General features: G+C 43.4%; 1 protein-coding gene across 1 annotated transcript; it reads left to right on the forward strand.

The window, feature by feature from the left end:
• The first annotated feature begins 8,040 nt into the window (after positions 1 to 8,040).
• On the forward strand, positions 8,041 to 112,191 carry CNTN3 (contactin 3). The gene is made up of 21 exons (XM_071439328.1): positions 8,041 to 8,196; positions 32,647 to 32,783; positions 56,167 to 56,262; positions 69,936 to 70,139; positions 72,261 to 72,363; positions 73,319 to 73,503; positions 81,807 to 81,943; positions 83,900 to 84,029; positions 85,468 to 85,618; positions 93,704 to 93,831; positions 95,680 to 95,855; positions 97,762 to 97,879; positions 99,355 to 99,513; positions 100,278 to 100,427; positions 101,197 to 101,267; positions 102,390 to 102,624; positions 103,175 to 103,290; positions 103,952 to 104,138; positions 107,937 to 108,049; positions 109,595 to 109,763; positions 110,292 to 112,191. The coding sequence occupies exons 2-21, from the start codon at positions 32,726 to 32,728 to the stop codon at positions 110,393 to 110,395; spliced, it is 2,790 nt and encodes a 929-aa protein (XP_071295429.1). The 5' UTR covers positions 8,041 to 8,196; positions 32,647 to 32,725; the 3' UTR covers positions 110,396 to 112,191.
• Positions 112,192 to 144,179: the final 31,988 nt, after the last annotated feature.

Consider the following 144,179-nt stretch of genomic DNA (forward strand, 5'->3'; position numbering starts at 1 on the left):
ATGAGGGATCTGATGTGTTCCTACAGGCTGGATAAAAGTGTGGAGCTGGCTCCCAGTGTGGGGCTGCTCCCCACAGCTCCTTTAGATATGAACATTATTGCCACTGTGCTGAATGGCTTCCATATTATGGCATAAATCTGTCAATTAGGATTGCAATTAGCATCCCTGACTAATCCTGCCCATGCTGGGAAGTTGCAGCATGCGAGTTCCTCACCAAAGGGGACGGTTTTGTTCCTTCATTATTCCATTTTAATGCCAGCTGACAACTGCAGCAGTGGTGGATAGGACAGAAAATCAAGTTTTCTTTTAAATGGGAGGTGAAGGGTTGATTAGAAGGGTTTCAGCAGAGGGTGAGGTTTGATTTTTCTCTATCACATGAAATTCTATATTCAAATTCACAATATGCATCAAAAGCTTTAAAATGAATGCTCCAGATTTTCTTTAAAATGAATGCTCCAAAGCTGCTCTGAACTTCATGAAGGACCTTGTGACACAGCTTTGTTCTCATGGTCTCTGACAGCACAACTCTTAAAAGTCTCATAAAAATGAAGTTATTTTAACTGTGTAAACACAACCTCCCCACCATCATATTCTTCTATGGCAAAGCCTTTTTATAATCTCTCAACAGCATAAGCAGATTTTTTAATTTTAAAAATAATATCTGTAAGCATTTAATGTGCTAAGATTTAATGATGAAAATAATCCAGTCTTCAAATGTGACTAAAACATAATATAAAAAACCCCAAGGAACAACAAAAAGTCGATTTGAGCACTGTGTTTTGGTACAACATCTGGAAACAAGGGATTTCTTTCTCTTTTTTTCATGACTTTCTTTATGCCAGTAGAGGGCACAACTGTTTAAATCACATTTATTTCACACACAGTGGGACATAATAGAGGCGATTTAAAAATTCATAGGAAAAAACCCCATCTATTTCCAATAATGAAAATTTTGTGGCATTTTCCTGTATTGTCCAGGAACTGCTAATAGCAAAAAGAAAATTATTTAAATGATTTTTGCATTCCACAACTGCAAGTGTTTGAGTGTTTCTGTCGAGTTCACTATCAGAAAGCAAATTTTTGGGCAATGGGATTAAGGGAATGAAAGATAATGAGATGGAATTGCATGAATAGAATAAAAAACCAGTATTAATTTAAACCCAAACCCCATTAATTTGCTGCTTTTAAATAACAGGAGTTGGAATGTTTGTGACTTTTTAATCAAATTTTATATAAAAACTTGGTAAACTTTCTGTACAAATCACCTCTGCAATGGGAAACAACATCTTGGGTAATTTTTCATTGTATTATTCCACCTGACATCCATGTAAAGGGAATTAGAGAGGCTTGGGATAAACCATGGGCTTGAAAATGACAAAACAGCAGTTCTACTTTTCATGCACAGCTTAGGATCCTTTCATCCCAGAGTTTATTTCTGGAAAGGCTTTGAAAAATCCTCAAGTCAATAGATTAATAGCTTACCTGGAATTGTAAAGGAAAAATTAATTAACAGCAAGAGCATCGAGTGGGACAAAGTTTAATAAAACACAGAAAAAAACAGTAACTTGTTTTCTTCCACTTTCTGGCCAACATCTCTAAATTTTTGGAGCCAGCCCTGAGCAGGGTTTCAGTGAGTAGAAAGCCTGATATTGGATTGATTCTAATGCTGAAATTAGAGATGTTATCTTCCAGCCAGCCAGCACTCTGCTGTCAAGGGAAGTTTGACAGAATTATTGAGGAACGTGGAAAATTGCCAGCCACGGATGGAATTGGTGCTTGGGAGAGGGGCACAAGAATCATCAACAGCAGGAACTGGGAAAATAATATATTATAAACTTGAATTCTCTTAGAATCTTCCTTTTATTTTAACATTCTCCAAGTGTTTTAAAGTCTGCTTGTGTTCACAAGTGCCCTCACTCTGAGCTGCAGGAACATTCTGGCTGGAGGTCACTGACATGCTGTTTTCCTTATTTTTCCTGCTCAAAGACATTTGCACAGGGTCATTTGTATTCATTACTGATGCAGAGTTTTCCCATCAGGGTATTTGTAGATCTCAAAATTATTAATATTTGATTTAGGGAAGTATTCTTAACCTGGGCAGGCATTAAGGCGTGTGTTTTCATGGAGACAAATGTAAATAGTGGCTGAAATACTTCACCAAATCCAAGCTCCTGGGGCCCTTTTTTGCCTTATTTATCTCTCAGGTAGGCTGGTTTTCATTTTGTTCCTTTCCAGGTCACTGTTATTTATGCTCCTTGTTTTATCTGGCTGCATCTGATCCTGCTGGCAAAGGATGAAAATGCATTTACCTTCTCTTTCCCTCAGACATGTTTGGGATGCCTGAGCTAACTCATGAATGAAACTGCATAATGCTGAAGCCTGAACTTACTTTATTATATTAACATTTAAAGTGTCAGATGATTTTCAAGTTCTACAGAATTCCTCCTTGGCTGCATGGAAGGTGCTGTGTAAGAAATGGCTGAAGGGATGAAGGCAGTTCCTGGTGTTTGGCTGCCATGAATTGCCCAGCTAGGAGGGAAAGCTTTGGGAAAGACTAAAATCCTGCATACATTTGCAAGCAAATATTGTCCCGTTACAGAAATCACTTTAAAAATATGAGTTAAGCTCTTTGGAGTAGAGGGAAAAATCCCTGTGAGGCTGAGAAGAAAGAGGAGCTGCTGTTTCCTCCTCTCCTCACAGTGCCAGTGATCACATTTCAGAGCACTTTTCAGGAGTATTTCATTGCTGGGCAAGTATTTCCTACCACATTTCACTGGCAATGCCTTCCTGTGCTTTTGTTTCTGTCTTCATCCTCTGAGCAGCAAATTCAGAGTCGTTTTTTTGATTCATTTGTCCTCTGTGGGTTCCCCTCCTCAAAAGTCAGTTTGAGCCAAGAAGAGGAGTCATTTCTCCTCCAGTGAGAGCCTCCTGCCCTGTGAGAGCTCCTCAGCACTCTAAACAAAATATCTCATTTCTTTAATAAACTAAGCTGAGCTTTTGGTGGAATTAAAACCGCTCATTAATAAAATGCTCCATATTTAGCAAACTTGAATAGTACATCAGGCAATTTGTTGGAACAAAGGATGGCAGGGGTGGTGGGAATATGATTTTGTGTTTAATTGGATTTGATTAGGAAAGTTACACAGCCCATCACTCAGCTTCCAGGACAGCCATAAAATGTCTTTGCCTTCCACTGAATTGCTGGCCAGGCCTCCAGGCATCAGGCTGGCTCCTGCTGAACACTTCAGCTCAAGGTTGCCAGTTAATGGGTAATGATAAGAACTGATCCCTTGCATTTTAATGGCTGTGACAAAATCAGACAGAAGTACTGCAAAAATAACTTGAAATACAGGGGAGTGATGGTATTTTAATGCCTGGTAGCTGCAGATGTTCAAATTACTGTAATGCTATTAAAATCAGTAGCTATTAATACACAAATATTTCAACGACACACAAAAGCAGAGTCAAAAAAACCAAGCCTGAAATAATGACAAAACTAAAATTGCCCGTTTATTGGAATTAGTCTTCAGTCACTTCTTTCTAATGGGCAAGAGGCTGCACATCTGACAGCACCACTCTCATTGCTCTCCCTCACAGAGTTCACAGATTGCTTTTATGCCTCCATCTACCTATATGTGAAATCATTTCCCCATTTTAATTTTCTTTCTCTGCGATTTCAAGATATTGTATATCAGTTTGCACTTGCTGGGCACTTAACCTTCCTATTATCATTTCCTTTCTGTGAGATGCTCTCCAGCACAATTGCACATAATCCACTTTCTTTGATGGCTTTTGGAATAGTCACTGTGGCCTGCTGCAGGTCCTGCCTGCATTAAGGACATTTGCATCCACAGAACACCACGGGGGTGATTACAGAGGTGTAAACCCTGAAATGCAGATTCTGTCAGGGCAAAGTGAGGCTTCCAGTGCTGCTCTTTAATCCAGCCACAGAATTAATTTCCTTCATACAGCCAGAGCCACTCATTAATCCTCCCCTTCCGGCCCTTCCCTCCTGCTGCTCCCAACACCAGTTGCACTCTCCATTTATTAGCACGAGCAGCAGCTCATGGAGGCACTGAAATGGGAATTTTAACATGCTTGGTGATTCAATCAATTGGGTCCGATGCCAAAAAGAAGTGTTGCCATTGAATTCAGTGAAATTGGACCAGAGCTGTGCTGGCTGCTTCTAAGAACAGAGTTATTTTAAGATAAGACCTTCCAGGCCTGTGGAGAGCAGAATTGTCCAAAATCCAGCTGGCCATGGGCACGAGGAGCATGGCTGATGTTGGGTCAGTGTTGGTGACCATGGACCAGGCCAGGGAGTGAATTCAGCACCACCACACCAAGGAATCTCCCCCGGGCCTCTGACACAGATATTCCAAAAAAACAACCCCAAAAACCAGTTGTTACAGCTGACCTCAATCTTGAAAGAAATGCACAATCCCTTAACTGTGCCTGCACATCAAGGCCTCAGATTAGTTGGTATCAGTGTCAGCTTAAGGAGGGAAGTGTCACTTAAAAATTAGGAAGATTAAATTGACATTAAGCAGTTCTATTTAAACAAGAATCCATAAGTATTACTGGAAAGAGTTGATTTTCTACTCATTTAACTGCATCCAAAGGATCCTATATTTTGTCCATATATTTTTGCCATTGACATATAATTTCTGAAAGTGTGATTGGAAGAGGTGGGCTGCTCTAACCTTTATACCTAGAAGACTGAAAACTAAATTTTCAACAGATTTTAAATGCATTTTTAATATTCTACTTTCTAGGCTGTTCCAGTTGATTGAAACTGGTGGTTATTGTCAGTAGTAAGGCCAGACTAATGGTCTTTCATTGAGCCCCTTGGCAAAATCCCACTTTGGCAATGTCCTAGAGATGTTGTACAAACCAAGTTCTGCTTAAACTAGTGAGTTCCTTGGTATTTCTGCCAGTGGTAAGAGAAACTCTCCAAAAGCTAAAGCAGTTGGAGAAAAACACTATTTTTTTTTTCTTCTCGAGGAATTTCCGGTGTATCTGAGTCTGCTTTTACTGGTGGCTAAATTTCCATCTCAAATTTGAATAAAGAAGGTTTGTCAAAGCAGGACACAAAAGTTATGTGGGCAATCCATGTGGTGAAAAGATGAACATGGAAAAACTGCTGGGAAAAGGACACAACAACTAAAGCAGAGGACAGTCAGAGGGTGTAGTTAACAGGAGCAAGAGCTCAGTTGATATTTTAGGTCCACAGCTTCCATCAGGATGGACAGGGTTATGCCAGGTCTTCAAAACAAATGATTAATTGGGAAGTTTAAATATGATCTTCATGTACCTGCTTACACCTGTGCAGGGTTTTTTTCCCACTTGGATTCTTAGGAAGCCTTAATTAGACAACACTAGAGTAGAAGCATGGCTGTTCTTCACATGTAATTTCAGAGAGCTGTCGACAGTGATGTCTGAATGACAAGTGGAAATGAAAAAAAAACCATTAGCTGGAAGGAGCATGAGACTGGTAATTCAGTTGTTATTATTGAAGGTGAATATTGCAGTGGGTTCAGAAGCCCAGATGGCAGAAGGGCAGCACAAGCTCAGGGGCTGTGTGAAAACATTCCAGGTAACCTCAGAGAATTCACTGTCTGCAAATTGCTTCCCTTCAGTAAGTATATGGTGATACTGCACCTTTGCTGTGTTTTCTGAAATGAATACAGGAAAAGCACTTACAACCCCACTATTTCTGCATGCCTGGGTTGCTGGAAAATAAGTGAGGGGAAGAGTGGGTTTTGTCCTTTTTAACTTGTCATCTTAAAGATTAGAGTCATCTTTTCAACCTCACAATCTCATAAAGTGCCTCTCTGACAAACTTAAAATAAAAGTATCTTTTATGTGGCTGAACTTGATACCTATGATAGGAATTTGAAGTCTTTGACTTAACTGAAATTGAAAAAATATAATGGTTGGCCAAAGGAGTCCAAAATGGGGCTGGGCTGGAGGTGACAAAGGACACCAGGCAAGGCAAACTGCAGGATGCATTTTTAAAATTTGAACAGCCTCTGTGGCTGGTCAAGCATAAAAATACAGGCTATCCTTCTCACGCTGGCCTTCACAGCTAAAGCTGCTATTTCCATGAGGAGAGCTGTGCCACAGGTCCCCGACCTTGTCAGCTCTCATAAGACTGGGGTGCTGTGAGTATGTGAGCAGCACAGCTCTGAGGGAGCCAAATCTGCATCTGGGGTTGGCTCCTGCCCCAGGCTCAGCCACTGCCCCACAGGGCAGCTCACAGCCAGCACTCTCTACCTGAGTGGGGAACTAAAGCTTGAGCCCACTCCTAGCTAAGGATTAGTGCAATAATAACTGGAAGTTAGGATTATCTTCCAGGCAAAAGCCCAAAGTGGAGCTTCAGAGATGTGGTGGAGAGATCAGACTGTGCTACAGCAGCCCAAAAGGCTGGGAGCAGCCTCCTGCTCCATGCCAGGGCTGAGCTGGACCTCGCTGCTACAAACCTCTGAGCTCAGCTCAGGGCAGCTCATTAAATCCCTGGAATTCTATCATCTCTACGAGTCCTATTTGATCACACTCTGCCAATTAAAAATGCATCTTGTTTTCCTGAGATAATTTATTTTTTGACATCCCTTCCTCAGACCAGTGCCACATTTCATTACAGAAGTGGCTACACTGCTGGACATTTCTTAATTATAAACCTGCACATGCATGGAGAAGTAAGGACATCTCTTCAGGTCAGGGCTCCTGCACCAAGTCTGGGTCAACAGATGCTGTGTCAAGTCTCTACTTTCCCCAGAGGAGATGTCATTGTTTCTCAGCCGGCACATTTCAATAATTCATGACACAACTGGACAGGAAGGGAAACGGAGGGGGCAGTGACTTAAATTTTATTTGCTGAAGAAGCAAATTGTTTTCCTCACATCCTTCCTCCTTATGCCATGAGAGCAAAGCATCACCACCCTGTCCAGAATTCTTCTGTGCACAAAACAACAGCCATTAGGTCCTTTCTCCCTCTGGGAAGATCCCAGCCCAGGGAGGAGCTGGAGCTGCTCAGAGAGCCCAGAGGAGGCTCCAGGATGATGCCAGGGATGGAGCAGCTCTGCTGGGAGGAAAGGCTGGCACAGCTGGGATTGTTCACCTGCACAGGAGAAGCTTTGGGCTGAGCTCAGGGTGGCCCTGCAGGGCCTGAAGGAGCTGCAGGAAAGATGGAGAGAGACAATTGACAGGGGATGGAGTGATGGGACACAGGGAATGGCTTCAAACTGCCAGAGGGCAGGGATGGATGGGATATTGGGAATTAGGAATTGTTCCCTGGCAGGGTGGGCAGACCCTGGCACAGCTGTGGCTGCCCCTGGATCCCTGGCAGTGCCCAGGGCCAGGCTGGACACTGGGGCTGGAGCACCTGGGACAGTGGGAGGTGTCCCTGCCCTGGCAGGGGTGGCACTGGAGGGCTTTAAGGTCCTTTCCACCCCAAACCATTCTATGGTGCTATGATTGACTCTCTTCTATCAACACTCCACTGTGGCTCTGAAGACAAAGTAATCTCTGGTAAAATTTGACTTCAACTGAGGCACAGGGAGCTAATGTACACTTTATTATAACACATGCTTCACTATGCTTTGGGATGCTGAAAGATAATACAGATTTCAGGAAATTTTAGTACTACCTGCTAAGGAAAAAAAAAGGAACTTAAAGGAATTCCGCTCAGTCTTAATTACACCACACAGCTCTAATGCTGCGATCAGCCAGAGCCAGATCCAATAAAACCTCCATCCGGCTCGGGCACAGCGACCTACGTGAACCTGACTCTTTCCCTGGGCTTCCAGCCCAGAAACGAGATGCAGTTTTCATTTAAGCCATAACGCCTCAACTCTCCCCGGCAGCGCATCCCCCCTGAGCGGGTGCGTCCAGCGGAGCCCCGGGGGAACCGCGGCCGCCGCCAGCGGAGCATCCCCGGCGCCGGCGGGCCCGGCTGTGTCCGGAGGGGCTGTGCCGTGCTGGGCTGTGCCGTGCTGGGCTGTACGGCCCCGGGGCGGTGAGTTGAGGAGCCGTGAGGAGCGGTGGGCGGGAGATCGCGCCGGGCCCGCCCCGCCGCCGGGAGCGCGGCCAGCGCCGCTCCAGAAGAGGCGCCGGGAGCCGCGGGAGCCGCAGGATTACGGCGCTGGCTCCGCGGGGAACGACGGCGCTGCGGCGGCCGGAACGGCTCGGCTGCAGGTGGGCAACTTCGGGGAACAAAGTTGGGCAGCGGTGAGGGGAGCGCAGAGCGCCCCGCATCCCTCGGGGGGGATGGAGCGGGGGAGCGGCACCGGGGACACCGACACCGCTCCGGGCGCGTCCCTGCCGGGCTCGGGGGATGCAGCGCCAGGCACGGGCGCTCGATACGTGCCGCTGCCCGCCTGGGTGATCCTGGCTGGTGGCGTTTGCGAGGCTCCTCGCCCACCTGCAGGGAGCTGCTGTTCCCCCCAGTCCGTCTGTCCCGGGGCCAGGGCTCCGCCAGGCGCCCGCGGCTCCCCCGGGGCTGGGGATGCGCTCCGGGTCCGGCGGCGTCGGAGCGTGCGGCTGCCGGCGGTCTGAGCGTTTGCACGGGGTTTGGGCTTTTTCCCATGTAAAATTGTTCTGAGTCTGGAGTTGCTCAAGTTCTAAATCTGGGAGACTCTGGCTTTGCTTTTAATTAAGTGCTAATTGTCTCAAATGCGAGAAGGCGCGGACGGGAGCTCGCCCCCAGCTCTGGTGGCGGCGTTGGTCTGAAGCAGCCCCCGCACACCGCGCCAGTGAACGCTTGTTGAAAAGCTCTTTCCTTTCCCTCTCGAATGAGAATTTCTCTCTTTCTGCACGTCCCCCGCAGCCGTTCGGGCTTGACCGAGTCGTGGCCACGGCGGAACTTTGCCGTCAGCCGGGCAGGGCACACCGAGCCGGCCCCAAGTTACAGCCGTGGCTCGGCACAGCCGCTGCCTCCGCTCCCCGCGGCAGCCCCTGCAGCGCTCCCCGGCTCTGCTGCTCCTTCTCTGGCCGCTCATCTGCCTTCCCTTGCAACTTCATGGCTCATACCTGGCTGGGTGCGAGCTGCTGGTGTCCCCAGCATCGCGGTGTGTCACCTTGTTGGCAGTCCAGCGTGGTGCCTGGCTGTGGTTAACCCAAATCCAAGCACCATTTTGTTGGATGCGTCGGAGGGAGATCAGCCCGTTCCTGATGGGGAATGATCCAGGGATAGCCTTGGGTGGGAACTGGTTAGTTAGGTTAACCTTATTGGTGCCACTGACACACGTAAAAAATCAATACTGATTTTTTACACGGGTGGGAAAGGATTCCAGTATTTCTATTGAGTGCAAAAATCAAAACCAAGACCTTAATGAAGAGCAAGAAACTCTCCAAAGTATTGACTGCTGTGTTTTGCAAGAGAAACTTGAACTCCGGCTTAAGCTGCATGCCAGGCTTGTTCAGTGATGCGTTTTTTAAATGTATATGGGAAATTATGAACGAAATACTAAAATCAGGAATGGAAATACTGAACTTGTAGGCACTGAAAGTGTGTTACTACCCATGTGGAATTGTTCCAAAAAGTTGTTTATCATGCAAGAGACTTCCCACAGTAATCTGGCAAATGCATTTGTGAAAGCATTTGAGGGGAATGACTGGTGAAGGTGCTGAACTCTTGCCAAACGCTGCCGACTTGGTGCTGGGGCTGCAGCTAAAGGTGCTGTGAGCTCTGTCCTGCCCCGCTGGCTCTTCAGGGCTCCCAAAGATCCCTGCTCCTTCTGCTTCTGCCTCTCACTCCCTAGCACGGCAGGGGATGGATGGAAGCACTGCTGGAAGCTGGGCTGTTTGCTGGAATAAAGCAGTGGGAGGTGCTGCTTGCTGGGAGTGCAGCATCTGCGAGCTGCCAGTGGCTCTGGGGTTTCTCCAGAGTGGGTTTTGTGGATGTCACCTCCATGAATAGAACAGGTAGGGGCTGTCTGGCTGGTCTGCAGCTTGGTTTTCTTCTCTGTTAAGACAGTTAAACCACTGGATTTTGGGGGATTTGTGACAAGCTCTGGTGGTGACTCCTGTGGCTCACTCAGCTCCAGCGTTGGTCACCCAAGTTTGGGTCTTGCTCAGAAATCCAAGTGTGCACCCAGCTGGCTGCACACCCTGCAAAGCTTTGAGCTGGATGTGAAATATGGACCTACCTAAACTACTTGTTCTTTAAATCCCTGAAGATCACGTCACCGTAGCTAAGGAGCAGTGCCATATTTTCTTGTCACTTTTCTATAATGCTTCTGAAGTTTCCACCCACAAATGCTTCCAACCACTTGTGCAGGGGCGGTGGTTTTGGTTGTTTGTTTTTTGTTTCTGAGCTAGCTTTGCTGTCTTTGATGTTGTTTATGTTTATGTTCTTGTGGGAATTTTCCCATTGCAATACCACAAGAACATCTTAATGTTGTTGTGATACAGCAACGGGAGGCTTCTGCAAATAGATTCAATCTTTTTACTGCTCTTCCTGGAAGAGGCTGAGTCTTACAAGTGACATAAGCCAGTGGTTTTATATGTATGGAAATCATCAGGATTTACTTTGATACCAGGAGACCCAGATTAACTGCAGTCTGCAAGCAAGATTTTTTTGTGTATTCACAGTGGTGTGAGGAGTCTGAGGAGCCAGCAAACCTGCAGGGACAGGGAAGGGATCAGTGCTGAGGAGTGACTGGGGCTGGAGGTGAGCATCCCTCCTGACTTTGGATGACTTGAGAAAGAATTCTGAGCCTGGTCTTGGTTTACTAGAAAATCAAGGAGAATAGGAAGTTTGTTCATATATAAAGTAATTTTTTATCCTTCTTGGTGCTCAGCTTGGAGCTAGGTCTGTCTTGCTGTGCTGCCAGATCCATAATCTACCAGTTCACGTTGGGAAAGCAGGGAACAGTGGATTAGAGTCCCCTGGGATGCATGCACACATGGAAGTTGAACACTGTTGGAGATACAAGTGATGAAAAATGACTTTTTCAAGGGACCTGTGTAATGCAAGCCTGGCTTTAAGCTCCTGTTGTGCATGGGTGATGTCAAGATGGGTTAAATGGCAGGATACTCTGACTTCTGTTTGGAGAAGCTTAGGAATTTAATGTTTTGGTTCTTCAGAACTGAACGTGCCACAGGAGCTGGCTCTGGAAATGGACTTGCCTTGGTGCTCTGTTGCTGCTGCCTTTAAAATACATCTGCAGTGACAGCAGTTCTTGTTTCAGGTATTGTTGGTTGGTTGGTTGGTTTTGCAGCTCTAAAGCTGAAGTTTCCCTCTCTCAGCCAAACCAGGGATAATTCAGTCCGTGATGAGCCCATTGAAAAACAACTGGAATGCAGAAAAATTAAATTGGAAGAGCTGTAGTTCCCTCCTGTGCCAGCATCTCCACCTTTGATTTAGTGAAGCTGTTTAGAATTGTAGCCCAAACTTTTCAGTGGAGATTTCATGGTCTCCACATTTTGCAGGATGTGATGTAGGAAAATGAATTGCAGGAAAAAATTAAATAATTATCAGTGATACCTTGTAATGTGCCTAAACAGGAAAGGATTAGGTCAAGGCTGTAGGTTGGTATAAGCTGATTCAGAGCTCAAAAAGCCACACAGTTCTTGGTCCACTGAGACAGATGAAAACCAGATCAGAGCTGATGGCCTTTTAAACAGAAGTGTACCCAGGAGAGCACTGCTGGGGTAACAAGAGTGGGAAGGGGGGAAAAAACCTTTGAGCTTTGACTACAGCCAACTGAAATTTATTTATATTGATTTATTTTTTTTAGTGTGCTGTCTAATACAAAGAAAAGATTTAATACAGACTGAGGGCAAGTGGCAGGAGTTCAGAAATCTTATGGATTCTTGATTGAGTGAAGGTGGTGGGCAGCTGGTGAAATAATGGGGTTAGGTGGTATTTTATTAGTGAAAAGTAAAAATCTGCATGTTGAAATTTGGTCAGATGAAATGCAGGTCATAGTGTTTATAGCATTGGCTTTATTTTTAAACAGCAGTCAGTTTTATACCCCTAAAATTTCACTTTTAAAGTGTAATAAAGTATAATATTATTTAAAATAAGTAATAATTTCATTTGGCATAGCTAATGTAGACATTTTTCCAAAATTACAACATCCAGGCATTTTTCTCTTGAAAATTTTCTCTATTAATTAATGTCAAGAATAATTAATTAACTGGCAGAGGTGTTGCACTTCCAGCTGGGGGAGGCAGCAGTGGGAGCTGCTGAAGTTGTGCTCAGCCCTGGACAATCCCACCTGCAGCTCCTTCTCTTCTGGAGAAACCCATTTAATGGGAACAGCCAGGGTTTGAAACCTGGACATGTATTTTAGTGTTTTCTTAATCCTGCTTGCACACAGGAGGAACTTTATCTATGTTTGACTGAATCATGAAACGCTTAAAATCTGCAGACTGCAGGGCTGGGGGCTCCCAGAAAATGACATGTGGGGTGCAAAAGGCTTGGGAGTGAGTGGTGATACAGAAAAGCAGGGATAACCAGACTTGTCTGTTTCTTGTTTTTGGGTTTTTTATTTTATTTTTGTCAGCCAGTTCTTGGTTTCTGGCAAATACAAATAATGCATTTCTGAGCTGCAGTGTGAGGGGGAAGCGCTGCCTGTGATGGCAAGGAGGTGTGAGCAGGAAGGAGCTGAAAAAAACTCTTTGTCAAGGGAAATCTGACTTAAAAACAGTGCCACCAACCTCCCTGAGACCTGGGGACCCTTGTGCCCCCTGATATTTATTCTGCAAGTCCAGGATGGAGCAGGGCTCCTGCAGGCCTCAGCAGGTGTGTGAGAGCTGTCTCTGCTTTCCTGAGCCCAGCTTATTTGCAGAACGAGTCCAGAATGGCTAAACTGCTTCAGCAGTTCCAGATTGGTCCCTCTACACTGGGTTTAAATGAAGAAAGAAGTAAATAAAGCAGTTTTTAACCCTAATAAGCCCTTTGTGTGGTGCATAAAGGAAGCTGTGGAGCTTCTCTGTCTGAGGGCTGATGGACACACAGCACTGCAAGAGGCACCAGGTAAGGGCAGTTCTACCATTCCTACAGATCTATTTCTGTCCTGTTCCCTTGGTTTTGAGATCTGTGGTTGAGGAAGAACCCACTTGTACAGTTAATTTTAACAGAGAAGTGAGAAATCTTGAATTTACTGTAGCTTTGAAAAAGTGGTTTGAGCCTTGTTGAAACATTATGGTTAAATCCAGATTCCTGTTCCACCAACTTTACAAGTGGTAATGAGCTACCCTGGTATTAACTATTCTAAAACCTCTCCTCTCACTATTCCTGTTTGAAAAAAATAAAAAAAAAAATCCTACTGCTTTTCTAGCCCTGCTGAAATCACAGTGCCATGTTCCTGATGTGGGAAGCGTATTTCACTTCAATAGGCCTTGACAATTCTGAAGAGTATTACTGCTCAACATGTTCAGGCCTTTTGTGAAATGTAAAATATAATAAATTACAGCTGTTTGTAGCTGTAAACCTCTCATTGGAGTAAACTAGTGGGGAAAATCAACTGGTTTTCCACAGTCTGGCTTAATGTGAAGCATGTCCAGCATCCCTTTTGCTTGTGCTGAGGTCAGGACAGTAATTTCCAGTGTACTGCAGTGCTTGACTACATAAGGAGCAATTCCTGTCTAATCCAATCCAGGGTGGATCAGTAAATGATAAATTCTGTTTAGCTTGCAAGCATACAGATTTTCATAGTTCATTTGCAGAAGGATCACGCATCTCTGCATTTGAAGACATTCCATTTGTTGAAGTTGGCATCTCTTAGCATTCCTGGTGAAATGTGCAAGATGAAAAACACTGTTCTAATGACATATTACTGTGGAGTATTTTACAGGGAGAGACCAGCAAATTTAGCTGCAGAAACTACTGTTTGTTCCCCTGGATATTGCAAAATATTTTGATTTTATCCTGCATTCTTAAAGCTCGGTGCAGTCACCTGGCTGTGTCTGTCCCACCTGTCCATCTGTCCTTCTGCTTGAGGAGAGCTGGATTGTAAAGTCATGAAAACAGGGTCTGATTTTGCCAGAGTGGGGGAGATACTTGATTTTTATGGGGTGCTGGAACAGGTAATAGCCCTTGGTGTGGTCCTGGGTGGTTTTCATATCAAAAGCTCCTGACTAAAATATCAGCGTTCCTGTGATGACTTTTTCTTTGTTTAATCTGAAATTTTTGGTGCCTGCTGCTGCGAGTGGGGTGCAGGTTGTTGTGTGGGCAAAGCAGAGTGGGAGGAGAGTTCTCTGCAGCACCCTGGGTAATTTAACATCTCAGCCCAGTGTGTTGGTGTCGCTTGTAAATGACAATAAAAAAGAAAAGGCTGTATATGCATGTTTGCTCTGCCAGGGTAATTTATAAGGCAGGGTGTAATTGGGAACATTTCTGCCAGGTCACTGCCTGAACACCAGCACCTCTTTGCCTCTGAAGTTTGTGTGCTCAAGCAGGACAATTAAATAATAAATGACCTTTTTTCACTTTTTAAAAACAAGTGCTCTAAAGAAGCAGGATGAAGAACCATTAGCATCTATCCTGACACAGGGGCTTTCCTTTGCACTGTTAGGATCAGTAGAAGGCCCCAGGTTTCTGTGGTTTGCAGTCCTTCAAGTGCATCACTTGAACATTTTAAGAACATGTTTTTAGCAGCGTGCACCTCCTTTGGATAAAGATTCACTGACTGAGCTTTCCACCCCACAGAAAATATTTTGTTGTTTTAGACTCAAGATCTCATCATTGATCCTAAGAGAAGGAAGATTACCTTGATTTACCTGCCCTAATGTCTTCCTATTAAAAAAGGTAGAAGTTGGCTGGCTAAATTGATGCTGAAAACTTGAGTTTTGTGTGTTGGAGTTGAATTCCAGTTTACCTGGACCTGTGTTAGCCCAGGGCTGCATTCACAGACCCCAGGAGCTCTGTGCCATTCCTGCCTGCCTGCGGGGGAAATGCACTGGAATGCCATTTTTAATGCCCTTTTAATGGCATTAAAAGGGTTTTTATCCTTCTAGAAAAGGTGAGGGGCAGCAGCTGCTCATGTGTAACCCTGTCCCATTTTGGGCATTGACTTCTGTTCTCCTGTTGACTAAGCCAGAGTTAGCTTTCCTCCTAGAAGGGGCTAAATTAATGTAAACCAGAGCTCTTTTCCTCTTCCCCCCCATTTTTGAGGGGCTGCATTCTCACACAGCACTATTCCTCCCATTGATTGTCACATCTTTCCTGGCCTGAAAATCCTGTTGAGATTACAGTGGAAAAAGCAGTGAAGCCTTACAGAGAACTGGCAAACTGTTTGTAGAATCAAATGCAGTTCTTGGAGGGGTTGCATCCATGTGGTAGTTTTCCTTTTAGTTGTTGAGCTTAATCTGATTATATAGATCTTGCAGTTTTTCAATTTCTCACTATAATTTTCGTAGCTATTTGATTTTGAATCTCACATGGACTATTTTTGCTATTGTATTGCTGAAGAAAATAACAATTGCTATGGCCCTGGTGAAGAGCAGTGTTTCTAATGCTTTAAAAGCTGTCGTTTATAGTCTCCTTGAGCATCTCTTTTCCTCAATAAGCTTAAAATGCAAACAGAAGAGGTGTTACATCTAACAGTGCTGTTCTTCTGCAACTGTTAAATGAAGGATAAGTCAAGTTTCATGCCCTCTGCTCCTGGAATAAGAGATTGTGGATTTTGCTTGGCACTTTTTTTCTGTAGCAGGTTCTTCCCTGCCACAGAGCTGTGCTTCACACACACTAAAATCCTGAGATAAGAAAGTTCCAGTCTGTCACCAGCTGCACTTGGAGACTGGAAAGTTACTCTGCAGTTGTGTCCTCTTACAAAACAGCTGGAATAAGCTGGGCCTTGAGGAAATTGCCCATCCCCTTCAGAGGCACAGCCTGGGAGCTCCTGCTGCAGAGGGGAGCCCTGCCAGTCCCTGGGGTGTTTGCTGGGCCCTGGCCTGGGCAGTGACACCCTGGACATGCTGGTGGTGGCACTTGGTGCCTCTCCAGAAGGCACTGAGCTGAGAGAAAGGACTTTTCCCATCTTTTTTCAGGCTTCCTTCAAGAGGAGCATCTCTGTGACTGTGGTCACAAGGGTTTTCAGAATGAAGAAGAGATGAGAATGTTGACTCCATGATCAGAAGGCTTGATTTATTATTTTATGATATATGTTACATTAGGACTATACTAAAAAGCAATAGAAACGAAAAGGTTTCTTCAGAAGCTAGCAAAGCTAAGAATAGAAAAGAATGAATAACAAAGATCTGTGTCTCAGACAGAGCAAGAGCCAGCTCTGCCATGAGTGGTCAGGAAATCCCAACATCCACAGGAGACCAATCACCTGTTGCATTCCACAGCAGCAGATAACCATTGGTTACTTTTGGTTGCTGAAACTGCAGCTTCTCACAAGGAAAAATCCTAAGAAAGGTTTTTTCATGAAAGATGTCTGTGACACATCTCTCTCCTGTTTGTTGCTCATTCAATTCCCAGCTTGGATGGAACTTAATCAAGCCTGTTGTAAGTCCTTAGGGCTTGACCTTGTCCCTGTCCTGTCCCATAAATACCCTTGATGAGGCCCATTGTGGGTTGATAGGTTTATTTCCAGGTATATTTTGGGTTTATTTCCAGATGAAGAGTCTGACCAGCCCTCAGTAGTTGTGTTTGGTGACTGGAATGGCTGCAGAGTTTAAGCTCCTTTCTAAAGCTCTTCTACTTTCAAAAGTACCACCACAAAGCAGCTTCTTCATAGTCAGGTGTAAAAATCTGTAATCCTTCAGTGAGAAATGTGAAATAATCTCTGGCTCAGAAGCTGGTTTGGGGTTTACTGTGCCATTCCCCAAGTCATGCAAGGGAAGTATCAAGGAAAGCAAACACGGAACTCATCTCCTTCCCTAAACCATGCCTGGCTCTTCCTGGACAGATTTTTCTTGGGAAGGGACTTGGGTTTTTTGCTTCTTTCGTTGGTCAGAGGGCAGGATGGCTCCTGAAGTGTCTGTCCCAAGTGTAATTTAACCTGAGCACTGTTTGCCATCACCTGCTGGATGTTCTCCAGGGTTCAGAAAGTTGCAAAAGCTCCTTATCTGGAGCTAAGCAGCTTAAGGAAGTTGCAAAGCTCCAGCACCTTGTGCTTCTCCTGTGCAGCTGTTTTAGCACAGTCCTCTCTTCCCCCAGCATCTGAGCATCCTGAAGATGGTGCAGATTTTGATAACCTGCTCAGTTATCTCCTCCTGTAAGAACAAAAAGCTCCCAGACCATTGTGTGGCTGTGGGTACAGAATGAAAACACAGCAGTAAAATGTGTGAAACTGATGGAAAACTGTGCTGTGGTTTGGGATTAAATCTGGAGTTTTCTCCAGTCTGTTCTTCTTCTGAGATGGGCTCTTCATTACTTCATGCAGAATAGGCATCAGTTCTGATCTGGGTCATTGAATCCTTTTAATTCCTCACCTGCTACCTACTGCCTTTTTGAGAACCTTGGGCCTTGTCACAGTAGGTGTTTCCAGCCTGAAAATTTATATAAACTAATTAATAAATCTTAAACTAATAAATCCCTAATGACATAGGCATACTTACTTCTAGTGTCCAATGATGTTCTCTGTCCAGCAGAAAATAGTGCAGAGAGACATTTTTAAGAGAACCAGGCTTGGAATTTTTATTTGGAGTGTGCAGCGACACCCTGGACATAAAAATGACTATTTTTTTTTCTCCCCTGCAGTCAACCTAGCAAAACAAGCAGAAGAAAAAAGTCTCCTGTGTCCTGATGCCCCTTTACAATATTGTAACAAGGGCCATCTTCTGCCAGCCCTTGGCTCCCTGCAGCAGGGAGAGAGGAATCAGCAGCTCCTCTGTATTTTGAGGAAAATTTGAGGTGCATTATACCCCGGAATAGGCACTGCAGACAGTTAAGTGCCTGCAATTCTAATGCAAATTTCTTTTAATTCTAGATTGGTAAAGATCCACATTTTTCTTTTCCAAAAGGCTCAGCAGCTTGTCCAATAAGCCTAATTAAAGATGGTAATGGACATTCCATTCTCAGATTGATTTATTCCTATGCAAAGTGATTTGAACTGGTTAAATGGCACCTGTGCAAAAGGGGTTGAGAAACAAGCAGGGATGGCAGCAGAGAGCTGATGTGGTTTTCTTACTGTCACAAAATAAATGTTAATGGTGCACTGATGGAAAAGCCATTTACTCTTTCCTTTTGTAAAGTTTAACTCACAACGAACTTACAGAGAATCCCAGAATGGTTTGGATTGTAAGGGAACTTAAAGGTCATTTCCCTCCAATCCATGGGACATCTTCCACTGCCCCAGGCTGCTCCAAGCCTGTCCAACCTGGCCTTGGACACTTCAGGGATCCAGGGACAGCCACAGCTTCTCTGGGCACCTGTGCCTCTCTCCAGATGCAAGAAACTGCAGTTCTGGGCATAATTGTTATTTATTATTTGTTATTTATCTGGTTCCTTGCCAACCCTCCTGAGGGATGCATTATTTTGATAAATTCCACGAGTTCTCTTTGCGTTATGTGGAGGATTTCTAAAGAATCCAGCCCTTTGTTTTATGTACCTGAGACTTTTTCCTGATTAAAAAGGGTTTGGTACTTCTAGAAACAAAATCCCAGCAAGGCTTTATCATCAATTGGCAAAGCTCTATGGTTGTGTTCTTCCTCTCCATGAAGTCCAATATATGGAGATCCAATTTATATTACAGGAAAGTGAAAGAAGTCTTGAAAGTCTCCTTTAATATTAGGCTTTGAAAAATCCTGCTTCTCTGATTCATTGTAGTCAGGTGAATTTAATGGTCTGCTTAGTCGAAAAAAAAAGCTAAAGGCTCCAAAAGCCTTTGTAGAATTAAAATTCTTTTTTATGAGTTAAAAACATGCATTGCAGGCACAGCTTCAAGTACTCTTGTGCAAGCTTTTTTCGTTGATGAGTTTATACTTTGTTCCTGTGTTAATGGCACCACTTCAAGCCAGGCACAATGTGTTCCTCAAGGCTCTGATTTTCACCTTCTCTCCTGTACAGTGAAGGATGCAGAGGTGCCCCAAATATTTTAGCAGCTGCAGCCTCTTTCAGGCCATGTGAAAAAGATGTGACTCCTCAAATTCCATATTCATCTTAGAACCACTTCTCCCTGTGAGCAAGATGAGAACCCATCCAATATATGTGACACACATAAATACCCATTCTTCAGAGAGGATCTTTCCTCCTGATGATGGTAACTCCAGAAAAATGAAATGTAGAAGATCTGGAGTTCTCTGGGACCATCTGGAAAGAATTCAGGGATGCTGCTGCCCCTAGATCTGAGAGGCTTAGGATGGAGCATTAGGTGGGACTGTGCTTTAGCACAGAAAAATACGGATTTAGTGGTGGATTGAATTTATGTAGCACATCTCTAGTCTGTTTCTAAAGGACCTCTGGTGTCTTCTGCCTTCTTCCTTCCCTTGCTGGCTCAACCCACAGGACTGCTGTTAAACCATATAAACAGTTTCCAGTCTGTGCTTTAAATCAAGGTGCTAGTGGATCTTGCTGAAGGGAATAGAGCAGCTTTGTGTGCCTGTAGCCCAGCACAGAAGGGCTGAGCTCTCTGGTTCAGTGGCTTTATTGGTTTTTAAAGAATTATGAATTTAGTTTGAGGTCATTTCTGGAAAAGCACTTTCTCTTGGTCTGAGGTACACGATTAATGGGGAGAGCAACGCCAAGTGCATTAAGACATGAAGTGAACCTTGGAGATCTGAAAGAAAAACAGCATCTCCTCAGGCCTGGGGCTTGCTGCTGCTTTCCTGTTAGACATGGTGCAAAAGAATTGTTACCCTCTGAAGGAAAGTGGTCTTTGGGAAGTGGAGTTTGTGGTTAGCAAAGCTCCCAGTGTAACTTTCCTGGAGTTGTACCTCAGTCTTACTTTGGTGCCACAATGAGCTCATCATCATTATGAAATAAAGCTCCTGGACCTCAGAATTTAAATTTCTGCTTGTTTCTCCATCCCCCTGCATGGGGTCTCTCTGCATCACCCTTCTGCAGATTTGTTTTCCTGCCAGGGCAGAATGCCAGGGCATTTTGTAGCTTGGTATTTTCAATACTTTACAAACCAATTAACCTCTCTCCCCGTCTTCTTTTCCTTCCATGTTTTTCAGACCTTTGTCAGACAGAGATTTCCTAATTTGAATTTAGTTCCTAAGTCAAGAAATTGATTTTTTCAGCTCTTTAGATACTCTTAGGTTCATCACCACTGAACGTTATCTCAGTGTAGCTCTCTGCTCCTTCCAGTTTTGTTTGGGTTTTTGGTGGTTTTTTTTTAAACCAAAGCTGTCAAACTTGCCCAGCAAAGCCAGTGGAGTCTTTATCACATCTAACCTTGTACTGATATTTAAAGAGATCTTGTTAAGTAATTTAAATACTTGCTTGGTGTTTTTTTTTTCTCCCTGAAAGTGAGGCCTCATTACATGGGAAAGATAAAAGAGGTGTTCCAGAGCTGTTTGGCTGAAAAAGCTTTAGGTTTTCTTTGCTGCTTTTGGTGGATAAGCCACATTTGCATGCATTAATCTTGGGATGGGCTGTAGCATTCATCTTTTAGTGTCAGTGGAAGAAAACTTGCTGGAATTTAACCTCTGATTTCTGCTTTTTCCAAATTACAGTCTTATGCTGAGACTCATTTTCCTGAAGATACAAGGAACAAAGATCCCCAAATAATAACTGTAATATCTAGATATCTAAAACCTTCTGATTTTATGAATTCCCACATCTAGATTGTACAAAAGTGAGATGAAATTCCGTTTCCATCTCAGGGTGCTGGCCTCCTCCAGCAGTGAGTTAATGAAGCAAATGTGTATCTAAACTAATGCTGGAATTAAATGGATTAATGAAGGGGAGCACAGATGTGGACAGCAAAACAGAGGAAGTGAGGAGTGGGGGGAGCTGGCAAAGTGTTTGTTAAAATGAAAATAATAACTGAAAAACCCATATTCTGTGTTATTAATAATAACAACCATGAAATGGTTGGATTCTCTTGCTCTCCTATGTGAGAGCACACAAATCAGCCACACTCATCCCCTGAACATCTCTAGTGGGGTTCTCATGGTCTCCTGTGGCTTTTGTTCTGCCTCCTGGTTGGGGTGGTTTTTCTCTTACAGTCTCACTTTTTGATTAATATCTGTGCTGCTGGTTTGAAATTTGGCTGAAATGCAGTATTCAAGTTCTCAGGCAATGTCTCCTAGTTTTCTTTGTAAAAAAGAAAAGAAACATTTTCACAAAAATATTTGAGCATTTTATTCCTGTTCATAAGAGAGAGGAAACTCTCTCAGACTGAAGAACTTTTCAAGTGAAACTTCATAGACATCAATGCAGATTAAGCTGCCTTGGTCTCAAATAAGAAGTAGAAGGGGGGAAAGTGCAGAAATGGGTTCAGCTTTAACCATTCAGCTGTGACTTTGAGCTTTTCTCTCCTTTCACATCAATGCTCTGTGCTGCAGGGGATTATTTTCCTGCATGTGACTTGGAGGGAGATAATCACAGACAGGATAGATTAAGGGTACCTGTGGCCATATCTCCCAAAGCTCAGTTCCTTGCTGAAATTGCTGAATATTTCTATCATGCTCCTCCATTCCCACTCTCTCTCTGTGTATATATATATATTTGAAAAGAATAAGAGGAAGCTGGCAAAGCTGTATATGAAATGTAAATTTCACATTTTTTTCCTTTATTCCTCTTGTTTGCTCCCCTGCTCAAAGCATCTATCTCATTTTCTTCTCTTGCTTTATTACTTCTTGGAAATTAATTCTTCTTTTGTGATTGAACAGAGACAAAACATCTCCTTACCTGTTGCATTTTGGGCTGTAAACAGATGTGATGGTGGAGCATCAACTTTATGTCAGCTTTGGTCTGGGGAGTTCCACTGATATTGGTCAGGAAAAAAGAAATGTGTAATATAATAATAAAATATCAAATTCATACCCTGTGTAGGATCAATTTAAAGGGCAATCATCTGCCTTTGTGTCATGTAATACATTTATTTGTTTGAGTTTTTGATGGATTAGACTTCCTAATGTTAAAAACCCCAAATAAAACCAACCCAGCCGTCAGACATCATCTGCAGGACAGTGGGAAAAGCTGTCCTGTCTTGCTCTGAGTAAATTGGCCAGAAAAGTCTGCATTAAAATTCATTATTTAAGAGTTTAAAATCTGCTGTCTTGGAGGCATTTTCCATTTAAAAGCCAAGTTGAGGGCAGGGCTTTGTGGGAAGCCCCAGTGCCATGGTGGCATTTGGGTGGGAGAGGTGCAGGTTCTCATCTTTACATCCCTTAGGAATTCTTTTTCATTTCTCTAAGGGAAAAAGAAGTGACTGTCCTGCATTTTCTGGAAAATTCCTGGCTAATGCAGTGCCCAGGTCATGTTTTAAGGGTGGATTGGGTGTTTTAAAGATGTGGTGGGGGAATCTCTTGGGAGGATCTCTTCCTGTACTGGGGTGGTTGTAAGACAGAAATGCCGTTTAAATGGAATAAATTTTCTTGTTGGCACTTGAGCATTAATGAGACTTGGGAGGAGGAAAGAGGGTGAGAAGGAAGAGGTTTTTCTGCTGTTCTCTTTTTAGTACACGTTATTAAACTGATACATTTATATACACACCTATATCTCTCTGTAAATACATATGTGTGTGTAGGTAGCTACACATTTTACTGTTTGCCCTAAAAAGTCTCTGGAGTTTTTCAATCCCAGAGTGTCTGACTGTTTAATTTGCCAGCTCTAGAGGTATTCAGCACAGAATGATTTCCTCATGTGTTGCAGTTTTAGTTGTCAGTGTAAGGGGAGGTCAGTGGGTTGGAAATGCTGTTTGTGCCTGCTCTGATGGACTTTGAGCCTCTCCTGTAGTGAGAGGGACCAGGCAGGCTCAGGGCTCATTTTGATGAGGATTTTTAGCACCAAGAGCAGCCATAGGGAGCTATGAAAATCAAAGTAACCTCTTAGGAGAAGTTAAACACTGCCCTGATGTCAATTTTGGTACGTTTGCATGTTGAGAGTATCTTTGTGCTGAATTTTACATTCTTTTAAGTTGCAGAGTAATATTGTCAGCACTTTTTAGGTGGAGTGTCTGTTTTGCTGTTTTGTGGCATTTAATGGGCTGTCTGTGGTTGGTTTTTTTGTTGTCTCATTTTTAATTTGTCTTCAGTCTTTTTGTTGGGAGGGAGTTGAGGACAGGCTTCATGTTTGTGTCAGATTTTTTGTTCTGTTTATTGGAGTGCTTGCTGGCCTGTTGTCACTTTGCTCCCTGGATGCCTCCGTTCAGGATCTGCTTGAATTTCACTTCTAGGATTTGCTCAGGTGTAGGATCTTGTCCTACCCTGTGATTTTTGAGTAGAAAAATGAAGGAGAACAGCACATTCTGTTAAAAAAAATATTTGAGGAAGACGGTTTTACCATTTGCTGTAGCATCATTGGAAATTCAGCAGCCTGTAAATTTTTGATGAGGAGGGAACTGTTGACAAATTGCTGCAGGTGACCCTTGGAACCTGGGCAGCCAGCATGGATCAGCATTCCTGGGGATCCATGTGGGATGTGGGTGTTAATTCCAGCTGGACAGCAGGGAGGCACAGATCAACTTTGTTCTGGCCAAGGAATATCAAAGGGGAGTTATGTATGCAGGGGAAAGTGAGGAGTTTTTATTGGGGCAGCAGTGCAGGATGAAAGAGGCTTTTGAAGCTGTGATTTGTAGTGGATGGCAGGAAGGTGCTGGCACAGAAATGCTGATTTTTGTGCCTCACCAGGGACAGCTCTGAGTGTGCTGGTCAAAGCTCCAGACTCAGCAATGAGGAATGGGGCATGAAGGTACCCTGGGCTGGTGCCAGCAGCAAAGGGGGGATCCTGCCCCTCCCAGGTGATTTCCCACCTGCAGAGCTGCCCCAGCCCTGGCCCAGCCCAGGGAGGAGCTGGAGCTGCTCAGAGAGCCCAGAGGAGGCTCCAGGATGATGCCAGGGATGGAGCAGCTCTGCTGGGAGGAAAGGCTGGCACAGCTGGGATTGTTCACCTGCACAGGAGAAGCTTTGGGTGAGCTCAGGGTGGCCCTGCAGGGCCTGAAGGAGCCCCAGGAAAGATGGAGAGAGACAATTGACAGGGGATGGAGTGATGGGATACAGGGAGTGGCTTCAAATTGAACAAGGGTAGGTTTATATGGGATATTAGGAAGGGATTCTTGGCTGTTAGGGTGGGCAGCCCTGGCACAGCTGTGGCTGCCCCTGGATCCCTGGCAGTGCCCAAGGCCAGGCTGGACACTGGGGCTGGAGCACCTGGGACAGTGGGAGGTGTCCCTGCCATGCCAGGAGTGAAATGTGATGATCTCCAAGGTCCCTTCCAACCCAAACCATTCTGATTCCAATGGTCACCCTTCTTTTCAGGCACTAAGAATTGACCCAGCATTGAATTCTCCTCCACCCCAAGGCTCCCTGTGCTCCTGGCAGCCCTGGAGAGTTTGGGACACAAATGCAGACATGGGAGTCATTCCTCTTATGGAAATAAAAATCAGGTCTCACCTTTTCCCCCACTGCAGCTGCACAAGCCAGAGGTCACCCAACTTCATAGTTGATTTTTTAAAAAATTCCAACAGCTCTGATTTGTTTATCATCATTCTCCAGCCCTACATTATTTTGAAGTGATTTGTGACATGCTGTCATGTGGGTTCACAGAATTCCTGACCTCTGGCAGTACCTGCCTTGGGATGCCTGGTTGAAGGTGTTGACCCATAAATGTTATTAAAAGGGTGTCTGGAATTGGTAGGTCACAGGGGAAAAGCCTCAGGCACAAAAATTACAACAACAGGGGCCTGAAAATAACAGGAAATACTTGATTTTTTGACAGGTCACTCTTCTGGGAAAAAAAAATAGACTTTTAGTCTTGATTATTAGTTTAAAATACTGTTACTCTAAGAAAGGAAGAATTAATGGGCAGAGCACAGGTCATGTCATCAACGGTGCATTGCAGTTTTTACATTTTTGTGTTCATCAGCATGGGAAGTTTGTGCTGTCACTGGTTGGGAAGGCATTTAACAATTACTGAATTACTGCGTAATAAATGGAAATATTTAAAGTAGCAGCTGAAGTTGGCTTTTGGCACTGAGTGGTGAATATGATTATCTACTTTTCAATTTTATTAACACTTGTACAGAATCTCAAGCTCTTCTTTGTGCTAAATATACAAATTTCTGGGTTGCCACAGGTAAAGAATTTTTCCTGCAAGTATTTGGTTTTTAACATCCTTCTCTCCTGTATGTTTGGGAAGTACAATTTTGGCACTGAAGGAAGGTTTTGGTTGGAGCCTGGGAGTGAGTTTGGTGTTAAACACAAAGTCTGTGTGCAGATGAGATAAAGCAGATTTCCACAGCAGTTCAATGTGTGGATGTCTCGCTAAGTAATGCAGACCAGGGCAATATAATTCTGATTTAATTTAATAGCTGCATGAAAAATTAATCTGCACTAGCACTGGAACACCTTCACTGCACCAACACCAAAAATAGTTTCCATGAAGTCCTCGTCTGTGGTGGTGCTCACTGGGGTCCCAGGACGAAGGAAGAGATGAGAATCTTGACTCCATGTTTCAGAAGGCTGATTTGGTATTTTATGATATATATTATATGAAAAGAAAATGATATATTAAAACTATACTAAAGAATAGAAGGAAGATTTCATCAGAAGGCTTGAAAGGAATGATAATAAAATCTTGTGACTGAGCAGAATCCCAACACAGCTGGACTGTGATTGGCCATCAAGTAGAAACAACTCACTTGGACCAATCAAAGATGCCCCTGTTGCATCCCACAGCAGCAGATAATTATTGTTTTTCTTTTTTTCTGAGGCTTCTCAGGAGGAGAAATCCTGTCAAAAGGAGTTTTCATAAAATACGTCTGTGACACACATGGCGTGAGATTTGGTCACTGTGGTGGGAATTGGTCTTCGGTGTTTGCTGGGTTTTGAGTTGCTTTTGCTTCAGACTTACTAATTTAAAATTGCATCTCATAACTGATAAAATGGCAAGAGTTTAAAGAGAGTCCAGTGAACATTTCCCAGAAAACTTTGGGGAGAATGCAGAGCTGGTTCTTGGGTGAGGTGTTCCCAGGGGTGTGCCAGGATTGATGGAGCTGAGCTGTCTCCACAGGTGCTGCAGAGCAAAATCCTCTGGCAGGATGTGAAGAGGCTAATGGGCTTAAAACAGAGCAGGATTCCTGAGGACTTCAAGATAAATAGCACTCCTTAATTTTTTATTTTTTATTTTTTTGTTGAGGTGGAATAACTCCCTGTGTAAAGGCTGAGCTGAGCTAAAGGTGTTTTAGTGATTAGTGGGATGGCAGAGCTGCAGGAGGGAGCTGAGCAAACCCTGCTGGTGTGTGCAGGGGCTGGGCTGTCGTGAGGAATCAGAGCTAAAAAGCAGAAATGTTCTGTGGCACTGGCTGTGGGCAGAGTGGCCGTTCAATCACTACAAATGTTCTCTGCTGCACCGGGAGAAGGAGGGACTGGAATGAGTTCCAGGGCCAGGGAGGGCGTTCTGCAGAGCAGAACCACCTGTGTGAGCTGGGTTCCAGGGAGCTTTGGATCAAGTGCAGGGGATGGATGGGCTGGGGAGGCAGGGGACCGTGCCTCAGAGCCCATAAATGCAGCCAGACAGGAGGAGCTGTAATAAAACTCTCCACAGAACAGTTGCTGCTTCTTCCACATTAAGCTGTTGTAAATTAATTTTGTATAAAATGATGCTTTTAACTAGGCCTCTGCTAATGGCACACTGGAGAGAGCTTTAACCCTGCTCAGTGCTCGGGAATGGAGAAGATTCTGTGGATGTTCCTGGCTGATTCTGTGCTTGCAGCTTGGCCAGGGGGGTTTGGCTGCTGCCAGTGCCCCTGCAGGGACAGGGGGCTGAGGAAGGGCCAGGGGCTCCCTGGCCAGCAGCTCCCTAATGAGTGCTGCTGCCCTGCAACTGGGAGCTAATGAGACCCCACAGGAGCTGGAGCAATCCCATTTCTCCTTGGAGCACCATTTTAAACTCACCTAACTTACTTAACTTACTTACATTTATCTCAGGAGCAGGGCACAGCATTGCTCAGCAGGTTCTGTAACTCTGTTCTTTGTCTTGCTGCTGTGGCTTTTAACTGGTCAATCCTTTTTTATTTACAGCCTTGCAGGTGTAGTGGGTGCATTTGTGTTCCTTCCAGAAGCTGCTGCCTCTGTGCTGGCCAATATTTCCTCTGTGTTCTGTTTTCAAAGCCTTTCCAATCTCTCCCATGCATTTACTCTGATCTTTTACTCTCTAGATCTGCCTGGTGGATGGTGTCAAATTGAATTAACTCTTTCCTTCAACTGGCAAAAATCCCTGCTAAACTCTGAAACCATCTCTGCTTCAGTGCAGCAGATGACAGATACCAGTTTGATTTTTGTAAATAATTACTGGTCAGCTGTGCCATTGGACAGCCCAGCCTTGCCTGGGTATTTGCAGGTACCTTTAGCACTTTTGAGTTGGATTCATCTCAACACAGATCCAAGTGAACTGGGCTGTGTTGGTATTGAAGCAAAATCTGGGATTCCCTGGTGTTAGAGAAAGATCACCTTGGTAAATCACGTCCAAATGGAGAACTACCACAGGGGTTCAGTTCTCTTTCCTTTGGGTTTTCAAAAGCCTGTGACTGGAGCATTTTTCTAATTATTTTTTAATTGACCATGGAGAGGTAAATGTGGAGTTCCCATGCAAAACTGGAATATTTTCATCGTGGCACTGGTGCCTTCAGGCTTGGATAGGGACAGTGGGAGGCAGAGGTTGGACTCAGTGATGAGGAAATTCCAGCTCAGCTGTTTCCTCATGGAAGCCTGGTGGATTGGGTCACTTCTGCAACTGCTGATTTCATTCTGAGGATAATCAGAAATGGAGAGCACTCCCCTCCCTGAAAAATAAATAAAATGGGCTGCTTGAGCTTCTTGTGGAGTGTTCAGCACCTCATCTTTTCGTGCTGTGCTGTGGAGATGACTTCAGCATTAACTGGAGGATAAATCTCATATTTTACCCAGATGAGGCCCTGCCAGGCTGGACATTGGGGCTGGGAGCAGTGGGAGGTGTCCCTGCCATGGCAAGGTGGGAATGGGATGATCTTTAAGGTCCTTTCCAACCCAAATAATTCCATGATTTTATAAGATTTTAGTAATTCCCTGCCTTAGCAAAGGTCTGCTGACCTCTAGTGTCAGGACATCACTTGATTTTCTGTGCTGAGCTTTGTGATCAATACAGAAAAATAATAATAATAAGTTCTGGGTCTCCACAGCTCTCCTGAGTTCCAGGAATTTCTGATTCATTTAGACTCGATGACTCTACAAATTCCTCCTGCTCAAACTCCAAGTTTAAAATGAACTGTCCAGCCAGCTCTGACAAGTTCCAGTTCTATATATATATAGAAATAAAAATTCCCCCTTTAGGGAACTACTTCTTTTTTATGTTTGACTCTGTATAGTAAAAATTAAGGTCACTGAGTAAAATTACTGACTCTTGAACCTTTCCCAAACTTTTTATTTCTTTCAGACGTTCTTGGGCATCACTTGCCATGTTATATGATCTGAAAGTTCAAAGGTCTGGAAGGTTAATTTTAAAGGAAGAAAACAAGCTGAATTTTTTTATATGTGTGTGCTCCTATCCTACCTAATCTGTTTGGCTGGTAGTTTTGTTTGGGTTTTAGTTTTTTTCTGGATAACTGGTTGTTTCCATCAAGAAAATGGTTGGAGCGACTCATGAGAATTGACTTTTCTCTGAAAGTTGAAGAAATTAATCCTAAAGAAAGGTAATCTGTTAATTTTTCCTGGTGGCTTTTCTCACCACTTCCCAGCTTTGCTTTTTTATTGCCTTGAAATAACTTGGGCTTCTGAGGACAGAGCACTGCCTAATAATAGGAAGCTTTCTGATTTAAAAATAAAGTTCTATTTCCTTTTGCATATTATGTGGCTATTACTTTGTTTCCTTACAGTCTTTTCCAACCACATCAGGTGCTTTTTGTCTTTATTCTTCCTGGCCTTTACATACAAAGTGCTGGATTTTGGAGGAGCCGGTTTAAATCCTATTTCCAAAACCCCCCAGATAATGATGTGGATCTGCCCCTCTGCTTCTGTAAAGGGGGACAGAAAATTATTCTTAATATTAAGAGAAATTTTATAATAATTGATACTTTATTAATATTGACATTTTAATACGGATATTTTACAAATTAAATTTTAATGCAATTTTCAAATGGGACGTTTTGAACACAAAATCCAGAGGCAAGGGGCTGAACCTGAGGAGCAGCTGGGGCTGTGGAGGAGCTGTGAAGGTGACAGAGATGCTCAATGCTGTCCTTGGGTTTTGGATCCCTTCATTGGCAGTGGGTTTCTTTGATGCAGGCTGTTTCCATGTCAGAAATAATTGGGATATGTACATTACCAAAAGCAGCTCACTGCAGCCTTTCTAATACAACATTTGGGGATTTTAACATCTTCATTTTTAGCTCATCGGGGTAAGAAATAAAAGGTTACAGTGAGGCTGAGCTGCTGTGGTGCTCAGAATTTGATTTTTTTTTTTCCTTTTTGGAGCAATGTCCAAGGCAGAATCTTTCTCCAGTGCCAGGCACTGACCAAGGCTCTGTTAACAGCCTGATCCCACTGACTTGGCCAGGGGCAGCTCTGCTTTGCAGCCCTCCATGTTCCCCTCTGCAGAGTAAAAAACTTCTTTGGGCTCCTCTTCTTGAGAGGAGAGCAATGAGCTGAGGAGGAGCTTGAATAGATTCATGCTTTGGGAGCACATCTGGGTTTGCATCTTTGCAAAGAACAGATATCATTGATGCATTTATCTGACTCAGAGCTGGAAATTTGAGCGCTCCTAAGTTGTGGTGCTTTTAAAATGAAGCAGTGGTATTCAGGAATAGATCCTAGATTAGCAAAACCTCACAGAACACGAGGAAAATGAAGTGTTTAAAGCAATTTAAGTCTTACAGTGTTGGCTGGTAGCTACTATTCTCTTCTTAGATACTAAAATTTATTAAAATATAATGCAGCCAGAGGTTGAAATGTATTTTTATGATTTTATACCCATATACAAGGCTATCAAATTTTCAATTTTTTTTTAACTTCTACCAAAGCAGTTTTCTCCTGGCCTGAAATGGATCTATCACGTTCTGCTTTGCCCAGAGCACTTGGAGAACAAAACCAAATTAATTTAGCCTCTGCATTTTTTTTTTCCCTTGCAAGACTGCAAGAAAGCTGACACACAAGAGTGACCTATTTTAATATTGATGCTTCACCTCGTCCCCTCTCTCTGCAGCTGTGGAATTCCTGGGTCCCAGGGGCTGGGATGGTGATAAATGTTTCCCATGGATAACATTCCCTTGGGAAGGCTCTGTGGGTGCCCCTTGGAAGCACAGGGAGAGCAATGGCCAATCCAAGTGTACAGCTTCAACAAGAAGTTTTTTTATGTTGTTTGGTTGATTTTTTGTTGTTTGCCCTTTTTTGTGGGTTTTGTGTTGTTTCGATTCTGTTAGGTTGGGATTTTTCTTGTGGATTTGCTTTGCCAAGGAAAGAAATAAAACAAAACCAAAAACCAAACAGAAAAGGAGAAAAGTAAAACCTTGAATTGCAGATCTGCTACAGAACAGGTTTCTCTGTGACCTCACTTCTTATTTGGCTGAAAGAAAAGTTTGCACAATGCTCTGAGGCACAGGGTGGGTCCTGTGCAGGGCTGAGAGTTGGATTTAGGATCTTTGTGGGTCCCTTCCAACTCAGGATATTCTGTGAAGAGCTAACTTTTTGCCAAAACACTGTGCTGAGGTTTTACCATGCAAAAATGAACAGAATTTATTGTACTCCCATCACTCCTTTTGGAAACCAGTAACATTTCAGTTGTGTATCACCAACGTCTTTCCATCTGAGTTCTGTTAGAACCTGGGTGGGGCTCCTAAAATTGTACCCAGGAGCTGCCCTGGGGTGGGATATTCCCATTTGAGGCGCCTGGGAATTGCTACATCCCTGCTGTGAGCCTTCCTGTGTGCCAGCTTTGCTGGGGGATCAACACCTGGTATTTGACAGAGATGAGAGGGCCTGGATTGGCTTATTTCCTGGTTTAGAAGCACATGGGGAAAATGAGAAAGCAAGAACTTGAGCACTGGATGGAGGATGCCACTGCCAGCTCTGTGTGAATCCCACAGGAGCCAGGGATGGCAGGATGAGGAAAAAATACTCCCCTTGTTGTGGCATTCACATTGTCTGGAAAAATCCCTTCGCCCAGGATTTTCTCCTGGGAAGCTGAGAAGCCTCAGAGAAAAAGGAAAACAATTCTTATCTGATTTGCTTCTCCTGGGTTTTGCTGCTTTGGAATGTGTTTGGAGATTGTTTACCCACAGGTGATTGTTCCATTGGGTAGGTTCTGGTGTGAGTTGGTTTGACTCATTGGCCAATTGGGGCCAAGCTGTGTGGGGTCTCTGGAAAGAGTCACAAGTTTTCACTATTATCTTTTTAGCATTCAGTAAGTATCCTTTCTGTATTCTTTAGTATAGTTTAGTGTAGTATTCTTTAATATAACATAGGATCATAAAATAATAAATGAGCCTGCTGAGAACACGGAGTCAGATTCATCATTCCTTCCTGCCACAGGGGTGCACACAAATACAATACCTTGTGGCAAAGGGTGATGTGCTTTGGAGGAGAGAAAATTCTCCTAGCTAATCACAAGCTGGGGATGGATCAGAGAGCAGACCCTCTGTTTGAATTCTTTTTCTGGGGAGCTTAGCTACAAATTCAAACACTTGTTCTACAGCAGTATTAAACCCTTAATTCTAATGTTAAAAAAAAAAATGTAGTTCACATGGAAACATCAAGTTCAGACAGCTCAGATTTGGCTCCTCAGAGTTAGTAGTTGCTTTCTTGACCTTAATATGGCCATGCAGTGATCTGTAGGCTAATTCCAGAAGGAATCATTGAGTCTGGGCTGTGTCCTGCCTGTCTGCCCTTCCTCTGAAGAAAAAGGATGCTGTGGAAGTGACATCCAGAAAATAATGGGCCAGAGTTGTCCTGCATCTAAAGAAAAATTACTGTAAAGCTACTCTAGGAAAAAAATACAAGTGAAATAATATTATAGGTTGGTAAGGCTGGGCACAGGGTTTATCATCTGGCCAGTGACAGAGGTAGAAATTGCAGTAAATTGGTTCATTGCACCTGGTGCAGAAGTCCAAAGAGGAATTAAATCTAAAAAAGCCACCAGTGAGCACCTCACACTCCAGTGCACCAAAAAAGGATGGGTTGGACATGGCTTTAATTAAATCAGTCACAGGTTTGTGTTGCTGCCAGCCTGGCTGGCACAAGGCAAGTGCAGCCCAGGCTGCTCCTCCCAGGTGTGTTCAGCTGCTGAACTCTCTGTGTTTGCACCTCATCTACTCCCTTCCTTTAAATCCACTGCATCTCACAAATAAATCAGTGCTGGAGCTTGGGGGGAACTGCAGAATCAACTTTGCTGTCAGCTCTGCTCCTGCTGGAGAATAAAACTTCCAGCACCTCATGCACATGAAAAAATGTGAAATATGGATGCGCCCTTCTGTTGGGGGATTAAGACCTGGAAAAAAAAGGAACATTAAAGGATATGTCAACTTTGTATTTATTTAAAAGTGCATTATCAAGGAAGCCAATTCCTAAGGACCATCAAGGGATTCAATTTTATGTCTGTTCTTTTAACAGGTTAAACCTTGCCACCTGAAAGTCTCAAACACACAGTTCCTGTGAGACAGCCAGAATTACTGAATCCAGGAGACTGAAGATGCTGCTGCTGCTGTGGGAGCAGCTGTTCCTGGTGTCATTTGTTGGCTGCCTTGCAGGTAACAACAATCTCTTAATTTCTCTTTTAGAACTGTGCATGAGTTCCCAGATTCAAGGTTTCGGCTGCACTTGTGGAGGAGAACCCAGAGGCTTTGAAATGCACCAGTTATGTAGAGGTTTAGGAACTGAGCATACAATAGACATGTTAATGGAAAATATTAAAAGGGAGGGAATGAAAAGAGCCTTTGCCACGTAGGGATGTGCTTCCCAAGCAGGCAGAAGATGAAGGATGCTGTTGGTAGGTGTGCTGATGGAAGAGCTGCAATGTGTGTTAGTCTTCAACTGGACACTGCAGATTCTTGCTGAGGCTGATTGCTGCAGCTTTCCCCAAAACCCTGCTTTAGAATGGGGTTTATATTCCTGAGGAGCAGCCCTGGGTTGTTGCTGAACTGCTGAATTGGAGCAGGGATTGGCTTTTCTTGCTGTGCCAGGCAACTCTGGGAGTTTGGAGCTGTGCTGCCGCTGAGGTCTCCTCCTCTGGGCTGCTGCTGAGCTCTGTGCTGCTGAGCTCTCCTCTCTGCTCTGTGCTGCTGAGGTCCCCTCTCTCCTCTGTGCTGCTGAGCTCTCCTCTCTGCTCTCATACCAGCCCTGCAGAGTCATTTTCCTTTCCCCTCTGGAGCTCAGTGCTCACTCCCAGCAGCACAGGGCTCACTGTGATGATCTCTCTGCTCAGCTTCTCCTGCTCCAGCCTCCCCTGTGGTGATGCCAGGGGTGTGAGGGGAGAGGAGCAGCTCCTGCCCTGTCCTCAGGGCTTGGCTCTGGTGAATTGTGTGCCCCTGGCTTTGCCAGACCTGCCAGGAGCAGGGCAGTGCCCAGGTGCCCCCTGTGCATCCTCTTCAGGATGGGCAGCACAACTCTGGGAGCAGGGCAGTGCCTGCACTTGGTGGAGCATGGAAATCGAGTGGTTTATCCCCAGAATCTGCTGTGGATAGATGAGTTTGCTTTCCAAGAGCTCCAGTGCAGGAGGGAAATGCTGTGGCTGCCCTGGGCTACCCCAGGCTGGGATCTCCTCCTGATCCTGTGCTCTGCCAGCCTCTCCTTCCATCCCCTTCCATCCCTTGTGTGTGCTCAGCAGGGTTGGAGTCCTGCACACAGCTCCAGGGTGGATGGATTTACCTTCTCATGGAGGCTCAGAGGGCCAGGATTTGTTTTCGGCTTAGTCAGGAACTTTAAAGAAGGGGAAGTGACATTGGTAAAGCAGTGTTCCTCCTCCCAGCCCTTCTCTGCACCTGTTTCAGGTGACATTGCCAAATGTCAGTTTAGTGGCCATGGGGAGGTGGTGAATTGGAGAGCCAGCAAGAAGTCAAGTGAAAAGCTGATTTTCCTGGTTCCAAAAGCCAGCTGGCATGCTTGGGAGCCTGGAGCACCATCAAGGATGCACATCCCAGATGTGATGTTGGATTGGTGTAACTGGGGAGGTTGTGGGGAGTCCCTGTCAGCACCTGCAGAGACAGGAGTTGAGCCAGATGCAGTTCAAGGAGCTGAGCATTTCCAGCTGCCTGACCCATCTCCCTCAAAACTCTGCAGAAGGGCTCAATCCTGACATAAAAACCTTTTATTTGGGCATGTGTTCATGCTAACATGACCTGTTGGCTTCAGTTGCATGAATCTCTTCAGTGGACCTTTGGAGCAGCAGGCTGCTAAAATCCACTTGGCAATCCTGGAGCTGAATTGATTCCAAAACAGGTTTTAGTAAGAGCACTCTGTGAATGTGGAAATAAGTTGTCAAACAATTTGGAGAATTTTGTTTTAACCTCTTACTAAGACAGATCAGCAGGTATTCTGCCTGCCCATAGAAAACCATTTTTCTTGTGCTTTGCCTATAAGCAAAAAGACAGTTCTTGAAAGAGCTGTGTGCAGTTCAGTGTTATGAAATAACATCACAGCTGCAGAAAAGGAGATGATGCTGATCTTGGCTTATGAACCCTGACACTGTCTGTCTTTGCAGATAATGTATTTCAAACTAGGTCCCTTATTGCAGTGTCCTATATTGAATTGCTTTTCCTTTATCTGTTGTGAATCTTCATAGTTCATCAAAGAGGAGAGAATGTGAGAGGATCTAATGGAAAAAAAAACCCAGTGGCCCTTGGGTTTTTGTTTATTGAAGTATGATTATATCTGTATGACTAATGATCCCACGGTTTTTTGGTTTTTTTTTTGTCCATTTACCTTGGGGAGCAAAAAGGTGATTACTGAGTATTAAAAATATATATATATATATAGATATATATACACATACATATATATATACATACATATATATACATATATATATGTGTATATATATGTATATATATATACATATGTATATATATATACATATATATATATATACTCATATATATGTGGGGTTTCCAAATGTCTGCCTTGTTAGAAGAGGCATTTCAAAACACACACTTTAGCATTATTATCTTTAAATTACTCTGAAGACCAACTTCAAAGATAAAAATGAGTGAAATATGCAGAACAACATCAACGATGAAAGTACCAAACTAAGCTGTGCTAAGTAATGCATTAATTCCAGGTGTAACTTCTTGCAACCTGTGATTCTTGTAGGGCTTTTACCCCTACTGGATGTGCTGATTGCACTTGGTCTTTGGGGAACTGGGGTACAATTCCTGCCTGGATTATGTGAGGAGGAATTTGATGAGCAATTTGATGCATTTGTGAGCCCCCATCACGTGTGTGTGAAAACCTCCGTGCAGTTTGTGAGGCAGCTGCATTTTCTGGCCACTTTTGTGCATTTTGGCTTCATTTTCCTGCTCCTGGAGAGCAGGAGCAGGCGCCAAGGGCAGTGCTTGGGCTGCTCCAGCCCTGCAGAGCCCAGGCTCTGCTTTCTCCACTGCCTCACTGTTCTCTCTGCTGTTCTCTCTGCTGAAACCAGCTGCTCTCCTCCCCAGAAATGGATGTTCCTAAATCTTCCGAGATTTAACAGAAAAACAACTTCTGAAGGGTGGTTGAAGGGGAAGGAAAGCTGTGAATAAAGAGAGAGCTCAGAGAAATGAAACAAGGAGGACTCTGTGTGTAAGTGCACACCATTTTTCTCCTTCAGGAGATGAAGGGGGCACATTTCAAACGTCGTGTCCAGGGTGAGACTGGAGACGCCACTTGGATTAACTTTCTCTCCTGAAATTCTGACTCCTTGCCATCACAAACTCTGTGTCCTAACACTGGCTTTGCTGCACTTTATTTAAATAGAGAAAACCAAAAATAATTATTAAATCTTTTCCTCCAGCCATTGCAAGACTTGGCAAAAAAAACCCAAAAAACAAACCAACCAACCAAAACCACAAAGCCACAAAAAAACCCCCAGTCAATGCTCTACTGTAATATATAGAAGTTATTTGGATATTGAAGCCTGGTTCCTCTTCTGTCACTTTATACTAAAATTTGCCAATAGGGAGATTTTTCTTCTAATTCCTTGTACAGCAGTCCATTTGAGTTAAAAAGTAGATCATATTCTGTGTATTTCTTTATGTCAATTCAGGTATTTTTATTGCTTTCATTTTCATTTTTTCATTTTGTTGTTTCAGTCTAATACAGAAATAAACTGTTAAGCCCTCAGGCACAGCAATGTCATGTATCAGATTCACAGTTCTCTTTTTGAGTATCAAGTTTAGGAGACTTATGAAATTGGAAATCATGATTCTTTCTTTATTTTCCAAAGAGCATGAAAACAAACCTTCTTTGTTCTTACTGCTCGGATGTTGGGATTAAATCATGCCACAAGGAGAGCAGAAATATCCCCTTCACATTTAGTCTTTGGTGGGGAGTTTCTTTATGGGTAAAAGTCCATTTGTAAGGAAAAAAAAAATAAATAACATCATTTACTACTCTTGTTCAAATTCAGTTTTCATTAAGAGTTACAGCCTTCAGCCAGAGCCAGCCTGGCTTTTGATGCATAATGCTTTTGCATATTAATAGTAATCTCCTTTTTGTGCATTATACATGCCCAGCCATCATGTTCAAGTGCAGCTATGCCAGTGGTGACTGTCAGAATTGTTTAGCTGGGATGGTTTGTGCAGCACTCCCAGCGTTCATTGCACTGCCAGAAAGTTTGGGTTCAGTTAGCTACAAAATGAGAAACTGGCCTTGAGAGTTCTGCTTTTTTTCTGAAGTGTTTGGGGAGCAAAAAGGTGATTAGTGAGCATTAAAAAAAATATTTATATATATTAATATATGTATGTATGTATATATTCAACATGTCTGTCTTGTTCAAAATTCCGAAACACAAACTTTAGCATTATTATTTTTAAATTAATATGAAGAGCAACTTCAAAGATGAGTAAAAAACGCAGAACAACACAAAAACACGAACAGCGAAAGTGCCAAACTAAGCTGTGCTGAAGTCATGAATTAATTCCAGGTGTAACTTCCTGCAGTTCTTGATTCTTGCAGAGCCTTCACCTCTTGTGTGGCCCAGGGTAAATCTCACCTTCCTCTGCAGCTCCTTTATTCCTCCTGTAGCAGCCTTTGGGCACTCATGGATGGGGTGACCACATTCAATCCGTTCACTTGGAATTAGGTGAGGTGAAAAAAGTCTCCTTCATGAGGATCTGTGTTTTCTGGTCAGCTAAATATAAACTTGGAGCTGGATATGAATTCAAGCCCAAAGGCCACGGAAAGACCTTTGTTGACGTCCTGGCCTTTCTCCAAGTTCATGGATTTCCAGGAGTCGGCGTTTCCGTGCTGGGTGTGCTCTCACCAGTTACAGCATTGAATTCCACAAGTGCAGGAAATGCTCTTATATCCAAATTCTTTTTGGAAGAGGCCTTTAATAGCTTTTGAAGAGTCTCCTTGGTCTCTGCTTTGTCTTGCCAGCTGAGGGAGGCCTCCTCTTGAGGAGCAGCTCCCTGGTGCTGCAGATACTGTCCAACCTTAAAGCTGAATCCTCACCTTCACACAATCAATGCCTCATTTTAACGAGGCAAATGCTGCCTTTATCTTCATTAATTAAGCTCATTGCAGATTTAAAGACATTTGAATGGGAGAATTTTGGCTAGTGGCAATTCTGATTTTCACATAAATTACCAAGAAGGAATTTCCAAGCATTTTATCCTGCAATAAAATTCTGTTACTGCAAATATTACTGAGCACGAAGGCTTCACATTTGTACTTCTGCAGTTCTTCTGCCTACTGCAGTTTGAAGTGCAGTACAATAGAGCAAATAATTCCAATATATTTATTGTAAAAGGTTATGGAGCTTGGGCACATTGGATAGTAATCCCTACTGGAATACTTACTCCAGTCCACAAATAAATACTGATTTAACAGGAATTGTGGTAAATCCCAATGCTTTAGGACTTCTGTTTGCTGTAGTTTTTGGTAGATAGATCATAGCCTGGTATTTTGTTTATGGCTAATTATTTGCTGTGTGACTTCAGCCTTTTTTTCCCCGACACCTTGGAAAAAGTGACTTTTGAAGATTCCCAGCTTGCCTGCCTTGTGACAAGGACAGCACAGGAGCCTCTCCATGGGTGTTATTTTAAGTTTTAGTGTGGAATAACACAGAAGTGAGGTCCTGAAAGTTGTTGGAAGACTCTTTGCTTCCATCCTTTCCACCCCTTAACTTGGGAAGCTCAGGACACCATGGAGTTAAAAAAAACAGATTAAAGAGGCTGAGACTGACAGTTGAAAAACAGGGGAGGTACACTGGGTTGAAATCTAAAGCAGAATAATTTGGCAGATGTTCAGCAAAACAGCAGAACTGAGAATAATTCAGTTTGTATTTAAAAAAAGCTCTTCAGTAGAAACTGTTCTGATTTTTCTTGTTGTTCTTAATGATGATGTTCAAAATGAATGCTTTAGGTTTTTAATTTTTGGTGATTTAAAATATGTGGCTGCCAGTGCCTTGGACAAAAGCTTTATTTGTGCCATAATTAACCTCTCAGTTTTTTGTGTAATAACAAATGTGTTAATAGTAGCCTTTAACTCCTCCAATACAGGATGTACATATCAGCAGTGAGATTTCAGGGATCAGTATTTATCAGGGATTAAAACACAATTTACACACTGTTTTTTCAGTAACAAAATAACCCAACATTGTAGAGTCTAAAGCTTAACCTCAACCATATTTACTAAACGTGTTTGAAAACCTAAGCGAATAAAAGCTCATTTATATTCCTGTCTGATTAGCACAATCAGAACTTATTGATGCTAAAACGAGCCAAATTTCCATAACTATAAACAGAATATTAAAATACAGTTGACTAGCAGAGCATGATGCCTTTCCCCTCCTTGGATGGAACATGGAGTTACGACTTTCTTGGTGGCTTTTTAGGGGCCTTTCAAGAAAATCAAAGGCATTTCAAAGCCAGGCCTTTGGGCAGGGAAGCTGAACTTTTTCCAGGCAAGTTTTGCTGCCTTGGAATAGAAAGCAGATGATGAAGTGCAGGTAAATGTGTTTGTGCTTGGCTGGCCTTAATTTCTGCATAGTTGGGGGTCAGATGTTCGGGAGCATTTGAATGTAGAAACCACGTTTTTTTTGAAGCAGCCACTACAAGGATTTGTAGTATTTTACTCAGTAGGTGGGGCCAGAAAACCTTATTGGAGAGGGGGAGATACAGAGTGACTTTGGGCAGTGATGTAAATTAAGGAATTCCGTTCTGAAGCCAGCTGGGTGTTTCCCTGTGGTGTAAAATGAGAATGACAGAATGGTTTGGGTTGGAAGAGACCTTAAAGAACAGCCAGTTCCACCTCCTTTCACAGGCAGGGACACAGAAACATGGAATAATATCGCAATAAAGGAGTTTTGAGGAGACCTGGCTTTGGTTGTGATGGCTGTGAGTTTGTGCATGTGACTCAAGTTTCCATTTAAATTGCCAGGTAAAAGCCCAGTGACGCTTTGGAAGCTTTTGTGTGGTCCCAGGGGTCTGGGTGAAGAGTTCCAAAGTTGGGACTTGCCACATTATCCTAAATAACAAACATCAGGGTTTGTTCCCATCTCTGAAGTGTCACTTTGTTCAAAAGTACCGTGTGAGGAGTGAGCATGACTCCTATTCAGCAGACACGGCAGAGTGGATCAGGATCCCGTTGGAAATAATCAGAACATTTTGCATCTCCAGTGCTGCCACTCCACCCTCACAGGCTGTGAGCTGCAAAACCACACCTTGCACCTGCTTTGCAAAATAATTTGGGGCAACTTTGAGGTGCTTTGCATTCAGCAAGGACTGCAAAGAGAAGCGTGGCATTCCCTTGCCTTTGGCAGCTGTTGAGCAATGAGAACTTAAAAACGGTTTAAACCTGAATTAAAAATAGCTTCATTTGCATAGTCAAGGGTAATTAGTGTGTATTTTATCCTCCTGCAGTTATTTGTAAGTCTGAAAGCAGTAAAGAAAATCCTCAGGTAGTTGGATGTTTGATGATTCAGTTAAGGATTCTCCTGTAGCTCAGGGGTGGCACATAAAGATCTCACTCTTGGTAAACACCTGAGTGGCAAATTTGGATACTGGAGATGATGGGCATCGCTTGGGAGAGATAAAATGCAGAAAGAGTTCCTCTTCCAAAGCTCTGCTGCATGTCCAGGAGAAGTTTTTAGCTTGATTATTCCAGATTATTTCCAGGCTTTGTGTTGCCAGAGATCATCCCCTGGTAGAGACTTCATGAATTGGGCATTTTAAGGTTTCATCCCATTTCTCATTTTTAAGATTTGCTGTGTAGGGAGATCCCATGGCTCTGGATTTATTGAGTCAGGGCAGCTCTGGGGGTGTGGAATGGAAGGAAAGACATTTTCCCTACGCTCTTCAAAATGAGAAGAGACATTTATCCTGTATCAACAACTTGAAAATAGGACAGATTCATTCCTTGCCACGATGTTTTGTGCTGGCTGGGAGATGATTCCAGCAAGCACTGATAAGAGAGTGTTTTCTGAGATAAACTGCTGACAGTAATGGTGCCGTGGCTTTTTGGGCAGGGGAGTGTGTGACAGTTCTTTCTGCCTTCAGAGTTTATAAGAATTGCCTTTGATTGCAGCTGTAGAAAAACCCTAAATCTGAATTTGCTTGCTAGTCTTTGTAAAACTTTATTGCAGACCACAGATTGTAGTTAAAAGTGAGACAACTACATGGCTGACTCTATTTTTTTATGCATAATTTATATATAAAATCTAAAGATTCATCTCCAATTTCACATCTGCATCCGTAGCATTGCTGCAGAGGGGATATATTTCAGCTTTTGCAAGAATTTGCCTAGTGAGTGACAGTGGTGAGCAACATATTGGGAAATATTACTTCTAATTCATTTTTTAAAGTTTTTTGAATCTTAACGTGAAATATTGTATTCTGTTAAGAGATTCTGACGAGAAAATGAAATTACATAAAAGCATAGAGGAAATGAGGGAGAAAAAGCAGTTGTTTCAGATCATAACCTCATTGGCTGGGGTGACAGTTTCAATTCCATCTGAGTTCTCTCCAGTTCTCATCCTTTTTATGTTGGATTAAGTAACAGTTTTTGTCTTCTTATTCCCATGGCAACCTTATCTCTCTTTATTTTTTTGATGTAAATCTGTTTGTCTCTTACTATCTTTCAAAGCTTGTGCATGAATAGCTTGTGAAGGAGAGGAGTGTGGCAAGGAGAGAGCAGAGACTTTCTGGCACAGAAAATAAGGGAAAGAATATTTTGGAGCAAAAAATAGCTTTGGGAGGAAAAAAGTGGTTTTTAAGCTTGCTATTTATTACATCATTTTCCCATGTGGTTTTTTCATGAAGGCTAAAGCTTTAATGCTATTTTAGGATGTTGTGTGAGCTTGACTCCAACAGTTTAGGCCAGCCTGAAATACAGACTTAATGTAGCACTGTGGTTTCTGTAACTTGGGAAAAGTGCAGAGGTAAACCTGGCCTGGCCATGGTTTTGCTCCACATGGAGTCTCTTAGGAGAAGGTTGTGTCACAGACATTTTTATGGAAAATCCTTTCCTTAGGATTTTTTCCCCCTGAGAAGCTGAGAGGCCTCAGGAACAAAATGTAACCAATGTTTATCTGCTGCTGTGGGATGCAACAGGTGCATCTGGGATTGGGCTCATGTGGTTGTTTCTAATTAATGGCCAATCACAGTCCAGCTGGCTCAGACAGCCGAGCCACAAACCTTTGTTATCATTCTTTGCTATTCTATTCTTAGCCAGCCTTCTGATGAAACCTTTTCTTCTATTCTTTTAGTACAGTTTTAATGTGATATATATCATAAAATAACCAATCAAGCCTTCTGAAACATGGAGTCAGATCCTCGTCCCTTCCCTCATCCTCAGACCCCTGTGGACACGGTCACAGCTGAGTTTTGGGCAGGTCCCCAGCTTTGTGTCCAGCCCTTGTCCCTGTTGCTGCAGCACTGGGGCAGTCCTGGTGCTTGAACGCTCCCAGTGCCAGGGATGAGGCTCCAGATCCCAGCACCAGCCCTGCTCACCCTCAGCCAGGGGCAGCTGCTGCTTGGCTTCAGGCATTCAGTGAAGTTGGAAAATGCAGCTGTTGCTTTGTCTCCCTACATGCTTTCCTCCTATTAAATACTCCCCTTGATTGGACTTGCTTGATATGTGTCTGAAGTGCAAGGGAGACGTTGGACACCAACGTGATTTTAGGTTTTTAGACCTTATGCCTAAATTCTGAGATCTTTTGAACAGGAGCCTTTTGAAATGCTGGCTTCATTTCTGTAAAAAACGTTTATAAATGACAAAAAAAATTTGGCATTCCCTGCACAGCTCCCCTCACCTGGTAAAGCTTTAAATCAAAATTACCTTAATTCTTTTATGTGTGTGCTTGGTTTCTTTGTTTAAGAAAAGTAGTGATGTTCCTTAGGATTTTTGCATTGCAGGGCTGTTTTTAAAACTCTGAAATATGGATTATTTGGGAAAACAGAGCTTATATTCACCAAGAAATCAAAGCAAGTCCTTGCTAAGGAAAGTATTTCAGCCCTTGATTTGTTTGTCAGAATTACCCTAATGGGGTCTTGTTAGCCCATTTAACATGCTCCTGATAATATTAAGATAAAACTTAAAAATGTTTACATTACATTAGTACCCCATTAAGGGCCTGATCTAAAGCCCATTGAAGTTAATAGGAACGTTCAGTAGGAGCTGAATGCTTTGATCTTTCAACTGTACTTTTTGCAAGTTAGAAAAAAAAATCAAACATGAAAATTGTTCCAGTCAACAGAAACATGGCTGTGCTGTGTGCCCTACCCCACCCTTCATGGCTCATAAAGCTATTGGATCTGGAACCTCTTCAAACTGAAATAAAGATTTAGAATATCAATTTGGAACGTGTTTGACAGCAGCAGCCTGTGATGCAGAAAAAAAGGGTGTTGCTAAAAGGGTTTGGATGAGGAGCTGAAATAAGGGAAGGCTTGGCTGGGTGGCTGAGAGAATTTGACTTCATCATGTAGTAGATGTAGGGTTTGTTTTTCATATTTTTTATTTTTTATTTATTTTGAGATGTGGGGTGCCCTGGCATGGTTTTAGACAACATTACATTATTTAAAGAACACCTTCAATAAGATAGAGCAGATGTCCTTTGCTTCTGAGGTCACTTGGAAGATGTGCAGAGGGGGATTTAGGGATGTAGTTTAGTGGGACTTGGCAGTGCCGGGGACTCAAGACTCTTGGAGATCTTTCCCAGCCTAAATGATGCTGTCATCTATAACAAGCACAGTGTCTTGTGATCTACAGAATTACTTTGACATTCAGTGAATTTATAAGAAATACACAGCAAAGTTTGGCTGAATTAACCCCTGGCTGCAGCCCAATGAATGTGGACAGATTGCAAATAACAATTTCAGTGCCTTCACTGGGTATCACCTTACTTTAAAGATACTTTTTCAGAGCTCCAGTTTGCTGCCAGCTTGTGTATTTTGCTTTCTGATGTTCATTACAAAGCCAAGTAGGCATCTTAAAACTGAAGCAGTGGAAGTTAGAGAGCTGCTCCTATTACACTGCATTGCTTTTGTCTCTGTTCTGGTATTGATTATGTATTTATGTCTTGTTTTTCATCCACTGTGGCACTGAGCAGTTACAGAGAGCCCAGGCTGGGAGTCTCATTTAATAACCAAGGAAATACTCTGTACTTATGAGAAGAGATGCAGTACCTGATTTTATTTTCCTGTTATTGCTTCTCTCAGCCCTGTGCAGCGAGACATCTTCTCTCTTTTTTTATGGAACTGTATTTTTTCAGCCCATGACTTTTTATTCAATTGTAGTTTAGGATATATTTCTGAGGATTACATCACCCTGCAAGGAGCAGTGTGGCTTGGGCTGGGGATGCACATGGAGCATCTGCCATGGAACAATTCTGCTCAAAAACCAGCAAAAAGATTTGGGGTGTCCCTGTCTTTTGGGGGTTTTCTCCTTACTTGCATGTCTCAATCTATTAAACTCTCCTCAGCAACACTGGGATTGTATTTGTGTCTCTAAATGGAGTAGCAGAACTCAGCTATTTCTCAGGAGTTGTTTTTTCTTTTCCCACTCCTGCAGCCCCTGTTGTTGAATGGTCTGATGCTGAATTTATTAATCTCTGCTGTTGCTTGCTCAGGTGTAATCCTGTTCAGCCACATTTATTCAGCCACTGAAGGATGTGCACATTGGTCCATCATGGCATATTAAAGGTTTGCCTCCTCCTGCCACAGCTGTCATCTCTTTGACCCCTCAGTAAACTAACAGTCTTCCACATAATTTTGCTTTCATTCAAGTGTAATGCCATTACTTTGGAGGCAGACAGAATGCAATTCTCTGAAGATCTTGTCTCGTTCCCTTCTCTTCCAGGGAGGTTAATGTGCTCAGATGATCCCTGCCTTTTCTTGTTGCTCTCTTGCTGCAAGAAGAGCAAAAAAGTAGAGTTCCTGGATAATCTGTTTGGGCTGGCTTTTGGGGGGTGTTGCAGACTGGAAAGATGAACTCACCAGCTGGGTAGAATCTCTTTACCACTTGTGTTTCAAATGCCTTCACTTGTTTTCCTAGCACTTTTTATTCCTACAGCTTTTTACAAAAATGTTGTACAGATGTTCTCCTGAAATGGAAGTAACTGAGTCAAAACCTCTTTACCCAAAGCAAGCTAAGCCAGGCTGAAATATTAATGATGTGTGGGAATCACTTCAGCCTGAAGTTGCAGCAGTGTTTTGTCCACAGCCATTTGTCATTTACAAGTGGCAGCACTGCAGAAAACCCCAGCCTGCAGGGAATGTCTGTAGTGGCAGTGCTGTGGTCACAGGGATTCCTGATTTTGGGAATGAGGAGAAAGGAGCCAGCCCCAGCAGGAATCCTGTCCCTGAGTGCAGGTTCCCTGGATGAACTTCCTGTCATTGTCACAGCTGATGACTTGGAATGGCAGTGATTGACTCTGCTGCACACACTGCTATTTCACCACTAATTAAGTTAAAAAATCAAACGAGGCTGTGATTTGTTGGGTGCAGGGGCTGGGTCTGCCCTGCCACAGCCTCTCCTCTGCTGGCTGAACTCTTGTGTGTGATTTGCCAGAGGCTTCCCTGGGTATCAGATGAGTGTATGAGTGTGGGATGTGATGCTTTTGATTCTTAATAATCTGATATTAACAGAGGTATTTTGCATTTTCTTATCAGTTGCTAACACTCCTTTGCATTCAGCTGGTTTTGAACCTCTGATTTCTTACTACATCTCTCTTCCTGATTTTATTTCAGATTCTTTTCAGAAGAATTTTTATGCTGCTTTAGTTAGCAAAACGTAGCATTTTTCTCCTTAGTATTTCATAACTTCAGCTCTTAATAACACATGCTGCTCTAACTTACTCTTTCATCTTTTTCTGTATCTCTTTTTTGCTTCCATTTAAAAGCAACTTTAGCACCTCTTTAAGCCAATTGCATCTTGTCCATCCCTTATTTCTCTCCTATCTTTCCTGATGAGCATTCAGTGGAATTACTGTCTTATTTCTTCAAGAAACCTCATTGCCTTATAATGAATGAGTGGGGAGGAAAAGAAAAAAAAAAATCAGCTTATCTTGTGATTGCAGGTCTGAGCTTTGTATCTAAAGTTGTGGGGCCTGAGCATCCTTGCAGAGTGTGGTGTTTCCTGCCTGTGTGGCCAGGGTGGGATTGGTTTGTCCCATCCCAGAGTCTGGAGAGGCTGCAGAGGCCTGAGAGCCTGGCACGGGAGCTCCTGGTGTGCCACACGCCCTGGGTGCCATCGATCCCTCCCTGCACAAGGTGACCCAGGAGCTCCAGGGGCTGCACTCTCACCACAAAAGCTTCGTGTAATGAATTTCATTTATTCCAAGTCATGCTTGGAGGGTCTCCTGTTCTTCTTGCTCCAGACACTGCAGCTCCCAGTTCAGCCTGAGCCAGATGCACTTTTGTGATCTCTTTACCTCTTTGTTTAATTGTGTAAGGATTATCGTTCATAAAGCAAAACCTGGCATTTGTTATCTGCCTGGGGATTACACTGATTGGGTTTTCAGCGTGCCTCTGCTGCATCTGGGTCAGAGCAATGATTAATATTGAAAGAGAGCTTTTGTAACCAGGCTGAAGCTCGAGCACATGTCCTGAAAAGGCTGCTGTGATTTTTAGAGTGGGACACAAGCGGATGTGTGGCAGAGCAAGGGGAATTTGGGCTTGATGACGAGCAGGTGGAATTTGTCACCCTGCTTGGGCTGGTCAGCCTGGGCTTGTCACTGGCAGGAGCAGTAGGATGAAAGGTGATGCTTACAGTGCTTAGAGTGGAGAAAATCAGCTGTGCCAGAGGTTATCCCGAGCTCTGTGTTGGTCTCACAGGTATCACAGCAGGGTTTTACTGTGTGACCCTGGTGTGAGCCCTTCCCCACTCTGCAGTAACTGGCCTGGGCTTGTCATTCTGACTTGGGCTTGCCTGGCTGCAGCCTTTGGGTCTGTCCTGCCTCAGAAGTGCCACCAGGATCAAGTGCTTTGACCTTGTGGTGGGAGCATCCTGCAAAGAGCCGCTGCGGGCATCCCCTGGAGCCGCTCCCAAATCCCTTCGCCCCACGGCACGGAGCCTGTGCTGCCTGCTGGGAGCTGCTGAGGGCAAGTACAGGTGTGAGAAAGATGCTTACACAGCTCCACAGCAGCACAACAGCAACCACAGGTCCAGCTCTGTGTGTTGGAGCAGCCACAAGTGGCCACTGCTCCTCTGGTTCCCCCAGGCGTCCCCCCAGGAGCACGGAGGCAGAGCTGAGAGCCTGGGTGCACAATAGCCTCACCCCTTCCACTGAGCACTCAGGCTCTTGAAAACTAATTAAACACACTCAGCAGCACTTCAGAGGTTTCCAGGTAAGGCAGGAAAGTGGCTGCTTTAATAGCAGGAAGCCCTGGTGTGTGGTTGTGTTCACTGGGGTCCCAGAACGAGGGAAGAGATGAGAATCTTGACTCCGTGTTTCAGAAGGCTGATTTATTATTTTATGATATGTATTATATGAAAAGAAAATGATGTATTAAAACTATACTAAAGAATAGAAGAAAGGATTTCACCAGAAGGCTTAAAGGGAATACAAAGGAATAAATAATAAAATCTTGTGACTGACCAGCGAGTCTGACACAGCTGGGCTGTGATTGGCCATTAATTAGAAACAACCCCATGAGCCCAATCCCAGATGCCCCTGTTGCATTCCACAGCAGCAGATAACCATTGGGTACATTTCATTCCTGAGGCCTCTCAGCTTCTCAGGAGAAAATCCTGGCCGAAGGATTTTTCATAACTGTGTCTGTGCCACTGGTGTGAGCCAGTGCTGCAATCTCACTGCTGGGGCTGCTGCTGCTGCTTTGTGCCTCTGCCAACCTTTGTGGTCTTAGGCAACCTTAATTCTGGCATTTTCTACCTCCAAATAATTGAGTTTTTCAGCCTCACTGTGTTCTTTTAATTTTATTAGGGACTAGAGAGTAATAAGTTTGCACAATACTGAATTAGGTTATGCAGTGGTTTTCTTCTGCTTTTCATTAAATAATTAATTAACAGCTCGTGCTTGTGCACAGGTTGGAGATGTGACTTTGGTGGGAAACTTAATCATTTGGCTTTCATCTTCAGCACTGGAGAAATGATTTTGCCTCATGGACTCTTCCATGGTCTGTCTCCTGCAGATAAAGTTCTAATTTTAATTTCTGCATTTTTTTTGTGAACCTGGCAAATTAGTATTGTTTTAAACATCTCTACTGTCCACACCACAGCAATGTGGGGCTTCTTTCAATTTTTCTGCCTTATCTGCCACAGAAAATACCTGTTTTGCTTGTCAGCTGCAAATGACATCAGGGTAAGAAATGCCTTTCCCTGCATTCCTGTTCCCTGAAGTCTGTAAGGAAATAACTCCAGCCTGTCTGCTTTAGCCACGTTTTTGCAACTGTGAAGGAAGCGAACAAAATCTCTTCTGGTTTGCTTTGATGTGCTCCTGAACATCCATTAAGCTACAACCTCAGTGTTGCTGTATGGTGCTGGGATAGAAATAGATCATTTTCCTTATCTCTGCTGTCCTTCTGAGCCTGTTAATGTAGTCTAATCCCAGCAAGTAACCCCAGAGATTCGCAGGCAGAAATGTTGGCAGCAATTTTGCAGAACCTGTTCAGTGCCTTGGTGACATCTTGGTGCTCACCCAGGTCCTGCTGGGGCTGGAGAAGAGTCCAGGGAAGAGCACATTCTGTCCCTGATGCAGAAATGGTGGCTTTGAACTGCACGGGAGCAATTAGTGTCAGTCCCAAATGCTGTGTTCAGGATACTGAGGCTGAGGTGCTTTATTTGCCAGACATGGAAATTCGCCCACCCTTCCTTCAAATTGTGATGTGAATAGTTAATAAGTGAAATAACTTCTTCCTCTGCATGAGCCAGGCAAATGTACTCTGAAAACATATTACTTTTATTTCTGCCTCTTTTTCATCTTCAGTAATAGAATTAAAAGTTTAAATTTCTCCTGAATTCCTCTGTAAATATTATTTTTGTTATGGTGTGAATCAATCCTTGCACCTTATCCTCTCTGCAGCTCACTTTGAGTGGGTTATTGAATTCAGTTATGTAGAAATGGTCACCTTCTCCAGCTTCCCTTGTATTCTTTTATTAAAGAGTTGAGGCATAACACACCTGAGGTTGAGAGCCAGTAAAGAGGAGAATTATTAAAATAAATACGAAAAATAGAAGTCCATTAACATATGTTAATGTCCAGTGTTTAACATGTCCAGTTAAAAATCCTGAACAGCAGTTGGACCTGGAAATAAACCCCAGCTGCTTTTGGAACAGAAAATGGCACAGCTGATTCTGGCAGGGTGAGGTGTGGGTTAAGGTTGGATGTCTTATTCTTGGCTTATTATTCCACTGTTTTGAAATAATAATTATTCCACTGTTATATATTAATAGTAATAATATAATCATATCATATGTGTAAAATATTACATAATAATTTTTATATAATATAAATGAAATAATATGTCATAATATGAAATAATATGATAATAATATCATCCCACTGTTGATGGATGAGGAGATGGTGTGTTTCATTGCACGTACAACAAAATATTTCCCATTATTTTGCTCAGCCCAGGTAAGGCCCCACGTTTGGATGAGCCCACAGCTGTCTGGCATGGCTGTGACCATTGGATTTTTCTGCTGACTCAGGTTGGTGGTTTGGAGCTGGGGACATCTGTGGGCAGGACACTTCTCCATCTGCTGGGTCTGTGCTTTGTCCCTGCCACATCTGGGCTGGCCCAGGTGTCAAAGCTGGGGTCTGTGCCAGGTGCTCCATACCTTGGAGACAGATCCTGCTTAGCCAGGAATCCTTCCTGATGATATTATTTTAATACTTGGGGCAGAATCTGTGCATTTCTCTGTGTGGGAGGTGCCATCTCTGGAAACATGAAGGACTGAAGTCAGTGACAGGAAAAAAAAAAAATAAATCCCACTGTCATCAGCGTGTTCCCAGTGCTTTAAAACTGAGCTGTTGTAGGATGGTTTTCATTGATTTATTTATTGAGGAAAGGCTTTTTGGGAACATTGCTGCATATTTAATAAATAAACAAACCTTCAGATAATTACAGCTAGATCTGGCAGGGCTTTAGCCATCTGTTTAACTATAAAAATGTGAATAGCCTGGTGTTCTTCAGCACTAAACCTGCTTTGTGCTGATGAGGCCTGGTGCTCAGTAGACTGCCAGGATGTTCTTAGGGCTTGTTTTGGGAAGTGTTAGAGGGGAAAAAATAAAATCTGTGTTGCATCTGAGAAGTCGACTGTAGGATAATTTCCTTGAGCAAACATCCTTGCCTCCTGAGATATTTCTCAAATTGCTTGAATTGCTGTGTTCAGTGCTGTGTTTGCCTGGAGTTGAGTGGTAATTCCCAGATAATACGAATTTATGAAAGGCATATTTCTGGAAATAGCTATTGGAGAACATTTTTCTTTCAAAACATGAATTTCCCTGGTAACGCTGTTGGGGCTTGGTTTGGGTTTTTTTTCCAGTTCTTTCAGTGCATTTTTGCCAGTGCAAAACATGTCTTAAAAAAATACTCCTCGCTTGTCAGATGTTGACTCAACTTTTAGGCTATTAATACTCTTTTACTGCCTTTTTTTTTTTAATCTCTGCTGTCTCTGGCCCTTTCCTTCAGTTCCACAGAGCCCACAAATCACCTCATCCCTTTCTGTCCATCTTTCCCCTCATTATTGCAAATTCTTCTGCCTCTTCCCATGCTGGCATCTCCTGTTCACCACACTGATACATCTGTGCCAATTTATTTTTTTTTTTAGCTTTTCCTGCTTGTGTTTATATAGCACAGACTTTTGAATTACTCTCCTTTAATTGGTGTAAAAGCATTTAAATGTCTCCTGTTTCATCTTTTCCTTCACCTCAAGTTGATTCAGGGGAAGGGTTTCAAAGATTTGTAGGGGTTTTTTGGTGCTGTTCACGTGTGAGATATTCAGCATTTCATGGGATGGAAACAACCTGCAGGGTCTGTTCTGCACTGAGGTCTGCTGCATTTTATTGGCAACATTTCTATGGATTTCTGTATTTCAAACTCAGCGGGTTTCTGTGGTGGACACTCACATGGGCTCTGCTGGTGGGTCTGACCTCAGCAGAGATGTGGGCAATATTCCAAACTCAGAAGCTGTCTGAGAAGCATTTTGGGTGTAAAATGAGCCTTGAAGGGTGGGAGGTTGTTCTGCTTGCTCTGTCGTGGAGCTTTCAGGGCATAAACTGCAAGTTCAGCCACGTGGCACACAAGAAAGGGATTTTTTTAGAGGTTGGTGTGGAATTCTGTGATTTCCCTGTAGCACCAGCCTGACCAAGTGAAACCCTGGAGGTGCTTCTGAATCTCTCCTCAAGTGACAAATGTGACGAGTGATGTTCACTCCTGCACTGTGAACATCTTTGTCCTCTGGTTCTGCCCAGCAGAAATCGATTACAAAGATAATTTTTGGTCTCATCCCTCGCTCCTAGCTCAGTGTGATTCTGCCAGGCTCCATCCAGGCCCTGGCAGGGCAGCAGAAGGTTTTTCACTGGCTCACTTTCAGCCCTGGTGTGGTGATTCCTGTTGGGGTTAACAGGCTGGGTATCCCAAATATCCTGGTGGAAATTAATTATGCAAAGCGTACATTTAGTTTTGGGTGTCTCTCTAAGGAAATAACCAAGTCCATGATCACAGCAGTGCCTGGGTGCAGCCAATTTTGGGCTTTAGGGGGATGGGGAACAAGGTTTGTTCATGCACACAGGTGAGTTTTCAGGGATGATGGTGAAGGTTGCTGGGTTTTGTTGTTGCTTGTGTTTGTTTTTTCTTTTTAAAGAAACAAATTGGTGTTCCTCTGTTTTCTCCAGCAGTTCTCATTACCAACATAGCTATTACAACGTGCTGAGGCTGTTATTTGCCCTCAAGAGCTGGGAGAGTGGAATTTCCGTTCTTTTCAATAATGTGACTTTTACCAGGGCGAGTGGGCTGTGAATTAGTGCTTCATTATGGGCTGACATCAAACAGAGTCCCCACTTCAGAATTACCCACTCAAGAAAACAGCTTAGATTTGCTTGTCTGACTCATTTAGGCACTTGAACATCCAATACAGAATTATACCTAAAGTACATTTAACAAGTTCTGCTCCTTTGTATAGCAGTGGGTCTGATGCAGCAATACAATAAATATTTTCATGGCTATTAAGGCACAATTACGTTGGTAGAGCTTGAATCCTTGTTCTGCAGTTTTCAAAACATGGTAGAATTACTACCAAATATGTGTTGACAATAAAAAGCAATTGATACAAGTGTGATGAGATGCTTGGGTGTTGCTGGACTTGGAGCTGGAATCCTGAATTTAAAACAAAAACAGGTGGAAAACTGAATCCTGCTCCTCTCACAGTGAATTCTGTGCATTCACTTAAAAAAAGTAAGTGTTCTGTGTATTACTTAAAAAAAAATAAACAGGATTTGGTGCAAGTTCTAGCAGTGCCTGCAAATCTTACAAAGTTCCTGCGCACAGAACGGGTGTCTGGGGGTGAAATATCCCACAGGATTCTTGACAAAACACCACATAACTCAGCATTGCCACTCGCCAGCAGCTGTGTGTGTGTGTGTGGAGCAGCTTTGTCATCAGCAGTGCTCTGGATTTTCCACAGCACAGTGCTCTGTGTCTCTCCAAAGCCTGGCTGTGCTCTTTGGTGAGATCTGGGCCTTTCCCTCCTCAATTGCGTGAGATCACAAAACAGAAACCTCTGGGAGGTGCTCACAGTGAATGTGAGCAGGCTCTGAGATGGGTTCTGATTTATTCTTTTATTAAAATGGCACTGTTCTGTCTCATTTAGCTTACAGAGATTGCTCCAGGTTGTGTTTTCCCATCATGAATCCACAACTTTTTATTTTATCTTGTAATTGTCCTGAGTGTCACAGGAGTGTTCCAATGCAGCTGTGGCAGGTTGGATACATCACTGTCACTCCACATTTTGGAATCTTTCTCAGCCACTTGAAGTCTCAATGCTTGAGACTGAAAACTTGGCTTAATAAACTTAATAAACTCCTTAAAAGGAGGGAACCCAGTGGAATATGCAGTTTTCACATCCTTTTTGTATGAGTAGGAACTCCTTTTGTTGTTCTCACTTTGGGCAGAATCAAAGACTTTGCAGCAAAGCTGAAGTGTGGTGTTTTTTTCCTCCATTTTATTGCAATGGTGTGTATATTTCAGTTAATACAACTTTATGGACTTGGTACTGAAGCAATGAGGCAAATACATGTGTTAGCAGGGAAAGGAGAAGAAAATGCTGTTTCAGGAGTCAGAAAGCCTCAGTTGCTAATTTTAAACTTCCTTCTATATGGCAAACTATAAACAGGCAATAAAATATTTAATTTGCAAATTACAGTTTTCGCTTGGTTTTTATGTTGGATTTTTTCCCCTTGTAGTCAGGATTTTTGTAACATTTTTACCAAAATATTTTCAGTGGCAGGATTGGAGCCTTTGCCTGGTAGGGTTAAGTAATAAATAGTTCATTTTTTTCCATGAATAGTTGCTTTTCAGATATAAGGAGATTAGAAGTGAGGTGTAATAAATGCAAGGAAGAAGTGAAAAGAATAAGGCAAGAGAAACCAATGAAAGCACTTCAGTTTGGTGACCAGTTTGAGAGAGTTTTCAAGATGTGCTGATGGATAAACCAGTCTTAGTGCAGCAGATAAAATGCAGAAACACTTTGTGTGTTTGTGGCCTTTTCTTTCGCTGATCAGTGGGATATTGTCATCCCATGGGTGCTGAAAAGTGAATCCTGTTCTGACTCACCCCTCCTCAAAACCATCTTCTGTCCTGATCTCTGGTCTTTGTTTGCAGTTATATTTTATCTATCAAGACAGCTATTTCAGCAGGATGAGAGCCTCTGATTTCAGAGGGATACAGTTCAATCTGTAAAAGTAAACAAGCTTTGCCATTATTAGTCCACCTTTCAAGGGATTTTATTTACCCTGAGGACTTGATGTCCCTTCCCAATGAGTTCATGTAATAATAAGTTTTGTTAGAAGACACAGCTCTCCTCCCTGGTGTTATTGTGCTTGGCATAGTGGCTTTATTAAAAATCAAACAAAAACCTTACAAAGAAGCTCAAGGATAAACAATCACTCTTGATACACTTCCAAACATGCCTGGATTTGACCTTCAGTCCTCTGAATCTGATGCAGGAACACCAGAAAATCAGCCCAGGATTGTGTTGAGGAGCAGCCAGTGCTCTCCAAGGTCAGAGATGGGGACTTCACTGTGTCATGCTAATAAAGAGCCCTGCTCCTGTTCTGCATGCTGATTTCTCATTATCAAAGCTGTGCCAGACAGGAGAAGACAGAAGTTTGTAGAGAAATTAAGTGCTGGTATTTGGGCAGCCGTGTGACGAGTCTGGTGGTGGAGTTGCTCTGGAAGGTGGGATGGGGAACTTCCTGCTAATTTTTGGGAAATGATTCTTTTATTTAGCATGGTTCATATTCTCCATTTTTGGATGGATATGCATTGCTTCTTGTTTCCCCAAAAACTGTTTTTCTGTGACAACAGTCTTCACCTGCAATCAGTGATAAACAATTCCAATTTTTTTACAGCATTGCAGCAGCTCAAACTGCAGGGCTGTGGTGGGTCCTGTCTGGGTACCTCTGGGCTGATTGCCATCCCAATCCTCCAGGATATCCCACATCCCTTCCCAAGGTGCTCCCAACCCAATCCCATCCTGCCATTTGTTTGACAACTCAAAGACAAGAAAGGCTCTGAGGGTCTGTAGTTGCAATAAATGAGCACATGGGCTTAAAAACCCATTTCAGTTATGGAAAGCGTATTATTTATGATTTATGACTTCTGATGGTTGTGATGTAAGGGGGCAAAATATTAATTAATATCAATTAATATTTTAATAATTATTATAATAATGATATAATAGAATAATTACTATTATAATTGTACTATAATAAAATATTAATTAATATTTTAATGTAAAATATTAATTCTTTGGGTGTGATTCATCCTGGAACAGAACAGTGTGTGTGTTCTCTGAGGTGCTGTCAGCTCCTGGCTTTTCTTCTCGTGGCTCTGAGGAATGGTGTTGGGGCAGCTGATGAATGTGTAATGTCATGGGAGAAAGAGCAAAGTGCTGGAAAGGCCTGGAACAATAATTTAAGGCTGTGCTGGTTTGATCCCTGGGTGAAATCACTTTTGCTGGGGTTTTATGTGACTTCTCCATTCACATCCAGCAAAAGGATCTGAGTTTATTCTGAGGGTACCTGTGTGGGAATTCACTTGGAAAGCTGAAAACAGCCTAAGAAACATTCCTGTGAACTTTATGTGGACTAAGAAAGGACTGTACAACGCTCTCTTACTGCAGGGTTTTTTAAAGGAAGAATTGAAATTCTGGTCTCTCATATTCAGTGTTCTCACTGTAACAGCTGTTGCTTTGCAGTAATAAAAAATGCTGTATTTTGGGGAAATAGCTGCTGTTGGTCAACTCACTGCTCCTATTATGCTTGGTTATAAAGACAGCCTTATTTAAAGACTCTGTTCATTTAGCATCCTCTACAAGGTTATAAGCAAATTTTTTTTTTTATTTGTCCTCTGTTATGGAAAAATGTATGGCTTATTTATGGAAAAGTCTTTGTTACTGTAGGACTTGGGTCTTTGTTTGTATTACATGTTGTATTTAGCTTAGTTTAAGGGTATAGTGAGGCCCAAATTTCTTGGGTCCTGACTCACCAGTTAGAGGGAAAGCCAATATAAATGTATGATAAAATATTTCCATTTATGGAAACTGAAGCGTTTGCTTCCCCCCAAAAAAGTGCTGGACAATGCTGTGTGTGATTTTTGGGGTGTCCTTTGCAAGACCAGAAGATGGACTCAATAATCCCTTCCACCTCAGGGTGTCCTGTGATCCTTACACAGTTTAAAATAATCCCAGGGACCCGAGGCCAGTCAGAGCAGAGCACTGGGTCAGCGCACTGAGGTACAAAGCTCTGGCTTAGTGATGCTCCAGGGGATTCTCCTGCAGGAATATGGTCCAGGAGGTTCCTTGCTCTTGGGAAGGATCCATATCTGTTTTCTGAACAGCTGTTATTACTGTTATTTTGCATTGGACATGGGAGCTTGATGCTGCTCATCATAGCCTTCACTTCTGAAGAAAGAATTAAGAATTTATTTTTAAGTCATTGGCTCCCTTTGGATTATCAAAGTCAGGGTAGCAGAAGCCAGGCATAAGAGCAGAGTTAGCCACAGGATCTGTTGAATTATCTCACTGCAGATTAGATCCCTTCAGCCCTAATTCTGTCATCCCCTCTCGTGCCAGGCAGCCTTTGCCTCTGCAGGGGCTGCATTGATCTGCTGGGTCCAGCTGCAGACCGAGAGGCGGGAGGTCAGGATTTGGGAATGGTTTGAGAATGCCAGGGTTTGAGAATGCCAGGATTTGAGGGTGTCACTGCCCTGTCTGTTGGTGTTCCCTGACGTGCTGCTCGCTGCTGTTCCCTGGCAGACGTGGAGAGCTCCAGGACGAGGATGAGGAGCGCGGTGTCGGTGCGCGAAGGCCAGGGCGTCGTGCTGCTCTGTGGGACCCCGCCCCGGGCTGGAGGTAAGGGGGACCCTCGGGGTGGTGGGGCTGGGCAGCATCCCTGAAATGCTAAAAATCAGAATTATAACCAAATCTTGAGTTCTGAGTAACAGCAGAGAGAGAGAAACCAAAAACAAAGGAGGGGAGAGGGAAGTATTTAGGAGGATTTACTTTTATCTCGTTCCTAGTAATTTCTGTGCACTTAATGTGTCTGTTTTTTATGGGATTTCTTGTAATTAATGGAGTATCTTCTAGAGTTGCATTCTGCCCAATTTCACAATTGCTGAGCCTCAATGAATCCAGTTTTCCCCGTGAGCAGAGAATTGCAGGTTGTCTTGAACTGTGCCTGCGTTCTTGCAATCAAGACGTTCTGTGGTGGGATGGAATGATGCTGTGTAATTTAAACCACTTCTGCACTCAGGGGGTGAGAAAAGTGGATGTATGGATTCTTGGTGGACCAAAAGTTGTAAGTACATTTCTTCCCTCATTCTGCATCTTCAGTCTTTGACTAATTGCTATTGAGCCTCAGGTAATATCTGAGAGGAACTGGTTTTATTGTTTTTAATTGATACGGTGTGTCATATTGAAGGGCTGTGATGTTAAACATTGGATCTGATTGCAAAGACAAGGTAATAAAAGCTAGACATTATATTCAATAATATAGGTGTTGTGGCCTCATAAATTTGGCAGAGTCCAAGCAGACACAGCCATAAAGTGGCAATTTTACAACTGTCTGAGCTTGCAGAATTTTTTCCCCTCTAAACTGATACATACTCTTAAATCATCTTTATAGCCTTGCAGCAGCTTTGTCTTTCAGCAGCTGAGGAAATGGGTCATTCTCCCAGCTATCTGTAAGAATTAGAATGATTAAATTTTCCTTCTAGACGCAGCCCAAGGGCTGAACTGCCCCAGCTGTTCCTGCAGCTGTGTCCTGTGTGTGGGTTTACACCCAGAGGTGATGGCCAAGCTGAGGCAACGCTGCCTGGCTCTGGCACGGTTTAAGTTTGAGGTGTGGAGCAGGAGGTGATGCCAGACGTGCTGATGATGGTGCTGAGAACAGTGGTTGGGAGAGGTGAGAATTCCTCCTGCAGTCAGCAGATGGGAGGTGATTGACACCCCCACACTAATTGTGGTGTTCGTGCAAAAACAGAGCTGAGCTCTCCCAGGATTACCAAATGGCGTCGAGAACTGGTACCAGAGTTATTTCAAATCTTTGAATCGGTCTGAGAGTTGGAGGATTAACTGTTAAAGTTTTCAGGAGACGTGGAGCAAGGTGGAAAAAAAACCCTTTCTGCACTGACATAAAGCTGTGGCAAGGTGACACAAAACACCCCTGCAGGGTGGGGTGCAGGGCAGGAAACCTGGGATAAAACATCCAGCCAGGAAGCAGAAGTGGTTTGTTAGGAAGAGCAGGGATGGTTTAGGACCAGCTGACCTGGCCTGAGGGATGTTCAGCCCTTTCCAGATCAGTGATCTGACTCTGTTTTTTTACTTGGAGCCTGTATTTATTGCGCTGAGCTATCAAATAATTCCAGACAATACTAATTCTAAAAACGTGCTCCTCCAGCTTGTTTCCTCCCCACCCTGTAGCCTCCAAAATACTCAGCTTTTGTTTTCTGGTGTTTTTGTGCAGTTTCTAAGATCTTGCTAACTTAATTGCACTTATTTCTTGCATTCTCTGTAAAGAGTTTGCAAGAAGAGACTTGATTAAATAGTGATTATTCCTCCATGTACAGCATCCCAGTTACAATAGAAACCAATGCTCATCCCCAAAGAAATGCCAGCTCATAGTGTGGAAAAAGAAAATTGCTTCCCTTCTGCAATTTATCATATTTTTTTCCTGGCTTATCTTAGGCACAGATATTTACATAAGTCATATGAATGTCCCTTTTCAACAGGGAGCAAATTATTCCTGCAGTGAGCAGTGGTTTTGTCCTTTTGAGTGTGCAGTTCCAGCTCCTCTGGGCTGTGGACACCCAGCATTAAACCAACAATGAAACTCCATTTACGAACCACAAATCACTTTCTTTTAAGTTACTGTGTTTCCCCTTTCTGAAAATTAAACAAAATTCCCTTTTTTAGCAGTCTTGTGTGGGATTTACTGGGTGGAAGATGTGGTAAATGACTGGATTTGAGTGTGAAGACTTTTTCCCCCAAATATTTTTCTGGTCCAGGCTGGTTTTATGTTAAATACCCTAAGTTGTCTCATAATTGAGCAGTGATGTTTGGATAATTAAGATGGTCATCTGTCATCGTTCTGCATGGCCATACTTCTGGATCTTTGAATTCTGTTGCAGGGAAACTGTTAAAATACCATTTTTTGCCACCAAAAATCAGTAACTCATCTCACCCACATGCTCCAAAGGTAAAATAATGTCAAAAATGGATTTATGTAGCTCTGCTGCTACTTTTCCAGTTGTTGCAACCTTTAAATTGCACTGAAATCTCTACAGCTATTTTGACTTTTTACTGTGTTACTGTGATGTCTTTAATGGTTTTAAAGGGCTGTCAATCCAACAAACATCTCAATATCCCAAACTAATGTTGGACACAGTTAATGTGCAGCTGGTTAAAAAACATTCATCTGATGCTAATTTTTGCTCATTCTGCCAAGAATGGGAAAAGCTAGACATATGGAGATCTAAAAATGATTTTTCTCTGCTACTGATTTTGTTCCAGAATTGGTATCTAACGAGTGACAAAGCCCTCAGTAAAGCAAATCTGAGTTCCTGTAGGGTTTTACCTCCTGTTACTACTGAACTGTGTTGTGATTATTGTGTAGCTCCTCTTCAGCTGTTATTTCTGTTCCTGTATATTGTGATTTATATTTTTTTAGTACAGTCAGTTTTCCTCAGCTGACATTGATTTTGGATTTATGAGGTGTTTCTGCTCTTTGAGAGAGGAGCAGGCAATGAGGCATGGTCCTTTTGTGTTGTCTGGGGTTGGTTAAAGCTGCTTTATACACAGAGAAAAAGATGATTTTTAATGGTAGAAGTGAAGGTTTACTTGATAGTTTGAACATTTCAACAAATTTTAGTTTGCCTGGAAAAACTCGACATTAATTCTACATTGGTGCACTTCCTGCTGCATTATTCCCATGGGAAATGTGATCATAACCCAATAAATAAATAAATTTATTTCAAAAACCAAAACCCAAGAAATTAAATAAATAACAAGAATTTTGTGGAACTGTTGCTCGGAAATTGCAAGGAAATTCTGCTTTATTCCTAATGAGCCTTGTGTGCTCTGTGTTCCTGTTTCTTGCAGTATGGCAGGGATGTTCCTACATGGATAAAGCAGCAAGGATTTGTCCTCCCTCTTCGTGTAACTCCCTGATAAATGTGGGTTTAATCCATAAATGAGGCAGGATTTGAAGGGCAGGGATCAATTCAGCTCACAGCATATTGTGTCAGAGTTGTGACATGCTGATAGGAAATAATATTAGATCATGGAAAAATAGATCCCAGTTCATTGCTCAGTGTTTGCTATGACAAATCCTTCACTGAATAATGGCATGTCTGTTCCAAATGAGTGTTTAGACTTGCAGATTTTTGCTCGTGCCTCTTGTATTGCCATTTGGAGACCTGCAAGTTCCAGCAGGGCTCTGCTTCATGAATAACATGGCATGGGAAGAGTCTCAGATGCCAGAAATACTTGGATGCTCTGATTGCTTCTCTTCTGCAACTCTTGAATGGCAACATCCTATTTTTTCAGGGAACTTTAAGTTGAATTAATTGTAAATATTTGGCTTTGGAAATGTTTTATTCCTTTAAAGCAAAGTGAAGTTAAACAGGTGCAACTCCAGAACAGGATTTCTGTCCCACTGCACTGTCACAGACATATTTTATGAAAAATCCTTTCCTTAGGATCTTTTCTCCTGAGAAGCTGAGAAGCCCCAGCTTCTCCATGTTTTGCTGCTTTGGAATGTGATTTGGAGAATTCTTTACCCAGCATGTGAAATTGTTTTTACTTGATGACCAATGACAGCCACCTGTGTTGAGGCTGTGAGCAGTCACAAGATTTTATTATCATTCCTTTCCTTTCCTTGCTGGGCTTCTGATGAAATCCTTTCTTCTATTCTTTAGTATAGTTATAATATATCATTTAATATATAATATATATCATAAAATAACAAATCAGCCTCCTGAAACATGGAGTCAAGATTCTCATCTCTTCCCTGGCCCAGGGACCCCTGTGAGCAGCACCCCACTGCACAGCAGTGTTTGGGTTGGAAGAGACCTTAAAGATCTGATTCCACCCCTGCCATGGCAGGGACACCTCCCACTGTCCCAGGTGCTCCAGCCCCAGTGTCCAGCCTGGCCTTGGGCACTGCCAGGGATCCAGGGGCAGCCCCAGCTGTGCCAGGGCCTGCCCACCCTCACAGGGAACAATTCCTAATATCCCATCTAAACTCCCCTTTCCCCATCCTGTTTTTCACCTTTTCTTCCTGCTGTCATTGCAGGCTGTGGATGACACACGTCTGGCATCAGGAATAAATCACTCTTGGAAAGGCTCTGGCACAAAAAATGCATTTTGAGGAGAGTGGTACCTTGAATATTGTAACAGCACTGGCCTTAGAAATGGCTCCACAGTGTTCCTGTGCTGTTTCAATCTGCCAAGGAGAAATGGCATTTTTATTTAAAAACATATTTTTCAATAGTCCTGCTGGTGTCATCATCATCATCTGCACAAATTTCAGCTGACAGTTTGAAATCAAATGGTACCTGAGAGACACTTATGTTTGTCCATATGAGGGGAAATAATACATGTTCACAGCTGGATCTTCCAGTGATTTCTATCTGCCAGAGCATTATTTTCACCACCAGTACAAAACCAGTGCTGCAGAGACACTCTGCTGTCAAATGCAGTCATTCTGAAGCTCTTTTTTCTTTTGATAAACCTGTTTTCCAGGCTGAGGTAATCCGGGCTGAAATTAGTACATCTTATTTACAAATTATAAATTAATGTATCTTTTAATAGATATTTTATTATTATTATAAATAATACTATATTATAATAATATATATATTTTTGTATATTTGTGCACCATCTTCAGTTGCTTTATAGTGCACGTTTTTAAGCTGACAGAGAGGTAATCCAGGCTGAAATTAGTCTTATTTATCTTATTTATAAATTATAAATATATATTTATATAAAATATATATATATTTATATAAATATATAGATAAAATATATATATTTATATAAAATATATATATTTATCTTATTTATAAATTATAAATTTATTAATATATCATTTTATAGATTTATTATTATAAATATTATAATATTATAATTATTTTATTTATTTATTTATGTATTTATTTATTTATTTATTTATTTGTGCACCATCTTAATTTCCTTTGTAGTGCATGTTTTTAAGCTGACAGAGAGGTGGATAAACAACCCTAGAAGCTTTTAGCAGTTTCTTACCCCAAAATCTTACAGAACTCTTGAACTCCACGTTCATTTGTGGGATATCTCTTGGACGAGTGGAGGGATGGAAAGAAAAAGGGAGAAGTTGATTAGGAAGAACCAAATTGCAAGAAAAAAATTCAGGTTGAACCTTTTTACTTACCCAGTCCCAGGTATCTCAGTTCTGCCTTGGGGGAAAAAGGAGAAAACTGGAGGCAATAACTGCATTTGGCTCTCCACCAAGTTTATTTTTGTCCCTAAATTGTGACTGTGGGGTGTTTCTCCTCCAGCTCTTTATTATCTCCTCTAGTAAAATATTTGGGTTTTTCTTTGCAAACAGGAAAATTGATTAGGAGCAGGCAGGAGGGAGGTGGCTGCAGTCCCAGTGCTCAGAACAAGAGTGCTGAAAGGAATTTTTGTTTTCCACAAGGGTTTTATCAAGTGCCTTCTCCTAAAAGAGTGCAAGAGTACCAAATGAAAGTGTCACTAAGCACTGCTTCCACGTATAAATATTGGTGCTTTACTTTGAAAATTGACTCCTGGGTTATTTCCATTAGTTTCCCTTGGTTTATGTCCCTAATATTTAACATTCACAAGAAATCAGATTTATTTTAGTTCAGCAATAAACTAAACGATCGCCTTTTTTATCCTCAAAATTATTACAGGCAGGAAGCAATTTTAAAATACTTCCAGCCATTGAAAAAGCACAACAGAGTTCTGGAAATGCTCTCGGCAATTAAATGTAAAGTTCTAGGGAGGTGATTAAAAGAACAGTTTGTCACTTGGAATGGATGTGGCTAATGGGGATGTATTTACATATTGCTTCCTAAAGCACTTTCTTACTTCTCTCCCTGCCTGCAGAGTGGGAGCAGCGTGCTCAGAGCCAGGGCTCCTGCAATGGCACAGCCAGTCTGGAACAATTAGTGCAGAAATGCGATGAGCAGGAGCCAATCCAGCCCCTGCACAGCTCCAGGGGAAGCAAATTTGGGATTTTTATTCAGCTCTGGGAGCCCAGAGCAGCAGAGCTGTTCTGTCAGGCTCTCATTCACATCTGGGCTGCCCTGGGAGCACCCAGGGGTGTTTCAGTGCCAGCTGAGGAGCCCTTGGGCATGCAAAGCCATGGGCAGGCTCCTGGATAATGGTCCCTGGCCAGCAGGGCCACGTGCTCAGCCCTTCCCAAGGGAACCTGTGGAGTTATGGGGTTCCCCAGAGGGAGGAGGAAATGAGAATCTGACTCCATGTTCTTAGAAGGCTAATTTATTATATTATAGGATATATTGTATGAGATATGACATGATATGACATTAATTATATTATATTAAATGCTATACTAAACTATACTAAAGAATAGAAAAAGGATACAGACAGAAGTCGTGGGGAGGAAAGATGAATCTGACTCCATGTTCTCAGAAGGCTAATTTATTATTTTATGATGTGATATGATATTGTATTATACTATATTATACTATACTATACTAGATGATACTATACTATATTATATTATGAATGCTATACTAAACTATACTAGAGAATAGAAAAAGGATCCAAACATAAGGCTACAAAAAATGATAATGAAAACTCGTTACTCCTGCCAGAGTCCCAACACAGCTGGACAGTGATTGGTCATTAAATTAAAACAATTCACATGAAATCCATCAAACAATGACCAGTTGGTAACAATCTCCAAACACATTCCAAAGCAGTAAAACACAGGAGAAGCAAATGAGATAATTATTGTTTTCCTTTTTCTCTGAGGCTTCTCAGCTTCCCAGGAGAAGAAATCCTGGCGAAGGGATTTTTCAGGAAATGTGATGGTGCCAGGAATCTCTGGGGTGGGACTGACCAGGAGGGGGTTGGTGTTAATGAAGAAATCAGCCGCCAGTCGGGAGCAGCTGTTTCCCAAGGCTGAGCTGGGAAATGCTGGTGCTTTAATTACAGTGCTGAGCCCTGCTTGTGACGCTGCTTGGGATGATTTAGAAAAGCTCCAGGAATCATCCAGGGCTTTGGCCACCTTCAGTGGCTGTGTGCCATCCCTGTGGCAGCTGAGCACAGGTGACTGACACATCCTTGTGTGCAGTCACCTCTTTGTGGCTGTGCTCTAGGCTGGGCGACAGCAGAAAAAAAGTACAATTCATTGTTTTTGAAGAATTGCATCTGCTTTTAAAACTAAAACTCCTTCCAAAATCAAAATAACAAGTGGACTCTTAGCCTGTTTTGTTTAAGAATGAAAATCAGGTTTTAGCCTGAAGAAGGAACCTTGCAGCTTCAGCTGAAACAATATTCTCATTTATTCAGAATATTCAATATTCTCATTTAATGAGTAGATTGGAATTGCAAGATATTGTGTGTGTTTGTGTCTCACTGCTCTCATTGTGCTGGGCTGTTCCATACACACAAGTTGCATGCCTGATTACCTGCACAGCAGGCTGAAAATTGATCTGGTATATTTTAACTATAAAATAATTCAACTTTTATGCCAAAACAATTAATGTTATGCATTAGTTTTGAATCAGAGTTTTGCCATTATACTCTGGAATAAAATTAATTTCCAGGGATACATTTTTCACTTTTGGTAGCTGGACTTGCATCTCACATTTACATTTGGTATAAAGAAAAATTCAGCCAAAAGAGTTTTTCTGCAGAGTTCAGGTGAAATCCCAGTGGTTGGGAAATCACTGCCCCTATTTTAAGCAGATCTCACTGTCTCACATCACTCCTGGAGGCCACAGGTCAAGCCCTGCCATAGAGGCTTTGTAATTGTCATTATTTTTATATAGAGAACATGAACAGAAAATAAATACCAGCCCCATTTGTTCTCTGAAGTGTGACTGCAGCTAAAGACTTTTTCATTATCAGTGATGGAACTACTTGAATGCCAGCAGCCCAGGATCCCCCCTGGAAATGCAGCCTGAGCCTTGGTTTGGTTTGTTTTTCCCAGCTGCACACACCTGGGATAGTTCTAAATTTTTGAGCATTGAATGTGTGCAGGAATATACCCCAAACCCTTGAGATTATCTATGATTTATCTCAAATAATACTCTAAACTGGTTTTTCATTGCCAAGATGCTGCATTTCTGACAGAGGCACCTTGTGACAGTTCAAGCTCCAGTTCACATGTGTTTTTGGGGGCACACAAACACCTTGTCCTACACCTCCAGAGCAGGAGATTTGTATTTGGAAAGCAATTTTTAATGTTTGCCAGGAGAAATGAGGGAGATGTTACTTGGTTTGTGTGGCACAGAGAAGGTGGGAGCTGGCCAGGGCAGGATGGGGTGCTGAACTGAGTGCAGGAAGATTGGCCCAAGCGAGAAAGGAAAAGTATTGAGGAGAAGCTTGAATTAATTTATGTAAAATATGTAAAATAAAACCAGTTATACCCCTGGGAGCACTGGCATTCCATTATGCCAGTGCCACAGCAGTGAAATCCAGGGATTTGCCTGCAGGGAGGGGAGTGGGGACAGTTTGCACCCCAGAGCATCCTCTGGGACCTTAATGCAATTTGACTTCATTAATTAATTTCCTGCCTTTAGGTAATTTGTTTGCACTCTCCAAGAGGTTCCTGTGCAGACAGCCAGGGATGCAGCAGGGTGAGAAATGGACATTTTTGAGGGTGATTGTCCCACAAAACCCAGCCTGAATGCTCAGTGTGAGCTCTCAGAGTGAGTGAGGGATGCTCATCCACAAACTCCCTTTTCTGCCATTTCATCACACTTGCAGCTGAAATTGGGCCAAATGATGAACTAATTGGTTTCTGCCTTAATTAGGGAGTCTGTTATTATCCTCTCAAAATCAGTGTTACTTTTTCCATCACTTTTCACCTAAGGTGGATCATTCCAAATAGCTGTTTGCTGCACATTTCCATGTTTTTAATTGCAGTTTCTGTCATTGCTAAATTCTGTCTGATTACTTTCTTGGAAACAGTTTTCCAGGAGCCACGTGCCATCCTGTGGGATAGGCAAAAAGCCATTTGGAGACACAAAATTCCAGGATATTTCAGCTTCTCCTGGTGTTTCTGCTGCAGAGCATTGTAAAATCAGAGCTGGAGAAGTGCATGAAATAATTGGGATTTGGGCATTAATGATTGACATGAAACCTCTTTATGTTTTGGTGGTTGTTTTTTTCTGTTTCTTTGTGTTTCTGGATTTTTGTTGTTTTTTTTTTTTTTTTAATCTTGAAGTATTGTTCCATCAGCTCCATGCTCCCCAAAATCAAGAACTTTCATTTCTTACCAGTTTTATTTCTGGAAACACCCACTTGGCTAATTCAAATCCAGTCAGTTTGGAACATTTTAAATCTGTTTCAGAAGAACATTGTTCACTTTCTGGTGGCTGTTTTAGAAGTCTCATTTAGGTGTGAATTATGGGGCTGGCAGGTGGATATTAAGCAGGTGTGAAGAAGTGATGACCCAGAAGAGAAGGAGCAAGAGCTGGCATTATTTATGCAAATAGTGAATAAAATTAACTTTGTGAATTGTTCTTCTCCTTTTGATCATAGGTCTGTGTGCCCTTTTCTCCCCCTAAACTTCTGCTTTTCCAACTTCCTGAATTTAATCACAGTTTGGGATTTCCACCACTGCTGTTGTCACTTAAATTCTGTTTACAAGAAGTAAAATCACCCTGGTTCTGTAAATGATCTCCCAGTGAAGTGATTCAGTCTCACTTACAGGAAATGTGTAATTTCTTTAATTTCTATATTTCTAAAATTCTTTAAATATTATTTAAAACCATGTTTTCAAAAGGATGTGCATAAACTTAAGCCTTGACTTCGAACTTAGTTAAAAACCAATAAATGTGTGCATTTTACCCTATTATGTTCCTTTAGCAACAGTAATTTGGGGTTTTTCAAGGTTCATAAGTAGCAGGAAATGACCCTAAAGGCCATGGTGATTTAATTGTTGAATTTCATAAAGAATTCAGGTTTAAAAATGACAGGTAATTTTATAAGCATTTTTTTAATTGAGCACTTAGGTACACAAAAGTCCTGGAACAGTGTGAACATGCTGAGTGTGTTGGAAACTGCACAGTAAATAATAATCAAATAATGCAAAATAAAGAGAAGCCGCCAACCAAGACGTAGTAAACAAATAAAAATTGAGTAATAACTGTAATTTCCAATACCTTATCCATGTATGGTCGCCAAATAAGAAAAAAATGCATTGGAAAGCAAAGGCTTGGAACTCAGAGGAAGCCCAGGAGAGACATATTACTTCCATTTATAACAGAAAATCAACTGAAAACTTGTAATTGACAGAAAGGGAGTGAGTTTGTGTCCCTGGAGGTGCCCTAAGATCAGCAACAGGCAAATGTGTAAACATAATAAATCACGCCACAAGTTGTTTAATATGATTTTTTTTCTTCCTTTTTTTTTTTTATTTTTGAAAATAAAAGTGCAATTTTGTAAAGGACAATAAATATAAAATGAGGTGGTGGGGCACAGGGCTAGAAGCACCCCAGCCTTTTTTAAGGGAGTCAGTGAAAATAAGTGTTGAATGGGGAATTAGGTTTCCAGGGGTGTTTATTCATGGGCTGAAGGACCCAATTAAACTGGAATCCACTTTGCATGGCTGCCATAATCCCAGTGACTGATTTCAGTGGGTTTATTCTTGACTTAACCCAATATCCTAGCAATGAAATGGAGCTGCTTCCTTTCCTGCTGCATCTCCAGATCTCCACACTCTTCTGGACATCTTTTTTTCTTTTTATTTTCTCTTATTTTTAATCATGCAATAGTATTTTGAGCAAGGAAGCACAGGTGGTTCAATAAATACCAGAAGCAGTAAAGGCTGGTGGCACCCACGGCTGCCTTGTGGGTGTCTGAGTTTGGTGTGGAGGAGAAAATTGGGGTTTTTTGGTCCCTAACTTGGTGTGCAGTCCCTCCCTCAGCCCTGAGATCATTGTGTCCACCCACCTCGTCTGCAGAAAGGATTCTCCTCTATTTTCTGCCTTTCCCATTTAGAAAGACCCCACATTCCTTTCTCCCTCAGACCACGTAGCGCCCTTCAAACTCCTCAGGTGTGCTCTCTTCTTTTCTTTATTTTTGAAATAATTTAATGCTTCCCGCTGCACTAATTCCCCCATTGTTTGCTGACAAATCCCTGCTGCCTTCCTTTCCTTAAATTAATTGCACCTCTGAGTTCTGGAGGAAGGAATTGTGGTGAAAACCATTGGTGATCCTGAGGAGATGCTGCAGGTCCACAGGGGTGATGGTCTTGCAGGTCGTCTCCTCCTTATGGTTCTGGTTTTGGCAATAAATATTTCTAATATTTATTTATTTATATCTAATACTTACTTATTTATTTGTCATATTTATTTATTTATTTATATTTATTTCTAATATTTCTAAATGTGACAGAAGTTTAACTCCTGAGCCTGTTAATGGTTGGCACAGGCCACTGCTGCAAAATTATCATAATGGAAGAGGTTTAAATATTGATAGAAGAAAATTAAATGCAGGTTAACGATCAGCCATTTCATTTGATGCCTTTTTTGCATTAGGCAGCCTATAAATATCTTAATAATTTCATTTATTGAGCGTTTTTTTTCACCTGCACAGTCTTACCTTGTGTTAAATTGTCCTGTTGGCTTTGGCAGCCTGGGGAGGGGTTGAGGGCTCAGGCTGTGTCACCTTTTCACTTCATGGTGCACCCAAATTTGTGCACCCTCAAATTAAAGCTGTGCAGGCAGGGCTGATCTCCATTTCGTGGGGGCAGTGCCAATGCTGCAGACACTGCAACACAAGGGAGGTCAATCAAGCTGTAATCATTGCTAATTAGCACTTCCAGAAGCTGTAATCTTTGTATAAGTGCCACGTGGGTGAAAAAAAAATTATTCCTTGCCTAGAACACCATTAAAAATTTATTTTCCTTTGATCCTGTAGGAAATGAATGAGACAAACACGTGGCCTGGCGCAGGAAGGGGCTTTTGCCAATTAAAATTGGCCACACAAGGCTCAGAGTGATGCTCAGGAAACAAAACAAATTCAGTGGATTTTTTGCCAAATCTCTTCATTTCTCTTTCGAGGTGTGGGTTTGTTTTTTTCCCTTTCAAATAATCATAATGAGTGAGTGGTAGGGAGGGCTACTTCGCCACATCACACAGAAATGTTTTTAATGGAGTTTTTATGGATTTTTGTATGGAAAAAAATAGTTCTGCTGTGTGATGAGCCCTACTGGGAATTTAGGCTTCTTCTGACATCCTTATCACGTGGATACTGCTGTCCTGTTTCTACCTGCTAATCATCTGGCTGAGCAGTTAAGTAGCTACTGAATGAATAATCTTTCCATTTTAGCAAAGTTTGCTCTCATTTTTGCTGTCTGCTCCTATTTCCGTGCATACTAAATTTAAAAAAAAAAAAAAAAAGAGAGAGAAAAGAAGGAGATTTAAACAGACCTGCTAATATTCTGGATTTCTTTTGCTTTTTTTTTTTTCTTATGCTGAAGGAGATGGTGAAAAAAAATGGGGGTTTTGCTAGTTTCTGGTACTTTTTAAAATGTCTTTTTCTCAGTCATTGTCTCTTTGTTACACAGTACAGTACTGTAAATAATGCAGTGCTGTCAAATACAGCAATAAAGTAGCCTTTGAAGAAAAAAAAGGTGGAAAAATCCTATCAAACCCCTTTGCTTGTGTGTTTTCCTCCACCTCAAAGATGGTGAAAAAAATGGGGGTTTTGCTAGTTTCTGGTACTTTTTAAAATGTCTTTTTCTCAGTCGTTGGCTCTTTGTTACACAGTACAGTACTGTAAATAATGCAGTGTATTGTATTTGCAGGGATCCCTGTGGCAGGAAGGAATGATGAATCTGACTCCATGTTCTCAGAAGGCTAATTGATTATTTTATGATACTAGAATATATTAAAGAATACTGTACTAAATTAAACTAAAGAATACAGAAAGGATACTGACTGAATGCTAAAAGGATAATAATGGAAACTCATGGCTATTTCCAGAGTCCCAGCACAGCTTGGTGATTGGCCAAAGAGTCAAAATAATTCACACCAGAATCCAGTGAAACAACCACCTGTGGGTAAACAATCTCCAAACACATTCCAAGGAAGCAAAACACAGGAGAAGCAAATGAGATAAGAATAGTTTTCCTTTTTCTCTGAGGCTTCTCAGCTTCCCAGGAGAAAACCCCTGCACGAAGGGATTTTTCAGAGAATGTGAATGCCACATCAGTGCTGTCAAATACAGCAATAAAGTGCTCTTTGAAGGAAAAAAAAAAAAACAAAAAAGTGGAAAAATCCTACCAACCACCTCTGTTTGTGTTGTTTTTCCCCACCCAGACCTGTCGTTCGCCTGGATCTTCAACGAGTACCCCTCGTTCGTGCAGGAGGACAGCCGGCGCTTCGTGTCCCAGGAGACGGGACACCTGTACATAGCCAAGGTGGAGCCCTCAGACGTGGGCAACTACAGCTGTGTGGTGACCAGCAGGGCCAGCAGGAGCCCCGTGCTGGGCTCCCCCACGCCGCTGGTGCTGCGCACGGACGGTACGGAACGGGACACGCGGTGCCAGGGACACGCGGTGCCAGGGACACGCGGTGCCAGGGACACACGGTGCCAGGGACACACGGTGCGAGGGACACGCGGTGCCAGGGACACGCAGTGCCAGGGACACACGGTGCCAGGGACACGCGGTGTGAGGGACACGCGGTGTGAGGGACACGTGGTACCAGGGACACGCGGTGCCAGGGACGCGCGGTGCCAGGGACACGCGGTGCAAGGGACACACGGTGCCAGGGACACGCGGTGCAAGGGACACACGGTGCCAGGGACACGCGGTGCGAGGGACACGCGGTGCCAGGGACACACGGTGCCAGGGACACGCGGTGCCAGGGACACGCGGTGCCAGGGACGCGCGGTGCGAGGGACACGCGGTGCAAGGGACACGCGGTGCGAGGGACACGCGGTGTGACCGTGCTCGCAGGGGTCCCAGCGTGAGGGATGGGATGAGGATCTGACTCTGTGTTTCAGAAGGCTTGATTTGTTATTTTATGATATATATTATATTAAAACTATACTAAAAAGAATAGGAGAAAGGATTTCATCAGAAGGCTGGCTAAGAATAGAAAAGGAAGGAATGATAACAAAAGCTTGTGGCTCGGACTCTCTGTCCAAGCCAGCTGAGTGTGATTGGCCATTAATTAGAAACAACCACATGAGCCCAATCCCAGATACACCTGTTGCATTCCACAGCAGCAGATAACCATTGGTTACATTTTGTTCCTGAGGCTTCTCAGCTTCTCAGGAGAAAAAATCCTAAGGAAAGGATTTTTCAGAAAATAATCATGGCTACAACACAGAATGAGCAGATGTCCATTTATTTCTGGACCTCCATATTTATAGAGTTCCAAAAGTGACCGTGGGTTGGAGGATGAAATTGCCACCTCTCCAACCACACTGGTCAAACCAGCAGTCCATTGTCACCCTGATTTTTTAAGTTTTTCTAAGCCTTCTGATGTTTACATTCTTGTAATGAACTTTCTCACACACTTTCTGTAAATAATTCATTGTTTGGCATTCCTTTATGGAGGAGGAGAAATTTGATGGACTGTTGGTTTGTCCAGTGTCATTGGAGAGGTTACACTGTCACCCTCCAATCCACTGTCACTCTTGGAGATCTATAAATGTTGGAGTCAGAAAATAAACTTCCCTTTTCTTCACCTTGAGAACAGCGGTGTGTGCTTGTGTTGTTTCGTGTCCTATAGGGACAGTCCATGAGTTTTGTCCTCCTCCAGAAAGGAATGCAAAACAATCATTATTTACACTCCATTACAAAAATGTGAACATCAGAAGGCTTCGAAGAACTTCAAAAGAACAGGGCAACAGGGAACCACCAGGAGCATCCCCGCATCACTCACTTCCCAGAGTTCTTGGCTCTTGCAGCATCAATTCTCCTGTGTTGTCCTGTCATTGTCACCTTTGTCATGAAGGGATGGGCCCACTGTGGGACTAAGAATGATTTATGGCTCAGATAAACATCAGTCTCAGAGGCTGAGAGGTTTTAGAGGAGCAAGAACTCGACCATAGCTCAAAGTAGTCAAAAGTTCTTTGTTACAGGGCAATACAGAACTTTCTAAACCAATAAGCAGTTGCCATAGGGTTTATTTTGCTTTTCTGATCTATCACCTTTACTTACTTCTGCTGCACTGTGGATACTTTTATCCAATGGGCTACTATTACACATATGCTTCTATCATAACTTCTAAACTCTCAGTTTATTCCATACAACCCCACCCTTAGGTTATAAACCCTTCACCATTTTATCAGTACAGTTTCTCACTTTAAGTCTCACCTACAACTATAGAAGCCTAACTGTATTATTTTTCTGCTTAATGTCTGTGTATTTTATTTTTGCATCAATCCAAGCATCTCCCAGGGCTGCAGATCAAACCCTTCAGTGTCTGTGCAAGTTTCTGTTTTGTCCCAGTTCCCACAGTCCAAACTTCCTCCTAAGATAAACTCTGTTGCATCCTAACTCTGTCCCTGATATCACTGTGCTTCCCTTTATAAGCAGAAAGTCAGAGAAATAATCTTGAATTGCAAGAGAGGGAAAGAAAACCCTTCGAAAATCACCTTGAAAATTTGACCTTCTCAATTGTCTCACACAGGTGTGATGGGGGAATACGAGCCTAAAATAGAAGTTCAGTTCCCTGAGACCCTGGCAGCAGCCAAAGGCTCCACTGTGAAGCTGGAGTGCTTTGCACTGGGAAAGTAAGTGCTCATCTTCACTGAAACTTGAAGCACCTTGGGGTTCACCTGCACAAGAGCTGTGGGGCTCTGGTGTTTCCCTGATTTTGGTCATCACAGCTCCTGCCTTGAAATGAGAGGGCAAAGACTCCTGTGGTTTATTTTGATTTTGTGTAGAATTAAGATGTGTATGTTGGCAGCACAGGAATTCACATTTCATTTCAAATTAACTTGAGAAGATTCTCTGTGGTTTTGCATATGACCTTTGAGCTAAGCCTCTTTTCTTTGTGCAAGGAAATGGTGCTGAAGCCTGTGAGAATGTTGTCTGAATTTTCCCCTTAAATGTACTTGATGCTTCCATAACATTGTTCTTTCTTTATGGCCAAAATAAAGATTGAAATGCATTTCTCCTCTGAATGATGCTTCACTCGCAGCTGATACTTTTCTCTTTCACAGACGATCTTGAGAATGCATTTGTGTTTCTGTAAATGTATTTATTTACCAGTTTGGGGTTTGTTTGCAGGCAGTTTGTCAGGTGCCCATGTCAGATTGATAACTTGATCACATACTGTTGCTTTGGCTCCCTGCAGAGGGGAGAGAAAGTTTGCAGATCAGAGAATTAAAGGCTGCTGGAGGATGGCAATTCCAAAAGACTTGCCTGGATTCTTCCTCTGTGGAAGCCACTGGTAAATCTCACCCGTCCTCTGGGGAGGCCAGTGCTGATTTACAAGAAATGTTGCAATTATTGGGCATTCACAGAGTTATTCCTGACAAATCTGGGACCACAAATGCAGCATAGGAATCAGCAGGGAATGCAAATCAGGTGCCTGAGTGTCTGACCATCTGTCATGTACAGTGTGGTTACTGCATTTAACACAGCCTGCAAGCCACTGCTGAATTTAGTTTGCTTTAAGTATCTCATTATGACAATCAAGGACTTTAAGCAAAACTGTTTAAAATCTCATTACTCTCTCTTTAGCCCCGTGCCTCAGATTAACTGGAGAAGAACTGACGGGCTGCCATTTCCAAGTAAAATAAAGCTGAGGAAATCCAATGGCATGATTGAAATCCCTAATTTCCAGCAGGAGGATGCAGGGCTCTATGAATGCATTACTGAGAACTCCAGGGGCAAAAACATTGCAAGAGGACGTCTCACTTACTATGGTAGGAAACTTCTGGTCTGTCTGTCCCTCCTTTCTTTACTCACGAAACACAAACTGCTCTGGGGTACTCTGGAATTTCCACTTTCTGCAGTGGGCATTTGGGTTTAAAAATCCATGGCATTTTAAGTGCTTCCAGAAAATGAGAATTTCTGCAGCAGTTTCTTGGTAAGGTCTCTAAGAAATGGCTTAAAAGCTCACAAGGATTGCTGAGAGTAAAGCACAGTATGCTTGTGCTTGGCTTTTTCTCTGATGGAAAGACTTTTTTTCTTTTTTTTTTAAGAACATTTCTTCTTGGTCCATTGGTGAAACCTTCAATTTTCAGTCAATTGGATTTATTTGGGGGGATCATTTAGGCCTCCTATTTATGAGAAGTACAAATTTCGTCTTGCTTTGTGAAAAGATTACGGATGGGTGTTCTCAATCCTGTGCTTTCAAAACAGCCAATTTTATTTTAAAATGAGTAAATAAATGGGAGGATATAATCCAGTATAGGAAATGAAATAATATGAAATTTTATAGCTGGAAAAAAAGCAGTCTCTTGTGCATTTGAGGCTATAGAATGAAATGAGTATCAGCAAAGCACACTGGTGGTGGTGTAAAGCCAGAATGATTTGCAACAAAGTGGTAATTGACAATTTTTGTTAAAGCCAGATCTCAGCAAATATAATTTTCTTTACTTCAACGGCAATTTAAACAGTGATTCTGACTCTGCCTTGGAATGGTTCCCTCATGGAGGAATATTTGAGCAAGGAGATGGGTTTTGAGTGGGATAAAGGCACAGAGCACAGCTCCTCTGCAGCTGGGAGCAAGTGCTTCACTGCCTCTCCATGGGGAGCAGCTGGCTGGTAGATTCTGGTCCTTGAAGATTTTGCTTTATGGCACAATAGATTTTACAAGGAGGAAGGAAAATTTCTCTCCTTGCCAACTTCCAAATTAATCTTCACACTGAATGCAGGCCCCATTGTTGGAAATGTTCAAGGTCAGGTTGGGCAGGGGACTTGAAGCAGCACAAATTTTCCACGTGCTGATTGTAATTACAACTTTTTGAGAAATCCTGTGATTGACATAGGGCAGCAAATCCAAGCTGCTTCACCTGCCACTGTCCTCTGCCATGCCAAACTTGGCACTGTGCATTTTATTTTTAAATAAATAAGTGACCTTATTTTTTGCTTGAGAGTTCCAGAGTTGGGGTTTGTACATCATTTTGCCTCAGCATTCCTATGGCAGTGTCAAATGGGGGCAGTTGTGAGATGCATCTCTGTAAATTAGATGTAAATTAGAGGAGATAAAAAATAGATGGAAAACTTAGATATAAAATAGAGTGGATTTGTTCATCAGTCCTTGTAATTCCAGCAGTGTCATTCCTGGGGTTCCTGCCCTGCTGCCCAAATTCCTCTTTGCTCATTAGAAGGCCACAGAGCTGAAATAAAGGATGTTGCTAATGAGCAAAAGCAACTCAGCTGCAGTTCTGTAACAGTGGAATCATTGTGAACCTTTTCAGTGCAAATCTGGACAGAGATTTGAACCCTCCTATTCCAGTAGGAGTGGCTGCCCATGTTAGGGGCCATCCCTGATATGGGTGTTTATCTTAAGAAGAATAATGAGAGCTGTAATGGCAGTAATGGCACTCCAACTGTTTCATTTCATTTGTTCTGCTTCATGGAACCCATTCTGCAGAATTAAATAGATTTAAGTAATCTTTCTTATTTTGGTGCTTGCTTTGTTGTTGCAGTTAGAGTTCCAACAGGCCTGGATTTGGGATAAGAGCATTTATAACTTCTCTTGGTAATTGGAAGTTTTATAACTGAGGATAATGTCTTCTGATGGGTTGCCACCTCATCTGGTGCCAAAGCCCAGAAATCTGGCTGCTGAAGAAATCTAACCACATCCCACTCAGCCTTACAATGAAAAATCAATATTTAAGGAAGTTGTTCTAAAAGCAGATGAGGATTTGGGGGAAACTAATTGCAATAAACTGAAGGCATAGAGTAAAAAATCACCCATCTGCCAGAAAGTACCAATGCTGTCAAAAATCCACAAATCTGCTGTTTTTAGGGAATGGTGGCTGCTGTTGCAACATTTAGAAGTTTAAGGTGTGTCTGCTTATCAAACATAGAAAAATATAAACATTACAAAGGTACAAATGTCTTTTTATTTCAATAGTGACAGCATTCATTTTCCTCTGGGCAGAACAAAGCACATTTCTGCCTGACCCCAGAAAAAATCAGTATGAGGAGGATTGGGGTTAATGTTTTGCAAGTTGTTGTGGTAAAATAATATGAAAAAGAAATCTTTAGGCAGAAAAATATCGATAAAAATCATTCATGTGCCTGAAAAATAGGTTTTTCTTTCTTTGCAAACTTCGAGAATTCTTTGAAATGTAACATAAAGCTGGTCCTAAACCAGAGCTTGAAACATTCATTGCTCTGGTACAAAGTGAAACACTCCTATTCTGATTTGTTTTATGAGCTGAAACTGCAAAGTTTGAAATCTGAAAATCAGGTTTTCCAGTTCATAAATAGTTTGGTTAAAAGCCTTCCTTTTTCATCCAGCAATGAATTACAGCCTTGAAGCCACAAAGCCCTTGAACAACTTCACTCCTGTCCATCGTCACTTCCCCAAGAATTCCTATAAATCTGTCACATCTGTAACTCCTGAAAAAATGAAATGAGTCTGTTTTATTATAATTATGCTGTGCTTTAAATATAGCTCTCCACCCATAGCTGGAGTTGATAATTAAAATAGATATTCTAAACCAGATATTCTGGGTTCATTACAATACTCACAGACTATTAATCTTCCTTTTCTCTCCTGAAGGATTTTATCAAGAAAAGCCTGACATCAAATGTTCAGTTTTTTGTCCTTTTTTACAGTTCCAACACTTGTTAAATGCCAGTTTTCTACTCAGGAGAGCTCAGATTGTGCTAAAAATAGGAGAAGATTATCCAACTTTGATTGAATGTAGAACCTGAAGATTTAAATAATTTGCTTTCCCTTTATTAGCCTGTTCGTTTGTCATCGCTTTTGGCTTCCCATAAAGAGATAACAGGGAAAAAAAAAAAAGAATCCACAGAGGTGTTTCATGGCAGAGAAAAATGAGAGGAGATGAAACAATTGTAGTTTTGTCTTTTAGGATGCAATTAAACATGAAGCACGGTGAAGATATGTAAAGCAATTAATTTAAGGTATAATTGAAGGAAATATATTCTTAATTAGCCCATGCTGATGTACCCAGCAGTCCTGCTTGGCAGTACCAAGGTAAAATGTTTGACAGGGAGAAAGAAATTCTGCTGATGTTCTCCTTTTGCTCTGCAGTGCTGGTCTGTGGTAACAAAGACAAAATCCCCCAGGAATAAGTAGAATCTACATTTTTTTTTTAGGTGTATTAAATACTGGTATATTTTGGGGTTTTTTTTAAATAATCTATCAGGAAAAACTAAACTGAAGCTGTTATTTGTGTATGTGGAAGAATATCTCTGTTTAAAGGTTTTATCTGACAGTCTTGTGCTTGGCATGTCTTCAAAACATCAACAGCAAAGTTACAATTGACTGAATAATACCAGTGAGTTGCTGAGTTTGATCACCTAGAATTTAATTGTTAATGCTGTCTAATAATATAATTTCCTTGCTGCCCAGAAAAATAGTTTTTCTTCTTTTACATACCAAAGCTTTTCCCAGTGATTTGGAATTATCTGTTGCTTGAGGGCATTCTTATTTTCCAATGGGAGCCAAAAAATGGACATTTTCAGGGATGTGTCAGCTGCTTCTCCAGGCCCAGCTGTTTCAGCAGAACAAAAGTGATTTGTGCTTGAAATCCTTGGGGTTTTGAGGTGAAATAAGAGTTCATCCCTGCTGCAGGCATCAGCGGGAGTGTCAGAGCCTGACTTTGAGACAGGAAAAGTACAGGTTACATTTTTGGGGTGGGTTTTTCCCCCCCCATTTGCTTCACAACTTCCCCTCTTGTGCTCTGGGAAGTTCTTCCTGCTCTTGATTTCCCTGCCCAGCTGCTGAGCTCCCCAGAGGTGTTTCAGAGAGTTCCAGCCCAGCTTTCCTAGCGGAAATGTCAGAGTGCCAGTGTGAGAAGGAACATTTTGTGTGTGAATCCCTGTTCTGGAGGAGCTCCCCAGGGGCTTTGGCTCCCTGCAGGAGTCATGGCCCTCAAGTTCTGCCTTCCCTTCACTCCATTCCTGCAGAATTAAAACCAGGTTTTTGTCGGATTCTCTCACTCTGAAGGAGGGAGTACATAAAAATACATGTTGTGATGCACTGTGCACTGTTAGCCCACAAATAATTCACAAATCCCAGCCCAGCCTCTGGAAAGTGTCACTGTTTCAGCCAAAAGCATCCCTGCAGTCGTTCTTCCTTCACATCAACCCCCAGGACATCACAAAGGATTTTGTAAAATCTGAAAAAAACGGTTCTTCCTTCCCTTTTGGCCTACAGGGAAGGCCTGGAGTGTAATGGAGCAACAGTTGTTTCCTGCAGGCTTAACTGGCTGGGTCATCATAAGCACCAGAAGAGATGAGGGGCCTCTCCCTGGGATGCTTTTTATGAAGTTACACACTTGTTCTCTCCTTGCCTCTGGGACCACGAGCACTGCAAGGAATATTTTAGGCTAAAACAAGTGAAGCAAAATCCAGGCTGGTGCTTTTCCAAGTGACTGGCCATGGAGCTGACGGCTAACCTGCTTCAGAAAATCACTTTACCTACAAGCATCTCGTCCTGGGGGAGCTCCAGATGAATCTTTCATGAAGATTGCACAGCAAGTTCCCAAGAATTCTTAATATCATCCCAAAATACAGATTCCTGTCACAGCCTCATCCCCTGCACTGTGAACTCCTTTAAAATTAACTTCCAGCCTCTCAGCTTACAGGACAATGTCTGTTTCTGTTTAAATCTCAGCAAGGATGTGCTGCCTGCCTATTCCTTGCTTTAGGAAGGAGTGACTCCTCTCCTCAGGAAAATCCAGGTTTCACAATAACTCTGCAGTAGTTCCAGGAGATTCCTTCCCTTCACTCCATTCCTACAGAACTAAAACCAGATTTTTGTTGGATTCTCTCTCTCTGAAGGAAATAATACATAAAAATACGTGTTGTGATGCACTGTGCGTGGTTAGCCCACAAATAATTCACAAATCCCAGGAGAAAATGAGGCTTTGTTGACAAGTCTTCCTTCAGGAGAACAGATATGGCAGTGATGGTGGAATCAGATCTCGAGGGCAGTAAAATCTGCTAAACCTTGAGAGAAATAAAGCTGTTTATTCAGTCCTTCAGGTGTCCTCAGGCAGAGCTCAACAAAAAGGGGCAGAGCTGGGCTTGGCAAGCCCTGCTGCTGTTTTGGGAGGGTGTCAGAGCAGTGTCAGAGCTGCTGATACCTGACTTTCTTTCTGCACATGAAGCACCTTTATCCTGGCCAGGAGTCAGAGTATTCCCAGCTGGATTGCCCCTCTTGAGCTGCCTTTTCAATTTTGAGCTGGTTGGTGGAATTGTTCTCTTTCTAAAGACAGATTGAAAATGGTGCTTTTCTTCCTGCTCTGCTCCTCCATCAGGAATTGGAAGAGAAAAAAGAGCCTTCCTCCAGAAAATCACTGGAGTCTCCATCAGCACAGAGAAGCAGCAGGAATTTCTCACCCTGTGCCTTGAGAAGCTGCTCTGTGCATTTCTGCTTTACTGTGGTGTGTGGGAACTTGGAAAACCCTGCCATGGAGACTGCCTGACACACAGTCCTAAAACAAGATTAGATAGGCAATGATTCTTTAATTGGTGGAATTGAATCCAAGATCTTTTGACTTGAAAATAGTTTCTATTTAACCTGCTTTCAAGTGGAGGTGGGCAGCAGATGTTAAATATTCCAGATGTATGGATGCATCAGTAATTCAAGCACTGCTGAATGTTGCACAAATGTTCAGGTGTGCAAAGTGCTCATGACATGGAGCCCTGAGCTTTCATTCCCTTGACACACGTGGGGCAAATCCTCCCCAATGTGGGATGAAGCAAGGGCAGGCTTGAGGTCCAGTGTTGTAACATGGACTGTGGAGATTTAACCCCAGTTAATACCAGTGAAATTGTGCATCCATGTGACACAAAGATCAGGTCATCCTGGCTTTGGCAGCTGACCTTGATAAAGAGGGTGCAAAAAATAAATTATCCCCCAGCTGGTGAAAGGTTTTAATCTTCATGGGGATGTGAAAAAAAAGTAATATTCAGAGGGTTTCGCTGTCAGCAAATATTGTATAGTATAGTATTTATAATATATTTATATATATGATAAATATATATATAGTATTTATCAAATATAGTATTATGTACTATATCTATATATGATAAATACTATGTATATATTTATATGTATGTATATAATACTATATAGATATAGTATTTATCAAATACTATACAATGTACAACTATATACTAATATTCTTTACTAATATAGCACAGTAGTATATTGTATAGTATTTATTGGTAGTTCAAACCTCAGTGAATACAATTTAGGAAGTTCTTCTGTAAGCAGTTAACCCTAAATAGGGATAGATAAATCACAAATAGATTAACCATCATTATCATAAAAGCCTGGTGCTGTTCGTGGTCCTGTTGAGGTCTTTTCACTGCATTGCAGAGCCTGGGATTGAGAGGAAATTTCCATGCTGGGAAACGAGGAATCTTCTAAAATGGAAAATTAGTGCCAGCCCTGATCCAGGCCTGGCTGGGCTGGTGCTGTCCAGTCTCAGCTGTGCCCATGGGCAAATCTTTCATTTCCCTGGCCTGGGTTAATTGCTGCTGAGCTCCATTGCAGTGAGAAGTTCAATGGGAATTAATCTGTCCTTCCTGAACTCATGTAGTAAACAATGTTTTCCTGCATCACCAGGGACTTGTTTTCTCCCTGCTGTTCTCACATGAGGGTGGTAGGAGATTTTCCTGAATTACTGACTTAAGAGAAGCAAATTGAGTCTGGAAACTTCTAGCTAGATGTTCGCAGCCAAGTTTCATCCTGCTCTTTCATCTGTTTTTTTTTTTTCCATAGGCCATGTCCAGAATTTATCTTTTCTTGGAGAAATAGGATAGGCTGAGATGATAAACCTTCTAGTAAATTAAATAAATTCGAAGAAAATTCAGAAATTATAATAAGATAGTGTTGAACTGATGTGTGAAACAGCACTAAAGGAATAAAAATAAATTACTGTTGTCCTTCATGCACTGATGTTTATTTGCCAAGTGAGCTTCCTACTTCCTGTGAAAGCTGTAATGGATGTTTTAAATATCTTTACAATTTTAACTGCATTTTGGGTAATTCTGAAGGATGTCTGGTATTATTGCTTCAAATTCTGGCTTAAAAAAATAGTGATTTTTATGGACTTTATTCTGCTGGTTTGCATTCCCCAAATTCTGTGCCAAGACTTCTACTTTCAAAAACAATCTCGTACATCCATGTTTTCATCCAGTTAAGTGCTGCCTTGCATTAGAAAGCAATTTAAATGGTATTTAGCTCTGAGGCTGACATACCATTATTTTTTTTAAGACTTAAAGGATTCTCTTCAGCATTAATTTGATGATTTAGCCACATCACTTATTTAATTTCAGCCTTGCCATTAATGCCTTTCTCTTACATTTGCCTCAATTGCAAAATGATGTTGTTTAATCATTTGTGATTTTAATATTGGTTTCACCAGTCCAGCTTCAGTGATCTGTACTCTCAGTTTTCTTTTGGCTTAGTGCTCATAATAAAAATGCATAAGAGGAATAATAAGTGATTTATTTCATCAGGGGGCTCGGAGCACAACCAGTGGGAAGCTCTGTTGGCACAGATGGTGCAGAAAATGGAAGAGTTCTGTGCCCATGAACCCTCTGGTTGTGACCTGGAGCAGTAACTTGTGTCTGCAGGGTGTTTGTTGTGTGTTCTACCTGCAGCAAAGCCTCACTGGCTGTTTGTTGTGTGTTCTACCCACAGCAAAGCCTCACTGGGTGTTTGTTGTGTGTTCTACCTGCAGCAAAGCCTCACTGGGTGTTTGTTGTGTGTTCTACCCGCAGCAAAGCCTCACTGGGTGTTTGTTGTGTGTTCTACCTGCAGCAAAGCCTCACTGGGTGTTTGTTGTGTGTTCTGCCTGCAGCAAAGCCTCACTGGGTGTTTGTTGTGTGTTCTACCTGCAGCAAAGCCTCACTGGGTGTTTGTTGTGTGTTCTACCTGCAGCAAAGCCTCACTGGGTGTTTGTTGTGTGTTCTGCCTGCAGCAAAGCCTCACTGGGTGTTTGTTGTGTGTTCTACCTGCAGCAAAGCCTCACTGGGTGTTTGTTGTGTGTTCTACCTGCAGCAAAGCCTCACTGGGTGCAGCCCATAGAGGATGTGGAAGTTGCTGTGGAGGACACCTTGTACTGGGACTGCAGAGCCAGTGGGAAGCCCAAACCCTCCTACAGGTGGCTGAGGAATGGAGAGCAGCTGGCAATAGAGGTAACATTCTGTTGGGGAAAAGTGCTGCTGAGTGAAATGAACAATATCCATCCATCCAGAGTTTCCTGGTATCAGCCAAGAGAAGTTTTGGTACGGGGTTTGTGTTTTTTGAGAGCATCCTGATGAAGCCTCAAGAGCTGCAAAGACAAATGATGCTGTACAGAAATATTCCAGCTAAAAGCAGATTGAAAACCAATAGAACATTGGTTCTCAATTCCTTCTCAATTGGTTCTCAATTCTTTGAGAATGAGAATGGAATGACTGGAGAAGGAAGTTTAATAATGTTATAAATAAAGAACTGTAAATAAGGGATGGAGAGCTTGAATTATTTTACTGTATTTGCAGCTGGCATTTCATTAAAGGTAGTAAGAAAATACTTTCCATCTTCTTGACAAAACTCCTGAAGATTCAAGGGTTTACCACCACTTGTTGCAAAGAATGGAATACAAACAGCAACATAACATAGATACTTGCTTTAATGCAGTTGCCACAGTAAATTAATTGAAATCAATGCATTTGGTAACAGGGAAGAGAGGTTGAACTTAGAAGGGGAAAGGTCAGAAATGCAGAACAGGATATGATACCCCTTATTTACTGATTTTAAGTCTCACTATTTTGGAAAGCAGCCCCTTTCAGGTTATCAGGAATATGAACCCTTGGCCAGTGCCTTGTGCTCAGCACTGAATTTTGGGGGAGAAAGGGCCTGCTCAGGTGAATTCACTGGGTGGTTCTGAAAAATGAGCAGAGCACTGGAAAGCATTTCTTACATCCCTGCTGGCTAAAAGGAGTGGTGGTGTTTTGTGGACAGGTTAAATGAGGGAGCACAGAACCTCCTCTGGGTGATTGAGGAGCACTGCTGCTGTGTCATACAGAGTCACTGAGGCAATGGGCTCCTTTCACCTCAGAAAGGACAAAACTACCTTGGGATCATTCAGTCTCCTGTTTCTGCAGTCTGGAGTGTTGCTGTGCAGCCTTTTGGAGGGAGGGAGCTCTTTGGGAGCCAGCCCTGGCAGGACCAGAGGAGTTCTGTGTGTGCAGGGTTCAGGTGTCCTCTGCTCCTGCTGGGTCTCCTTCACAAACTTGTTCCACTCAGGAGCAAATCTTCCCTAAGAGCAGCAGCTTGGGGTGCTGCAGAGGAGATCAGGACATGGGCACTCAGCTTTTTCCCCTTTGGGATTGTTGTCTGTCTGTCTGTCTGTCTGTCTGAGCCCCTTGCACTCAGCACTGCCAGGGAAGGAGCTGAGCTGTCCTGGAGTCACCCTGTGCTTGGGCCAGATGCAAAAAGCAGCCCTAAGAAAACCCTTCTGGGCAGGCAGTCTGGGGCTTTGTGCATTCTGTGTCTCTGGTTTCCCCCAAGGCTGCTGCTCCTTTGGTTTTGTCTTTTCTCCCTGGTTCCTTTGTCACCAGTTCTGCCCCTCAGACCAGCCAATTCTGCTGGAATTGAGCTTCCCAAAATAAGCAAGGTGAGGAGTCCCAGGTAGCTGAGAAGCTGAGCTGGCTCCAAGCACTTCAGTTTGTGCCTTTGGTTTAATGGCTGCTGGAATCTTTTCTGCAGTGTTAGAGGGAGCTCATTAGCGAGTGGCACTTGTGAAATCTCCTCAATAGTGTGAAATGCCAGTGCCATCTGCACAGTTTGGATGCTCTGGTCTGTCTGAGGGGGCTGGTAGGATTCTGTCAGTATTTCTGGAGAAATAAAAGGGCGTTTGAGATTGCCAGACCTCAGTGCAAGTGGGCAAATTAGAGGAATTACCTCATGCACTGCATCAATCTCCATATCTGATCACCATTGCTGTACCATGCTGCAGTCCTGTCCCTTCTTTTAGAACTGTTCTCATGATTATGCTTTTGCATTTAACCTATTCATTGTATTTATGCTGTCCTATTTCTATTCCTTACTTATCTTAAATTTTTCACAGGAAATATATCATCAATAAAGATATTTTTCTTAATATTCAGGGAAGGATCCAAATTGAAAATGGTGCACTTACAATATCAAATCTAAATCTGACAGATTCTGGCAGATACCAGTGCATAGCTGAAAATAAGCATGGTGTCATCTCTTCGAGTGCAGAGCTCAGGGTTGTAGGTAAGATGTTCCTTTTTTTCACTAAAACACAAACCTCATTATCCCTTTCCACACCCCCTCAGATTGCACCTCAGATTTAACTCACTCAGCTGCTGTCACTGAAATAAAACGTTTTTGTCAACCTGATGTCTTTATCCACAGAGCTGAGGAGTTGAGTCATCTGCTGCCAGAGCATTTTCAGGCCAATCATTCCCTTAAACAGAACAGGATAAATGATTCACAAGGGGAAGAGCAGGGATGGGATTGAAACCCCTGGTGTGCTCTGGAGGTGCTGCTGGCTCCATCAGCTGCTCTCACTCCTGCGGGGGGCTCAGGGACACCCTGGGGTTAAAAACCTCTGTGTGCAGCCCTGGAGGAGCCAGGGACAGGCAGGGACACGGAGCCAGCCCCAGCCTTGCCTGGGATAGTCACAGCTTTGGTTTGGGGGAGCACAGCTGGCACTGACACACCCCTGCCTTTCCCCCTGCAGCACAGTCCAGACTGAGCTGTAGCTGAGTTCTGGGGTCACAGGTTATTATTCCCTTTGTGTGTGGATGAGCACGCAGGGCTCCTTCAGCCTCGCTCTCCTCAACCACTGGATTTCCTTTCCGAGTTCAGTGTTACTCAGGGAGAGGCCGTGAGGCTTCTCAAAACTCTGAATCCATGAAAAGTTCACCCAGAATGAGCTGCCCTGTCATTTCCTGTCATCTGACAGGCATAGCTCAGGGAACTGGGAGCATTCCAGTTCCCTGAGGTTCAGTGAGCCTCCTGGTGTGATGTTGATTAGATTAATTAAATAAATCTGCTCCCTTCAGCAGAGCATCCACTTGGGCAGGTGCTGAGCATGAAACTGGGTTCCTTGAGCTTTGGTGGCTCTGATTGTCTGTGCTTGCCTTGTTGGGTGCTCAGCTGCACAGCTGAGACCTCTGGAAGGTCTCAAACATTGAATTTCCTTTCCAAGTTCAGTGTTACAGAGGGAGAGGCCACGAGCCTTCCCAAAACTCTTAATTCATGAAAAGTTCACCCAGAATGAGCTGCCCTGTCATTTCCTGTCATCTGACACACATTGGCACGTGGGACTGGGAACCTTCCAGTGAGGTTCAGTGAGCCTCCTGGTGTGGTATTGATTGGATTGATCAGATAAATCTGCTCCCTTCAGCAGAGCATCCACTTGGGCAGGTGCTGAGCATGAAACTGGGTTCCTTGAGCTTTGGTGGCTCTGATTGTCTGTGCTTGCCTTGTTGGGTGCTCAGCTGCACAGCTGAGACCTCTGGAAGCAGGATGAGGTACAGAAAAGGAGGTGAAAATGCCTAATTGCCCAATAGAAGATCTGTCTGAGCTAATTAATGGTGTTAATTATGTTTGGAGTCTGAGAAGCGCTCGTGTAAGTGCTAACCAGTAGCATCATTAATGGCATTAAAAGTGCTTTATTTCACTGCTACCATTCCTTCTGTTCTAGCCTCTGCTCCAGATTTTTCCAAGAGTCCAATGAAGAAACTGATCCAGGTTCAGATAGGCAGCACAGTTGATTTTGAGTGCAAACCCAAAGCTTTCCCTAAGGCCAAATGTTCCTGGAAGAAGGGAGGTGAGCAGCTGCAGGAAAATGAAAGGTATCATGTTACATTGGTTTATTTGTTTTAATCTTACAAGAAGTTTTTGTGTGTCCTTTTATGCAGTACTCTCAGCTGTAGGTCCAAACACTTGTAAAGTCTCTCTGAAGTCTGGCTGGCCTGGGGTTTTTTGCTTGTTTTTTTGTTGTGATGGTGTAAGAGCACTGAGAGGGCAAGCGTGCTGCTTTCTCTAAGGTCAGGGGTCAGATTTTGTTTTCAGTCAAATGTAGAGTTGGGCCTGATTTAGAGAGAGCCAGGTACTGATGGAAAACTGGGAATGCAGAAAAGCCTGTACAGAAATACTAAAAGGCTTCAACAGAATGCTCTGCAAATGTTGGCAAAGGGGCAGTTGAGGTGTGTTACAGCCATGGGGATGATGCAGCTGAGAAAAGAAAGAAAAGTGAATTTGGAGGTCAAGAGTAGCAGATGAAAACATGAAAAGAAAAGGAAAATGCACTTCCAGGTTCTTTCCAAGCAGCCATGATCCTACCAGGGATAGCAGATGCCATCATTGTTTATGTTTATTTGTGAGGGTTAGGGTGATAGTGGATGTGTTTTGGGATTGTAATTCTCAGGAGACAGTTTGGGATTCACCCACACCCCCAGCTATTGATTTCCAACAACATATAAATGATTTTTTTCCCAGCAATACCCATTAAAGCATTATTGAATTAGTCATAAATTGAAACTGCACAAGTGTGCTGGTTAAATTGTATAAAAAGAGAATGCAGGGCTCTCCCACGCTGGGCATTCCTGATCTCCAGCCTTTCTGTTCTGCATTTCAGTATTTGCACAGATTGGGAGTTCCAGGGAGGGAGCTGGGGCAGCACAGAGGCTCCTTGGAGGACAGGTGTGATGGAGATGGTTCCAGGGGTGACTGAGATGGTTCCAGGTGTGACTGTGATGGTTCCAGGGGTGACTGAGATGGTTCCAGGTGTGATGGAGATGGTTGAGGTGTGACTGAGATGGTTCCAGGTGTGTTTTCTGTTCTGAGATGGTTCCAGGGGTGACTGAGATGGTTCCATGTGGGATGGAGATGGTTCCAGGTGTGACTGAGATGGTTCCAGGGGTGACTGAGATGGTTCCAGGTGTGACTGAGATGGTTCCAGGGGTGACTGTGATGGTTCCAGGGGTGACTGAGATGGTTCCAGGTGTGACTGAGATGGTTCCAGGTGTGACTGTGATGGTTCCAGGTGTGACTGAGATGGTTCCAGGTGGGATTTGCCGTGGGCACAGCCAATGTGGCACTTGGGGCATCCGAGCTGCAGCGCTGCAGTGCTCAGGACAGGCTGTGCACACTCAGAGGAGCCAGAATTTTTGGGTTTTTGGTTTTGGGGGCTATCTCTGGGCCAGGTCAGCCCTTCTGCCTGGGTTAGACCCAGGCTGGCTGTGTGTTCCTCTGGTGTCACACTGTGCTTGGCAGGAGAATTCATGGGCAGACGGGGTCCAAAGGCCAGCATGACACTGAGGAGAGCAAACATAAAGGAGGGTTTGAAGGTGTGTGGTGTGATTTAAGGACTGTGCCCCTGCTCCCCTAGGACTGGGGGTTGATTTGTACAAGGCTCAGCCTGGCATCAGGAACCTGCTTCTGAATTAGACAAAATCCTTCTGGTCCTGTTCCTGTACAACACCATGTTGTGCTTTTCTTCTTCAGTTTTTAAACACAGAAGTTGCTCTCAGATAGGTAAAACCTGGAGAGACATCAGTGGAGACCTTTATTTGTGCCATCCTAAGGCTGGAGCTGTCTCCTTGTACCCAGAAGCTTTGGGCACTGCCATCCCTGCCCTGGCTCTTTGTTCACAAGGGCCCCAAGAGTTTTCATGAGTTCTGGTGTTAAGTGTTGTCAAATGTGACAATTTGGCAGAAGTTGGGGCATCTGTTGCTGCAGAGGTGGACATGGTGCCACAGCCTCACGGGCTGCCTGCCTGCAAGCAGGCCAGCAAAATCCCTTCCAAAAGAGCACTACTTCTAGCCTTTAATTAAACAATATTAATGTATTAAATTAAACAACGGCATCTAACATTTGTGTGAAACTTGTTGCCTTTTGATGGATCTCAATCAGTTCTATGTTTATGACTGCTTTTGTAGAGCATGTGCAAAACCTGATTTTGTCTGTTTAGGGCAATTCCCAGCTTTTGTCCCCGTTCCATTTCCATAAAAAGCAGAATGGTATTAGTTTCACTTGGGGTGATAGTACCAGGCTGAAGAAATCAACACTCGGGTTGCAAAAATGAATTGAATGTGATGCTGCCTGCTTTAGGTTTATGAACATAAATTACAGCTGTTACTTCTGCCAAGTGCAGGTAATTCCAAAACATGACCCAGAGCGTGCATTTTTGACAACAGACTGTAAATGGCTTCCAGAGGAAGCACAATAACAAGGCAGTAATCCTGAATTAATCTAAATAAAATAAACTTGCCTTTGGAGAAGAGCAGAGGGAGGTTCTTCGCAGAAAACCCTGGAGTTCATTACTGTCTGCTGTGAATAATTGCAATCCGTGAATTTCATGCAGTTCTACAAATTCCTGCAATTCGGGGAGAGGGTTTCAAATTAGCAGAACATTTTTCAGCCCTGAACTCCTTTTCCAGTGGAGAAGTCTGCTGGGGAGGGCTTTCTCTTCTTTAATTGCAGCAAGCAGGAGGAATGAGTTCCTGCCACAGGGGAGGTCCAGCATGGACAGCACCTGGGAGAAGTGGGGAGGCAACAGGAGCTGAATTTTAATTACATTTGCAGCAGCATGGCTGGAATGTTGCCATGGTGCTGTGAGGGTCCCCAGGACGAGGTGAGAGATGCCCAAAAGAGGTTTTCCAAGTTCTCAGAAGGCTGATATATTATATTATATTATATTATATTATATTATATTATATTACATTACATTACATTACATTACATTACATTACATTATATATTACATTATATTACAGTATATTATATTATATTATATATTACATTATATCATATTATATTATTTATTATATTAGATATTATATATTATATTATATTACATTATATTATATTACATTACATTATATTACATTACATTATGTTATTCTAAAACTATACTAAACTATAGAGAAAGGATACATCAGAAAGCTAGAAAGGAATTATAATAAAAACCCATGACAGACTCAGAGATTCTGACACAGCTGGACTGGGATTGGTCATTAATTAAAAACAATTCACATGGAACAATCAAAGAGGCACCTGGTGGTCAGCAGCCTCCAGACCACATCCCAAGCAATCAGATAATTCTTGTTTGCATTTCTTTTCTGAGGCTTCTCAGGAGAAAAATCCTGGCAAAGGGATTTTTCAGAAAATACTCTGGTGACTGCTAGAATTTATATGTCTTAAGAAAACTCCTATTTGAATAATAAAGATAAAGCACAAATACTTGAATTTCTTGTCATCAGAGAACTTGGATTTCATTGAGGTACTGGCCACAATACTTTGGTAAAGCCTGAGAGAGTTTCATTTTGATGGCACTCTTGCTCATGTTCTTAATTTATTTTTAAATGGTGCTGCTTTTTTCAGTATGTAGAAGATTTGGATAATGACTCAGTAAATTTTAATTAAATGAGCTGAATATAGTGTGTCTTGTGGAGGGGAGAAAATATAATTCAAAATGGATTCATGAGCTCTGGGCTGGGAAATCGCTCAGCATTGAAGAAAGCAATCTTGTTTCTTGTTAATTTTGCAAAGTGTGTGATTTATTTTTTTTTTTTCTAGAATATCTTTAATAAAGAGAGCTAAACATTAAAGAGCAGTGGAGTGCAGAGAGCAGTGAAAGCATAGGATAACATGCAGAAGGAAAGACAGAAAATGGGAATTAAATTTAGTGCCTGAGACACCTCCACCTCCGCATGGATGAATTTTTGTTGTCTTTTTATCCTCCAGAAAAGGAGGATTAGATGCTTAACTAAGGTTAAATGCTCCTGATGCTGGTTTAACTCACTAAAACCAGAATAAATACTAAGATAGCTGTTGTCCAGACAGAACCCCTTCCAGGATTTCCCTAATGTTTTGTGGATGTACATGAGTTTTAATTTTCAGTTTGTGCTTGACAGTCACTGCCTGTGGGCTGTGGGTCTGAACTCCTGGCTCAAATACCTGACTGGGAAAGGGTTAAAAACCAGGATTTTGTGAAAAGGCAGAGCAGCATTTAAAAATAATTCACCTTTAAACAAAATCACTAGATGTTTCCTAGATGTTTCTACATTTACCAAGACTAGAAAAGGATGAGAGGATGCTGCAGAAACTTCACTCAAAGACTTCCCAGTGGAATTCCCTTAGGAAAACTCGAGGTTGAGCAGCTTTCATTGTGGCCAAGTGATGGCAAATTAAAGGAGGAAAGAAATAATTCCTGATAGAAAATTGCACTATGCTTAGAAGTATTAGTTAATGGTTTTAGCTTCCTTGCAATTTGAATTCAATATTTTTATTCATTTTGTGTTACAGTTTGAAATGCTGTGATGTGAAAAGTAATGCATTTCCTTACCAGCACTTGCACAGGATTTTATTTTGCTGACTTGCCTGTTAATTAATCTGCTTTAATTTAGTTGGAATTTGATTGATACATTAAAAGACAGCTTTGACCCACTTTTCCACTGTTCCTTTGCACTGAGGTGTTATGAACTGGAAAGGAATGTGTTTGTGTTTATTACCATATCAATAAGCATCTAAAATAGTCCATTTTTTTCTTTCTAAATAATCTGAGAAATGAAACAGGCAGTGATTCCTGAGTTTGATGGTGTTTGATAGTTCAGTAATAAAAAATTGCCTTGGGAGGGTGAACAGGCTTGCAGTCATCAGCAGCTGCATTAATGACACCAAGTTCCAGTGGAGGGACACTGTCTTCTCTCTAAATATCCATGCATCAAGAGGTTTAATTTTTAAATTAGTGTATAAAGAGGTAATTATTATTATTATTATTATTATTATTATTATTATTATTATTATTATTATTAGTGTATAAAGAGGTATAATTTCTCTCAAATTAGGAACCCCAAACTCCTGAAGTTGTTTGATCCTTCTCTCCATCCTGCTGACCTCAGTGTCAGGGTGTGGGGGTGAGTTAAGGGAGTTTTATTTGACTGTAGAGGAACAGAATCTCCACAATCACCAATTTTCCCCAGTTTTGCTCAGGAATTAGTGAGGGATGATGAGTTTGTCAGTGATGCTGTGATCTGATGACCAAACAGGTCCTAAATCCATCTCCAGCTGGAATTGGGGTGGATTTGGGACCCCATGGTCCCTTTTACAGGGCTGAAAGTTCTGTGCCATTTGCCAGAATTCTGAGTGCTGGTTATGGAAAATGGAATTTCCGTGGAAAATTGCTGCCCTTAAGCAAAACGTTTTGGGAAAACACCTGTAGATGGAGGAATGCCAAAGGCTGGGATTGTTACTTGTGTGCCACAGGTCTGGGTCTCTCCTGGCAGTGTTCCAGCACCATGTGTGAATATTGAATAACTCCAGTTAAACTGAAAGCTGTGCTTTGCCTCCTGTTCCAGCAGGAGGGGCAGAGCTGGTTTTGGGGTTGGGGTTTCCACAGGCTCTGAGCTGCATTTACTGTTTTGTAATTGGAAATAGTGGAGCATTGCTCTTTTTCTAATTTACCAGTAAAGATTTTATTTCAACTATATTATTTTTCTCTAATTGATTTTTTCCCATGTATTGTTTGCTTTTTGTTTTTAATTCTAGAAAAAAAATTATTCTTAATTATATCAGGGTTTTAATAAGCTTTCTGTTTAATTATTTTAGGCAAGCTAGGCTTTGCAGGTAGCTCAGAGCCCTCTAAAAGTGATTCATTTTAATTAAACAATAGCATTTTCAGGTTTATTCCCTGATCCTGCTTTTTCTTTTGTTTGATCTTAGGCTTTGTCAACACTTGGGGTTTCTTTAGTTTTGTATTTTTTCTGTTGGAAATTGCATCAAAGCAGATGAAGCCTCAGTTAGAAAGTGCAACAGCACTGGCTTGTAACCATAATTGATATATTTTAACACCTTTTTTTGATGTCATTCTAATTACCTATAAAATGTATCACTCATGTCTTTAACACATTTTGCAATACCTATAAACCATATGGCACGGTTTAATTAATTTTAAATGTTCCCTCTAACATGAAGTGCAGCCAAATATGACTGAGGAATTTTCCAAAACAAGTTAATGAACCCCAGGGAAGTCACTGGTGAGGCACATCCTCCCTTGAAAAAACACCTCCAATGCCACCGCAGCAGCTGAGGTACCTCAGGATGCTTTGTGTGGTTATAAATGGATTAAACTGCCTATTTATAGCTCTCTTTCTCACCCCAGTAAAATGCTTTTGTCTGTTGTTCTAACAGGGTGACTTGTTATCTCTTGTAATTTGCATCTGCTAATTTCATTATTGCACCACCTCTGCCCAGAGGAGTAGCTCAGAGACAGCGCTGAGAGCTGGAACACCCTTTTTAGGGAAATACAGAAGGCAATTTGAACTAATTAAGAGGAAAGCCTTTAAAAGTTGTGTATATTTCTGTGCTGCAATTCCAGAAACTCCGTTTTCCTTGCCCAGAGCGGCGCAGCTGTGGCAGAGTGCAGGCTGCTGCTGTCAGAGGCTGTGAGGATGAGGAGGAGTTGCTGCTGAGGGAGGGGGGCAGTGCAATTCCAGAGCCCTGGAGCTCTCCCACTGCTGGGATTTGCATTTAGGGAATGTGGGTTTGGGCCAGAGGAGTTGAGTGTGCAGGGTGGGATCACTGAACTCTTGCATGAGGAAGTTTTCCCCAAAATCCACTCCAAGCCTCCCTGGCCATTCCTTGTCACCTGGGGAGGAGACTGGGCCACCCCTCACTGCAGCCTTGTGGAAAATGATCCCAAGCCAGCTGAACTCAGCCACAGAACTCAGCTGGGACGAGTGGTGGGGATTTACTGACAGGATTTTACCTTCTGAGGGTTGAAAATAAAAGAAACAGCAGAGGTGTGTGATGAATTCACTCCTTTTGTACTGAATGGAGCAGCAGGTGGAAGGGAGCAGGCAGAACCCTCCCAGCTCTTGATGGCAGTGTCAGGTTTGGTGACATTTGCTGCCTTTTCAGCTGGCACTTGCCCTGAAAAGGAGCAAGACTCAGCTAATGCAGGCAGAGCTTTGCCTGGAGAGGGTTTCTTTGCTGCTCTGCTCATTCTGCAGCTCACTTTCCAAATTTCCACGTCACCATCCAGCCAAGGTGCTGTGCTCCAGTTTGGTGCCTCTCAGGTGGCTTGATGGGCTGGGAGAGAAAAGCTCTGAAGCTCTTTTGACTTGGGCATATCAGGAAAATGGGTCTTTTTACAAATTTGTTCATACTGTGGACACTTTTATACATATTCAGTTGTTTTGCTGCTTGCAGGTTGTCTTAGGGTAGAAGTCCCTGCAGGATGGAACAGATGGGAGGACAAGAAATAGGGAAAAAAGGAATCAAATCAGCCTTAGCTGTGCATCAGCAGTGCTGCTGTTTGGGATGTCACCTCTGCTGTGGGGACATTCCTGCTCCTCTGTCCCTCTGTGGGTTTTCTTCTCTCCACATCTTTCACAAGCACCTTCCTGCTTTCACCACTGTGTGGGGTACAGGGAATTTTCTGTCCTGCAAGTCCTTCCACAAAGGAAGTTCATGAACAACCCTATGGAGCTGTCATGGTAATCACAGTTACTTCAAAGCTGCTGGGCAAGATTGCCTGAGGTAAACAACAAAAGAGCTGAAAACTATTGCAGTTTCAATGGGTGCAGCTCAAAAAGATGGAGCTCACGTGGGATTTCTCTCCTTCACACCCATACATGTGCCCACATCTCTTAAAGAATTGGTTCTACTGATGTCCAGAGGGATATGTCCAAAGTAATACGTGGTTGAGTTCAAATTTGCTGTGGATGGCCACAGCATTTTCAAATGTTTTGTTGTGGATGGCCACAACATTTTCAAACAACCCAGGCTGGTAATTGTCCAGGTTTCAGCTGGCATAGAGCTCATTTTCTTCCTAATTGTTGACAGAGTTTAATAAGTCAGAGATAACAGTAAAGCATGAAAGCATTTTGTCTACGAACGCCGTGACTTTGAGAAATCTCCTCGTAATTTTTCAGGATCAGGCTGCTGAAGGATGGAGGACTGAGGGTGGCCAACGTGACCAAGGGGGATGCTGGCACCTACACCTGCCTGGCCACAAACCAGTTTGGAACTGCCAGGGGCTCCACCAGCCTGGTAGTTACAGGTGAGTGAAGTGGAATTGCAGCCTCAGGAGCCTCAAGTGCTGCGGTAGAATGTACAGGCTATGAGAAGTTATTTATTTAATGTGTAAAGATAAAAGGAGAGCTGTTACAGCTCTTTTATTAGTGTAAAAGACACTGAGGGATTTTTTTTCTGTCTTTGACAAAGATATTTCTCAGATGTGAGGGAGTTCTGAACACTTCCCTCCCTCCTCTCACTTCTCTAAACACTAAATAGTGCAATTATGCTTTTAAGTTCGTGGGGGTTTTTAATTTGTTATGAAAAAAACATGTCAATCAAAAAAAAATCTTTGAGGTAATTTTGTATTCCTGTGGAAAATCTTTTGCCCAAAAGAGGTTTAAATGCTGTTTGCTTATGGAAAAAGATGTGGTGGGAACTCCAGCTGCAGGGGAGCATTCAGGGACTCCACGGGCAGCAAAACAGAGTCTTTGAAAAGCAAATTTTATACAGAATTGTTGTTCAGAGGGATCCTTCCTCCAAGTCATCCTTTCCTGGCTGCTGGTTGAGATACTGGATGAAAAGAACCAAGAGTTTGTGAAGTTTATCTGAAAAATGTCTTCTATCATAACATTCTTTTTCAAACATTTTAATATCTAAAAATTTCCCAAACTCATAATTATATCCCACTGCATTACATACCCTGTATATCTCATGGTTCCAAACAGAATTATTTTGTTTAGTGAATTAACAGCTTCATGTTTTCAGCCTGTGCTCCTAAATGATTCATATCCCTTTATATACAAATAATAAAATTATATACAGAGAATTCCTAGAATTGAATTTTATTGTTACAGTATTTACAGTAGCTGAAATTTTTTTCTCTGTCAATGTGATTCTGGGATAACAAACAGCTGTTCTTTAAAGACACTATTTATGTTCTGTGTGATGTATGGACCCAAATACCCAGTGTGCTCCTCCTCAAGTGGATTTCCTGCAGTTTCTGGGGTTTATTAGGTTCTTCCCTTACTCCCCCCTCTTCACCTGCCCAGTGGCTGCTGCTGCTTCAGAACCCACTGGGGTTGCTGAGAGCCTCCCATGGCAATTCCTGTACCTGGATTCAGCTTGGTGCAGTGGATTGGCTGCACCCAGCAGGCTCAAATTCAACTTTGCAGTGCCCAGCAGCTCCTGCTGGGAAATTGTGATATTTTCAGGGTCCCTGTCGTGGGGAGGAAAGATGAATCTGAGCCCATGTTCTTAGAAGACTGGTATTATATTATAATAATAATATAATACTATTATATTATCATTATAATATAATATCAGTATATTATATTATATATTGATGTTATATATTATATAGTTATATTATATTATATTGTATTGTATTATATTGTATTGTATTATATTGTATTATAATAATGTTAAGCCATACTAAAGAATAGAGAAAGGATACTTACAGAAGGCTACAAAGGATGATAATGAAAACTTGTCACTCTCCCTCCAGAGTCCCAACACAGCTGGACAGTGATTGGTCATTAAGTTAAAACAATTCACATGAAACCCATCAAACAACCACCTGTTGGATAAACCATCTCCAGCTGCATTCCAAAGCAGCAAAACACAGGAGAAGCAAATGAGATAATTATTGTTTTCCTTTTTCTCTGAGGCTTCTCAGCTTCCCAGGAGAGAAATCCTGAGCAAAGAGGATTTTTCAGGAAATGTGATGGTGACAGGAAATGCCAGGACACAAAGCTCCAGGCAGCATTCCCAGTCCAGCTGCACCTTTGGAAGTGTCTGTCACTGATCCCATCCAGGAATGTGGGGGTATCAGCAGCAGGCAAAGCCCAGCGGTGCAGAAAAACCCAACACCCAATGTCTGTGCTCCCTGCAGAGCCAACCAGGATCACCTTGGCCCCTTCCAACATGGATGTCACCGTGGGGGAGAGCGTGGTGCTGCCCTGCCAGGTGCAGCACGATCCCCTGCTGGACATCAGCTTCACCTGGTACTTCAACGGGAGCCTCACAGACTTCCAGAGGGACGCATCCCACTTCGAGAAGGTTGGAGGGGTGAGCTCACAACTCCTCTTCTCTCTTCTCTTCTCTCTTCCCTTCCCTTCCCTTCCCTTCCCTTCCCTTCCCTTCCCTTCCCTTCCCTTCCCTTCCCTTCCCTTCCCTTCCCTTCCCTTCCCTTCCCTTCTCTCCCCTTCTCTTCCCTCCCCAAACAAGTCCCACCAGAATTGGCTTTTCCTTCACAAACTGAGTCCCATCTGCTTTTACTGTAACACAGGGGAGCTTCCTGCTGCATCCCCAGTCCCTTGAGGCTCTTCCCAAACCCCCACAGATTACTGAAATGCACAAATTACTGAAATGCAGAGTTAACATTTTGCTGAGGTTTATTTCAAGTTCTATTTGAAGCCCCCCTCCCCTTTGGTGAGATGTCTCAAGTTGAGTTTGCTGAAATTCGGGTAGGACGTGATTTGCTTGCATTCTCTGCTGGTGTTGGGCATTCCCTGAATATCCACTTCCAATCAAGGAGATGGATTTTAGATTGCTTTTGACTCAACTTTTAATTTATTGTAAGCAATCAGCACTGAATTGTCCTGCAAACAACTTCCATCTGTGCTTTCACAGCAGACCAGGCACACACATGGAAGGGAATCAGGCAGAATTGGCTTCAGCTTGTGTTGAGTAAAGAATTGAGACATTGTAATGCTGAAACAAAGGAAAATAACCAAATGTTTTGAAAGGTTCATGTTTTTTCCTAGACTAAAATAAACTTCAGAGCCGTGTCTTTGTCTTTCTCCCAGGCTACTGTTTGCCCATGGATCAGTGGCCAAAGTAGCTGAAAATACCCACAAATTTGGGTTCTGTCCTTGAAGAAAATGCTGCTTGTCCAGAATAATTGTGATTTAAAAATTAAAATCTGACTGAGGTGTTTTTCACCTGGAAAATTCAACTGGAACTGAGTTAAGGCAGTAATTGAGCTGACACAAAGAGGAGATTTTTTTTTAAGGGACACTGTTTAGCAAAGGTTTAAAATCAAGTTCTCTGTTCAGTGGTGTAGAAAACAGACAGTGCACAAATGTGATAGGAAGTTACAGTTTCATTTAGGTTTTATTTCTTTTCCCATGATCCAGGAAATAACCACACGCTGTGATCTGAGAGAGAACAACAGGGAAAAAAAACTAAAGATTAAATACTCAGTGAATAGCAAAGAGCAGAACTTGGGCTTGTGAAATGGGAAATTCAGCCTAGAATGTGCAACCTTTAAATGAAAGTGCTCACAATAACCTGGAGGATGGACTGAATTCAACTTTGTCTTTTACACATTTGAACTCCTTAAAAATCTGTCATAACTTGACTGAAAAGTTCAAGAAAAAAACTCCATGAATTCTGTCTAGAAATCAAACTGGTAGTGGCTACAGAAAACACATTTTTCTTTTTTAGGGCTTTGAGACAAATGGTCACAGGGCATTGAGGTTACTGGGGGTTCCAGGCAGGAGATGCCTTCCCTGTATGAGCTCCCCATGTTGGAGCTCATTTCTCCTAAAAAAGGGAGAAATTTTTCTTTTACACAGTTGAACTCCTTAAAAATCTGTCACGACTCGACTTAAAAGTTCCGGATAAAAGCTCCATGAATTCTGTCTGGAAATCAAACTGGAAATGGCCACAGAAAACATTTTTCTCTTTCAAGGGCATTGAGGTTACTGGGGATGGCAGACAGGAGATGCTCCCAGTGTGAGCTCCCATGTTGGGGCTCATTTCTCCCAAAAAAGGGACATCACCTCATGTTTTTTGGGAAGATGCTCCCAGACAAGAAGCCTGGAACTGCTGATGGGCAGGAATTTGCTGTCCTGCAGTGCAGCTTTTGAGCAACTCCACATTTTTGGCGGATTTCTTTTCCCTTTTCAAAGAAGATACCAACCACGAAGGGAGAGAAGTGTTTGCATTAATGAATGTTGTGTGTTCCCAGAGTGCCTCAGGGGATTTGATGATCAGGAACATCCAGCTGAAGCACAGTGGCAAGTACGTGTGCATGGTGAAGACAGAGGTGGACAGCGTGGCCTCTGCTGCCGAGCTCATCGTGAGAGGTACAGCCCAGCCCATCACGGTTTCCTCCTTTTTTTAAATTACAGGCTACAGAAATATGTGACCGTGGTCACAAGGGTTTTCAGGGTGAAGAAGAGACGAGAATGTTGACTCCATGATCAGAAGGCTTGATTTATTATTTTATGATATGTGTTACATTAGGACTATACTAAAAAGCAATAGAAAGGAAAAGGTTTCTTCAGAAGCTAGCTAAGCTAAGAATAGACAAGAATGAATAACAAAGATCTGTGTCTCAGACAGAGCAAGAGCCAGCTCTGCCATGAGTGGTCAAGAAATCCAAACACCCACAGGAGACCAATCATGGGTCTACCTGTTGCATTCCACAGCAGCAGATAACCATTGGTTACTTTTGGTTGCTGAAACTGCAGCTTCTCACAAGGAAAAATCCTAAGAAAGGATTTTTCATGAAAGATGTCTGCAACAGAAATAACTGATGGTGGAGGTCACAGAGCCTCCAATGCATGGTTTGGATGGGGGGATGAATGGCTCAGAGTTGAATTTATGTCATTCTGACCTGCAGCTAGTGAGAATTACAGCTCAGCTTTTGGGTGAAGCCTCGTTTTTCCCAGAGAAATGAGGGGCTGGAGGTTGGAATAGTGACTTCACATCTTTTTTCACTGGCAGTCCTTCAGGCTGCCAAGAGGGAGCTGGAGGTGCTGCCTCTGCAGACTGAAGTGCTGGGGACTCCAGAATCCTTCCTGTGAAATGGGCAATTCTGCCAGAGCCCAGGAGAGGTTTTCTCCCAGGGTTTAAAGCCTATAATGCAGGATTATTCCTTTTCATTCCGAGCTGGAGTGCTCACAGTTCAGCCAGAACTGTAGCTTTCTCTGCTGATGTTACAGCTACATTTATTGCAAGGTAAAAAGCTTTGATCTAAAAAAGCACATTATGTGATCAGCACTTACTCAATATATTTTAAAATATATCAGATATTTTCTCATTGTTAATGCACTGTTACTCATTTCGACCCCCTTTGCTGGTGCAGGTGAGACAAAACCCAGCATTTTTGGGCAGGAAATGCCCAGAATGAGGATTTTCCAGAAGGCAGCAGGAAGTTTGTCTGACTGAATTACTGCTTGGGGTGCTGGTCACATGTGCTGAAAAATTGTTCCACTGCCTTGTACAGTAAAGAAGTTGTAGGTAGAAAATTTCCAGACTACAGAGATTTGTCTGTACATTAAAGAGGACATTTAGGACTAAAGGAAAAGACATTGGAAAGACAGAGGGATGTGCTGAACAAAGATTCTGGGTAAAAAAAGCCAAAACCCATGCATTAGTTCTGCCCTTGAGAGTATTTCAGGTTGAAATTATCAGAGTTTAGTGAATGTAAAACCACAATTAAGAGTGTTCTAATTCCAGTCTGAATTGTTTCCCTCCTCCCGTGAGGAAGAAAGGAAAAAGGGAAGTGATTCCCAGGGCTTCACCAAACTGAGCCTGGTTTTCCACCCCACTCCAGGCTCTCCTGGGCCCCCTGAGCACGTGAGGGTGGATGAGATCACGGACACCACAGCCCAGATCTCGTGGCAGGAGGGCACAGACAACCACAGCCCCGTGACCACCTACACCATCCAGGCCAGGACCCCCTTCTCCGTGGGCTGGCAGAGAGCCACCACAGGTGAGCCCAGCTCAGGTGAGCCCAGCTCAGCCACACAGGTGAGCCCAGCTCAGGTGAGCCCAGCTCAGCCACCACAGGTGAGCCCAGCTCAGGTGAGCCCAGCTCAGCCAGCACAGGTGAGCCCAGCTCAGCCAGCACAGGTGAGCCCAGCTCAGCCACACAGGTGAGCCCAGCTCAGGTGAGCCCAGCTCAGCCACCACAGGTGAGCCCAGCTCAGGTGAGCCCAGCTCAGCCAGCACAGGTGAGCCCAGCTCAGGTGAGCCCAGCTCAGCCAACACAGGTGAGCCCAGATCAGCCACACAGGTGAGCCCAGCTCAGGTGAGCCCAGCTCAGCCACACAGGTGAGCCCAGCTCAGCCACCACAGGTGAGCACAGCACAGGTGAGCCCAGCTCAGCCACCACAGGTGAGCCCAGCTCCCAGACCAGCCTCTGTGGGGATGGCTCTGGCCCCTGAGCCATTCTCCTTTTCCTGAGCTCCCTTTTCCCCTTGAGCCATTTTCTTGAGCTCCATTTTCCCCTGAGCCATTCTCTTTTTCCTGAGCTCCCTTTTCCCTTGAACCATTCTCCTCTTCCTGAGCTCCCTTTTCCCATGAGCCATTCTCCTGTTCCTGAGCTCCCTTTTCCCTTGAACCATTCTCCTTTTCCCTTGAGCCATTTTCTTGAGCTCCCTTTTCCCCTGAGCCATTTTCCTTTTCCTCAGCTCCCTTTTCCCTTCAGCCATTCTCCTGTTCCTGAGCTCCCTTTTCCTTTTCTCTCTCCCCCAGTTCCGGACGTGATCGACGGGAGAACCTTCACCAGCACAGTAGTGGATTTAAATCCTTGGGTTGAATATGAATTTCGTGTAGTTGCCACTAACAAAATAGGAGGTGGAGAGCCTAGTTTGCCCTCAGAAAAAGTAAGAACTGAAGAGGCAGGTTAGTGGGTCCTTCTATTTGTTTTTAATTCAAGAATCTTGAATGTTAACAGAGGAAAGGAGTGTTCGTATCTTTATCTTCTTGGCTCTTTGCAAACAAGCTTGGAATTGCCATTGGATACAAAAGCCTGAAACAAGTTTGTTCATATTTTTCCATTTTGCTGTAGGACAGTTTGTGTTGCATTACTGAACATCACAGAAGCATAACATCTAAATCCATTTAAACTGCATTTACTGTGGCAAAATCTGCCAGTTCAGGCAGTGCTGCAGAGTCTGAAGGTATTAATGGATGGAAAGAGGTTAATTTTGACAGGGATTTTTCATTCCTGCTGTTTGATCAGTGAAACCCTTCCATATAACAAGCATGTGGCTCAGAAGAACCCATCAATTACAACCCAAATTCACTTGTAATGAGGCTGTTTCCTAATTTATCTGCATAACATCCCTGGAAGTGTTCAAGGATGTGGAATTCTGAGCAACATGGTCCAGTGGAAGGTGTCCTGGAGCAAGATGATCTTTGGGGATCTCTTCCAACCTAGGAAGAGTTAACTCTGGAAAAATGAAGCTTGTCTCCAGTTTTTGGAAGTTCCTAGGCACAGCAGCAGTGGTTAATAAATAATTAAATAATCTGTGAGCTGCTCCCTCCCCAAAAACCATTCCCCCTGGTTGCAGGAGGAGCATGAATGTGGGTTAAACCCAGGGCTTGAGGGTGATGTGCTGTGTTCTCCTGCCTCTACTCTGTGCTGACATCTCTGCATTTCCTTCCACAGTTCCTGAAATTCCCCCCTCTGAGGTCAGTGGGGGAGGAGGCAGCAGGTCTGAGCTGGTCATAACGTGGGATGTAAGTTGGTGGGGAGAGGTTCTTCTCTCCACAGAACCTCTTCCTTTCTTTCCTTTTCTTTCTGCTCTCTCTGAATTTCCCTGGCTGCACAGCTCCTCCTCTGGGATGTGCAGGTGCTCTGGGTGATGTGAGCCCTGCCCACTGCCCTTTGTCCTTTGACTCTCAGGTGTCCCTGCGCTGGATGGAAATCCCCAGGGAATTCAGCTTGGCTGGGATTGCTTCTGTTCTCAAACAAATGTTGATGCTAAAAAGGAGGCAGGAGGGCAGGGCAAGAGGGCTGAGCCAAAGAATTGAGCTTTGCAGTGCAGATTTGCAGTTCTTGCTTTCCCACCATTAAATCTGGATGCACATGCTAACCAATTTCCATTTATACTGTGTATCCCTTCTTTAATGATTTAAAGAACTGTTAATATTCTGTTCCTAGCATTGACTACTCTGGGTGGTTATCTAATCAAAATGACATCAGAAGAAGGTTTCAGCCACTGTATGAAGGTGGTATTGGATTCTCTAACAGCTGACCAAGCAATGATTCATTTTTTATGAACTGTGGATTGATGAAAGAAAAGCTCTATTTACTGAAGAGCATCTTGAAGCAGAATACTGAGTGAAAACCAGAGATTATACCTGAAAGTGTTCTCTTCTTGAAATGCAAACCTTAAAACAGCGTATAGGGAGCACATTTTGCTGTTCTATCCCAGAGTTAATTGGCTGCGGGTTTGATGCTGAGGGCAGTGCCAGCACCTGCATCATGTCCTGACTTCCTTCCTGCCCATCCTCCCCAGTGCCTCACAGCCATTGTTCTGTCCCTGGGTTTCTCCTGCTCATCCTCCCCAGTGCCTCACAGCCATTGTTCTGTCCCTGGGTTTCTCCTGCTCATCCTCCCCAGTGCCTCACAGGTGTTGTTCTGTCCCTGGGTTTCTCCTGCCTGTCCTCCCCAGTGGCTCACAGCTGTTGTTCTGTCCGTGAGTTTCCTCCTGCCTGTCCTCCCCAGTGGCTCACAGCCGTTGTTCTGTCCCTGGGTTTCTCCTGCCCATCCTCCCCAGTGCCTCACAGGTGTTGTTCTGTCCCTGGGTTTCTCCTGCCCATTCTCCTCAGTGCCTCACAGCTGTTGTTCTGTCCCAGCCCGTCCCTGAGGAGCTGCAGAACGGGGAAGGATTTGGGTACGTGGTGGCTTTCCGCCCCTCGGGCACCTCGACGTGGATCCAGACCGTGGTGACGTCCCCTGACACCCCCAGATACGTCTTCAGGAACGAGAGCATCCTGCCCTTCTCGCCCTACGAGGTCAAGGTCGGCGTCTACAACAACAAAGGAGAGGGGCCCTTCAGCGCCGTGGCCACGGTGTTCTCAGCTGAGGAAGGTACAGCCCTGGCCTGCCCAAACCCCTCCACCAGCTCTGACTGAGAGGCTCCCGGAGCAGAGAATGGGCAGAGTCACAGGAATTAAGCAGGGATTCATTAAAGGCCTTCACAGGACACCCTTGGAGCAGTACAAGAGCCCAGCCATGGCTCCACCCAAGATGGATGAGGGTCACGAGTTCTCACACTTTAATCAGTTTTGGTCCATTTCCATGTTGGGGTTCATTGTCCAGTTCCAGCTCCAGGTGATGCAGTCCCACCCTCCCAGTTTGCTCCCCTCCATTCCCTGTTGTTGGCACTTTTTGGGCTGAAGCTGCAGCGGTGTCCTTGGTTCTGGGCTGGCAAAGGATTGTTCTGTGGGACTGAGCTGTGAGAGAGCTGCTGGCACTCTGTATGGAGTTCAGAGTCACACACACAAAATATAAAAGCTAAAATTTAAGGCATCCATTCCAGCAGCAGCTCGGGGCAGTGAGGTGGGTTGGGATGAGGATTTATTTATTTATTCCCAGGTTTATTCCCAGTCACCTCTCCCGTGTTGATTTCCCAACCCAGAGCCCAGCACAGCCCCCTCAGGAGTGTCTGCCACCAGCCTGTCCTCCTCAGCCATCCAGGTGTCCTGGACAGCCATTCCCTGGAAGATGAGCAATGGAAGGCTGCTGGGCTATGAGGTGAGTCTGCGGGAATAAAAAATATTCCAATGAATTGGCCCTGTTTATTAAATAAAATCCACTCGTCTTTGTGAAGGGCCATGGGCCAGAAGGGTCATGTGGGCTGCAGCACAACCACACAGATTCACCCCAAATCTTGCTCTTCCTGCCCCACCTACAGCCAGAAGAAGGATAATTTTTTCTGTCTTTGTTATAAAAACCCTTTGTTAAAAAAACTTTGTTAAAAAACAGAATGAAGTTGTGTTTTGCTGCTTGTTCTGATGGTCACATGTCTGACATAACTCCAAGCTAACATTTTTTTCAGAATTACATTTACTTTCAAAGAAACTTCTTTATAAGGTACATTTTTCTGAGCTTGTTTCCTTCTTAATGAAGTAATGGTTTTCCTCTTGTCATTCTGTAGTTCAGGCAAGATCTAATATTTCAATTGTCTTTTTCCTGCAGTCACACTGAAAAGAGCAGCAAGTGTGAGAAGCAGATGGATAAGAGCATTTTTTTCTTTTTTGCACAGTAAACATATTTCTGAAACTTTAATGTATTTCTACCTTTTTCAGCAGAAAAAGGAGGAAAAAAAAAGGCACTTAAAAGAGTCGGGTACAACACTGTGGGTGAACAGCCCATTCCATGCAAGATTTAAACGGTTTTGGTTTTTATCTCCTAGGTCAGGTACTGGAATAAAGGCCAGAAAGAAGAATCTTCCAGCAGAGTAAAAGCAGCAGGGAATGAAACATCAATAAAAATTACGGGGTTGAGGAGCAACCTGGATTATTACACAGCTGTGCGTGCCTACAACAGCGCTGGGGCAGGGCCCTTCAGCGCCACCGTCAATGCCACCACCAAAAAGCCACGTGAGTACCTCAGCTGGCAGGGGCACAGCACAGATGGTGGGGAAGCACGTGAGGGTTGGGTTTGCAGGGTCCCCAGGATGAAGGAGGAATGGTTGAATCTGACTCCATGTTCTTAGAAGGCTAATTTATTATTATATTATATTATATTATATTATATTATATTATATTATATTATATTTATTATATTTATTATATTTATTATATTATATATTACAAAATAGCATAATTTTAGTAATTAAGATATTTATAATATATTAAATAATATATTTATATATTAAATAATATAATTGTAGTGTATATTAATTAATATATTTATATTTTATCATTTTCTATAGTTGTATATATTATATTATTTTTATTTATTATATGATAGATATTATCCGTTATATAATATAAAATATTATATAATAGTATATTTATTACAGTATAGTATAGTATATTATAGTATATTAGAGTATAGTATATTAAAGAATTCTATACTGAAATTATACTAAAGAATAGAGGAAGGACACAGACAGAAGGCTTAACAAGAATGATAATGAAAGCTCGTGACTCCTCTCCAGAGCCACAGCTGGACTGGGAATGGATCATGAAGTAAAACCAATTCACACGGAACCAATCAAACAATGACCAGTTGGTAACAATGTCCAGGCCACATTCCAAAGCAGCAAAACACAGGAGAAGCAAACCAGATAATTATTGTTTTCATTTCTCTCTGAGGCTTCTCAGCTTCCCAGGAGAAGAAGCCTGGGCAAAAAGGGTTTTTCAGAAAATGTGACAGTGACATTGGAGGGGAAGGGAAAGCAGTGGAATTCCTGGGAATCACGGTATGAGTGGCCTGAATTTCTGTGTAGTCGTGTGAATCAAGCCCAGAGCTTCCACCCCTTCTTGAGCAGGGTGGTTGAAACCCAACCGTGCCAAGGGAGCCCAGGGAAGATCTGTAATTTCTGCACTGAACCTCTGTCACTCTGCTAATGACTGGAAGAAATTGAAAAGAAAAATCTCTGTTATTTAGAAGAAGGAAAAAAAAAAGAGACTTGTTGAATTTTTCAGTGTTCTATAACATATTTATAAGTTCTCTAGGGCATGGGTTTTGAAATGCAATGAACCTCCTGGAGTTCATGCAAAGCAATCCTTCATGTCCACTGTTTCCCCTTGAACAAATTGCACAAGAGGCCACTCTGCTGCTGCAAAGGCAAAATTAAGCTGGAGAACAGATTGTCAAAGGCTGCACTAATTTTTTCTACAAGTGGAAATATTTTTAGTGTGCTCCTCTGTTGTAATACAGCTCAGAATCAGGGTCATCAGTCTTGAAGTGTTTCTGTCAGAGGCACAAGAACAGACAATTAAATCTGTCTGAAGGGTCAAATTCCCTGCAATAATCATTAACATCCCCCGAGCAGACAGAGTTGTAGCATTAATATTATGAAATAAGCTAGTTTATCAGAAATTATTCTATGCAGAAATGAGTGTCAGTCTGTCACCGAGGACTAAACCAACTCAGATTTGCCAGAGTTTAAATATATTATATGCACAATTACCATGAACTGGCTGATCTGAAGTGACTCACTGCCTGCAGCCTGGACAGGACATAGGAAAAGGAATTTTTTTCTAATTATTCATCTTTGTGGCTGCTCACTAGAGGTGGTGCCAGGCTGGTCAGGGATTTTCAGTCCCTTTTTCAATGTGCCCCCTGCTTTTGGGGTGTGTGACTGAGGACTGGTGTGAGCAGCATCTGGATCAGGCCCTTTGGCAAAATGCTGCTGTTTGGAATAATTAAAAAGGAAAATTAATTGCATTATATCCATGGATCTTTCTGGTGAATAAGGAGAGCAAAGCCGTGTAATGTCAGTCTGCAGATTTTGATAAATTAGTTGAATTGCTGAGAGAAATAATTCTCCGTGCTGTTGCAGTAAAAACTGATTTTTCATTAAATGTGTAATTTTTAATCAATCCTGGTTTGTAATTTAATTTGAATATTCGTGATTGGTGTGGTTTTCACTGTGAGGGATTTGCATTCCCCCACAGGACCTGCCAGGTAAATCTCAGAAACTGTTGCCATACCAAGGAATGCAAATAGTTCAGTTCTGTTGGCAGTGTATTTCCAAATTGAAAATGAGCCTTTGACAATTAAAGTACCTTTGCTCTAAAATTTGAAATATGCATGTTTACAGCCCAGAATAACAAGTGGAGGTTTAAATACTGCTATGTAAAATGCCAGGTGGGTGGGGAAGACTTGCCTAAGTTCTGACAATTATTTCATATTTCGAAAGTCTTCAAATAAAACCCAGGGTTCTGCCCATCAGCTCTTAATTGTGAGAAATTCTCCTGCCTGAGAGCAGCTTTCAGAAATCCCTGCAGCTCCTTGGACAGGTCCTGAGTGATTGATGGGGCAGGACCTGCCACAAGTGAAGTTCTGAACTCTGGTGGTTGCTGGAGATTTTGGTGTCTGCAGCAAATGGAGCTGAATCCCTCAGACAGAGGCTTACAGTTTTTACAGATAATTACTCTTCATTTTTTTTTTCTCCACGTGTCATCTTAATATTTTGTTGTGGATTTCAAGGATGAGTCATTTCCTTTGAAATTCAGCTGTAATATCTCAGTGTGAAAACGATTCATACATGCTGTAACAGTTCATTCTCAGGAGTGAAACAATATCTCCTCTTACATTTACAAGGAGTGGTTATTATTAGAACATCAGGTTAAACCTTCCTCAGTACACAGAACAAGACAAATAGTAAAAGAAAATAGCTGGGGGTGGTTGGTTGACTTTGGAATAATTCTTTTAAGTCTCAGGGGCTTTTTTTTCTGTTTTTTGAGTATTATCAGGTGGGTTTTGATCTGACTGTGTATGGAAAGAAGGCAGGGAACTTCCTGTGTGAGAGAATTGAAAAGAGGAGGGGGGGAAAAGAGGAAAAGCCCTGTAAGGACATGGATACAAGGGTTCAAAACCCCTCTCAGTGCTTAAAGCTGGAACCTCCAGTCTCAAAGCACAGCTCAGCCCACCTAAGCAGCAGTTGCCTCCACTAGGTGACAGCAACAGTAAATTGTTTTCCTTAACGCATTTAGAAAAGATTTTAATCATTGATTTGTGTCACTGCAGGACCTATTTTCTGGGGAAGCAACCTGAGGTACTTGAGGAGGTTTGTACTTCCCTGAAAGCTTGGCAGCTCCGAGGTACATGAAAGGGGCAGAGCCCAGAGCGTGCAGCTGCTTTGCAAAGAACAGGCTTGGGTTGCTAATGAACCAGAAATCCCAGCAGATTTCTGTGGCCAAAGCTCCACTTTTGGCACAGGCTCAGTTCAGAACCACAACTCGAATTGGAAGAGCCAACAGACAAAGAAAACCTGCAAATGTTTTCCATAACAAACATCTTAAAGTAAATCAACATATTGGGTAAATTTGAATATTCACTGAGACTAAATTGGTCTGAAAATCTATTGTGAAGAATTTTCTTATTCTTGGTACTGTACTAAACCTAGAAATTGTCAGTTAGCATCATTAGAGTTTGTTGTAATTAATCACCCATGTCCTAAGGCACATGCTCCTGTCTGGCTGTATTGGATGAAGGACCAGCAACAGATACTTCAACTTCACAAACAGCATTTGTGTGCCATTCTGGCTTTTTCCTTCCTTCTGTTTTTCGAATTTCGCCTCTGAACCATAACCTGCCGAGAGGGGAGCCTGCACTGGAGCTGGTTTTGCATCCCAAATGCAACGACAGCCAATTACCTGAGCAGGAGAATCAATCCCCAGTGCCAGTTGAATTAAAGTCTTGTTTTTTCTGTGTGTTTGAAGCACCCAGCCAGCCCCCAGGAAACGTGGTGTGGAATGTCACAGACTCCAGGGTGGTGCTGAGCTGGGAGGAGGTCAGAGCCATGGACAACGAGTCCGAGGTCACGGGCTACAAGGTCAGTGTGGGGACAGAGCTGGGGGCAGCCCAGGGCTGGTATTTCATTGTCTGTCTGCATGCTCAGAGCATGCACAATCCCACCCCTAAACCAGTTCACTGGGGTCTCCTTCCTAGGGATTTTAAATATTTTAAATTATTATTATTATTAAAATTAATTTAATGGTGTCTCACCATTTATGTCCCCCAGTCCCTTTTCCTCCCCATCCTGGCACTGCTCAGCTCTTGGGATCCCACCCACACCTGGATCTGAGAACATTTAAATACTTACCACATCCATAACTCTTACTTTAAATGTGTAACACTTACCTAAATGGATAAAACTTTGAAAGAAACCAAAAACATTTAGCCTGATGGATGTAGCTTCCATTGCTGGCCGGGTGTATTTATTATATTTATTATATATTATCACATATATTAAACTGATATTTTTAAACATTTCTCCTCTTACCTGCTGTGGGCCATGCTCATTTCCTTGACAGAAATTACCCAGTTGCACCTGCTCTAAATCTGATCAGCACACAAATGTAGAAGTGTTTAAAAATGTCATGTAAAGTGTGTGTAAAAGAACAGCTGAGGATGCTCCTGCTAAGCTCTGTACAGCTGGATCCCACAGGATATAATCCTGAACAAAAGGTTTAGGCTGAAGATCTGATGCCCCACTGAGTTGTATTGGCAAGAAGTACATGTTTAAAGTTTGTTCCAGTGTCCTATTATTTCATATTGTTGTAATAAAAATAATACATAATATGTATTCTTTTTATACATATTATGTACATACACATTTTATATGTGTGACAGTGTCCACAGGGGTCCGAGGATGAGGGAAGAGATGAGGATCTGACTCCAGGTGTCAGAAGGCTGATTTATTATTTTACGATATATATTATATTAAAACTATACTAAAAGAATAGAAGAAAGGATTTCATCAGAAGGCTGGCTAAGAATAGAAAAAGAAGGAATGAATAACAAAGGCTTGTGGCTTGGACAGAGAGTCCGAGCCAGTTGGGCTGTGATTGGCCATTAATTAGAAACAACCACATGAGCCCAATCCCAGATGCACCTGTTGCATTCCACAGCAGCAGATAAACATTGGTTACATTTTGTTCCTGAGGCCTCTCAGCTTCTCAGGAGGGAAAAATCCTAAGGAAAGGATTTTTCATGAAGTTGTTTGTGACATTATATGTACAGATACGTTTTTATGTACATGCACATTTTATAATAATACAATATGGATGTATTAGCATCCGTTGTGCCATTTGAAATTAAATCTGGAATAAAAGGTGAAAAAATGTTTGAAAATTAATAAAAAAATTCATTCTTTTTTTGAATAAAAACACTCCAAAAAATATTTTTGACCATTCTGAGTCAACGTTCAAAAGAGAGCATCGATTGATATCCCCTTCTTCCCTTAAATACAATTCCGCCCTGGAACATTGACCAAAAATCAGCTCTTTTCCTTCAGCCCATGACTTGCCAAAGCTGCCAGGCTGCTGGCTGGAGGCAGAGCAGGGCAGGGCCGTGCTGAGGCCGTGCTGTGTTGCAGGTGCTGTACAGGACCAGCAGCCAGGGCGGCGTGGAGGTGCTGACCACGGCCGGCACCACGGCCGAGCTGTGGCTGCAGCTGCAGGACGATTATGTCATCGAGGTCAGAGCCACCACCGAGGGTGGAGACGGCAGCAGCAGCCAGCAGATCCTCATCCCCAGGCTGGCCAGTAGGTTCAAACACTTTCCCTTGTCCCAGCTTCTCTGTGCTTCCTTTGGTGATGGGAGGGGAAAAGCTAAAATTAATGTTTAGACGTTGTGTGGTAATAAGGTGATAAAAGGAAAGCAATTAAAATCTTCACGCCCTTATGCATGGCAAAATCCATTCTGCTGAACTGGTAAATTGGTATTAAAAATGGTGCCTTTTTTACTTCTTCTCCTTTTTTTTAATTTTTATAAAAAACTATTACCATGAAAGCAGGCTCACAGAATGATTAAGGCTGGAAAAGATCTCCAAGATCATTGAGTCCAACCTTTGACCAAACACTGCCTTGTCAGCTAAACCAGAGCACCAAAACCATTCATGATCACAGCATCTCTGTAATTTTTAAATATTTACTGTATTATTGCAGATCTTTAGTGCTTGTAAGAAAAAATTACAGTAATTTTTGCTTAGCATCCAGGAAGAGTGATAGTGTGGCACAGCAGATACTTCTGCTTTCATTTAATCCTGAATTCATTTTTTCCTTTGTCCACAGGTATGGATGCAAGAGGTTCTGGACCATCAGTCTTGAGTATCTTCAGTGTCTCCAGCTTCTTAGCAACAATATTTTCCTTGACCCTTAATTCTGTGTTGTGCTGATATATTTGCATTTGCTGGGGAAAAAAAAAATTGGTTACTAAAGTGCTTTTTTAAAAAAAAACTGCAGTGGTTAATGCATGTTTTTTCTTCTATCCTGACGTGTTTTTAAATTCTTTATATTTCACTGTAAGTTGAAGTAAAAATACCATGTAAAGTTTAGCAAATCCTTTAAAAAGGAATCTAAAATGCCTTAATACTTGAACCAAAGGAGTTTACATGTTACATACTTCAGATACAGTGTAAGAGAGAGGGGGAGGGATGGCACTGTGAGGTCAGGGCGATGAGGGAGAGTGAGGAACAACATTTTTGCAGCAGCCCTGAATTGTTCTGGGTCTGTTCTGCATTGCTAAAATGACATTTGACATGGAAAGGATGAAATCAGAGCTGTGGCTGTTACCAGCTGGAGTTTAAAGCAACCACTACATGGCTGCTCCAACCCTGGAGTTTGGATCATTTCCCTGCTGCCCTAAATGGAAAGAAATCCCAAAAGAAATCTCCTTCACAGAAATCCCACCTGGAGCAGGGCAAAGGCAGGGCAGCCCCTGCTGCTCCTGAGCAATGATCTCCCAGCTGTGATTTGAGATGTTTTTGTGCTGCTTCTCAGTAAATTCTGAAATTCGCGTCCTCATCTCCCCACCTTGCCTTCCCTAGCCAGGTTCTGTGTTCCCAGCCAGCCTCTCCCAGCCTGAGGGTGCTGTGCTGGCCCTGCTGCTGTGTTCAGGGCTGGGGTGCCCAGCTGGCAGCCCTGGGAGGGGCAGGGCACCACCATGGCCTTGGGAGCAGGGACAGCCACCCCCTCCCTCCTTCCCTCCCTTGTGGCCTGGTGCTCCCACAGCTGCAGCCCCAAATTCTGCCCATTTCTGTGCCACAAACACCCCGAGTTCAGACTTACAGTCAGACCTCTCCTTCCTGCTGCTCTTGAACCAGTTCTGAACTCTTCCACCTGCTCTGGCTCTCAGCTGCGCCCCACTGCTGTCACATGAGTCTGGGAAGTTCATGGCAATAGTAGGATATCAAAAAAAAAAAAAATGATACAACAACACTTCAGACTTGCTGTTGAAGAGAAATCTGTGCTTTCTTTCATGGCAGTAAATTAGAGATACATTCAGCCTGGTCCATTTGACTTCTAGAGTTGTGGCTTCAGTCAAATCAACCTTTTAGACACTTTTTAGAGAGGTCACAGCATCCCTGTTCACATGACATAAAGCATCATCTACTCTTAAAGACTGGGTTTTTTTAAATTTCACAACGCTATTACAACACACAGAAGTACAAAGGGAGAACCAGGATTAATAAAATTATGGTAGCACTTTGGAAAAAAGTACCTTGATATGCATTCAGCTGGCAGATGAGCTCCAGATGAGACAAAGTGCTGCTGAGGAAAGCAGGATCTGTAAATACTGTACATAGAGAGCTATAAATGAGTTTAAAATTAGTTGCTTTTCCATGTGGCTGACCAGTGTTGTTTTCAGACACTTGCAAACAGGGGGGTGGGTGGGACATGGAAATCCAGGTGTTTCTAGTGAGTAAATAGTTCTATTTCATGCAACAAAGGGTGACTCTTTCTCTTGTTTCACAAAATTCTAGTCCAGGTTCCTGTACTGCCCATTTTTCATGCACTTACATTGTATTATTACTTGATTTCTAGTTCTATATCTCCATGAGATATGTACCCAGTACCTTGTTTCATATTGAAAAGGTTGAAATTTATCCTTGAACTTCCAGTTGTGCGTGTATCCTATGGTTATCTGTATGCATTCTTTTCTATGGCTCTAATAAAATATTTATTACATTGAGGGATAATAGAATATCTCAAAGTTATTGCTTGTTCCTGTTACATATTTGCACATGTTGGGGGTTTAATACATCTAAAAATGGTTGTGCTCAAGCTTCTGAGCTCCTCCCCTGCTTAGCTTTGCATCAGGATGGGCAGAAATCCACCTCCATTTCCCATCTGTCCAATCAGGCTGGTTCCTCTTCCCTAAAGTGGAAAAAAAACCCACTGTAATTACACTGAAGAAGAGTTAGTTTTTTATAATAATTTATTCAGTGTATCACTATTTAGCATTAAATTGCAGGTCCTGAAACCTTTTCCTTGGGCACAGCACAACTATTATTTTAAGCTTTTAAAGTGTGGGTTCTACCTGCATACTGGGGAGCTGATCCAGATGCTGCAATAAGGGTTAATAATGGTCCCAACAAATCACAATTATGTACTTACTCAAGAAAAATTATTCCACTCTTGTGTGTAAATCAGGTTTTTCCTGTCAGATGGTTGTAGGTGGACACTCCTGCCTTGCTCTGCCTCCCCCAGTGTCCAGATTAATCTTCCTTTAAACTGATCTCTCTTTCTTCCTCCTATCATGTTAATGCAGCTCAGGGTTATTTGCATTAATAGAAGTGTCTTGGTTCTCCAGTGGGTTGATGAAAAACAAGCTGGCATTGGGAAAGTGCAGGAGGAGAAGGTGGAGAGGCAGTAAGGGATATTCCTACCTCTTGCAGGCATTTCCAGAGCAGCTCCTGTGACCATCCCAAATTAGCAATTCAGTCCTGGGGGGGAAAAAATAAAAAGGAAGAAAATTAGTAATGAAAAATGTGACTAGAATTACTCACACAATGAGAACTGCAGGTGGTGGGGAAAGCGGTTCTGCCATTCCACTGGACTTGGGCTTCCCCAGATAACCAGCACTTTGTCACATCTAATATTTGAAATCTCATAAGCTACAATGGTAGGCTTCAGTCATAGTTTTTAAAATTGCATTCTTTTCAATTCCCCATCCAACATCAGAGCTGTGTTCTAAAGCTTGAATTTCTCAGAGGTACTTGGAGTAAGAATTTCTTTAAAACCCAACCTTTCCTTTGAACAGTTTACTGTGGGGTATGTTACAAACATGCAGGATCCTCTATGAATACAAAATGAGTTAAAACCTAATATCACTTCAGGCCGAAGAAATATTGGAGATCTCTATTTTCTACTTAATTTGCCTTTTAGTGGTGGCAGGCAGATGTGGGCAGTGCCTGTCAGGTTATATCTGTTATGTCTTAATAACAGGCAATAAAGCAAGCTGTCCAGCATGAGGGAGTGCATTCATCTGACAGCTCTGTCTGAAATAAATAACAATGGAATATTGTGAAAATAAAATGAGTTTGTAAACAGGCCCTGGCTCTCTTAGGGGAAACAACCACCTCGATTGTTTTATGCTAATGCTGTGAACTGCAAATCAATAAAAAGGGATGTGTTCAGCACAGACAGAGCTGAGTGCAGCTCCTGCTGCTTTATCAGGGCTGATGGATGGAGAGAGGCACTTGGAACCTGGGAGCTGCCAGGGATGGATGGGCAGCACCTTCAGCAGCTCTGGGAGCAGCCCTGTCCTCTGGGAAAAGGGATTTCCTGACAATGCCACAGCTCCCAGCCTGGGGCTCTGAGGAGCAGGGAGCAGCCCAGGGAAGAGGACAGAGTGTCTCATTTTCCAGGCTGAACTCACAGAATTCACACAATTACAGGGTTGGGAGAGACCTTCCAGATCATGGAGTCCAACCCAGCCCCAGAATCCCAACCAAACCCTGGCACCCAGTGCCACATCCAGGCTTTGTTAAACACCCCCAGGCATGGGCACTCCACCACCTCCCTGGGCAGCCATTCCAGAACTTCATCACCTTTCTGTAAAAAACCTTTTCCTGCTATCCAACCTGTATTTCCCTTGGTGCAGCTCGAGGCTGTGTGCTCTGGTTGTGTCAGTGCTGCTGGAGAAGGAGCCCAGCCCCAGCTGAGCACAGGCACCTTTCAGCTGAGCTGTTCCGGCTGGCTTGGACTCGATGATCTTGAAGGTCTCCTCCAGCCTGGTCATTCTGGGAATTCTGTGAACTCCTTCTCAGCAGCCTCAGCAAGCTCTGTTGCAGTTATTAAAGTCTTACCTTTGGCTTGGAGGTGTTTCCAGAGGTGGCTGACAGTGGGACACCTCATTGCCACCCCTGGCCATCCCCTCCAGGTCAGTCCTGTGCCACTCTGCCACTTTCTCCTGCTGGCAGGTGCTGCCAGAGCCAGGGGACTGTCCTCTCAGAGGGCTCCAGGGTGTCTGTGCATGAGTATTTGCCAGAAATACAGCCCACTGTGCCTCTCAAATAACCCTGCACCAATCTGGGATCCAATTCCCTGTTTTTCCCTTCGTGCCAGTGGCTGTGGGTGCCAGTCCTGTCCTGGCTCTCAGCTGCACCACAGAGCTGCCCCCAGGAGTTTGGTGTTCCAATAGAGACTCACCTTTCCTCTGGCTGGTGTTTCAATATGAAACACTCCCAGCTTTCCTCTGGCTGCTCTTGCAGAGCCTGAGCTGCCAGGCTGCAGTGTCTGCAGTGCCCTCGTTGGAATTCATACCCTGCTCTTTGCCTGCTCTGGGTCTGAACTCTGTTTTCAGACTTCACAGTTTGTGCAAGAGAGTGTTTTAGGATTAGAATTTCACAGGACCTTCATGTGCATCCTTCCTTTGTTTTTTCCATCCTTAAGGGTCAAGAAAACGTGATAAACTCAACTTGGAATTCAATTTCTTTTCTGGAACTCCTCACTGATCTTTTTGAGGTCAGGAAGTGTCTTTGAGGCTCTTTTATTTTTTTTTTTACCAAATGCACAAATAAAGGAGACAAGCCTGTAACCCCATGCAGCATTTCTGAGACACTTTCTTCCCAATGTACCCAGGATTATTTTCTTACCCTTTAAGAGCATAATTAGTCCTGTGAGGCCTGGACCATGCCTGCTCTTCGTGCTGTGCTCTCCATTCCTTCCCAGCCATTAATTCCCTTGTGGGGGGAGAACATCAAGGCACTGGCAGGGGCTGAAAAAGGAACAATCAAAAGCCTTCATTGGAGCCTGTGAAAGGATGCAACCTCAGGATGTTCATTCACTCTGCTCCTGACAATTTAAACTCAAAACAGCTCCTTCTCAAGAAGGGGTCTGGATGGGCAGGAAAGGTGTCCCTTGGGATTGCTGTCCCTGGGGGATCTCTCTTTTGTGCTGGAACACAAGCAATGATCTCTCACATCAGGTAAAAGCACCAAAAAGACTCAGAGAAAACAGGGGAAAGCCCTCCCTGATGACACAAAGAATAAATCACTTTCCCAGCACCTGCAAAGGAGTCTGACCAGGACATGTGTTCAACAAGAATTTCCCTCATTAGCAATCCAAGGAGGGCCATGCTTAAGGCAGACAAATAATTTAATTTTTGTCACACTTCCTAACATTGCCACCAAACTGAGGCATTTACAGTCACCCTTGTCACAACACTAATTATCTATTTGAATAGCAGAGCTCTCTGCTGATTGAATGAGTTCTGCAGTGAGAGCAGATCATTTCAGCAGCAGCATCTGATCATCATTACTTTTTGGGTATAGGATGTAAATAGACTATCATGATAAAAAATATGGCTTTGGTACCTTTTCAGCAGCTTCAGATGAGATTGGGGAGCTTCTGCAGCAGCCAAAAGCATCAGTTCATGGTCTGGAAAACAATGTCCTGGGGGTTTCTGTTGCCTTGGAAACGTGAAAAATAAAGCACCATTAATTACCAATTTTCAAGCAAGCAGTGCTGAGGGCCTGATCCCAGGCTAATGAATCCCTCACCCCAATTTCTGTAGCCCTGGGCTGATCAGTCAGCCCTGCTGAACCAGGGCAGGGCTGAGGCACAGCAGCTCTGCCAAGCTGATTCCACAGTGGCACCAGGAGGCTCCAGGCAGACACTCCCAGGGCTGTGGTTCCTCTTGCCTTCACATCCATGGCCTCAATAACATCTTCAGCTGGTTGGTTTTTATAATAAATGCACTTTTTCTTCAAGGAGGTACTAGCAGCAGGCCTGATAAACATCCAGGAAAACATATATGCAAGCTCTATATAAATCCCATATATATGTATAAATAAATAAATAAATAAATAAATAAATAAATATATATATATAAATATATATATATATAAATAAATAAATATACATATAAATATATATAAATATATAAAAATATATATAAATCCCATATATATGATATATATTTATATATTATAATTTTATTTTTATTTCTATATTTTATAATCTATACTTATTTATATATTTATTTATTTTTGTATTATTATTTATATATTTATATAAATAAATATATATTATTTATATATTTATTTATGTATTATTATATATTATATACTATATTAGATACAGTATCTATAACATAATATATATAATAGATATTATATATATTATATTATGTATATATATAATTTTTTTTATTTCTTTATTTATATATATTTTCTCCACATAAAAACCATTCTGGTAGTCCTGGCCACTGGCACAGAACCAGGAGTTCAGCCAGACCTTCTGCTGTCCTTCTACCCAAAATACTGCCAAAATCTTTACTGTTACATCTTCTGTATAATAACAATTTTAAGTGGAATTAAACGTTTTTATCTACAGACTACACGTGCTCTTTTTCCTCCCTCTAGTACTGGTGCTTTGGTGCTAGATTTATAATTAGGAAATATAACTCTGTATGATAACTCTGTGAAATAACTCTAATAATAGATAACTCTGTGAAATAACTCTAATAATAAATAACGCTGTGAAATCAGTGAAACTGGAATCAGCCCCTTCTTGTAGGAGTTGGAAGTTGCCATAAAAGTTTCTTTTGGGAATGCTCCACCCCCCTGGCAGCACAGCCCAAAGCAACCAGTGAAAAGTTTAGGCACAAAAAGTATGGAAGGATAAAAATAACTGCAGTAACAAAATAACTCCAGTAATTCTGAGATCTTGCCCACAGCACAAGGCTGGGGCACAGCCACCTCCCTGGAAAAGCACCACTTTCATCTTGTATCACACTAAGCAAATGCTATTTTTATGTTGGTCCCAGTTATTTTAAGCAAAAATTTGCTTAAAAAGGACACTGAAAGACAAGGTTTTCCTCTGGTGAGCATCCACTTCTAAACGAGCTGGTTACAGCAGTAATTTGGAGTTCTCTTTTCTCTCTCCAGTTTTTCTCAGGACTAATGCCAGAGGCAACCTCTGTGAATCTCCTGACTCTTTCTGGAGGTTAAACTGGCTACAAGAAAACCAGATCAAAGGGAAAGAAAAACTTTGTTTGGGAAGCACAAAAATATTGACACAACACAAGCTAAGCCAGAACTCCTCATTTCTACCATGCAGGCATGCTTGTAAAAAGCAGGTTAAAAATTGGCCATTTTAAATTCAGCTGGGGAGGAGAAAGGGGATTTTATAGCTCATGTAAGAGAAGAGAGACAAGGCTGGAAATCAGTTTGTGATGCAGCTAATTGAAAAGATCCAGGATTTCCAGGGTTTCCTGCCTGGAGGAGAAGAATCTCTTGGAGCCATTTTGATGCACAAGAGGAAAAGAGAATAAAGTTTCCCACCACAGACAACTGGCTGGGAAATGGCAGCCAGAAACAACTGGACTGGAGCAGGCAGAGCTTGGGAAGCAAGACAAGAGCTTTGTTTCAACCCCCTGTGAGCTCCTCAGCTGCAACCACCAATTTGGGCAGCAGACTATTAATAGAACTCATGAGAGATAACACAGATTGAACTGGGGCTGGCCACTGCAGTAAAAAAATCAGAGACATTTTTTTCACGAGATATTTCTCAAGAATTCACCTCTTTTCTAGCCAGCTCTGGTAAACTCAGACAAAATGGGGAGTTCAAAACACTTATTGATATTTCTTCTACTGAGTTCATCATCTCTCCTCTCTGATGTGCTGGAACCAAACCAAACCATAAATGTTTTGATATCAAACACCCACTTGTGCCTGCCCTGGGAGGAGCAGAGCTGTCCCTTCTGCACTTAATTAGCTGTCCTCTGGGAAGGAAGGAGAAAGGCCATGCTCTAAATGAGAGCCATCATTTGGGGAAGGCTTTCCTCAGAAGATGAGAGCTCTGGGATGCCTTGGAGCTGCCAGAGGCAGAGCCCATCTGTGCTGGGCGGGCGCTGCCAGAGCTCAGGAGTGGTCCATGGTGGTGGTTCAGATGGAAAAGGTGACTGAGGGGTCAGAGTGCTACCATGTGGGCATGGACACCCTGAGAAAAGCCCCCTGGGAGCCAGGCATTGCCCCCAGCCCCTCCTTGTCCTTGAGCACATCACTCCTGCTCTTGGAATTCAATTGGAGATTCTGCAGCTTGGGCCACTTCCCTGCTTAACTGGAGTTTGTGCTACAGAGTGTGGGACAGGGTCAGGCCCCTCCTCAAGGGGTTTCAACCAAATATCTCTTGAATTCTTGAAGCCTCGTGGATCAGAACTCTCCCTCACACCTGGGGAGCCTGAACACCCAGCTGCATATTTGGGATGAAAGCCCAGATTTCAGAGACCATGGTTTGATCTCCAGACCTGGATCATCTGCTAAAGGGCTCCCTTACATACAGCCACAACTTCAAGACTGAATTGCTGAAAACCAGGTTTAAACCTCAGGTGTTTTTACCCCAGTTCTATGAAGTTTCAATTAATTTCCAATATTCCACGTGCTCTTTTCTCCATTCCCAGCCCAGCTGAGGTGCAGCCATGTGGGTCCTGCATTCCCAAAGCTGCTCCTGACTCACTGCCCTGACTGGGGGGGCAGCACAGGGCTGGGACCAGCTCCCAAGGAGGGCAATTGCTGATGGAATTCATGGTGTCTCCTGTGGCCAAAATAACCAGACAAGCTTATAAATTTAAGCAAACACTATGAGGGACAATATGCTTAAAATGTTGGATTATATGGTAGTGGCATAGAATGGGAAAAAAAATTGAAATTAGAAGAGAATAAAAAAAGAATTAGAGAAATATTGAACATTTTGTCTATTTCACCTGTCAATAATGCCTCATGTGTTGCTGTAAGGATTCAAGAAAGGTTGAAGGAAGGTATTTGAAGTGCCAAGAAAACATTATTTGTTGGTGAGTCCCACCTGCCCATCAGCTGCTGTACATGGGCTTGAAGGGCATTTTTCAGTGGTGATAAGGAAAAAAAGCATTTGAACAGAGAACCACAGAATCATTTAGGGTAGAAAAGACTTTTAAGATCATCAAGTCCAACCATTAACCCAGCACTGCCAAGGTCACCACTAAACCACATCCCCAGGCACCACATGGACACCTCTGTTAAATCCCTCCAGGGTTGGTGACCCCACCACTGCCCTGGGCAGCCTGTTCCAGGGCTTAACAACCCTTTCAGGGAAGAAATTCTTCCTAATATCCAATCTAAACCTCCCCTGGCACAACTTGAGGCCATTTTCCCTCTCTTATGGCTCGTTACCTGGGACAAGAGATATCTATTTCCCACTCTGTGCAGAACACTGAATTTTGTGAGCACGGGAACTCAGACACAGAGATGCTCCGATGATCAAAGGGCACTGGAGCATCACTGCTCCAGAGGGAAAACCTTCCCCTGCACACCTACGGCAGGACAGGACTCCTGGCTCACAAATTCAGCACTTCTTCACTTAAACATGAGGACAAATACATAAAACACACATCCAGAAACCTGAGGGAGCGAGGGGCTGGTTTCTCCACACGCCAGCAGCAGAGATGCTGCCGATTGCCAGGCTGCAGATGGACACTGCATTTAGAAATTAAACTGTAAGTCACTGGTTGTTGGGGCTTTTTTACAGCATCAGTCAGGTTTTGTGTCTGTGGGAAACTTCTCCTCAGAGAGGCTCTTTTCACAGACACAGCAGGGATGGAGGCAACAGCACGAAACGAGAGAGCTTGAAAAGCAGCGGCGGCGTGCTGCAGGAAGCCCAGCATTTGCATGTTAAGCTACATCTATTCCCTGAACGCTCAGGCACATGAAAGCGAGCCTGGGCTCCTGGTTAGCAGCAGATCTGTTCGCTGCAGCCTGAATTTAAAGGTCAGGGATGTTTAGAGCTGGGGTTTTTTTGCACTCAGCTGGAGCAGGGGTGCAGGGTAGGCACCGTGCAGGGACAGCAGGGCATGGTCCTGTCTGCAGCACTGGGCCTCCACTCAGCCCCTGTCTCCCAGTGCCAGTGGCCCTGCTTCACTGGGATGTTGTAGGAGAGACATTTCTCTGATACCAATGACCTTAACAAGAGCTTTTCAGCGCTTGTCAGGCTCTGACAGCTGAATCCTTTTAGGCACGTAAATGCCGCGTGAGTGGAAAGCAGCCGAACGGAGCCTTTCTCCCAAAAACACAGCCCTGGGGGAAGTATGAGACATTCAAACTCAATTCAAACCTGTCTCATCTTCAGAAATTAAGCTGATTTTTCACCAGGCTGAAGCTTTCCTACCTGACATGGCAATTCTGCCCTTTGGCTTCTGCAGGGGCTGGCAGGGCTGGCACCATGTCTGCGGGCACGGGAGATGCTCAGCTCTGCCTCCCGCTGCTCCTCATCCTCCTGTGACTCTCTGATGAACAGCCAGGCATGGCAGGGTTGTCATCCACACCCCCGAGCTCCCCAGGATGCTGTTTCCTGCCTTGCTTTGGCATCCAGGAGCGGGAGATAAAGAATAAAATGATGATCCTTGTCATCGCCTTCCAAACGAGCAGCTCTGATGTGCAGCGTGTTTGAATAGTCAGGGCAGGGGCAGACACACATGCTGGATTTACTGAGATAAATGTTGGTCTCAGCTGTTGAATTCCTGGTGCTGATGAAGGCTGCAGAAAAATTGTGTGTATGCAGAGTGGATAAGAGATGAGGGCTTGCTGTTGCCTGCCAATAGATAAAGGACTGGAGTGGCTGCTGCTTTGTTTGGGTTTGTGATTAGACTGATATGGCTCATGTCTTAGAATAGGTGAGCAATTAAACAGCAATACAAGCCAAGATCCTTGGATTCACCTGAAATGCCCTGGGGAGCTGGTAGGGAAGGGCCCCTGCAGGGACTGATCTGACCCCAGGTGCACACCCTCCAGAGGGTTTTTAGTTCAGCTCTTCTGGACTGGCCATTTATCTCATGCTGGGGAAGTGGCACATGGTTCCATCTCCTCTGGAGAGGGGACACACACCTTCTGAAGCCACAAGGGAGGGAGAGGTGGGCACAGACTTGTCTCACATCCACCCAGGCAGTGAGAGAGGAGGCAAAACCCCCTCAGATCTCCCAGCCCAGCTGCACACAGTGGCATTTAAAAGGCCCCTTTCAAGCCCCCTCACCTTCCCCTCCCACAGAGCTGAAGGGAAGCCCCAGCAGCATCACTGGAAGGTGACTTGGCCTTTCTCAGAAGCCCTGGAGGTCCCTGCCCAGCGGGCGAGCTCGGCTCTGGCTCCCGGGAGCCCCTCGGGCCCTGGGGACAGGCAGCTGGGCCACTGGGCCACCAGGCTGCCCAGCAGGGCACAGCAGCCCCTGGGGCTCTGCCAGACTCGGCTCCTGGCCCCCCAGCTCCCCTGCTTGAATGCATTTGTGCTTGGCTCTGCTGCCTCCACAAGCGCTGCTGGTGCTGAGAGCGTCGCTTATCCCAGTGAGGAACACGACAAAAACTGCTGGGGCTTTGTTCTGGCATTTTTAGCTACTTGCTGTATGCAAATTAGTCCCTTGTCTTATTGCTGGAGTAAATTTTTTGTTACTTTTTGCCTGTAAACCACCCACCCAAGGGCAGTCTGCAGTCCCTGGGGCATTCCTTCAGGACAATCGATATTGGGCACTGTGAAATCTCAGGGATTTTCTCTGCCACCAGCCCCAAAGCACCTTGAGAAATTCCAGGTGTCTGCCTCCCAGAGTGCCACTGCAGCAGGAATAAATGTGTCCATCTGCCACACAGCCTGGACAGGCTCTGCTGAAGAGGGAGGAAGAGGGAAGGAGATTCTCCTTTTCTCTCTCTGCCTTCAATAAATCCACACCTGCCCGTGGCATCTGATGCTACTTGCATTTACCCCTTACCTGGTCCTTTTATATTTTCCTCTTCTGGGACTCCAATCCTACCAAGGACAGCTGAATTCCCCAGAACTCTTCTCCTCTTCAGCTCTGTCCTGTCTGTGGGGGTTGCATTAAGTTACCCAAATTTTACTGCAGCACCTCTGCAAGGAAGAGCTGATCCCTCAGAGGGGATGAGATCAGTTGTAGCTCTCAATGACCACCTGAAATGGAGGTTTATGAAATTGCAGGTAGTTACCAAAAATTTTGAAATACAGGAAAGAATATCTGAAATACCTATGAATGAAAATATTGCTGGTTACATTTAAATGCATTATCTCATGAAAAATGTGGTCATACTCCATTTAAACATGTGACTGTCTCAGGATTTAGTGCATCTGCTGAAAATTTTCATTGCAAAGATAAAAAAAAAAAGTAAAGGCTTTGAATGAGAGTTGCTCACCTGTAGCACCCTCATTTGGTCTGTGCTCAGATCTCAGGCACCAACAGCTCCACATCCTCCAACACCTGAGCGTGGAGTCAGGAAAGGTTTCCTTTGGGAAGAGTTGGGAGAAAAAAGCTGAATCACAGGTATGGTTGAGTTGGGAACTCTAATGTCTGCTTGATTTTGGGCACATTTGTAATTCATGTTCAGAATTCAGTTATTTACATAATTGACAGGAATGTAAAAGCAAATAAGATAACAGAGTGAAAATATTTGTGGCTTCTTATGGCAGTAAAAGACAACTCAAAACAGCTTTAAAGATGAAGGGCAACTTATTTCCAGATTTAGAGCTTCTAATGGTCTCAAAAACACACACTAACTAAATCAATGAAAAGTGAATGCTGGAGGCACAATACAGAACATTCTGGAGTACCAGACATGCAGGACCAGAGTCTGAACTGGGAATTCCTGTCCTGACACCACACAGCCTTTGGGAGGTCACAAGGAAGTCAGAAAATGTATCTGACTCCTTTCCCAATGCCTGCCATGGGCAATGGAGATCCCAGCCCACACAAAGGGCCCTTCAGTGAGCACCCACCTGTTCCTTTCCTTAGAGGCATAGGCAGCAGGGCAAACAAAAGACAGAGCTGGGGGCTGATGTGTGCTCTGCCTCGTGATTCAGTGATGCCTCAGTCCTCCCACCACGCCTGCTCTGGTGAATGGAGGAGCACGTGGGGCTGAGAATTACCAGGCAGGTGTTTAAAAGATATCTGTAAGCAGTTCTGCTATAGTCTAATTAGTGCTCTAATACACATTACAGTGCACAGTCATCATTATTTCCTCTTCATTAGCTGCTGAAATATAACACATCTTAAAAAAAAAAAAAACGAACCCATTTTCCTTTTTTTTAATTAAAAAAAAACCCAAGAGCCTGTTTCTGCCATTACCATAACAAAGGCAATAGGAATATGATTAATGCATCCATCCCAGCTATGTGCATTGTACATTAAAGGCACCAGCTCAGCCTAACATGAACTCCCACACTCTAGGCCACACTTGGTAACATTCACACTTGCACCAAAGGAAATGTTTGGAAAGGAAACCACAGAAGAATGAATCTTTTCTCCTAAAAATGCAGAATCTTATTCTCTGCAAAGAGGGAGGCCACAAGCCCAGCAGAATGCACCAAATTATTCAAGGCACGGTCTGAGAGGGACAGGAGCTCTGTCCTGTGGTCACTCCGTGAGGGCAGTCAGTGCCAGCTCTGCCCACTTTGGGCTGTTTGGTGCTGATGGCTCTCTGTGCCCCAGCAGGCAGCTCCAGGATGCAGAAACTGCTGAACTGTGGCCATTGCCCCCAGCTCCTCAGAGGGACTCTGCAAGAGCTGCAGGATCCTGGCAGTCCCAGACATCCCAATGCAGCCCTGAGCCCCAGACACAGCCCAGGAGCTGCTGTGCCCAAAGGCCTCAGGAACAGCTCCTGCCTTTGGGCATTCCTCACACAGACCCCACTGGGGCCACCTGTGCCAAGGGAACACCTCTCCAAGCCTGGGGGCCAGGATTTCTTTAGTGGTCTGTTCCAGTCAGACCCTGGGGTGCAGCACGCTCCCTGCAGAGCCTTTGGGATAACCTGGGGGATTGGGTGGGAGAGCAGGGACCCAGCTCCTTTCCTCCATGCCTGTGCACCCTGGACACCCTCACAAGTCACCACAGCATTCTTAAGACAAGACATCCCCTTTTCCACTCCAAATTTAATTCTCCATCAAAGGTTGGAAGAAGTCAGGATGAACTCACCAGAGGGCACAACAGCTGAAGAGGGAACATTTTTCTGCCTGCTTGGCCTCTGACAGCAGCCCTTTAATTACAGCAAGTTTTCAGCAAGTCCCTGATCATGCCCAATCCCCCAAACTCAACTTGAAGCTTCTCTGCCAGCTCCACTCTTCACCTTCTGTGACAGAGCAATGACAGATGCTCCCAAACTGAGCCCTTACGAAACATAGCCCCACGTCTATAAGGAGCCTTTACTGCAACAACAGATTTTACTCTTCCCCTAGAGATCTGCAGAAATCTGGCCAATTTTTAGATTAATTCAAGCTCTGGGGGGGGGCAAGAAAACCCCAAAGGTGATGCTGCTGATGAAGCTGGTGAAGCAGCAGACATCAGAGCTGTGGGGCAGTGCCCTCTGAGCTGCTCTGCTGCCAGCAGCCAGGCAGGAGGGGATTCACACCTCGAGCTAAAAGGAGTGAATCCACACCCAGCCGAGGCTCAGGGGTGTCCCAGCTGTGCCTTGGTCCCTATCAAAACCTCAATCAGCTGGAAATAGCCCTGGGATTTTCTAGTGATGTTTCTGGCCCTGGGTTTCCAAAATCCCCCAACACAAAAACCAACAGCCCCAAGTGATGGATGCCAGGGCAGGGAAAGTTTCGTGTGGCTTTGCTTTAAAGACAGGGGAGCAGCAGCAAATAGGTTAAACAATTTAGCCCAGGTTGTTCAATAAGTGCTTTGCAGAGCCTGGGTTGAGATCTGGAGATCTTGTCTCCTGTTATCGACTTGATTTAACATTGCTGGAAACACCTTAATTATTTTGTTTTGTTGTTCCAAAGAGCTGAGCATAGGAAATAGTCTAAAGCCCTGTGCAGTGCTGAAAAGAAAGCTTGATGAGATTTTGTTTCTTTTGCTGAGAATACAAAGAGCAAAAGGTTGAAAGTAGTTGGGCCACTGAGTTCTCCTGGTTTGCTTTTACAGGTTGTTTTTCCTTATTTTCATTATTAATCAAAACCACTCTGAAGTTTCCTAAGGAAAAGGGTAATGGTGTCAAGAAAATTTAACATGTGCTCGAGATGAATTCAATGCAGCTCTATTACCTGTAGGTCAGCTTGTTTTTTCTTTTAGAGACAAGTTTACATCTCAGCTTAGGGAAACTATTGAACCAGGCACAACAGGAGCTCTGTGCTGCTCCTGGAGCCCCGTCACAGGAGCTGAGGAGTACAGGAGCTTGATAATGCTTTAATGCAGCACAGACATAGCATTTGATTTCTATATTGATCACTCTGTACACAATTAGTGGAGTAAGTGCAAGTTTACAGCTGGTGCAGCTCCTTGCTCTTGTTTTTGGAGTGAATAAAACTGACTGAAGCTGAAGTGAGGGGAAGCAATCACGTTCCCTGGCCTCAGCAGTGACATCCAGCAGCAGTCATGAAGCACAAAGGCTTTTTAAAACCATGCAGAAGCTCAGTCCCTTCGAGTCATGCTGGCTGCTCTCTCACCTGTGATTTATGATTATTTTAAATAGATGCTTAAAAAAACATGATTTTAAAATATTTTTTAATTGAGGTTAACCTCCAGCTTTAAAAAGCCAGAGGAAAAGGACTACTTGCTGAATTTCAGTTCCAGGCACTTTTATATTTGACAGGTAAAAATTGCAAAAAAATATTTCATGCATTTAAAGGCTTTTCTTCCTCTTGTTCAGATATTTATATGGTATTCTAATTGCTGATTACTCAACAGACAGAGGTAAATGTCTTTCACCCCAGAGACTTTTGAAGATGTTATTTTGACACGTCCACGCAGACCAACACCCACTCAGCACATCAGGATGTAACTGCAAAATCAATTAATTCAACAGCTATTTCTGCAGCCTGAAGTGTAATTACCCATGAAATGTTGATGGGTTTCAGGATAGCAGAAATTCATCATTTATGCTTAACCTGGCTTGCTTTCCCCTCCCTCCATCCCAGAAGCAGTGCTTGGATGTTCAGGGAGAAATGATGGATGCAGGTGAGTTGGGTCTCACCCACTCTGGACCAATTCAAGCCCTTTTACCCCCCAGCAAGGTGAGGTGGAGCACGGGCAGCCCTTCCAAAGCCCACCAGAACCAACACCCAGCTCCCTCCCAACAAAACCCTCAGCAAAGCCTCCTCCTTCCCCTCTCCCACCTCTCCTCTGCTTCTCCTGCTGCTGCTGGAGGCTGTTGCTGTGGATGAGGAGTTTCCTGCCTGCCCTGCAGGTCTGCAGGAGCCCTCTCCTGCCTGGATGAACACATGCTTGCCCAGCAGCAGCTCCACCACAGCCCCTTCCCACCTGCAGCACTTCAAGGGCAAGCCCTGGGATGAGGCTTTCAAAAATCCTCCACACCCCCAGCACGGAGCTGCAGCAAGGAGTTGGCTCCAGTTATGGATGCTGGATATTACCCACAACTCTAAACACAATAATTAATTCATTTATCTCCAACTTACAGTAGCCTTTGTATAGAAAAGTGTTTTACGGTTGAATAATTTTAATTTTTTTTTTTTAGCTCTATGTAAAACAGGCATCATCAGTATAATCCTTAGAATCTAATAATGATTCCATCAGTGTAAAATCATTATCCTTAGGCAAGAAGGAAACCAATTCAATTATGATGTTGGTTGAAAAATCGAGGGTGAAAAGTTGTAGTACATATTAAACTCGAGGCTGGAAAAGTTGTAGTACATATTAAAATGGTTACTACAAAATTTGTGCATCCAGGCTAACAAATGCTAATATGTTCTTTTGTTACCTTCTAATTTATATGATTCATGTAAGCCCGCAGCAAGAGAAACTTGTTTTAAAATTCATCTACATTAAAAAATAGCAATGCAATGAATTGTAAAGTTATTAGCATTCATGTCTAGTTGTGTTATTAAGCTGTACACATCAAATCGGGTACTACAAGTACAGAAATGTCATAATGAAGTAGAACAGCATTTAATCAGAAGAATTTCTAAAGGTCATCAGAGCATCATATAAATTCATCCATGCATGACAGCACTGTGAAATAAATAACTGCAAGAACACTGCAAGAATAAACTTCATCCTGGGAGCTTTGTTTCCAATAGTAGAAGAATTAGCTGAATTTCATGCTGAGAGAACAGCTAACAAAAAATACTGAATGCTGGAGCTTTAATTAATGAAAGCCTAATAAGAGGCAGATAAGGAGTTTTCCACAAGGGAGCTAACGAGGTGTGCTCCCTGATAGTTTCCCACCACAGCTGATCTCAGACATCTCCCTACAACTCAGAGCAAGTGCTCAGCTCTGGTTTTTCTTCCTCATTAGCCAGATGAGCCCTAAATGATTCCCTTTAAATAACCAATGATTTGTTAATATTTTTGCAGTCATAACAACCCTTTAAGTGCTTTAGGATGTGTATCATAGGCCTGACAGCTGGCAGCTCCAAGCACTGGAGCCTCTTTGATGTCTCATGGCAAGGCAGTGACTGGGATGCTCCAGCACGGCCAGAGCAGATGCTGTGGTGGCCCAGGGCCAGGCCCAGGTACCTGAAACCGTGTTGAGGTGCACTTGATCTGCACAAAACCTAATTGATTTCACTGGGAAGCCTCCCAGAACAAAGCTCAGCTCTCAGGGATGAAAGGCAGGGGCTGGGGCTGGGAAGGTGCATTCCCACAGCCCAGGAGGGCACACAAGTGTGATGAGCCAGGCTAAATCACTAATTCATCAAAGGCTGCTCCTCAGCCCTGCATGGATCTCTGGCTCTCACCTCATTAGGTGTCCTGGCAGAAAAAGGAGCCCTGTGTTTGCAGCTGCTCCCCAGCCCTGGGCGCTGCTGGTGCCAGAGGGACAAGGGGGATGAGGAACTTCCCCTCTTGGAGCAGGCGCTGCTGGGCAGGACCAGGAGCCCTGCACAGGGCACCCCATCCTTTATTCTGTGTGAACAGGATCCCTGGTATGCTTTAAAGACAAGGATTGGGGGTTTTGTAATTTTAGTTCTGTGCTAGGATTCAAGCAAGCCTTGTTGCTCCTGCTGCAGTAGCTGTGCTGCCAGCAGAGAAAGCAGATAAAACACTTTTCTACCTCCATGGATTTCAGCAGGACAAAGCCCCAAGCACTGAGCAGCCCTTAAAATGGATGTCTCAGCTTTCTCAGCCTAATTGCAAGTGGGAATTTCTCACAAAGCAGCCACTCCCCTCCTGCTGGTCCTCCGAGTTCCTGTGTGTGAATCTGTGCTGGCCCTTCCCCTCTGACAGGAGCACCACAGCCATGGAAGACTCCTGGAATTTGGCACTGGAGCAGGGAAAAAAAAATACAGATACTATATATTTGTACAGTGAGAAACCAGCTGGATCATCTGTGTGATTTTGTGCAGCATCAAGAGGAAAAATGAACATGCTTTTGTACATGTCAGACTGATTTGGAGAACCTGCCACTGTCCCTGCAGAGAAATGTTTGCTCGTCCCTTGTTTGCTCCTCAAATCACACAGAATGAGCTTGCTCAGCACTCCCTCCTCTCCTGTCCTCTCCTCCTCAGCACAGGGCACTGGTGACTGAACCTACTGAAGCCTCAGATGTGAATTCCCTTCTCCAGAGCAGTTCCTCCTCTGGGGACCAGTGCCAGAATCTCAGACAGTGGGTCATAACCTGCTAAGGCAGGACATGCCTCACTGGCAAACACACACAGTGTGTCTCACATTACCCCTTTCCATATTCTTATTTCATATTCCCCATCAAGAGAATAATTTCTTCTATTTTTCTTCTTTTTTTTTTTTTTAATTCTAGAAAATTACTGCAAAAAGCAACAGACAACTCCAGAGGCTCAGCACAGGCTCATGCATCATTTTCATATCTTTTTTTAATTAATTAATGTCTGCTCTGAATGAAAGAATTTATAACCACACTCAGGTTCCCCAAGAAATCATCCTAGCAGCATGTTTACTGAATCAGCAGGAAAAACGAATAAACAAAATGAAATCAGAAAAGAAAAGCAGTATCTAAATGAAAGCCAGAGGAGCTGAAAAGAACCATGAGATTATAATCTTAAATTAAAACCGCAGCGAGGGCAATATAAAAGATATTCTAATCACTACATCCAATTAAATGGAGTAAATCACTAAAGCATGTTAAGTGCCTTAACTATTATAATAATTAAGAATCAAACAGAAATCAAGCATCTCTGAAAGACTGATGATGCACATTAGTGCACGGGGAATGCTGGCTCCCATTTGAATGCAAAGGAAGAGCAGAAAACATTTCCTGGTGCCCAGGACAGCCAGGGTGAGAGGGTGGGGGTCCAGGAGAGAAAGCAGATTAAACACTTTTCTATCTCCATGGAGGTAGAAAAAAAAAATAGATCAATAGATAGATAGATAGATAGATAGACAGACAGATAGATAGACAGATAGATGATAGATAGATCGATGATAGATAGATAGATAGATAGATAGATGGATAGATAGACAGATAGATAGATAGACAGACAGATAGATAGATGTAGATAAAGGTAGATAAAACACTTTTCTACCTCCTCCCAGTGGGATAAGGGGTGTCCCAGAGTGTCCCTGAGGTGACTGCACAGGAGCAGGGTCCAGCCCTCCTCCCTCAGGAGGGAAGCCAACAGGAATCTGATGAGAACTCCCACAAAACCATTATTCTGAGGCTCCAGGCTCTGTAAGTTTTGGTGTCTCACTCCAAAGCATGAACCAGAAGCAGAGAATCTTGGTTTGGTTTGGGTTGGGAAGAACTTTAATGGCCACTGAGTCCAACCCCTGTGCCATGGGCAGGGACAGCTCCAACCAGGTCAGGTTGTGCTGTCCAACCTCATCTTCCACATTTCCAGGGATGGGACACCCACCACCATCCTGGGAAACTGCTCCAGTGCCTCACAACCCTCACTGTAAAACAATTCTTCATTAAACCCAGTTTAAATCGACCTTCTTTTAATTTAAAACCATTCACCTCGCCCTGTTGTCTCTGCTCCCCGTGGCTCAGGGATGGCACCAGCAAACCCTTCCACAAAAATGTGGATTATTGTCCAAATCCACCCAGCAGATCCTCAACCCAGGGATAAAATGCAGCAGAGGCAAGAACCTGAGGATCATGTACAGCTCCTCATTAAATTACAGACAGTGATGCTCCTATCTTAAATCCGTCTGAGGCCGTGCATGGGTGAGAGATATTTTAATTAGCAAAATTAGCAACCAAGAAGTACAATTTAGTCACAAGATTTATCTGCAAGTGGTAATTCCCCAACTTTTCTGCAGTAGCTGGGGCTAAGCCTATTGAATACAAAATGGAAACAGTGAACACACACAAACCTCATTGATGGCTTCCCTACTTCCAGAGAGGTTTCATAATTTATTTTTTTTTTTCCAATTCGGATCATTCCTGCTTAAACAAGAGCCATTTTAACTAAATCACACACAGCTGGGATTTCCCAGCCTTCAGAAAGACATGCTTAATATTCCAGGATAGCTGAAATCAGGTGAACTCTAAAATTAGAGTCAAAAGTGAGCTGTCTAGACAAAATGTACCCATATTTGGGGAGAATAGCTAAAGAGAGAACCCAGGGAGGAAAACTGGTCCTGCTGGAGTTCTCTGCTGCACAAAGAGGCCCTGGAGGGCAGCAGGAGGGGTTCAGGAGGTGCAGTGAGCACACCTAGGAGGGATCATTTGCACTGTGTTTTATCATCTTTTCCTAATAATGTGGAGAGTTAATTCAGCCCCTTTGCCCTGCACTTCAGGAAGGAGGAATAGTATTTGAATAGTATTTGAAGAATCAAGACATGCTGAATGTTATAAGTAGGTTTTTTAAACCCACAGTTCTCCCTCTACTTTCATTTTGCACACTTGAAAGATGGTAGATGAAAAACTCACCGAGAAAATACAAAACTGAACAACTGAAACATTGATTTCTTTTTTTTTTTCCCCCCATTCTTCTTCATATTTGTTTTCTTTGTAAGAAAAACACATTGAAGAGCTCAGTGTGGGATTTCATGTCTACCTCAGGGAAGCAATCCCTCCCACACCCTTTGTATGGGAGGGAAGGGAACCCAGCAGCAGCGAAAGGCTGCTCATTGCAGCAAGGAAATAACAACTGCACATTGAGCACAACAATCCATGCTAAAACTGTACAATATCTGCAGTGTGTCTTGGTCTGTTTGAGAAAGAAAAGGGAAACCTGTTAGGGAGGGTTCCAGGCTGGTCTGACAGCAGGGAAGGGTTTGGAGAGAAATACGAGCAACCTGCAGCCTGCAAGGACCAGGGCACCACTTAGCCAGGACCAAAAGTTTCATTAACAAGGACCAAAAGTTTGATCAACAAGGACCAAAATTTTGATCAAAAAGGACCAAAAGTTTAATTAACGAGGACCAAAATTTTGATCAAAAATGTCCAAAAGTTTAATTAACAAGGACCAAAAGTTTAATCAACAAGGACCAAAATTTTGATCAAAAATGTCCAAAAGTTTAATTAACAAGGACCAAAAGTTTAATCAACAAGGACCAAAATTTTGATCAAAAAGGACCAAAACTTTAATTAACAAGGACCAAAATTTTGATCAACAAGGACCAAAACTTTAATTAACAAGGACCAAAATTTTGATCAACAAGGACCAAAATTTTGATCAAAAAGGACCAAAACTTTAATTAACAAGGACCAAAATTTTGATCAAAAAGGACCAAAAGTTTAATTAACAAGGACCAAAATTTTGATCAACAAGAACCAAAAGTTTAATCAACAAGGTGTGACTCTCCCAACACTGCAATTCCATTTGCAATCTCACTTTCAAGAAGCTCGTTTTCCCCCAGTCCAGCTCATAATCACTTCTTGGTCTTCAACCACAGAACTATTAAAATTCCACAGTGTTGGACCAAATGCAGGGAATTTCATTGGCAAAACTGATCCTTGAATCCTTCCTGTGCTACACTCCCAAAGCATAACCTGCTCTAATCCTGGTGCTGAGGCATCCTGGCAGCCTTCAGCTCTCCCAGAAACCAGAGGATTCCCCCCAAACTGTCCCTCACCATCCCCCAGAAGCCATTGATGCTGAGCCCTATCCCACCATCAGTTCCTGGGTCCCTGCACAAATTCCAGGTGGAAAATGCTGTCCAAGGGCACACCCTGCACTGAAGGCAGGAGAATCCAGCCCGGGCTGCCCCTCAGGTGTGTGGTGGGAAGGGGTTTAAAACCAGGCAGCAGCAGGCTCCTTTCCAGGGCAGATGGAACACTGACACCTTATCAAACGTGTGTTCTGAGCTGGAGCTTCCAGCCCAGCCTAGAGCCCCGCTGAGAGGATTTTCAGGATGATGCTGCATTAAAAAAACTGCAAGTTAAAGACAAAAAGCAGCAACAAAAAAGTGCCAACATTAAGCCAAAGAGGCTTAGGAGAGGAATCCCTTCAAAACAGATGCCCACAATCCAATTCAGACTCTCTCAGTTCTAACACAAAAAAATTGCAAACTACAATGGAGAAGAAAATCCCAGAGCCCTGGGGAGAGTCTTGGCCTCCGGTGCTTGTACCACACCACGAGTGAGGCTTTTAGGGTTATTATTCTGTACTCCTTGGCTTTTGGGGTTATTGTTCTGTGCCTGGGTGTTCTCCCCAGGTACCTGCTGCTCTCCCAGTTGGCCAGAGTGATGCTCCAGTCCCTGCTGTGCTTCCAGACCCCCTGACCACTGTGGCAGGTGAGTTCAGCCTCCCCTCCCAACCCTCCTCCTGCATTATCTGGATCAAGCCCTCAAATTCTCATCCCCAAGGATTTCTCCAGCCTCCCAGGCCTTTCAAACACTTCCTCTCTCAAGAGCCTCCACTCATCTGTGAGAATATTTTACCTTTCACCACATAAAGCTTAGATTTCTCTACGTTTGAACTTCAGTCTGCTTTATTTTATCTTTTAATATATCTCGGTGTCTTTTACAGTTCCTGGTTATATTATTATGCATTTGAGCAGGTCTCCCCTAAGGAATGACCTTATCTGTGGGTATTAAAGCCTGACAGCTTTCAGCTGTTCTTTTACTGCTGGATTTGTTCTTTGGGCTGGGGAAGGGCAGGTTCAGTGCAGAACCAGCAAATATCTGCTGAGATTTAACCCCTTGCACAGGCTCTGACTACAAAGCCTTGGAAAATTTCTCTGTCTTTTCTTTCCCTAAATTAGCCTAAGAAAGAAAAACCTGCATCTCCAGCAATATTTTGGAAGCCTGGAATTTCAGAAATGAGGGCTGCTTGCCCAAAAGCAGAGCAGGAGGATTTGGTCATGTGTGGTTACTGCCCCAGGTCAGACACACTAACCAACTTTTCAAATACAGATGCCAACAGCAGTAAGGCAGTACCCAGCCCCTAAATATGCTGCCATTTAAATTACAAAATGTTATTTTACATTTAGTATTTCAACTCATCAAAAATATATCCCTATTAATGGGATTCTGGGCACCCTCATTGCATATTCTGCTTTTTAAGCCCTGTAAATTGTGATCCTGAACGCTGCCTGGTGGCAGGGAGTTCTTTAGGGTTCCTGTGTACAGCACTGCTCTTCCCATTAAATTTCCAATAAAGCATTTCCATTTTTATATCTGAAACCCCAGAAACAGCACTGGAGGAACTCAGCATTTAACTCTTAAATTTAATACAAACTATTTCGCTCGGCATGAAAGCTTTTTAAAATTACTCCAGTGCAGATTGTGCTTCACTCTTGTACTTGGTGAGCTTAATATGTCCATGGCAACTGATGAATATTCCTGCTGCTCCTGCTATAAATAACAAACCTATTTGGCAAATCTGAGATGTAAATATTAAATCCAGCACAAAGGCAATTTTCTGTCCCTTTTTTTGCTCCCTTCTGAGTTAGGAGAAGGTAATTTCCAAGCAGATCACAATATTGCAGAAACCACCCACTTTGATTGACACTGCTTTCAACAACAATCACACTTTTGGGGCTGGGGTGATGCTGTGTAGGGCCAGGCTTGGCTGCAGCAGCATTCCCTGAACATTTGGGATCAGGGTGATGTGTGTAGGGTCTGCAGCAGCATTCCCAGAACATTTGGGATCAGGGTCATGCTGTGTAGGGCCAGGCTTGGCTGCAGCAGCATTCCCTGAACATTTGGGATCATGGTGATGTGTGTAGGGTCTGCAGTAGCATTCCCAGAACATTTGGGATCACAGTGATGTGTGTAGGGTCTGCAGCAGCATTCCCAGAACATTTGGGATCACAGTGATGTGTGTAGGGTCTGCAGCAGCATTCCCTGAACATTTGGGATCAGGGTGATGTGTGTAGGGTCTGCAGCAGCATTCCCTGAACCAGGAGTGCCCCACAGTCCCAGCACCAAGGTGGCACAATCAGAGCACAGCTTTTGGAGAGCCACCAGGATTTGTGGCTTTGTTTTCAGAAGCTCCAAGGCAGAGTCTCACCTGCAGGAGCATATGGGCAGCTGGGTCACAATTTTTCATGTGCAAATTAGGCTTGAGGGCATGGAAAAGGAGCCAGTGCCCTTCCCAACAGATGGTGGCATGGAGTGAGTGAGAGCCTGTGTGGAGATGCAGCTTTGGGGCAGTGCCAGGGGCTGCAGACACAGCCAGGAGAGCTGAGCTCAGCTCATCCTGTTCAATCTGCACACATTGCTGCTCCTGTTGGCCACAGTCCCACTGTGGTGAGGAGCCCTGCTGGCATGGAGCACTCAGGAGCAGGGCATGGTGGCACCGAGCCACAGCTCCTCCTGGCCAGCCTGGTGCCAGCCCCAGGGGCAGGGACAGCCAGCAGAGCTGTCACCTCCCCTGCCTGGCTGTGCCAAACCTGGCTGGGTGCTAATTGTGATGCCTCAGGATTGCAGCTTTGATATTTTCCATCTATCTGTACTCCTGCAGCTCTTCAGTGTGTAACTCCAAACTCCACACTCAGTGGGAGCTGCTGCTTCCCCATTTGGGGCAGACACAACAATTCCTCTGCAGGCCTGGCAATCAAGGACACCTCACTGCCTCAGGGCCCAGAGATGGGAACAAAAGGGAGTTGGGGGAGCAAACTTGGGCTCAATGACTTCATTACCTGAAGCTGGAATTGCCAGATTCACCCCCAATGTGCAAATGGACCAAACTTATAAAAGTGTGCAAACCCTGACCTGTGGTCCATTTTTGAGTGTAGCCCCTGGGGGCTTTGTGTGCCCTAAATGTACCTGAGGGCCCTTCAATAAATAGAACAGTTTCAATAAATAGAGCAGCTCTTTATTGCCTTAATTCTGGCTGGCCTCTGTTTCTAGGTAGCCCCAAAAGCCATCAATGCTCTTGTCAGATATTCTAATTTGCAAAATCTATAAAAATTTTATACATGTTACCCAGCCTGTGCATCTTTGGCATTTTCCACCTGACCAATTGTGCACCTAAGGATCTTTAGATAAAGGTAACCCCTTTTTATCACCCTTATTCTGTCTGGTTTGTGATTCTAGGACCAGAGAAAAAGGCATCAGCCCCACCAATCCACTCTCCCCAGCCCTTGAAATGGGGTCACTGTGTTGTGTCCCACCCAAATTTCACCTTCCTGCCACTCCACCAAGACACCAGCACTTCCCTGGCACCCTGCAGCCCCTCAGCTCTGCCCCAGAGCCCATGCCAAGACACCAGATACAGCTGGTGCTACAATGGGAAGGACTAAATTGCTTGAGAACTCTTCTTTAAAGCCATTTTGAAACATCCTTTGGCACAGCACCAGAAAAATCGGAATTGAAGTTTCTTAGATTCAGGAGGAAACCAGCAGCACCAGCACAGCCCTCTCCTCCACCCAGGAATTTCTCCTGATGAATTTGGGTTTAGTCAGATTACCCAGACCAGGCTGAGGGGTGCAGCTGTGGGTGAACATGAGAGTGGGAGGAATAAATGGGGGTGTTGGAGAATTGCTGCTCAGAGCAGTGCTGAACCCCCCTGGCAGCCAGGGCTCCAATCCTTGCTCACAAACACATCAATCCCAGCCCTTCCAGCAAAGCCCTCCATAGACTGTGCCATCAATATCAGCCTGGCAGCTCCTGCAGCAGTGTCACCACTCCAGAGCTGCCACAGAAACAGGGGCTGCATTCGGCAGCACTCAGCTCTGGGCTCAGGAAAAGCATTGATTCCAGCTGGGGAAACTCCTCAGGCACAGGAATAAAGGGCTCAGAACCAGGGCCAAAACCACGCTCGTAGCACAATTTAAGGACATCATTCTCAAGCAACTGGACTAATTCTTAACATCATAATAACAAGTGATGAAACTGTAAAAAAAATCAAAAAAAAAGCAGCTGTGGATTTCTGGCTGTAGGTAAAGTAAGGTTTACAGCCAGAATTGCTGGGAACTTCACTGGACACATCCATAACCTGGATTCAGTGGATTAATAATAAAAAAAAGGTTATTTTTTACACAAAGTAATTAGATGGACAGGGAAAATACCAACTTCTCTTATAGCAATGACCCAGTGGAATGGATGGGATAGGTCAGGAATTCAGACTCTGTTCTGCCTGACTGAGAGTTGCAAGGTCTGGGATATGCTTGGCCCTGGGAAATCAAACCCTACTGCAGATATTGGGGTGGAGAAGAGGTGAAATGTTTCATCCTATAAAAGGGAGCAGCAGCTAAAGCCCATCAGGAGAAATACATGCATGAAAAACATGTGATTTGCATGTTTGGTTGGTAGTCTCCTCCCTACATAGCCTAAACAAGGATAAAAAAAAATAATAATTCGTCCACATTTAACACCAACTTAATTTCTGACAGGACCTTTTACTAGAATAATTTATTTTCATTTAGGATCTGCATGTGGGAACCTGTTGGCTACCAAAAGTTGAAAAAAAGCAGTTCTTAGCTTCTTCTGCAAGGTAAATCCTTGCAGTAATGGAGCATTCTGAGAAAATAAAACTCTGGGCTGAAATTTCCCTCGGGAAAAGCTCCTGCAGGGAGTGTTGAAGGAGAGGTAACACTGAACAATAAATGGAATATTGCCATATTCCAGCCTCTCTGCCACTGAGTGGAATACTGGAGGTGTTCTGCAGCACAGCCAAGGAGAACATGAGATCTGCTCATTCCTTTAATGACAATTACAGGTAATTAATCAAAGAGAACTCTTCCCCTGCACCCAGCAGGCTCAAGGTGAGGATGAGCTTCCTAAATTCTGCTGCACTCAACAAAGCTGCAACACTTAAATCCTCTCTGAATCTTGCCCTGGGCCGTCTGAAATGCACAAACAGATGCAGAATGAGCCTTTCCACCGTGGAAACACCTCTCAAGAGCATCCCCACCTTCCAAACAGCTTTGCATTTTGTTTACTGAGTTTTATTGTCCCTGCTTCCCAAGTGCCTGCTTTGGAAATCTCTGCTGCTTCCCCTGCTGTTGCTAATTTCACCTGTTTGGGCTATTTTAAGTTTCCTTCCGCCAGCAAAAGTCTTTGAGTTCTCTATTAATGGTGAAACGTTCACATCATTACCCCACAGGCATTCCCAAATCAGGCATTTCCATTCTGCCACGTCCCCTCTTCTTCCTGGCCCTACCTGCACCCATTCCCCTCTGCTGGGGCTGGGGGTTCTGAATCTCTGCTGAGTTATTGCTCTGAGAATGTAACAAAAACCTTCCAGAGAAAAGGGATTTTACTGCAACAGTCACAAATTTATCTCTGTTCTTATCTACAGCCTTATCTGCAAGAAAATACCAGTCCAGTATTTCAGTATACTGCTGCCAGTTCTCATTGCCTGGATTAAACAGTCCCATTTCTCCCTAAATTGCCAGATTTCAAATATTTTATCATTCATGTTGTTTAAGAAAAGGTCATCCATACACTCCTAGGAGGAATCATTGCTTGATCAACTGAACCAAGACAAGACAGAGAAATTCCCACCGTCCAGAACACCTGCAGCAGAGACCTCATCCCCCAAAGGCCAAACTCAAATCATCTCCATCAGCTTATAATTGATTTTCTCCCCTAAATTACCAAGCCAGGAAAGCATCTGAAAAGGCAAGAGCTGCTGCTGCCACCTCTGATTACTGCAGCTTTGTTTTGTTTACTGCTATTCCCATAGATGTGTGATTAAGCACTTGAACTCAATTTAAGGGCATCATCCACTGGAAAATTCACAGCCACTGACCAGGCTGCTCCACTTGGAGCACTGGGAAAGAGATTTAAATCAGATTTTAGGAGGAATTCTTTACCATGAGGGAGCTGAGGCCCTGGCACAGGTGCCCAGAGCAGCTGGGGCTGCCCCTGGATCCCTGGCAGTGCCCAAGGCCAGGCTGGACACTGGGGCTGGAGCACCCTGGGACAGTGGGAGGTGTCCCTGCCCATGGAAATGGGATGAACTTTAAGGTCCTTCCCAACCCAACCCGTTCTGTGATGATTTCATGACTGTCAGCCACTCTGAGCCACAACAATTCTGCTTTCAGCTGGGGAAGGGATTGACAGCACAACCCCTCTCCCAGCACAAAACTCTCCCATTGCTTTGCATTTCCAGATGCACAACAACGTTTTCTGCTCTCTGCACTGTCAGTTCTGAGACTGTTTTACACCCCATAAATTCCATGATGTGCCCAAGCAAAGATCGACAAACCCTCGTTATTTAGGACGATATACACTGAATTTCATGCACTTAAGCTGCTAGCACTTTTCACAGTGCTTTTCCTAGAAAACATCTCAGTGTCACTGGGGCAGCTCCTGCCTGCAGCTTGCCCCCAGCACGGGGCTGGAGCTGGGCTGGCAGCTGAGCACAGGAAAGCACAAGGCTGGAAGCTGAGCACAGGAAAGCACAAACCCTGCCAAGGCAGCTGCTCACGCTGAGCAGGGCCAGCACAGGCAGGGCTGGATCCCTGCAGCCTGCCCTGGGGACTAAAGCAAAGTCAGCAAGGTCTGAAGCAAAATGCCAAGCCAGATTCTTTTTGGTGTGAGTGGATGGATGTGCTGACAGCCCGCGGTGCAGGCCGCGCTCCGGCCGCCGTGCCTGACACAGGTACAAAACTCAGCTACCAGAGATGCTCACATCCTCACAACTGGGAGGTGCTCCCCCTCTCCATTTCCCTGGGTGCCTTGTGGTCATTTCTAGCTGCTGTCCTGACCATCAGTGGGCTCTGCAGCACAGCAGTTTCTCCTCCTCCACGACACAGATGCTGCAAAGCCTGTGCCCTGTGCCAGGACATGGCAGACTGGGGCTGCAGGAAAGCCACGCACACTGCAGCCCCGTGCACTCAAAAAACCCTAAAAGCTTCCCACACCCAGCACTTACACAGGCAGCAGATCCTCTGTGTGGATGTGTTCCATGTCCCAGGCCTGCCCTACAAAGCACAGCAGCCAGGAGGAAGAGCTCAGGATGTGCAAGCACAAGTCCAGCTCCTGGTCCAGGCAGGAGTGGCACAGAGCTGGGGATTGAGGCTGCCAGGCCAGGAGCAAACACTGCTATCCGTGTGAGACAGGGAAAAACAACGAGTCCAGACCCTGATGAATGAATGCACAACAAAACAAAGCCCCAAATCCATGTCCTCGTGCCCTGCTCTTCCTTCTCCTGCACAGCCATTTCATGCACTTCCCCTCTGACAAACCTCTCCTTCCAGCACACTTTTACACCTTCCAGGCCTGACTAGCAGTCAAATTTATTTCCATAAATCCACTGAAGTGCAGATTTCTGTGCAGTTAAACATTTCCTTTGCTAGCAGACATCTCCCATGTGTTTGAGCATTCAAAGCCACTTGCAGGCAGGCTTTGCTATCTCTCCTCAGCACGTGCAGCCAAATCCCAGCATGGGGGTTGTGGTGGGGAAGAGTCTAGCACAGAATGAGGCTGAACAGAGAAATATTGTCACCAAAGAGGGAGGAAGAAAAAAGGAAGGAAAGAAGAGAAAAGCTGACATGAAGAAAAACTGGCACTGGAAAAATGCCAGCCCAGAACAGTCAGTCTTCAGGCTGGCAGCAGAAATGTCACTAAGGGCAAAAGGAAGAGGGTCTCTGATGAAAGATGTGTGCACAGGTTTGCACAGGGTTGATTAAAAAATAAACAACAATAAAAAGGTCCCATTTCCCTCTACTTAGTGTTGGTAACAATTTATGGCAATTCACAGGCACAACTGTGCAGAAGTTTATAGCCTGCAGTCAGACAGAGCCCTTCACCTACCCACAGGTCAGAAAAGATGTAAAACTACCAGAAAAGATGTAAAACTACCCAAACACCTGGGTTTTTCCTACCTGAGCTTTTCCCCCTCTCAGGGGTGAATCCTTCTCCTGGCACCAAACTCAAACCTTGTCCAGGAGCAGGTCCCACCTTGGCAGGGGCAGGGCCCTGTGGGGCTCCTCCACCATGAGCATCCCACAGCTGCATCCCCCTCTGCCCATGGCAGCCCTCCAGGGATGGATCCATTGGCACTGGAGAGTCCTGAGAGAATTCAAACGAATTTCATTCAAATGAATTCAAATTTAGGGTCTTTTCACTGTGATTAGAATCAGAGAATCACAGAATCACCAGGTTGGGAGAGACCTTCAAGATCATCAAGTCCAGCCCAGCCCCAACAGCTCAACTGAACCCTGGCACCCAGTGCCACATCCAGGATTGTTAAACACACCCAGGCATGGGGACTCCACCACCTCCCCAGGCAGAACATTCCAGAACTTTTTCACAGATATTTCAATACTGACAGAAGCACCCAGAATTAAAATGCTACAAGGTGACTATCTGCATCTTTAAACTTTTAAATTCTTCTATAGAACTAGCATTTAAAGGCTTAAATTTCAAGTCCCATTTGTTTGAAATTATTTAATGAGTCCACATTGCTTTCAACAAGTGAAGATCTTATTTCAGACAGGTATTTTTGCAAAAAGGTTAAGTAACCTTATCTACAACTCCCTGAAAGGGGCCTGTGCTCAGCTGGGGCTGGGCTCTCTCTCCAGCAGCACTGACACAACCAGAGCACACAGCCTCAAGGGAAATACAGGTTGGATAGCAGGAAAAAGTTTTTTACAGAAAGGGGGATAAAGTTCTGGAATGGCTGCCCAGGGAGGTGGTGGAGTGGCCATCCCTGGGTGTGTTTAACAAAGCCTGGATGTGGCACTGGGTGCCAGGGTTGAGTTGGGATATTGGGGCTGGGTTGGACTCCATGATCTGGAAGGTCTCTCCCAAGCCGGTGATTCTGTGGTTGTGTAATACCAGGCTCAGCAGAAGGCAGAGGGATGGGTGATGCTCCTTCCAGCCAGTCCAGCCTGCAGGGGGAGGAGGGGGTCGATATCACACATTAAATAATCCAAGTAATAACAGGCTAAAAATAACTGAGTGAGCACATTGCCTATAGAACTCCAAAGTGCCTGCCAAGGCTCACAGGACACACACTCCTCCCCCTTCCCAGGCATCAAATAGATACTGCAGAGGCTTGGAAAAGCCCCAAATGAATAGGTGACACATAAATTTCCATGTAGGAGGAGAAAAAAAAATATAAATCCCTTATAGATTTCCCTGGTCTTCTCAGAAGCCACTGCTGCTGTGAGGGAAGGGAGGTCTTACAAACATTGCAATGGGTTTGTTCCTTAAAATATGCCAATATTCTGCCTTTGGTTCATTTATTGCACCTGATATAAAACCTAGCCCCTGAACTGGGCTGGGTGGCTGCTTTATTCTCTGCACAGACATTTATAAATGAGGGACAGAGGCTTTTCTTCAGACAATTCCTTCTCTTGCTTTGTTTTCCTCCTCATCTAAGATAAAAGATAAAGTGTATTTGTGCAGGTTTTGTCAGCAGAGAGCCACAGTTAGAGCTGGCTGGGTGACAAAACCTGGCCTCTCCAAAACACACTCATGTTTTAATGACTGTGATTCTCCTCTGGGGAAGGACCTGGGGGTGCTGGTCAACAATCAGCTCACCAGACTTTCCTCTCACCCACAACCTTCATAAAAAAAATTTATTGTAATCCTTACAGTTTGAATCCTGACCTTCCTTTTATATTCCTCTTTTCCCTACAAGTGTTTCAGACCAGCTGGGGCTGCCATGGTGATCCCAAAACACAAAGAAATTGTCAACTCAATGAAGTGCTAGAAGAGCTGACAGCACATGTCCCAAGGGGGAAGAGTCTCATCCCAAGTTATCCAAGTGGTGCAGGGGCAAAGCCAAAGTTTTTATGTCAATTCTCAGCTTGGAAGTAACTCCAAGTACAATTCAGGCAACACAGAATTCCAGAGAAAACGTTACAAAAAAAAAAAAAAAAAGAAAAGAAAAAAAAACAAACCAGAAGAAAGATTTGGTTTTGGGAAAGAGAAGGATCTTAAACCAAGAGACAGTTTGTTAGTTATGTCCATTCTGGGAACATCTCAAACCTGCCCAGAGGCAAAACAAACCAACCCAGTTCTTTGCTGGCATTTGGGACACTTAAATGCTACTTGCCCTGGGTACTTAAATTAATATAAAACAAATCACCCTGGAGCAACAAACAGAACATTTCCTAGTAAACAAGACAGCTCTAATTATTTAACAGTGGAACCCAGAATAATTAAGCCACGGTATTCAGAGCAGCTAAAAGCTAATTATATAATCAAGTGCCCAAAATATTTCAGCTCTCTTTTTGAAAAACAGAAAAACCAGGTTGTTTCATTTCAAGACCAGAGAGCAGCCAGCATCTCCAAGGACAAGCCTTCAAGGTGATGCATCTTTGCCTTTCCCAGAGGCTGCCAGCTCTGCCTCACCACGGAGCAATCATCCCCCTGCCCAAAGAGCTGCTCCTGTGGGGCCCAGGGGCAGACACAGAGGGAGCAGAGCTTTCCCTGCACTGGTTTTGGGAGTGGAGGGGTTGGGATGGAGGAATTGGCAGTGATGCCTTTTTGGGGCTACATTAAAACAGAGGCCAGGCAGAATTAAGGCAATAAAAAGCTGTTCTGTTTATTGAAGGGTCTTCAGGTACATTTAGGGCAGACAAAGCCCCCCAGGGGCTGCACCCAAAAATGGTGCCAGGGAAGTGCTGGTGTCTTGGTGGAGTGGCAGGAAGGTGAAATTTGGGTGGGACACAACACAGTGACCCCATTTCAAGGGCTGGGGAGAGTGGATTGGTGGGGCTGATGCCTTTTTCTCTGGTCCTAGAATCACAAACCAGACAGAATTAGGGTGATAAAAAGGGGTTACCTTTATCTAAAGATTCTTAGGTGCACAATTGGTCAGGTGGAAAATGCCAAAGATGCACAGGCTGGGAAACGTGTATAAAATTTTTATAGATTTTGCAAATTAGAACATCTGACAAAAGCAGTGATGGCTTTTGGGGCTACCTAGAAACAGAGGCCAGCCAGAATTAAGGGAATAAAAAGCTGCTCTATTTATTGAAACTGTTCTATTTATTGAAGGGCCTTCAGGTACATTTAGGGCCCACAAAGCCCCCCAGGAGCTACACCCAAAAATGGACCACGGGTCAGGGTTTGCACACTTTTATAAGTTTGGTCCATTTGCATAATTGGGGGTGAATCTGGCAATTCCAGCTTCAGGTAATGAAGTCATTGACCCCAAATTTGCTCCCCCAACTCCCTTTTGTTCCCATCTCTGGGCCCTGAGGCAGTGAGGTGTCCTTGATTGCCAGGCCTGCAGAGGAATTGTTGTGTCTGCCCCAAATGGGGAAGCAGCAGCTCCCACTGAGTGTGGAGTTTGGAGTTACACACTAAAGAACTGCAGGGTTGCAAATAGATGGAAAATAGGAAAGCTGCAATCCTGAGGCACAGCAGCACAGCCTGGAGGCCCACACCTGGGAGCTGGCAAGCCCTCAGCATGGCACAGGGCCTGGAGCCAGCCTGGTGCCATCAGGCAGTTCTGGCAGCTCCAGGGGAAGAGCTG

This window comes from Agelaius tricolor, unplaced genomic scaffold, assembly GCF_023055355.1.
Source record: "Agelaius tricolor isolate 1412-34295 unplaced genomic scaffold, bAgeTri1.0.p SCAF_14, whole genome shotgun sequence".
Lineage (NCBI taxonomy): Eukaryota > Metazoa > Chordata > Aves > Passeriformes > Icteridae > Agelaius > Agelaius tricolor.

What these genes read in the sequence shown, in the direction of transcription:
- CNTN3 (XM_071439328.1), top strand. Translation starts at nt 32,726, where the DNA reads ATGCTGCTGCTGCTGTGGGAGCAGCTGTTCCTGGTGTCATTTGTTGGC. An exon ending in GCTGGTGCTGCGCACGGACG is followed by an intron (nt 70,140 to 72,260) that starts GTACGGAACGGG and finishes TGTCTCACACAG; the next exon opens with GTGTGATGGGGGAATACGAG. An exon ending in GGTGTTCTCAGCTGAGGAAG is followed by an intron (nt 102,625 to 103,174) that starts GTACAGCCCTGG and finishes TTCCCAACCCAG; the next exon opens with AGCCCAGCACAGCCCCCTCA.